At 32.3% G+C, this 144,179-nt stretch overlaps 4 protein-coding genes across 8 annotated transcripts in view; 2 read left to right on the forward strand and 2 right to left on the reverse strand.

Annotated features, from left to right (window-relative positions):
* Positions 1-11,261: 11,261 nt before the first annotated feature.
* LOC127713648 (pyrokinin-1 receptor-like) lies at positions 11,262-69,401 on the forward strand. Of its 4 annotated transcripts, none has more exons than XM_052219804.1 (3): positions 11,262-11,740; positions 60,240-61,367; positions 68,596-69,401. In XM_052219804.1, exons 2-3 carry the CDS (start codon positions 60,446-60,448, stop codon positions 69,162-69,164), a joined length of 1,491 nt encoding a protein of 496 aa, XP_052075764.1. In that variant the 5' UTR covers positions 11,262-11,740; positions 60,240-60,445; the 3' UTR covers positions 69,165-69,401. The 4 variants fall into 4 exon arrangements, with proteins under 4 accessions (XP_052075764.1, XP_052075765.1, XP_052075763.1 ...); XM_052219805.1 differs by lacking the exon at positions 11,262-11,740 and adding an exon at positions 38,229-38,345; XM_052219803.1 differs by lacking the exon at positions 11,262-11,740 and adding an exon at positions 40,827-40,988.
* Positions 69,402-80,830: 11,429 nt separating this feature from the next.
* LOC127739008 (U-reduvitoxin-Pr11a-like) lies at positions 80,831-106,328 on the reverse strand. The gene is made up of 5 exons (XM_052250574.1): positions 106,316-106,328; positions 105,468-105,593; positions 85,490-85,615; positions 84,356-84,478; positions 80,831-80,856 (listed from the first exon to the last, which is right to left on the reverse strand). The coding sequence occupies exons 1-5, from the start codon at positions 106,326-106,328 to the stop codon at positions 80,831-80,833; spliced, it is 414 nt and encodes a 137-aa protein (XP_052106534.1).
* Positions 106,329-130,033: 23,705 nt separating this feature from the next.
* On the reverse strand, positions 130,034-137,531 carry LOC127714069 (cytochrome b-c1 complex subunit 6, mitochondrial-like). 2 transcript variants are annotated; one of them, XM_052220019.1, is made up of 4 exons: positions 137,388-137,531; positions 132,673-132,714; positions 131,501-131,662; positions 130,034-130,207 (listed from the first exon to the last, which is right to left on the reverse strand). In XM_052220019.1, exons 1-4 carry the CDS (start codon positions 137,433-137,435, stop codon positions 130,175-130,177), a joined length of 285 nt encoding a protein of 94 aa, XP_052075979.1. In that variant the 5' UTR covers positions 137,436-137,531; the 3' UTR covers positions 130,034-130,174. The 2 variants fall into 2 exon arrangements, with proteins under 2 accessions (XP_052075979.1, XP_052075986.1); XM_052220026.1 differs by having other exon boundaries at positions 137,394-137,512.
* Positions 137,532-137,776: 245 nt separating this feature from the next.
* The window catches only part of LOC127713316 (uncharacterized), a 7,876-nt gene continuing 1,473 nt past the window's right edge, over positions 137,777-144,179 (forward strand). Inside the window, exons 1-2 of the mRNA XM_052219773.1 lie at positions 137,777-138,196; positions 140,022-144,179. The exon at positions 140,022-144,179 is cut by the window's right edge and continues 1,473 nt beyond it. Coding sequence (XP_052075733.1) covers positions 137,929-138,196; positions 140,022-142,432 — 2,679 coding nt within the window. The 5' untranslated portion in view covers positions 137,777-137,928 and the 3' untranslated portion in view covers positions 142,433-144,179. The remainder of the gene's footprint in view (positions 138,197-140,021) is intronic.

Consider the following 144,179-nt stretch of genomic DNA (forward strand, 5'->3'; position numbering starts at 1 on the left):
TTGGTCGTTTCATGAGTAGAGTTTGTGTCAAATGAGGTTGAATGACATGTTCTAGATATAAAACCTGTGTATGTTTCATATAATATTTTTGTATTTTTATGTAAGTGAGAGTGCTAGTGTTAACCAAATCTGTGTGTACAAGTTGATATTATTTATGAATGTATTATCTGAAATATTAGGAGTTTCAGGTCTCTGCTAGACTTATCAAATAGACTATGATTCCTCAATTGCATAACTGAAATTATGAGTCATTTGAATGTTTCATGCGCAAGACCAGAACTGTGATGAGAAAATATTACATTGTAAGAGATTTGTGTGGTAGTCGGAGTCAGAGATTTGATACCTTGAAGTTTAGTGAGAAACTTATATATTTTTTTTAATTATAATTTTGATTATGGTCGACTATAATGTTTGTTGTCTTATTTTAGTTTTATATTCTCTGACCTACGTTTACCAACAACCATCTCGAAATTTTATGAATTTCTTTTTCTTTCGGGGCGGGGATGTTATATACTTGATTTGTATATGGTTGTTGGAAACGTAGTTCAGTACATATCATACCGGAATCACAGGGGTGCTCCGGGATGATGTTTGTAAATAGTATAATCATCTATATCCTATGTATCATATTTCATTAGCATGCCTTCTCTCTCTCTTTCCCACTGCATGTTAAGGTAGTCACACACAAATATATTTAGAGCAGTAAAATTAGATTTTAGAAACGATTTCGTCCTTTATTAGTCCCCCAAGGACGTTGAATGAGGAAGCTAGATTAAGATAACTTTCATATAATTACGTTGTCACAATAATACAGTGACATCAATTAGTTTATATACTAAAAATTGTAAACATTTTGGGTATGGAAAATATGTAAATGTCAAATTTCATGAAAACAGATACTGCAATATCTCTATTCAAATCTTTGACAGTACAACATAATTTTACTAATATTTCCTTGATACCCGATTTAAACCATCAATGGAATGATTTGAAAGGATGCCATATGCATTCCAAGAACTATTCATTCATTCATAACGAAGCTTTTATTTATGTGTTGCTGTGTTTGAGATACTCTTGAAATAATTGACTATGACATATATCTTTTGATCATGTTATCCATTTTTATCACCTAATTGGTTCAAATTGTTTTATTTAATTTGCTTTATTGTTTTACCGCTGTTTTCTAATTAAGTAGACAGACACTGAACACAGCACATAACCTAGTTAACTATACTTTGTAACTATTCTGGTATTCCTCATGGTGTAACTATTCTGGTATTCCTCATGGTGTAACTATTCTGGTATTCCTCATGGTATACATTTCGTTTACGTCAAGCGTGGAAAATTAGAGAAACATATCTATCAGACTATAGAATTTTATGTATAATTAATTGTAATGATAAAATATAAAGTGTATTCACCTTTTCAATACACGGAAAATGACGGGTAAAAATATAAAAAATACTCCTTGAATATATTGAGGTTGTCGCTAAGAATCGCAGGTTGTGGCAGCTCTGGTTTCCGTTGATTTCATGTAGGTGCAGCCTGTTTGTATTTTATAATTATTTTTAGGAAAAGGTAAGTTTGCAAACGTTCCTTGCCTACTCTTATATAGTAATCATTGCCAGGAAGTTCTTGTGAGCTTAAAAATGATTCGAACAATTTGGACATGAAATGGACTATCAATAATTCTACATGAAACCGTACGAGACGGTTTTTCGATAACATACATTTCATAGACTTAGGCACGATTAAGTGTAAAACAATTCAAAGGAGAAAACCAACCAAAAATACCAAACGAAAAACATATATGACATACAATAATAAACGACAGCCACTGAATTACAGGCTCCTGACTTTGAACAAGTACATACATAATGTGGCGGCGTTATAAATGATCGCGGGCGTCCAACCCTCTCTCTAAATTGTGACAGTGGTGTAAAAGCGCAACATACGAACATCATCTCGTAAATTTTGACTTGGAAAATGTTTGATTCGATGATTTGCCTGTAAGCTAAATTGCTTGATTCGATTGTTTGGCCAGCTTAGCTGTCTGATAATATAATTTGATCAGATAACCCGTTTGATTATATAGTTATGTATGATTCTATGGTTTAGTCAGCTTATTTTTGATTCTATGGTTTGGTCAGTTAAGCTGTTTAATTCGATGGTTTGTCATCAATTCTATGGTTTGGTCAGTTAAGCTGTTTGGTTCCAGGGTTTGTCATTCAAACTGCTTGATTCAATGGTTTGTCATCGATTCTATGGTTTGGTCAGTTAAGCTTTTTAATTTGATGGTTTGTCATTCAAACTGCTTGATTCGATGGTCTGGTCAGCTAAGCTGTTTAATTCTATGGTTTGGTTAGCTAAACTATCTGATTCAATGGTCTGGTCAGATAAACGTTTTGGTTTGATAGTCAGCAAAACGTTTTATTCGATTGTTTGCATGTCAGCGAAATTTTTTCAATGGTTTGCTGAGCTGAAATGTTTGGTTCGATGGTTTGTCTGCTAGCTGTCTGATAAATGATTTGACCAAATAAACCGTTTGATTAAATGCGTTGGTCAGCCAAACTGTTTGATTCTATGAGTTGGTCAGCTTAACCTTGATTCTATGGTTTGGTCAGTTAAGCTGTTTGAGTCGATGGTCTGGTCAGCTAAACTGTTTGATTCTATGGTTTTGTAAGCTAAACTGTCTGATTCATTGGTTTGGTCGGATAAACTTTTTGATTCAATGGTTTGGTGAACTGAAGTCTACATTCGATGACTTTGCCAGATATTGATTAGAAATCTAATATCATTGGCACTGAGAACTAATTATATGAATAAATGGAGATGTGGGATAAAGGTCAAGAGACTGAACTAAACGACAGATATAACCTAATTATATATGATATATAGAATTCAATATACAGATTCAACAATAAACAACTGTCTATACAATTCGTCAAGCTCTAAATCTTCCAGATTCTAAAAAAAAAAATTTTAACTTTGATTCTATGGTTGTTTGTCATTCAAACTGCTTGATTGTATGGTTTGGTCAGTTAAGCTGTTTGATTCGATGGTCAATGATATTCAAGATGACAGGCAAAAACTATAATAAAAAATGGTAAAAGTCGTCACTAAAACTCCAATAGGGAGTCGACTGATGATTTCGGCCATGTTGACTTTTTGTAGATCTTGTCTTACTGATCATTTTTGCTATTAAAGCATTTAAAGGCAATAACTTCAATAAGAAATTAACTGACGATTCTGGTCATTTGATTTTTTGGTAGATCTTGTCTTGCTGGTCATTTTTTGCTTATTTTAGTTTCTATCGATCTATCTATTCTTATAATTTCAAAGATATCAGGCAAAATCGCAAAAAATGGTACAAATCGTCATTAAAGACCAACAACACCAATAAAGATTCGTCGGACATATTTCTAGATCTTATCTTGCTAGTCATTTTTGCCGAAAAAAAGTTTCTTTTTATCATTTATAATTAGATATTAGGCAAACAAACAAAAAATGAAACAAAATATTAAGGTTTGTCATTTAAGGACAGTATTAAAAGGACAATAGGTGGATCTCGACATTTTGAACATTTGTACCCTGTCTGATTTTCTCTATCTATAGCAGTTTTTTGACAATTCATAGTTTGATGTCAACTGATGAGAAAAGCTCACCTGGCCCTGTGGACCAGGTGAGCTAAAATAATCAGTAAAGATAACCAAATTCTTTTGATAACATATTAATTCACAACAAGCACAAATAGCACACCAACAATAAACGGTACCGTTAAAAAGAATATTCGGAGTTACTGGAGACAAACTCTAACTAACCTTTTGATATGAAATCCGACCCTACATTCATATCGTTGGCTGTTCTTCACACTAGATGTCATAGAAAGTACATGAAGACACGACCTGTGCAACACCAAAAACAAACTTATAGTTTTCTCTTATGTTGTACTGTTACACCACTGTCACAGGTTAGGAGAGGGTTTGGCGCCAGCAAATATGTTTAATCGCGCCATATTCTTTGTGTGTCTGTCCCAAGTCCGGAGCCTGTGGTTAAGAGGTTGTCGTTGGTTCATGTCTGTCATATTTGTTTTTCGTAAATTGTTTTGTTATAAATTAGGCCGTTAGTTTTTTCAATTGAATTGTTTCACATTTTTCATGCCGGGCCCTTTTATAGCCGACTATATTGTATTGGTTTTTCTCATTGTCGGAGGCCTTATTTTCATACTGTACAGAGTAGTTTCAATGCAGTAAAAAACGGGCTGTTTAGTCTTGCTTTAAGCTTTAAATTAGTGAACTATGCATTACATCATTATTAAGCTGGATCATGAGTTGTTTTGTATGGATTTGATGAATATTCCCCTAGTGATGCAGTATTAAGTAAAATTGGAAACAGATATTTTTAGACACCGGTCTGGAGTTAATGTCTATTACACTTATTTAAACGTTCAATATTCGGTTTAACAATACATACTAATACTTGAAAATAATATAATGAATTACAAGAGTTCAAATTGTCAATTAAAAAGTAACGGAATATAACATTGGGGTTTTAAAGTAATGCAAGTATTTTAGATCATTACGAAAGTAATATCGGTGACGTTATACGGTGACCTGTAGTTGTTAACATCATTGTTCTTTGCTTTTAGGTGGATTGTTGTCTTATTGAAATCATACCAAAACTCCTTATTTTTACAATAGTACAGATATATTCAATTTCAGATTAAAAATCAAATATGTGATAGATGCATAAAACTGACTTATCTGGACTAACGATTGGTTGAAGGCTGCAGATGTTGATTTTGGTAAATCTGTGTTGAAGTGTTACTGTCTAACGTTTAGTCCCCCATTTCGGTCCTTTTATACATTTATGTATGTTGAGCTCTCAAAAACATGTTTAATAATTCTTTATATGCATGTCGCAAGCAAATAGTTTGTATAGTCGAGTGTTATTCGTTTAATGTTATCTGCCTTTATTAGACCGTTAGTCCCCCTGTTGTGGTGTTTCTCATTTTGTTATAAAGGGCCTTTGATAGCTTACTATACGGTATGAACTTTGCATATTGTTGAATGCCGTACGGTGAACTCGTTGGTGGATAGTTGTCTCATTGGAAATTATATCACATGTCCTCTAATTTCAAATCTCAATTTAAAAAAATAACCATGAAGACCACATTCATGTCAAAGACCTAAACTAATAAAACATCTAGTTTTAAAAATTACGTAATGATTTTTCTAATCCTTATTCAAATAAAACAAATGCTATTTTTGAATATGGATTTTAAGATTGATATCTGTTCTAAAGGACAAAGAAAAAATTGTCAATCTGTTGACAAAATTAAATGATTTTACAAGACATTGATAAGTTTAACAAAAGCTATCATAACAGTAAGTTATTTCTCGTTTCAATTATCGAAATACTTTTCTCTTCAAATCAGAGATATGCATTCAATTGATTTAATTGCAAAACTTAACCATTTGTACTATTTGCGATATTGACTGACAGCATGATATTTACGCTGCAATGAATACTTAAACACATGTAATTTGACAGCCAAACTGGATTGCTATAACTAGTATTCATTATCGACACAAACCTAAATGTTTATTTTATCAATAATACAACTAGATATGATATTTCGACTTTTGGCTTTTTTTCTACAGCATGACCATTTAGGAGTAGGAATATAGTAAGACCATTTTTTAAATTAATAAAATTTAACTAAGCAATTGCAACTCAACTTCTGGTTTCTTAGTTTAAGTATTGATAATGTGTTCTTCGTGTTCATTCCAAGTTGTAAACTCTTTTTAGTCAGTAATTAGATGCTAGAACACATAATAAAACCAGTTAAAAAAAGCTCTTATTTCTAAAATGGCAGTACAAGGGACAAGACTGTAAAAATACAGAAACAAGCAACGTTGTCGGACAACATTGCCCGATATTAAAGAATGCTTTCAAAGTCTAGATCTAGGTTATTGTGAAATCATGCCGTCCTACACTGTCATATTTGAAGCTGTACATCGTAGAAGATATTACACAGCAACACGATACACAGTGCGGGAGAACTTAAACACGATCTTTTGCAATGCCCAGACTTATTTCAAATTTCAATTGCAGAAAATATAAAAGAACAACTAAGTTTTGCCTCAAACTATCAATTATTTTTATGAAAGGAGACTGCCGCGATAATTCTGTGCACACTATCTATTAGTTTAAACATATTTGATTGCCAAGTACATAAACGATGTCACACATTTTTTCCAAGTTTCAAAGGTCCTCTTCAGTCAATAAACCCACATTAAAATACACACTCATCAGCAAACGATGTATATAAGATGAATAAAAATGTAAAATACATATGACAAAACCCAGATCTTCACGGTTAGTTCACCTTCACTGCAACTGTTTTTTTTAATGCACATCCGTCTATGTTTGTTTTATGGGTACATTGGAGAGAATACAGGCTACGCCATATCTTTAACTGCATGGAGATTACTAATGCACCCTCTGTCTGCCCACGAACGGAGATAGAAACAGAATATTTTTCTCAAGAAGATGTATAACCAACCGATGTCTGGCGTACTGGCAGCAGTTTGTGTTTGCGCTACGCTATAGATTCCAACCCCTAGTCAAATGACTATTCTTCCCAGCGTACTCATGATCAGTGTATATAGTTTTTTAATTGGCGCAGCTGTATGCTTTTTTCTTGTCGCATTTGATACACGTAATTAAGAAAATATATTGGCACAAAAGGAGCATTGGTGCAAATGAGTTCTATCCCACACGATACCGTTTTTAAGCGGAAAAGGAAAAACGCCAAAAGAAATGTCATAAACATAAAAGCAAACAATCCGTCAGTTAGTTATGAAATGAATAATTATGCCTTGTCAGGAATGTCGTGTTTGAATGTAATACGATGTCCCTTGAGGTGTGCAGAGGATTTTCATAGGCTTAGCATATTGTCCAATCCAATTCAATTTATTTTAATAAAATAATGTTTAAAATCAATAAACTAATCAATCATCGAAGAAAACGGTTCCGATTTCTTCATTTCAAGTTTTATTTTTCGTTGAGACTATTCATATATAGAAAAATGTTTTTATCTCAATATTTCCCCTTTACTCTCGATATGTGGAATACATAAGAAGAACATAAAAGATCTACAACAAAAATTAGCATAGATAAACTCCATAACAGCGTAAAGATAACAAGAATACAAGTTAATGTGATACCCAAATAAGATTGATATTTTGCTTTTATTTGCAATTATAGATTGTAAATATGTAGACTGAGGAGACATCCAAAAAAGCTTTTTTGCATCGTCACAAAAGCACGCACATATTAAATTATAATTGTATTGCTAATCTTACTTAACAAATTAATCATTCAAATTTTGAAGATTTATTAAAATATATATGCTGTCTGGCACCACAGCATCCTAAAAGATACAGAAAGATATGATTGTGTGCAATGCCAAGAGAAAATACAAAAAGTTGACCGACTATATAAATATGATAAGAATACAGATATTTGACCATTACTTTTTAAAACTTTTCATGATTAATTGTATGAAATAATTAAAATGATTTAACTTGTAAATGATTTCAATCATATTTTTTTTACTGTTGAAAAACTGAACTTTGACATCTATGGATGACACTATTAATCTGTAGATAGAAGTATATCCTGAGGGAAATAAACGGTGGAAGGTGAGAATAAAAATTTGTTCGTATTTTTGTATACCCCGGGTTTTGCAATGATTGAAGAAATGTTGCCATGCTGGAGATGTTTTATAATGGATTAATTATATTAAGATAGTTAAATTGTAGTGCAAACTTCGTTTTATTGAGCTTTTAATAGATTTTCAAGTACTGTCTTCAAATTTGGAAGTGAGAGTGTCCCATTCTCTCTGGGATTAAGAACCCTTTCAACATCTCTTTGAGTGGTGACCAATTAAAATGCAACGTTTCTGCCGCTATCAACATTTCCTGTTTATCCAAATGCAGTCAAATTTCACTTATTTGTTTCTCGTCCTTACCATATATGAAATATTTGCCACTAAAACAATAAATTAATCATCAAATTAGCCTAATTCTTCACTTTGCTAAGAAACACATTAACCTGGAATCATGGTCAATTTACTAGTTGTCTGTATAGATCTGCTATCGAAAATCGACGAAAGGAAACCATAAATATATATCCAGATTGCCAGGTTAAGAGACAGATTGGTAAAAGGTTTTTGATGGTCAGAACAGTTCTCAAATCTAAACCGGGAATATTTCAATCAGAAGGATAACAATTTGTCTATCTTTTAACACCTTTTTGTTACCAACATTTATTTTAAAAGGAGCCGATATATTTTTACATCAGATGTGACCTTGAGAGGTCATACCGGTGTTATGTTGCCGCAGAAATTTCCTTGCCGTTTGACTGATAACCGAACGTATTTCGTATAATTACGCGGATATTATCGAGTGCAAAATAACATTCCTTACCGCTTGTTTTATATTAATTTCATCAATAAATATTCATGAAAATATTTTTTAAGAACATTGATAAATGTATGAAAATGTTTTGTCGTGAGAAATATATATATATCAATAACAAATCATGGATACCGAATATTTGTGTTAACGCATGCGGAAGAGTATATCGAGAACGTTTTGCAACAAAAGCGGGAAAATATGAATTATTATAATTTGTATTTTGACTCTGTACAAATTGTAATTTGTACAAAAAGTGCTTGTACAAATTACAATTTGTACAAAATTTGACTAAAATTCACTTAAACCTTGTACAATAATTTATCGCGTGGATTTTGTGATAAAAAAGTATTGATACACACTATGGAAACTTTTCAATACAATTTTTCAAGTCATATTGATTCGTGTATATTGCCTTGAGGTTATAAATTGAACTCCTGTTCACTGGTCTTTATATCTTTATTCTCATAAAGCCAATGCATTACATCGATACAGAGATAAACTGGTCTTTCAAATGGTCATTTACAAAATTAAAAGTTAAAGTGTTCACTAAAATGGCTAGTATTGTTGATCAACAGGATAAATTCTATCAAGAAGTTCAGCAATTGTGTCTGAAGGTTTGCGCTTTGTCGATCAACTAGTACAACTATTAAAGTTGTATCAGAGGAAGTCGAAAAAGGGCATTGTCTGGCCAACAAATTCAAGCGGATGTCCTAACAAGAAATACAAAACAGAAACTGAGCAAGTTATCTGTTGGAGACAATGTCCCAATTCCATAGTATGACTGAGCACCGAACGATCCGAGTAATATACAAGGTGTTGTTGTGGAAGTAGGAAATGTTGGCTATTGTGTAGGGACAATAGCTGGTAATATATCAGGAGTCTTAAGCAGAAACCAACTAGAATCAATTAATGACTCTTTTTTTGTCTGTTACACAATTTCTTGATTTACAACTTTCCCTGAGGGAAGCTGTCAAAAAAATTTCAAAAACTGGTGGGCAGGGTTATCTCTCTTGCAAATTAAGGCGATTGTAACAATTCGAATTGTAAATGCAAAAAGCAGAATGTATTGTGTAATTCGAGGTGTCATGGTTCGCACTTCTGCTCCAACAAATAAGAGCATTGTTTATTATGTATAGTATTGTAAATGGAGTTATCAGTGGGTTTCATATTGATTCATAATTAAAATTAAAATTATTTTTTATCATTTGATTTGAAACTTATTCTATGTAAAATTTTGTACAAGTTATAAGTGAAATTAAGCCTTATTTTGTACAAATTATAATGTGTACAGGCACTTTTTGTACAAATTACAATTTGTACAAAGTCAAAATACACATTATAATTTGTACAATTTTTTTGTACAAATTATAATTTGTACAAAATGATAACTTGTACACAACATATATAACTGGTATACAAATATTAATATAATATATAACAATAAACCAGAGTATACTGATAACAAATGATTATATCACTACAACATAATAATTATTACGGTGAGGTTGAATTCCCTGTCATTTATCCATCATCCACACAGGAACTTGTCTCAGAAAAATATATATATGTACCTTAACCTAACTTTCAGGTATAGAGATGTGATTTTTTTTCTGAGACAAGTGTTTATAACCATCCACCAGAACTTGCTGTCATCGGATGTTCAGTACTTCAGTACTTTGATTTATGATTGGAATCATAGCACATATCGTAAAGCAACCAATCGAACAAGATATCAATTCGGATAAAATAGAAGACATCTGTATTTGCCGTGTAGGTTAAATGTGGAGGGAAACCATTATAAAGAAAACAGCTACTTGTATGTCCCTTGGAATTTGAAAATGAAATAATATTATAATTTTATCAATAACATCCTTCAGATTATTTATGACATTTATTTATCAATATTTATTTTTTTGACTTTCTCTTATCTTCAAAATTTTTGCAGTTCATACAAAACTGAAAGTAACCTGATTTTGATATATTGTCAGTAATATGTAAAATAAGCCATAGTTTTATCCAAAAATATATTTTCTGTAAGATTTCTGAAGCAAAGATGTGTTATTGTTATGTATTTAACGTCACGTCCAATGAATAACGCCGGAGTATCGTTTGAGACTGTATTTGTATAATTGGGTTGCTGTTTCATTGTCGATGTTTACTGATGTACTGTTCTATGACTCGTGGCGATTTAGAGTTTGGCATGTTGTGCAGAAGCCTGCTTGTTGTTAAAGACTATAAGTCATGTTGTTCTTTTCATCGTTGGGTTGCTGTTTCAATGTCGATGTATACTGATGTACTGTTCTATACACGTGGCGATTTGGAGCTTTGCATATTGTACAGACACCTGCCTATTGTTTTAGACTGTTAGTTGTTTGATTATTTGTATCGTTCGGTTACTGTTTCATCGTTGTTTACCGGGATCTGACCCAAACGTTAAACAAATATATCATTTTTCATAATATGAACATCACTTAAACCATCAGATGTATTTTGCTTTCATTAAGTAATGACAAGAGTAATTTTAATTCCAAGGTAAATGTAGAATATGATGAATACAAAATTTTTAGTTTCAATAAAGCTAAATGCGTTTATAATGAAAATTATGTTTTAAATGTTATCTTTATTATTGTTAGATCTAGGAATAAAAAAAACTTAAGTACCATCCCAGGTTTATAATTGACGTATGAAATAATAAATTTGTATAGCACGCTCCGTAACAACCTTCTTTAGATGTTAAATGCCTTGATGCATACATTAGAAGTGGAAATGATAGAAGTACTTCTACAAGTTAGCCATACGTTACAACGCACAATTGGATTTCAATAAGCGCTGTATCTAACATTACAACAATACTTGTATAAATCTCGGACAAAATCTTCATTGATGAAGTTTTATATGAATGAACTGATTTCAGAGGCTATATTCCATTAAACGTCAATAAATCATATTTGATATTTAGTCATAAACACAGAAAAACATATTTGAATTTCCAGTGGAATTAATTCTTTATTGCTGATATGAAAATTTAGTTGTGTTTAAGTCGTGTATAAATCAAGTTTATGCAAGAAGGCTTGCTGGTAATATAGTGATGTTTATCAGGCGATCTATTGGTGGTAAAGAAGAAATTGAAGTTTTTGACGTCAAAGTTAACTAGCATGTCAATCTTCATCCACTGTAGCAGTTATCTGTGTTTATAACAGAGAAAATGTCATAATTCCTCAGGTGTGCAAAAATTGGCGTTAATTCATTTTCAGGTAAGAGTTTATAAATTCTAATACTATATATCCAAATCAAAGAAAATTATTTCATCCGTTTTTTTCTTTTCACATTTTTGTCGAGCCTGCGAAATTTATTTCGCGAAAGCGAGACATAACGATCCTAGATTCCGTCGTCGGCGCCGGCTTCAGCGGCGTCAACATTTAGGTTTAGTCTGTGGTTAAAACTTTTTTGTACATTAATAACTTTGTCAAACCTACATGGAATTAGATGAAATTTGGACAGAAGCTTGGTTGTGACCAAAATACAGTATCCATAGCAAAATTTTTAAAATTTCTGTATTTTACTGATAAATGGACTTAGTTTTTTTTTACAGTTAACATTCATATTCAGTCTGATGTTAACAGTTTTTCAGTCATCAATAACTTTGTCAAACCTTCATGGAATTTGATGAAATTTGGACAGAAGCTTGTTTATGACCAAAATACAGTATCCAGAGCAAAATTTTGAAAATATTTATTTTGATTTTTCCTTATTTTACTGATAAATGGACTTAGTTTTTTTAACACTTAACATTCAGATTCAGTCTGAGGTTAAAGTTTTTCAGTCATCAATAAATTTGTCAAACCTTCATGGAATTTTATGAAATTTGGACAGAAGATTGTTTATGACTAGGATACAGTATCCTGAGCAAATTTTTTGAAATATTTATTTTCATTTTTCCCATTTTACTGATAAATGGACTTAGTTTTTTTTTACATTTAACAAATAGATACAGTCTGGGGTTAAAGTTTGTTACACATCAAATACTTTGTCAAACCTTCATAGAATTTTATGAAACTGTTTTATGATTAAGAGATAATGTCTGAACCACACTTTTGAAAATGTATTTTCATTTTCAATATTTTTCTGATAGATGGACTTTTTTTACAGTTACCATTTACTGACAGTCTGGGTTTACATTTTTTTGATATGATAAGTTTGTTTACCTTAATGGATTGTTATGAAACTTGGACAGAAGCTAATCTTCAAGACCAAGAAATAGCATCTAAAGAGAAAATTTGAATCTTTTTTAACATTCTGTATTTAACTAATAAATGGACTCACTTTTTAAGTCAACATTACACTTTTATACAACCAGCAGCAATCGTATGCGAAACACAGGGTTCCGATATCATTCAAAATACATAATACAATTGTTTGAAAACATTTTTACTTAATTGGAAGTAAACACTCGGCATTGCAAGAATTATTATACAATAAAAATCCAAAAATACGGGGAATAATTATTTTCACTTTTATCGGTAACGTTTAAAATACAAGTTTTACTGCACTAGATGCTCATTTCGACAATTAATGCCTCTTTGGTAATGACCTAGTATAAAATGTTCGAAAATCCAAACTCTCATACAAACTTTACGAGCTACTGTAACGAGAAAAGGACAAAAAGTAAAGCAAATACCGGAAATGAATGAGAGCTATGCATGAGGGAGATACATTCCTTATTGTCCGATGATTTCCTTAGTTTTGAACAGCAAATTTGAATAAAAATATCCCAATTTTCATGCCTGTACTGAAGAAATAATGTACTGGGCTGGTGATACCCTCGGGGACTAACATTCCACAAGCAAATGTAGAAATTCAGCGGTATAGTAACAACGATCAACAGCACCATTTTTTATTGCACCAGATGCGCAATTATAAATTACTGTTAACGCTGCACACAGAAAAACTAAATGTGTCGGAACGACACGAATGTCTCCCGTCTGCTGCCAATTTACAAGGGCCGTAAAGTTGTAGGTTATCAGGGGGCTGTTGGCATTGGACCACATTGGTAATACAACTGTCTCGGTCACGGAGTGGTGCGGGCATAATAAGACACAAATCAATAATGATTATACATTTGTACTTTGCGCAAAACAATTTTTTTTCTTTCTGTAATTCCGAACTCTTATTTAATGTAAGAAAGAGATGTTTGCAATTCCGTTAGAAATGAAAGCATAAGAAGAATGGTTCTTAAATGAAAGGGAAATTGCAGTAATGTAAAAATTGTAGTGCTCCGCATATCCAATCCACAGAGAAAAATAACATGTATATAAGGGAGCTACCATTTGATTTTTATGGGGGGGGGGGGGGGGGGGCTAGGATGAAAAATGTTGTCCTGTATTTTTTTTTTTTACTCAAAACTCCTGTCCTGCCTTTTTTTCAAATTTCATCCCCCCCCCCCCATAAATATCAAATGGTAGCTCCCTAACAGAAATAAGTTCACTCATAAACTTTTATATTTCTTTTCTTTGCAAAGGAATTTTAATTGCATTTTATTTCCTCTAATACACCAAGTGCTACACGTTTGGCTGAATAGTATAAAAGGACATTACCAGGTCCCACACACACATTCTCGGACCGATTATGTCTGAACTATATTTAGGTAGCAATGAAATGGTATTTTGTGAACTTTTAATATAATAGACATACAGGTTTAATTCCGGTCACTATCGATGGCGAGATGATGATACTAAAATGGACACACCAATTTAAAATAATACAAATTAGATATTTTACAACAATTCCACAAAAATCCATATCAGCCTTAAAGGTTTTACGTTGTTGTTGAAGACTCGCGGTTTTGGTACAATTTCCCAAATTTTACACGATTTGGCATATTACGACATCCTTAACCAACATGAAAATTAGTTTGTATATATATGAAAGGCAAAACATAGCGTTACTTCCAACAGAATTTCGGTTTTGGTTAACTAGAGTGTCTTTTTCCATTTTATGATTATGACTTTAATTTGCCACAATCTATCAAGAGTGCAGCATTTGACAAGTATTAGTCATTTTAATTTTGGTAGCATATTCAGAAATACATCAAAAAGTTATTACGCCCTCACTTTCATACCGTGAATTTAAGTGAACAATAAAGGATTTTTTAAAAATAGTGCGAAATAAATTCGACTTCTTAGACGAATCGAGCAAAAGTTCTCGTAAAAGTACATATTTTTTCTAACAGAATGCACCCCTTAATTTATATCAAGGCAAATGATCATTTAGGAAACACGTAGTAATGGTCATTTTACAACATTTTAAAGAACATTTTACTCCTAACAACAACCATAATAAACCTATTTCTCGTATCAAACAAAAGCTAAAAGAACTCGCCAAGGAATTTGTTTTTGTCCCGGCTGACAAGGCTGCTAATAATATCATTATTGTTTGACGTAAATTTTACATTGAGGTTCTGCAAAAGGAAATCACGAATTCACCAACATTCCAACTGACTCCATTTTCGGAAAATGACATCTATAACAAACATAAATTCTTAGCTACTTCTTTACAAGCAGAACCAAATACAATGAAAGTTCCAACTATGTACTGGCCTGAAGCGGCACAAAACACCTTACAAATATAGATTTATTTCGTATTCAAGCCATTATTCCACTACTAAACTGTCTATTATACTTACTAGTACACTTGGTACAATCAAAAACATGATAATTAATTGTTCAAATAAGGCCTTTGAAAATAGTGGAATTAATTACTTTTGGAGTGTCAAAAATTCGTTGGAAGTACTTAATAAATTGCATGCTTATATTGGTGATTTTGAATCTGTTAAAAGTTTTGATTTTTCTACCCTATATACCACTTTGTCTCATATTCTCATTTAAAAAGTCGGAATGTGAATATATATGTTCCGTCAAGTTATCGGAATTCCAATGGGGACTAACTGTTCACCACTTATTGCGGACCTGTTTCTGTATTGTAACGAGTTACAATTTATGACTAAAATCAGCAAAGACCCACAGAAACAACATCTGATACAAAAAATTAATAACACTTTTAGATATTTAGATGATATATAGGCTCTCAATAATGACGACTTCAGTATGTACACTAAAGAGATTTATCCTGCTGGACTGACTTTAAATAAAGCAAATACTAACAATGAGCACTGCCCTTTCCAGGATCTTGATATCTATATCTTTAACGGGAAGCTTAATACCAAAATTTATGATAAAAGAGATGATTTTTCATTTCCTATTGTTAATTATCCATTTTTAGATGGTGACGCTCCCTTGTCACCATCTTATGGTGTTTATTTATGTCAGCTTGTTCGATTCGCTCGTGTATGTAACAACGTATTTGACTTTAACGAAAGAAATGTATGTATAACTGAAAAATTATTACACCAGGGTTTTCGATATCACAAACTAGTCAAAACAGTTACTAAATTTTATCATCGGTACAAGGACACCATTCGTAAATATAAATCAACATGCAGACATCTTATACGTTCAGGTATTTCACATCCAATCTTTTATGCTAATATTCTTCACAAAGCACAAAAATGTTGGCATTCACCTCAAAAGCTAACTAAACCTTTAAACAGACGTATTAAGAAGGGGTATAGTTACGATACTGTTGCCAGGTCATTAAAGATGGCATATTTTGGTTTTAATATTGATTCACTCATAGGGTCTTTGCATCGGAAATAAATACATTTATTCTAAAACTAGTTGTTGGCATAATACGGGTTATGTTCTTCTCATATCTTTTTTGATAGATATGATATCAAACCCCTAACGGGAGGGATTGTGCTTGATTTGCATATGATGAAGACATAATCTTTCAATCAGTTTAATTGAGGTCTGGAGCTGGCATGTCAGTAACTGCTAGTAGTCCTTTGTTAATTTATGTATCATTGTCATTTTGCTTAGTTTCTTTTGTTACCTATTCTGACACCGGACTCGGACTTCTTTTAAACTGAGTTTTACTGTGCGTATTGCTGTGTGTTTCTTTTTTCTACATTGGCTAGAGGTATAGGGGGAGGGTTGAGATCTCACAAAACATGTTTAACCCCGCCGCATTTTTGCGCCTGTCCCAAGTCAGGAGCCTCTGGCCTTTGTTAGTCTTGTATGATTTTTAATTTTAGTTCATTTATATGTTTTGGAGTTTAGTATGACGTCCATTATCACTGAACTAGTACACATTTTTGCTTAGGGGCCAGCTGAGGCACGCCTCCATGACGGTATTTTCTCGCTGTGTTGAAGACCCATTGGTGGCCCTCGGGTGTTTTCTGCTCTTTTGTCGGGTTGTTGTCTCTTTGACTTGTTCCCCATTTCAATTCTCAATTTTATTGATCGGTTAACTGGTTAAATGCTTTTGAATAATTTTAGCATTAAAATTTTCTCTATTGTTCTGTGTGACTTCTAGGGAACTTTTACTATTTATATACAATAAATGATAAAAATGTACGCTTTGCAAGGGAAGAATTAATCTGTTCTTGGCATCTTAAAGATTAAGATTAAACATTATAAATTTGGTCGCTTTTATGGATTTACAATCACCAGGAACGTCATACCTCAAAATTTGAAAGCCAAAGATGTATAAATTATTTACTACTTAAGGAACTAAAAGACCAATAAGGACCAAAAGAGAATGGTCCAAATTTTATCTTATCAGAGTAATTGCGAGCTGCTCGGGCATATTATAGCTTGTTTAGTGGTATTGGTTTTTGCTCATTGTTGAAGGCCATCTATAGTTGCTTACTTCTACGTTATTTGGCCTGGTGGAGAGTTTTCTCATTGGCAATCATATACCACATCTTCTTAATTTTGATATTGTCAAATCTTTTTTGATAAGCACATTACTTGAATCAATATAGATATATTTGTTGTCGTTTTATTTTGTTTCTCCAAATACATTACTTCTAATGTAAATGAAAATGAACAATTATACTTGAAAAATGTGAGGTATAGTATATCTCTTCTTGACTTTCCTGACATCAGATTCTAATATATGTTTGTAACTAGGATTTTTATATATAAGAACCAAATTATTTATCTTTCATTCATTTCCAACTATTTTTGATGGTCTAACTATATATGAAATATTCGTTTCTGTTCGTTAAGCAAACAACAATCAATCAATAAAACTTATTATCTGTGTTACTGGGTTACTGTCTCATTAACGTATACACCACATCCGTTTATTCATACAGTACAGAACATGAACTATTCAATTATTAATAACAGAATATTACGGGAAAGGAAATCTAACAGATGCTGTCAAGTTTGCAGGGAATACAATGTTTGAAAAAAAGCAAAAATTTCATAAAACGACTTCTTAATTCCTGTTGTCACTGTTACTTTACAATTAGGACCCTGTCGAATTCAGGAATTATCTTAGAGTAGACAACACGACATTCAGTCTGCTTCTTTGTAACTTTTAACCACTGGTCGAAATAAATTTAGTAGATTAATCTAACATATAATTTCTTCCCTAGCAATTTTTTTTTTACTCTCACTGGTACTCAACATACCTTTTCCCTCACTTTTGTCATAAGCCTTTGCTTTGTAAACAAACATTGCAACATTACTAAACTGCACTATAATTGGCTAACTCCCGTCTAAGTCCATCCAAGTTTCAAGAAAATATGATGACATCAATTCCTTGAAAGTTCGTCAAAGTTTTTGATCAAAGTTTTCTTTTTTTTTGTGTTGCGATTATTAAAACTTCTTCAAAAACTTTGAACAACAGTTACTGTTACTGATAGTTACTAGTAATGATTAATTTAACGACAGTTGAACAACAGACCACAGGAGTCTTGAAAACCTTGGAATAAATTAAAACAAATATGGTTCATGAAAGTTTTGTTTTATGAAAAACGACAGATTTTTTTCTATTTTCAAAGTGTATTGGTTTTATACATAATTAACTTAAAAAAATATTTACACTTACTTGTTCTGCCAACAACTATTTGGCACGGGGTTTCAAAAAACGTTTTTCGCCAAAACACATACATACAGATCGTAACTGAAAAAAAGATAATGATGCAAAATTAATTAGCATGCAATTTTATGGTAAATTTTGAACGCATGTTTTAAATTACATTTTCTTTTGCGGGATTCTCTAATGAGTTTGCTGATTATTTCGGTAAGAAGTCAAGCATTTTAGCCTTTTCCGTTAATTACCTCTACAAATGTTATATAATAACGCTATGATACAACCTGCCTTCTTTTATGTTTCAAATGCATATCAATATCATTAATTGTGTTTTATTAATTGTTCTTTAGAAAATCAAATGTTGTTCCTACTTTGAAAACCTTTTAGCTGTTTTACAGATACCTCGAAACTCATTTATATTATCAAATTTTAATCAGTGTAGTAAATCTATTTGATTTCAAAAATCTGAAGAAATGAAAATGAGATCAAATATCCTTCTTCATCCCATCATGCTCAACTTGACTTGTATATAGTTTGATCTCAGAATCGAGTTCAAATATTCGTAGACAATCTCCCCTTTGAAACAAGAAGAATTTGGCAGATTTTGAGGTTACTTTATATAAAGGTTTTTATTTCTTTCATATAACCAGGATTAGGCAAGAAATGATACATCTATCCGCATAACGCCATACTATTGAGCCTCTTGATTCATCTGACACCTAACAGTGATATTCAGTGTACTATTAACATGACATTAACAATGACACAGAAATTAACAATAATTAATTAAACGGCCTTCAACAATGAGTAAAATCCATACCTCATAGTCAGCTGTAAAACTAGCCCTTTTCAACTGATTTTTATAGTTTGTCTCATTGGCAATCATACCACACCTTATTTTTATATTAACTCATCAGATGGATACATAGCAGAAATATATTTAACAAAAACACAGAGTGGACGTGGCAGGGTACTTATTCATCACCACAACAAAAAGACACCAAGTACAGATCTTAGAGTACTCGTAGTTACTGACAGCTGGTTCAAAGCCAATAACAACTAATAAAAAAATCATGCATCTAAGACTTAAACATCGGTACACATTCAAAATCCAATGGATTTAGTGTAAAGACGCCTTTACAGTCAGAGAAAAATATGACCTTATGCAATGTACAGGTATCGACAGATTGTAGAGCCATGAATGTGCATATGTATATAAAAATAATATTTAGTTTGATTTAAATTTACGGATAACAAAATCAATATTAATACCAATAAAACAATATTCAAAGATCTTATTATAGTGTTGAATCGGTAACCTTTTAGAATAAGTTTATTTAAAGGATCGATAAGTTTACCCGGATCGTATCTAAATTTCCCGGCTCGGTGAACAACATCTCCGTAAAATTTGGATGTGCTATCCCGTTTGAAACAAGTTTTCTACTGGTACAACCAAACTTCCAAACCAAATCTTTATATCTATGGAATAATTTAGTAAAGGTTTTAAGCAATTTGTGGTAATGAAATCGCTGACTTAATAATTTACCAGTAATACATAGCTTACGTCCATTGAGATTCAAAACGTCACAACAGACACGGGCATAGCGAACGAGTTTTGATATATAATCACCGTAAGATGGTGCCAAAAGAACACCACCGTCCAAAAAAGAAAATTTACAATAGGGAAAAAAAATCGTTACTTTTGTCGTGTAGATTTTCCCGTGTAAAACTGAAGTATCTAAATCTAGGAAAGGACAGTTATTACGTTTATATTTGATTTATTTGAAGTAAGTTCCTTTGGGTAAATTTCGGGAGTATATTCAGAAAATTCTTGATTATTTAACGAAAAAAGATCATCAAGATAACGGTAAGTGTTGTTGAATTTATCAATTAAATGCAATTTAGACGGGTCTTTACTGAGTTTGGTCGTAAACTGTCATAACAGTACAAGAATAAGTCTGCTGTTGAAGGGACACAATTGGTGCCCATAAGAATACCTACAACCTGTCGATAAACTTTATTGCCGAAAATTAACAGCTTCAATCATCTCATCACACCTCCAATAAGTATATCTAGAATATTTACCTTTCTCATTAGAGAAAAAGGCTTTAAATGAGTTGCAGCAAATATATTTGCATTCAGATTTACAAAACGACCGTATAGGCTACTTTTTAGCTCACCAGGCACAAAGGGCTATGTGAGCTTATGCCATCACTTTGCGTCCGTCGTCGTCGTAAATTATTTCAAGAATCTTCTCTGAAACTACTTGGCCAAATACCTTCAAACTTTAACAGAATGTTTCTTAGGGTATCTTGTTTATAAATTGTATCCGAAGTTTTGATCAATCAACAAACATGGCCACCACGGCTAAAAATAGAACATAGGGGCCACATACAGTTTTTGGCTTATATCGCAAAAACTAAACCAAATCTGACAGGGGTAAAAATGTTCAATAGGCGAAGATCTATCAGCCCTGAAATTTCAGATGAACCGAACAACCCATTGTTTGGTTGCTGCCACTAAATTTGTGATTTTAAGGAAATTTTGCAGTTTCTGGTTATTATCTTGAATATAATTGAAGATAAAGATAAACTGTAAACAGCAAAAATGTTCAGCAAAGTAAGATCTACAAAAAAAGTATATGACCAAAATTGTCAATTGACCCCTTAAGGAGTTATTGCCCTTTAAAGACAATTTTACACAATTTGTTCATCATGTTTGCTAACATTTAAAAATCTTCTCCTCTGAAACTACTGGGCCTAATACTTCTAAACTCTAACTGAATGTTCCTTAGAGTAACTGGTTTATAAATTGTATCCGAAGTTTTGATCCAATAACAAACATGGCCGCAATGGCTAAAAAATAGAACATAGGCGTCAAATGCAGCTTTTGGCTTTTATCTCAAAAACTATAGCAGTTAGAGCAAAAGTGACATGAGTTAAAGTGATGAATAAGTCAAGATCTGTCTGCTAAGAAATTTTCAGACCAATTGGACCACCCATTGTAGGGTAACTGTCCGAAATAGTTTATTTTTATGAAATTTTACTGTTTTTGGTTATCATCTTTATAATATTATAATAGATAGAGAGAAAGTGTAAATGGCAAAAATGTTCAGCTAAGTATGATCTACAAATAAGTCAAATGATCAAAATAGTCAATTAACTCCTTAATGAGTTATTGCCCTTGAAACATTTATTTTTTACATTTTTCGTGCAAGTCTATTACTTTTTCAAAAATCTTCTTCTCTGAAACTACTGGGCCAAATACTTAAAAACTTTAATTGAATGTTCCTTAGGGTATCTAGTTTATAGATTGTATTCGGGGATTTGATCCATTCAAAAACATGGCGGCAGTTTCTAAAAATAGAACATAGGGGTCAAATGAAGTATTTGGCTTTCATCTCAAAAACGAAAGCAGTAAGAGCAAAACTGACAGGCATAATCATGATTTAGTCCCACGTGGGATTTTTTTTTAACAGCCACGAAAACAATAAAAGACCATGTTTTACAATAAATAAACCATGATTAAATATAAAATAATTTCTAAAAAAGGAAAAAATATATAGATTCATTTTATAAAAACTGTATATATATAATCATGGTTTAATCCCACCCATACGGAAAAAATCTTCATTTAGCATAGAAGGTGGGACTAAACCAAGATTATATATAGGATTCATTCTTAAAAAACTGTATATATATAATCATGGTTTAACCCCACCCATACGGAAAAAAATCTTCATTTAGCATAGAAGGTGGACTAAACCATGATTATATATAGGATACATTCTTAAAAAAACTGTATATATATAATCATGGTTTAATCCCACCCTTATGAGAAAATACTTCATTCAGCATAGAAGGTGGGACTAAACCATGATTATATATAAGATTCATTTTTTAAAAACTGTATATATATATAATCATGGTTTAATCCCACCTTCTTTGTTAAATGAAGTTTTTTTTCCATAGGTGTGGGACTAAACCATGATTATATCATACACACAGACAGACAAACTTTTTATGATAAACAATTATACACAAATTTTTATTCTTTTAAAATAATCATATATTTGTGACATATTTTTCATTCTTAATAAACCATGAATCATTAAACCCTATTGTAGTTCGAATTAATGTTATATAGGGGAACTAAACAATGATCTACAGTCTCCTACTATACCCCACTTAATGCAATGAGTGGGAAAGAACCATAATCCAAAGTATCCTACTACCAAATGCGAGGACGGAATAAAGCACACGAGCTTTACATTATTCTGATACATTTATTTTCTCTTGTCTAAATATGTTATCATTATAGTTTATTCCGCCCTTCATCTACAGTATGCTACTAAAGGCCCACTGAATACAAGTATATTTGAAAATAGACCATAATCTATAGTATCCTACTATAGTCCCACCGAATGTTATATATGTGGGAATAAACCATGATATATGGTATCATACTATAGTACAACTTAAAGTTCTGAACATGGGAATGAACCATGATCTACAGTATCCTACTTTAGACCCACTTAATGGAATATACGTGGAAATAAACCATGATCTATAGTATCCTACTATAGTCCCACCGAATGTTATATGTGTGGGAATAAACCTTGATCTATAGTATCCTACTATAGTCCCACGGTATGTTATATATATATGTGGGAATAAACCATAATCTTTAGTATTCTTCTATAGTCCCACCGAATGTTATATATGTGGGATTAACCATAATCTATAGTATCCTACTTTAGTTCCACCAAATGTTATGTATGTGGGAATGCACCTTGATCTATAGTATCCTACTATAGTCCCACCGAATGTTATATATGTGGGAATAAACCATAATCTTTAGTATCCTGATATAGTCCCACCGAATGATATATATATGGGAATGAACCATAATCTATAGTATCCTACTATAGTCCCACCGAATGTTATATATGTGGGAATAAACCATGATATATGGTATCATACTATAGTACCACTTAAAGTTCTGAACATGAGAATGAACCATGATCTACAGTATCCTACTTTAGACCCACTTAAAGTTCTGAACATGGGGATGAACCATGATCTACAGTATCCTACTTTAGACCCACTTAATGGAATATACGTGGAAATAAACTATGATCTATAGTATCCTACTATAGTCCCACCGAATGTTATATGTGTGGGAATAAACCTTGATCTATAGTATCCTACTATAGTCCCACGGTATGTTATATATATATGTGGGAATAAACCATAATCTTTAGTATCCTACTATAGTCCCACCGAATGTTATATATGTGGGATTAACCATGATCTATAGTATCCTACTATAGTCCCACCGAATGTTATATGTGTGGGAATAAACCTTGATCTATAGTATCCTACTATAGTCCCACGGTATGTTATATATATATGTGGGAATAAACCATAATCTTTAGTATTCTTCTATAGTCCCACCGAATGTTATATATGTGGGATTAACCATAATCTATAGTATCCTACTTTAGTTCCACCAAATGTTATGTATGTGGGAATGCACCTTGATCTATAGTATCCTACTATAGTCCCACCGAATGTTATATATGTGGGAATAAACCATAATCTTTAGTATCCTGATATAGTCCCACCGAATGATATATATATGGGAATGAACCATAATCTATAGTATCCTACTATAGTCCCACCGAATGTTATATATGTGGGAATAAACCATGATATATGGTATCATACTATAGTACCACTTAAAGTTCTGAACATGAGAATGAACCATGATCTACAGTATCCTACTTTAGACCCACTTAAAGTTCTGAACATGGGGATGAACCATGATCTACAGTATCCTACTTTAGACCCACTTAATGGAATATACGTGGAAATAAACCATGATCTATAGTATCCTACTATAGTCCCACCGAATGTTATATGTGTGGGAATAAACCTTGATCTATAGTATCCTACTATAGTCCCACGGTATGTTATATATATATGTGGGAATAAACCATAATCTTTAGTATCCTACTATAGTCCCACCGAATGTTATATATGTGGGATTAACCATAATCTATAGTATCCTACTTTAGTTCCACCAAATGTTATGTATGTGGGAATGAACCTTGATCTATAGTATCCTACTATAGTCCCACCGAATGTTATATGTATGGGAATAAACCATAATCTTTAGTATCCTAATATAGTCCCACAGAATGTTATATATATGGGAATGAACCATAATCTATAGTATCCTACTATAGTCCCACCGAATGTTATATATGTGGAAATAAACCATGATCCATAGTTTCATATCATAGGTCAATGAATGCAATATATGTGGGAATAAACCATGAAACCAAAGTATCCTACTAAAGCCCCACTTAATGCAATAAATGTGGGAATAAACCATGATCTATAGTCCCTTTTTAATATATATGTGGGAATAAACCTAGGCCTATATATAAAACACTACTATAGAAATACCAAATGAGGACGGAATAAAGCGCATGGTTAGAATAGAATACAATTTTCCTTTTTTCTGATCAATAATCCTACTATAGTCCCACCGAATGTTATATATGTGGGATTGAACCATAATCTATAGTATCCTACTAAAGTCCCATGGTATGTTATATATGTGGGAATAAACCTTGATCTATAGTATCCTACTATAGTCCCACTGAATGTTATATATGTGGGAATGAAACATAATCTATAGTATCCTACTATAGTCCCACCGAATGTTATATATGTGGGAATAAACCTAGGCCTATATATAGAACACTGCTATGAAAATACCGGATGCGAGGACGGAATAAAGCGCATGAATAGAATACAATTTTCCTTTATTCTGATCAATTCTTTTTTTTTTCCTCTTTAGTCTTAACTATGTCATGAATAATAGATTTTAAATCTGCACTATTTTTTAATAAAACCAAAGTGCTAGTGAGAGCACAACTTAATATTCATGTGTTATTATCCATCCTTTCCATTGATTCTTTGTTCACATTAGAAACAATTACTATAGAAATACCAAATGAGGACGGTATAAAGCGCAAGAATAGCATAGAATACAATTTTAAGTTTTTCTGATCAATAATCCTACTATAGTCCCACGGTATGTTATATATGTGGGAATAAACCTTGATCAATATATAAAACACTACTATAGAAATACCAAATGAGGACGGAATAAAGCGCATGAATAGAATAGAATACAATTTTCCGTTTTTCTGATCAATAATCCTACTATAGTCCCACCGAATGTTATATATGTGGGATTGAACCATAATCTATAGTATCCTACTATAGTCCCACGGTATGTTATATATGTGGGAATAAACCTTGATTTATAGTATCCTACTATAGTCCCACTGAATGTTATATATGTGGGATTGAACCATAATCTATAGTATCCTACTATAGTCCCACGGTATGTTATATATGTGGGAATAAACCTTGATTTATAGTATCCTACTATAGTTCCACCGAATGTTATATATGTGGGAATGAACCATAATCTGTAGTATCCTTCTTTAGTCCCACGGTATGTTATATATGTGGGAATAAACCTAGGCCTATATATAGAACACTGCTATGAAAATACCGGATGCGAGGACGGAATATAGCGCATGAATAGAATACAATTTTCCGTTATTCTGATCAATTTTTTTTTTCCTCTTTAGTCTTAACTATGTCATGAATAATAGATTTTAAATCTGCACTATTTTTTAATAAAACCAAAGTGCTAGTGAGAGCACAACTTTATTCATGTGTTACTATCCATCCTTTCCATTGGTTCTTTGTTCACATTAGACAAAATAAGCATAAAGTGCATATGCTTTATTCCGTCCTCGCATTTGTCCCACTATATAAACAATACATGAGAATAAACCGTGAATCATTTTATCCTACTTTAGTCACACTTTATATACGTAAACCATGATCAATGTTATCCTGCTATAGTCCCATTTTATGTAATATATGTTGAAATAAACCACGATTAAAAGGATTCTACTATAGTATGATGGTGAATGAATTACTGGCAAACATATTCATTTTCATTTGCTTTATTCCGTCCTCGCAGTTGTTCCTAACTTAGACCTTATAGTCCAAAAAGCATATAATAATTATAACCCCGCAAACAATGTATTGGGGTTATATAGGAATTACACTGTCTGCCTGTCCGTTCAACCGCCCATCTGTTCGTCAGATGTATGTCCTTCGGTATGCTGTCCGTTGTCCGTCCGTCCGTCTGTTAAAATATCTCGTAAGTGCAGCCCCTCCTTAACAAACGGACAGGCTCAATTGTTTTCGTGGTATTCTTGATGTCTAATCGTCATCTTGAAGAAGGAAAATATGTTATAAATGTAAAAATATGACTTAGTTATGAATTGAATTTTTTAAATTAATTGTTAAGATGAAGCGTACGATAAACATAGCTCGTCTTGATCATGTGGTAGTTCAATTTCATTATTTTTTACCACAATTTCGAGAATTAGGTCAAACGTCTGAACTAACATTGACCTATATAGATGTCAAAGAACAACGACATACAATTTGAAATGCAAGTTTATAATATCCACAAAACTCCCATACAGGGCAAGTCCTTTCATGTCAGCACGACCTATTAAGAGTTAAAGGTCAAGGCAATACAATTTAAAAGTATTATAATAAATTTCCCAACAAATTTCTAAAAAGGTCAAACGTCTGACCTGACATTGACCTATATTTATTTAAAATGTCAAGGTCATGCAATTCAGGAAGCAATATTTCATATGAGATTCCCAAAAAATGTATAAATAGGTCTAACGTCTGACCTGACATTGACCTATATTGAAGTTAAAAGGTCAAGGTCATAAAATTCAGGATGTAAAACTTTATATTAAATTCCTCAAAAATTTCACCTCTAAATAGGTAAAACGTCTGATTGATATTGACCTGTATTGAAGTTAAAAAATCAAGGTCATACAATTTAAAATGTAAAATTTTATATCAAATTCCCCCAAAATGTCTATATAGGTCAAACGTCTGACCTGACATTGACCTATATAGAGGTTGAAGGTCAAGGTCATATAATTCATAATGTAAAATTTTACATTAAATTCCCTTAAAATTTTTATATAGATCAAACGTCTGACCTGACATTGACCTATATTAAGGTAAAAGGTCAAGGTCATGCAATTCAGAGTGTAACATTCATATTATTCACAAAAACTCAAGCATGACCTATATAGAGTTTAAAGGTCAAGGTCATACAATAATAAAATGCAATTTTTATAATTTTTCCCAAAAAAATTCCTTGCCTCTTTTTTTATAAGAATGTCCCCCCAAAAAAAACCCTTTACAAGGCGTTGGGTAGAAATAAGTGTAATAAATCTATTTTAAATAAATATATCTTTACTTATCATGAAAAATGTGTATTAATATAATCATGGTTTAATCTCACCCCTATGGGAAAATAATTCAATTTGCATAGAAGGTGGGACTCAACAATGCTTATATATATATATATATATATATATATATATATATATATATATATATATATATATATATATATATATACACATGTACAGTTTTAAAAAAAAATGAATCCTATATATAATCATGGTTTAGTCCCACCTTCTATGCTAAATGAAGTATTTTTCCGTATGGTGGGATCAAACCATGATTATAGATATACAGTGTTTAAAGAATGAATCCTATATATAATCATGGTTTAGTCCCAACTGGGACTAAACAATGATTATGCCAACTGACATAGGTGAAAGTGTTAAACAGGTTTAGATATACCTGTCAAGTAATCTTCAGACCAATAGGAATACTTATTGTTTGGTTACTGTCCAGAAATAGTTATTTTTTTAGGAAATTTTACAATTTTGGGTCATGTATTATCTTTGATATTATTATAGAAAGAGAGAAAGTGTAAATGCCAAAGTTGTTCAGCAAAGTAAGATCTACAAATAAGTCAAATGCCTGAAACTGAAATTACAGGTGAGCGATATCAGGCTCTCATGAGCCTCTTGTTTATTTACCAAACGACCATTAGGCTACTTTTATTATTTTTCACTTCTATATCCTTGTCTGTTTTAACCAAGACTTGTACAAAACATCGGTATTAACATTTATCTTACCTCCTATACATTTCTAGGAATTGATTGGTTAAAAGCAACCGCGTGGAGACCGTGTATATCCCATATTGGGTTAATAGTCGGGGCTAATTTCAATACACGGTCAGTAGTGGTGTTACGTCCCTTTATAAAACAACACGGTGTTGAGGGAAAATCTTAAAAGTTTCAACAGACGAAGAAATTGATGATGAACGATTGAAATAAATTCATAAAACACATTTAAAGCTAACAAGTTTTTATTGTTGGCATTTGTTTTTGTGTAGACCAATGGAAGTAGGTTCTTAATACTAACGGCATTGAAGACTTGATCACTTTGATAGGCCACTAGTCTAAATACCACATGTTAAGATAATCGGTAAGATAAATTCGTTACATAGTGTGCTAGTGACCTAATACGATATATCGTATATCGTATTAGGTCACTTGTTCATATTGCCGAAGCTTTATAGGGTTTCAGTGGTGTCTTGTTCAAGCTTTATAATTTTCAGTTTAGTCTGTTATCTTCATGGTCATGGTCAATTTAAGGGAAACGTTTCAGTCTGTATTAGGCAGAAAATCACTTCCAATATTTTGAAAAAATACGCGAAAGATGAAATGAGAAAACTTTTTCACACGAAACTGGACATAACTGTTTTCCTTTTGGTACGTTACAAAATCACTTTTTATTATACCCGTAAATGTAATAGAAACACTTCTCAAGATCTTCTTATGTGAATAGAAAAGATTTTTATTCTATTGTACATGGCAATAGAAACACTTTCTACAGTCCATGGATGACGGAGAAAACGCATTTTTATTTTGTTTTAGGATATGTACATAAAGGAAACATTACCAATTTTGCACATCTTAAAAGAGAATTTTTTTTTATCAAAAGTCAATTCTCGCCATCTTTGCGTGAATTCGAACCATTTTCATTTTCCTCTTTTAAAAGAATTAAAAAAGAACATTTTCTTTTGCACAAAGTCGCTTTCTTGTTTATTGAGATCGTGCTGAACATGCTATTTGAAGTTATGCAAACCAAAGCCAATCAATATGTTAATGGCATAATGTAGTACACACTTCCCATCTGTAAAAAACACTGGAAATAAGTTTCCTTTACTCAACCTCTTATCTTTTCATTGCATAATAAACAACCCCTTATTATGATTTTCTCTTTTATATATATATTACCACGCGAACCACTTCCTCTTATTTCTACAATGAAAACACTTCCTCCTTCACGCAATAGCGAAAGAAACACTTCATCTTATATTTACAGTGAAAACACTTCCTCCTTCATACAATAGCAAAAGCAACACTTCCTCTTATATTTACAATGAAAACACTTCCTCTTCACGCAATAGCGAAAGAAACACTTCCTCCAAATGCAAATAACTAGCTTTCAGTAACTGCGAGTACTCTTATATCGTTGATTTTTGTCTATTGTTTTATGTTAGTTGGTTTATTTGTGCTTCGTACCGATTTATTGAGTTAAGCCCTTTGCAACTGACTTTTACAGTTTGTTCTTATGTTGTGCTGTAACACCTCTCTCTCATGTTAGGGGAGGGTTGGATGCTCAGAAATGTGTTTAACCCCGCCACATTTTCTATGTGTCAGTCCCAAGTCAAGTACATGTAATGCAGTGGTTGTCGTTGTTTCATGTCTGTCATATTTGTTATACGTAAATTGTTTTGTTATAAATTAGGCCGTCAGTTTTCTCGTTTGAATTATATCATATTTTTCATGCCGGGGCCTTTTATAGCTGACTATACGGTATAGGTTTTTCTCATTGTTCAAATCTCTGGTGGATAGTTTTCGCATTGCCAATCTTATTTTTCATACATGTTATTTTCCGTTTACATGATACAGGAGTCCCACTTTTTCACTTATATACACGATACTGAAAAACTTTCTCAAGCACAAATAAATCGGTCAGTCAATATAAAAATTATAATTATTTTATGTAAAACCACGTTTAAAAAAATACATATTTTGACGGCATTTTTAGTTAGATTTTCACAAACCATGTGTTGAAAGACGCAGAATTGTCTAAAGTGTTATTGTTTATTTGGTCATATTTTTTTCTTCGGTTATTTTTGTTTTCTCCTAATGAGAATAAGTATTGAATTTATTTACAATTTAATTTGAATGGAATATATGGCAACTTTTTTGGACAAAAAATAAATTTTGTGTTTATATCATCAGAAATTGGTAATTAGCGCTTCACAACAAATATATTACCAAATAAGCAAACTAAACGTATGACAGTCCTTTTTCTATTGGTATCAAATTGATTAAAATCCAACCAGAAATGGCCCCTCAATATTGTTTTGAAATATATAGTAACAAATTGTAAGTGACAAATCCTTATGGCCATGTACTATATATCCCACACATTCTTTCGTTCATAGAACGAACACAATACGTATTCTTTACATTTCCTTTTACTACAGAACACATGTTGTATTCCCTTATCTTCTTTTAATCACGCAAAACTATGTATAAAAAGGATATACTGAAACGCAATATTACAACACGTCAATATTATATACTTTTTACGTTAACATTCGACGTTACCAAAAGTGACACCAATATCGTTCTAAACAATTATTAATACAGAAATTCATGAAACACAATTAACCTCACTAATTACAAAATATTGGGGGGGGGGGGGATGTTCTGCTCTAATCCCAGGGGATTTGTCAGGTTTTTTTTAAAGTAATACTCAATAAGATTTGTGCGTTAAACTGTATCCGATGTATCATTTAACAGTTACCCTATTGGAATGTTTAAAACAGAAGTCTCTATAAAAGTAGTCATCGTCACATCGGCAAAATATTTTTTCGCATTGGAAAAGCTTTTTTTTGTTCTGTGTTAAAATAACACACACTATTACCAGCTATCGGAACTGTAGATGCAACAGATAACACAGATAAAAAGCTGCTGTAAGAGATAGTAAAATCAATTGTATTGCAATGAAAATTGGAACAACCGACACAAATCTGCTGTACACGATAGCAAAATCAGTTGTACTGCAATGGAAATCGGAACAACCAACAAAAGTCTGCTGTACACGATAGTAAAATCAATTGTATTACAATGGAAATCGGAACAACCAACAAAAATCTGCTGTACACGATAGTAAAATCAATTGTATTACAATGGAAATCGGAACAACCAACAAAAATCTGCTATAAACGATAGTAAAAACAATTATCGCAATTTTGGATCATCAATGCTCTTCAACTTCGTACTTATTTAGCCTTTTGATTTTTTTTATTCGATTGTCACTGACGAGTCTTTTGTAGACGAAAAGCGCGTCTGGCGTACACAATTATAAGCCTGGTATCTATGACGAGTTTATTGTTTACAGCCTCGTCATTTGGTCTCTGGTGGATAGTTGTTTCATTTGAAATCATAACACAATTCGTTGATGAGGTTTTTGGATGGCAATTGAGAACACAGATCCTAGTGTATATGCCGTAAGGAAAGACGGTAATAGGATGAGAATAACAAAGAAACTATCTATCTGTCTTTACTGAATGTCTAACGTGATGTACTCAACTATAAGAAACAATTACGAGACTTTGTATCAGTCTCACTTAACACCTTCGTTTCTATTTATGATAATCAAACAAAATTTAGGATTGAATCGTTTACATTATGTTCTATACGTAGCAGTGACGTGACTATGATATCTTCAAATGTTCATAAACCATCTCTTAGATCCTCTTGTTTTGTATGTACAATCAAGTCAGCACGTACTGCGCAGTTTTTTCTTGCACTGTTATCTAACAATGTAAATTCTTACAATGTTGAACAGTTGAGAGAGACTTCTTATATAAACAGTAAATGCACTGGTGTTTGATTCACTCAGTTAGGGTATAGTCAAAATAATCAACTGACAAAGTGTTTAGTTAAACCTCTTTTTATTATTATGTAAACTAAATAATTATACATGGCAACATCTTCAAAAGAAATAAGGATGCAATTCAACACTAACAATAACATTCAGAATTTGGAACTATAGTCAATATATCAAATATATTTTTGGTTAACTTGTGTTTTTTTTTTATTTTCTCTTTCTTTAGAATTTACCCGATATCTCATTTTGTTTATATCATTATGTATACATATATGATGCCTTTAAAGAAAGGTCTATTGTTTTAAACGTATCAAGAGCATTTAGATGCTTGAAATACCGTATTGGAGTTATTAGTTATTAGCTAAAGCTTTATACCATAACAACCGGAGGTCATATCAGTTTCATATTTGGATTGCAGGTTCAAAGTGTGCTGCGTTTATGCTTTTGTTACTTGAGTGTATGTAGATATAAGAAGAATTGGTATGAGTGCCAATGAGACAACTCTCCATCCAAGTCAAAATTTATAAAAGTAAACCATTATAGGTCAAAGTACGGTTTTCAATACGGAGCCTTGGCTCACACCGAACAGCAAACTATAAAGGGCCCCAAAAATTACTAGTGTAAAACCATTCAAACGGGAAAACCAACGGTCTAATCTATATATATGTATATATAAAAAAAAAATGTGCATGATTTTGTCATCGTTTTCTTCGATTATAATTATACTTATGCACCTAGAGCTGCAGTTATATATTTCTCTTTAGAAAAAAGGAAATTGACTATTTAATAACTAAAATCGGCATGTTTGTTATAAAGTTTTGAGTTTAAACATCATTTGGTGTCTTTTGATCGATATAAGTCATGGTATGAAGCGGACCGTATGGTTTCTGTAGTGTCATTTATTTTAACTGAATAGAAAGGCGATATATGTAAAATCTTTAAATTTATTATCACGTAAAGAAAATCACCATCTACTAATCTAGTATATAGTGCACACCAAAAATTGAGCTAGCTTATTGTAGATCTTAGAGTAACACGTACTTATTAAGGTGCCTTTGGTGCGCTTTCTGCATTTATATAATACCAACTATTTGGAGGGAGTTGCATTTTATTTCTATGGAATTCTTAAAAATTTTTTTTAGCCTACTTTTAGACAGATTGATACTATCTATACGGATGAGCAAAAAAGATGCAAAAAGGGTTGCAGATGTTAAGAGAAATTCTGTAATAATTGACACAAAACTACTGTGAATGACATTTTTTCTTTCTGTAGCCTTCACATATACAAAAAATTCTTTATACAAAATAAATAACAAAAAATACTGGAAATACTTGTAAGCTGCACTAATCAAAACAACACAATTACATAGTCCAGTCCTGGTCCCATTGACTAACTTTTCAGTTTTCCTATTTTTTGCTGACAATTCAGTTCAGTTTAATTGAACATTTTATTTACGTCTCGCCTCACGCTATATAGATGATGTTCTCTCACTAAATAATACAAATTTGGTGACTTTGTTGAACGAATCTATCCTATCGAACTAGAGATAAATGATACTACAAATACAGTTAAGTCTGCCTCATATCTTGACTTACATCTAGAAATTGACAATGAAGGTCGGTTGAAAACAAAACTTTTCGACAAAAGAGATGATTTCAGCTTCCCAATTGTGAACTTTCCATTTCTATGTAGCAACATTCCAGCAGCGCCTGCATACGGAGTATATATCTCTCAATTGATACGATATTCCCGGGCTTGTGTTTCCTATCATGATTTCCTTGATAGAGGATTGCTGCTTACAAGGAAGCTACTAAGCCAAGAGTTCCAAATGGTGAAGTTGAAATCATCCCTTCGTAAATTTTACGGACGCCATCACGAGTTGGTTGACCGTTATGGAATAACCGTTTCACAAATGATATCGGATATGTTCCTTATGTCGTAACTACAATACCCTTCCCTTTTCACGAATGTGACTTACCGAATTAGACTATTTACCGGATTTGTAATAACATAAGCAACACGACGGGTGCCACATGTGGAGCAGGATCTGATTACCCTTCCGGAGCACCTGAGATCACCCCCAGTTTTTGGTGGGGTTCGTGTTGCTTAGTCTTTAGTTTTCTATGTTGTGTCATCTGTACTATAATTTGTCTGTTTGTCTTTTTATTTTTGTCCATGGCGTTGTCAGTTTGTTTTCGATCTATGAGTTTGACTGTCCCTCTGGTATCTTTCGTCCCTCTTTTATGCATACAATTACACAATACAATTATAAAACACACATTTTTTATACATAAGCCAATCTGTACAGATTTATGAGAGACGATAACAACTAAAAACACATGTATATACACACATTAATAAATATCAAACATCAATAGTAAAAATATACAGCATAATTATTTATTTATTATTTTACAATATAGAACTTCTCGGCATCTTTTCAGAATAAAATTACAGGTTTTGGCACATAATCTAATAATATCTTGATTAGAAAATAAGAATACCAGTCTATAAAACTGTGACACTGACAAACTGCCAATTAGTCACTGAGGTCAGGCAGGACTGGACTTAGTACCAAATTACATAAGTAAGAAACCACACATCGACAAAATAGATACAAATAAATAAACCAAATATGTGGATTAAGTTTATGTACACAACCATACTGGATAAAACTAATAGTTTAAACGGTATCGATATCTACAGACGTTGTAAAATTTAAACACACGCCAAAATTATATCACCAAATTATGATTATATCCCTCTTTGTTAAGCAATGTATGATACATCCCTTTGTTTTCAGAATATTATGATAATAGGATATGATATGATTGCCAATGAGACAAATATCCCCCCCCCCCCCGAAGATCAAAAGACCAACACATAAACAACTAAAGGACACTGTTGTACGACACATGCCTATGTTTTCAGCTATTATTTTTACAAAAGTTCTGTCGAACTGTTTATCGAAGTTAAACAACCTGAATATAAATCATATTTTTTTTCGAATCCTTTTAGAAGCAGTACATAGACTAGTTTGTAAAAGCATACATAACCCTTAGTTTTAACACATGTTATTTACTCGAAGTAAAATGAATTGGACATAAGTAAATCAAACTTATGTAGTCATCTCCGAATTACAATATATAGCAGTATACAATGTTAATATGAGCATGTAGTTTGTTTTGATATTTTCAATACTTTAAGAATCTGTTTCGAGTAAAGTGAAAACAAAACTATCAAATGATCATGCTAAAACAATGTTTCACCTTTTGTCCTCTCTGGCCTTCATTTACATGAAAAAAGTCCAATAAAGTTCTCATATCAGCTTTATGGAATTCCTTCCTCAGCCGTTATTTAGACAAGCGTTTTGTCGAAATTACCATTCAATATAAAACCTGGGAGAAGCATCTCACTCATAAATATTTCTTAGCCTTCTATAAACAGCAACTAGACTGATTGTTTAATACGATCGGGTTAGAAAAAGGAAACATAGAAAACTCTTAAGACATTTGACTTTAAAATGTAATCAAATTAATGGGTACAAGCCTTTTCGTAAGCAAAAAAGATAATACATCAATATAATAAGACTGAATAAGACCCTTGATTGGTATTTTTATGAGCTGTAGAACAGTGCAAATGGATTATCAATGAACATTTATATTAATGAAAAATAAACTGAAAAGTTAAACATTACCGAATAGCAATCCCCGAGAAATGATAAACTTCTTAACAGTTCTAATAAAAACGTTATGAAAACTTAATGACGAGAAAAGTCATCAATAAATATGGGTTTAGTATCTACAAATCACGAAGTCATAAGACATTAGAGAAATGACGATTTTTATATCCTAACCAAAATTGATAGTTCTGATACATGTTAGTGGCTTCTTTAATTTTCTGTTTACCATCAATAAAGATCCATCTTTAAAACAATCTTTTAAACTTTTGAAAAGTCAAGATAAAAACAAATGTGTTACATGAAATAAAAAAAATATCAAAGGTATAAAAAAGCATAAAGAAGAAGGTATAATAAGGCCCAGGTGTTTGTCCACTTGATTTAAAAAATCAAAAAGTATTTATTACTCTATCCTTCAGATGTTCAAAACATTAGTCTGTCGGACATCAGTATTTATTTTTTTGAATTTTGTCTAACGTATTTATATAAGGGCTTCAAACTTCTTGCATTTAGTGCAAAACAGTAAAACAGGAAAAGTAGCTCCATTTTAGGATTTTGTCATTAATATGAAGATATAAGCAACAACTTTACACAAATAGATATTTCTACAAAGTGTATTTAACAAAGATGTTCATGTGTGTAAAATATCTTTTTGGGAAAAACTGTTGCTCATATATATATTTTTCGAAAACAATACGTGAAATGGCTATTTTTATATGAACTCATAATGACACCACATGTTAGCTTTATGCACTAAAGTGTCTAGATTATATTAATCTGAATAGTAACATAGTTTTGAAAGGCTTGAATAAGTTTACTATTTTTGCAATTTCAGGGGCAAAATAATAGCTCTTGTCATACCTCTTTCTTTGAGCGATGGTTACTTGAACAGGCTGCTATAAATGTAAAATAAACTTAAATGTCTTTATGTGATGTTATGTTAGGCATTTATTTGTTACTTTTTTGGAACTTGCCCACGCAAAAATTTTAAAGTGTGACCAGTACAGACACCGTGTCAGAATCTAATGCATATTGGGTTATATTTTCAGCGACTGTGATTGGTTTATAAGCACTACGAATGGAAATCCAATCAATAGCGTTAAGTTTTTCCTCTTTATGGTGCACGCACAATGAAATTATTCACAAATCCTTAAAGTTCTGAAACGATTAAAAAATGAAATGTGAGAAGATGAAGTATTAAATTATCTGGCCTCCTTTATGACGTTATACTTACCAAGCTTTTGTGATCTATAGATTATATGTAGGAATCAAGTGGTCCTTTGCTGTTCATTTTTGCACTCATCTTGCAGTATCAAACTTTCGTTTCGGATAAAATAACATCAGTTTTCAGAATAAAATTAAAAACACGGATTGAATATTTCCTCTTTATATTTTGATACAGTGTAAAATACATCTGTTATGAAAAATACAATCATCCTTTGATCCCAGGAGATTCATTGATCCACAGAACATTTACCAAATGTTTACGTTTAACTCCAACAACATTATAAAAATTCAGAATACAATACGATAGTACGATACAGATAAAAATCAAAGTATTTCCAAATCAGATGATGTCTTGTTTTGCAAGCTGCAACCATTATTATGCCCCAGAGTACAACGTCCCAAATGAGTCAAATCCGGCTTAAAATGAAATCATTTTGAAAATATGCTTTCTCTGAGTGAAGAATGAATCCAGTGCATTAGCATAGCTTATATAGCGTGTTATCATTGATAATTGAGACATGAATATGTCCGACCGAGTCAGACATTGTCATCTATTTTTATTACTGATTTAACTATGTCTACAGTTGTGGTTTTTCTTTGCTTCACTACCACTTACTGGTAATTGTCTAATGGACTGAAATGAAAAACAAACACACTGAAACAAAATTTCAAAAATCTTTTTAGAAACAAAAATTGACAACTTTTAAGGGACATTTGAACCGAAACGTTGGACATATGAATGTCATAAATCTATATTTTTTTCAAAGTAAAAACATAAAAATAACTAATGCATAATTGGCTAGATAAAATTTGCGAACAAGAATAATTTTAATGTTAAAAAGTGGCGCCAAACTGTATGTATGTTTAGTTTATTACTGTTGTATTTTTAATTTTGTGTGTGCTTTTCTTCCTTGCTGGCAGGTAGGTTTTGAAAGTTTAACTGACACAATCTTGATCTCACTGGCGGTAGACTATTCATCTTTGAAGGGATTGTCATGCTGATCACATGGAAAATGAATAGGATGAGATGCCCAATGAAACAGGTATCACGTGTGTTTTTTTTTTAATTGATCGCCACTCATGAGATGCTATCTTGGATTATGGTGCTGCTTTAGTTAGTATCATATGTTTTCAAAATTTACAAACATTTAATCATAACCATTTTTTTATGAATAAAATTGCTTAAAATACGTTATCTTATCTTTAGGAAATATTTTACAACTAAATCAAATTGTGTAATTATTAATCGACCAAAGAATTAGAATAGTTGGTAAATTTTCCTGTGAAATCCTGGCGATACTAACGCTTTTCTGTTTTTTAGCCAGTGTGGTGATTAAATGTTAGTTGGTCAAGTAACGAATGATAGAATGTACCGGAAGGGTTTCACACAACTTTTAATAATTGCATAGGGTCTTTCAGATACGTGGTGGTTATCGACAAATATTAAAGAACACCAAGCAGCCTCTTAGTCTTACTATTAGCTCATTCCTTCTTATTTGGTGACCACCCAGCAACTGTAAAAATGAAGAACAGCAATGAAATGTTGTTCCTTTTGTATTCTACAGTCATTTTTCAGTATTCAGTCTAGTGTTGTTTGTCTCATGCATATTCACTCCATAGCCTTTCCTTTTCGACATATCAGTCAGCGTTAACTAATAACATCATTTATCACTCGATTTAAATTACAGAGCCCCTCTATGTTATCATTTTAAAGCACGTCAACTTGTCAAATATACTTATATCTGGCACACTATTGCCATAGAATTTTTCCAATAGTACCGTACTTGATCTCCGGTACTTGATGTTTCAATTTTTGATAAACAGCAAGTGGGAACGTGTTCGCGTTATCAGACTAATTATATGATTACAGAATTAGATATTACTTATGCAGCAATGATTAAAACAACTCGTGGAATTTGTATGAAGAGATAATTGGAGGTTTCTGACAGATGGTTAAAGGAGGCTTTATTTATAACATACGAATAAACAACAAAATAAAATAATTGAAGCAGCAAAGCTGATAACATAGCTTCCTTGTTTGTTAATCAAATCTTATTGCGATAAATACCACTAACCGTAAAATATTTTATACTTTGATGGATTAATATCCGTAGCAATTATATCAGTGGGATGGTTCAGTGAAAAAATAAGTTATCAATCTTATTATTTATACGAATTTAATCATACAGAATGTTGTTTTCTACCTGACTGAGTTATCCATTTATAAAGCTTCAATAATTGACCAGAGAAAAGTTAACACGAATTTTGGCATTTTAATAATTAGAAATTTGTTATTCATACAGTAGCATCGACAAGTAAAAATTCTATGGCAATTGAAATAGTGTTTCTTGACTAAGTTATGTTACACTTCGCTTATATATTTATATATATTTGTTGATATGTTGTACTCTTGTTTCTTTCTTGCTTTAAAGGAAATCATCCAAAAACTTTTGTAAAATAAAGTCTTTTTGTTGCCCACTAATTTTGTTTATATAAAAGTGAACTCTCCAGTTTATGATGCCATTGTGTGTGTTTCCTTGACAACAGAGATAACTGTATGTAGTCTTTTTGCTGTATCCGTATTAAAGTATTTTAAAAGATGGAGATTGCGTATCTGCCAAAAAAAATATTTCAAGTCATTAATTGACCGTACATAACCTATGAGATTCCGTGATGATTATAGATACAATGGGATTAGATAGACGTGTGAGTAACAGCATAATGAAATCAGAAGGCCGTTATGTTTTAAACACCATTCGGTTGTAAAACAATAGATATGCTTAAAAGTTTGACTCTTCGTACTCGATATTTAGTTTTTTGATAGGAGTGTCTGAATACAAACATATAAAAATAATACATTATACAGAATCATGACATGATACATAATAAATTATAAGAAGAATTACCAAAAATATTGGAGTACAGACTACTAAAACTACAAACTCCCGACTTCTCCGGAAAGGTATACGTACAAACGAAGACAAACAACAACAGCAAACAACACAGGGCCCAGATAGTCTCACTTGAGACAGGTACAAATTGAAGTGGCTTTTTCATGCGCACGTACCCTTTTTTGCCTATCTATGCCATAGAAGCAAAACAAATAAAAAACCTGAACAGTCAAGCTCCCAACAGGATGACCACTAATTTGAACATGGAAATAAAAAGCACATAATTTTGAAATCATGGTAAACATATGCTCTGTGCTACAGGAAGATAATTATGGTGGCCACATCTGTTGTTTTGAATACTGCCGTTAAATATAATACGACAATACTGATCAAAGGTTTTCATGTCACTTGAAGAGTTACATTAGTCTTTGTAGACATGCTATTTTTAATCAAAGAAGATACAAATTATCGTGATTATACAGCAACATGATTTTCCTGTAATTGAATGGATATTTTATTCCAATTTTAGGATGAAATTCAGTTTAAACATTTACAAAGAACCATTCATTTTTTAAATGTCATAAACAAAGCGTTATTGACATGCAATATAACGAAATAAATTTCTGATACGTAGCACATAACGACCCATTATTTTAAGATCATACTTTTAATTTAAAACGAACGGAAAGGAATGCAGTGAAACAAACAAACATGTGTCAGAGATAGTGAACTCGTCTCGGTAATGAAACGCAACATCTGCAAGTCTTACAGATTGGAATGGCCTTTTTCAATGAGGTAGAGTAATATTTTAATCAGTTACATTCCTATAGAATTTCAATATCTGAACAAAATATTTACTACTTAATATCCTTGCTATTTTAGCCTTCCTTAATTTCACATTGCAAAATTATTGTTGTATTAAGTTGACAGTATACTAATCACTGGATTATACATTTTTATATTCCTGTTCTACTATTTGTTTTCCCTAACATGTAAAAAAAAAAGTTTATGTATGATTTATGGTCAAATAATAGACTTTGATGCCGTTACTAATCTATATTAAGGAAAATGTCAAAATACATACAAAACAAATCATTGTTAAAGTGGCGCTTCACTCATCGAAAAAAGTACAACAAAAATACCGAATTCCAAGGCAAATTCATAAAGGGAAAGTCCATAAAAACTGAAAAATGATCAAACGCTATCAAACAACAGTCATCGTCAATCCTATTTAGACACAATGGTTTCCGTGGATAACTTTTTTTTCTTAAAAGAAGAGTGGGATTGCAAAAATTCATAAAAATACCAGGCTCATCACTTGGTACGCCTTCTGGTATGACCCTTATTTAAAACAAGAGATCCCTAAGGGTCCGTAATAGGATATTGAACGCTAATCTCATATGATTGTATATAGAATTTGCTTTATTTGAATTATCAACCTGTTACTAAGAAAGTCCCAAACATTGTTCCTGAAATCGTTTTCCCCAATTGTCGCGGACGCCTCACATTTATAGCTTGGGAATCACTTTCCAACGTTAGCTCAAACACTCTCTGGGAATAAGAGTCCCAAAAAGACCCAAAACTTTTTTCATTTCATTATTATTCCCAATTTCATTTTTCTATGAACTTTGAACTAGCTCTAACAAGTTAACAAGGAGTTAAAAGGTACGGATGCCACAAAGATTTGGAAATGCTTTTTTTCGTTAAATCGTTGTCTGTCGTTGCCGTCCGTTCACTTTTACAAAAATCTTCTGCCCTGACAATACTTGACAAAACTTAAGCAAACTTGGTCACAATCATCAATGTACAAATGTAGTTTGAAAGATTACTCCGCCACCCAACTAACATGGCTACAATTGCTAAACACAGAACATAGAGAAAAATGTTGTGTTTAAAAACAAGAATAAATAGAGAAAAATGTGCAGAACTACCTACTGTCTATTTACATCAAAACTTTCAGACGACTTCTTATAAGAGTTATTGGCAATAAATGAGGAATTTAATCATTTGGTTTTTTTTTTGCCTAGGATCTTGAAAACTATCATAGATGGATAGAAACTTTAAATAAAAAAAAATGATCAACAAAACAATATATGCCATTAAGTTAAATTGTTGAAATCACCATTGACTCCTTGTATCATTGTCATTTTTTGTGTTATTACATATTTAAAAAAAAACTATTATAGATAGAGAGAAAAACTGATCGACAAGGCAAGACTACAAATAAGTCAATATTTCTGAAATCGGTTTTTAACTTATAGGAGTTAGTATCCTAGAATGACAATTTTACCATATTTGGCATTTTTGTCTATTATCTTGAAACAATGTTAGAAATATAGAAGGTTATAAAAAGAAAAAAAAATCGACAAGACAAGTTCTACAAATAAGTCAACATGGTTGAAATCGTCTGGTGACTCCATATAGGAGTTATTGCCCTTAAATAACAATGTTTTTTTTTGTGTTATTGCCTAATATTTTGAAACCATAGTGGATAGAGAAAATTGAATAGCAAAAATTACCCACAAGGTATGATCTACAAATAAGTCGATATTGCTGAAATCGTTGGTCATCTCGTTATAAGGGTAAGTGCCCTTACATGTTAAACTGAAAACTATATATTAGATAGAAACGATCAGCAAGACAAGATCTTCAAATAGGTCAGCATACATGAAATTGTCAGCTGTCTTCTGATAGGACGATTTAGGAGTTATCGCCTTTAAATGACGATTTTTGGGCAAAAACTAAAGAAGATAGAGAGAATTGTAAACAGAAAATTTGTCAGCTATACAATCAAGAAATTTTAGTCTTGAATTATATTCCAGTCCACAATATTGGAGAGTGTCTATTTTTTAAGATGCATATAGACCTAGGTGAGCGATACATGCTCTTTAGAGCCTCTAGTTTTAATTCTATGCATGCTAATGAAGCTGTTTTACATGTGCAAAATCCAGAAGGATATTTGATGATTACCTTTTGACTCTGGTTTATGAATTAATGAAAATGAAAATGCAGCGGGGAAAAGTGTCTGGTAAATACCCTAGTGTATATCAATATTAAATAGAAGTTTTGGGTATTGATTTCTTCCCAAAAATACTTATCTGCGAGAAAACATCCGACCACTCCCGGATGTTTAACAAATTATGCATGTGTATTACATATATGACAGAAGTGAACGTAGGTAGCAACTTTACATCCTCTAGATAGCCAACGTAAGTTTGTTCGAGCTCTATCGCGTATTCACCAACACTAGATCTTTCCCAAACACTTGATTTTGATCTCCCTCTTGCCACACAAAATTCCACGCTGTTCTGTTAAACTTTATCCGGAGCTTATTTTAATTTCTTTTAAAAGCTTAAACAGAAAAAAAATCCTCTTAAATTTAACACTTTTTTATTTATTTTTAAACATGTGTTCTTTAAGTAATTTCTAGCTTTAAGACATTTTCAAATCTGAACTTAACAGTTAAAATCGGTCACCTGGCAGCCACCCAGTCATCTTGCGTATTAGATCCTATATAGCTCTTTTCATTCGTTTCTGATGATAAATGTTATTTAAACATTGGACAAAACAATCAGTGACTTATGAAAACTATGCAAATTTAATCAACAATTTATTCGGAGGATACAAGATTTAATCAGTTATTGGAAATAACGTATATTGTATATAACTTCAATTTGTAATTATATCTTTGAACTAGCTTTCAAAAACTGCGAGTACTCTTATTTCGGTGCTTTTTGTCTATTGTTTTTATGTTAATTGTTTTTGTGCCTCGCACCGATCTTTTGAGGTTAGTCAATTGCAACTGATTTTTACAGTTATTTCTTATGTTGTGACGTAACACCACTGTCCCAGATTAGGGGAGGGTTGAGCGCTCACAAAATGTTCAACCCTGCCACATTCTGTATGTGCCTGTCCCAAGTCAAGAACATACAGTTCAGTGGTTGTCGTTGGTTTATTATGTCTGTCTTATTTGCTTTCGTAAATTGTTTTGTCATACATAAGGCCGTTAGCTTTCTCAATTGAAATGTTTCACATTTTTCATGTCGGAGCCTTTTATAGCCGACTGTATACGGTATTGATTTTTCTCATTGTTGAAGGCCATACGGTTGCCTATTATTGCTTACATCCACTTCATTTGAACTTTGGTGGATAGTTGTCTCATTAGCAATCATACCACATTTTTATATATGTACAGCTTTTCATTGCAAGTTTGTCAGAGCAAATCTACACATTTGAATTCTTGGCTCCCTTTACCAGTCTATGGAAAGTGCGAATCGAGAAAACCGTTTCTTATGTGGAGTCGCGATATTTTCTAATATGAAATTGTAAATATGCAGACACTCCGAGGAAAAAGATGATTTTTGCGATAAAAAAATGTTATTATTAAAATATATAGATACGATCAGACCGAAATTAATTCACGCGACAAACAGAAGAGTTTTATGTTTTACCACTAATCAATAAAGTGTGAAATCGTTTATTGTCAGCCTTTCAAGGTCGGTTTAAAGGAAAAAAGTCAAATTGACCAGTTAAAGAAGCAAAAATGTAAAATTTCTTTAAGGACATATAAACTGTAAACCTATCATCTAAATTTAAACAAAAATTAAGCCTTGAAATATAATAGCAAAAGTTTATGTCTTTGTAAAAATTGTACTGCTACGTTTTTCTTTTGTAAATAAATAATTGAATGCTATTTATTGTTTGTAAATGCAACATTTATTTAATGTAGTTGTGGTATGTTTTAATTGTAACTATACGTTTCATGTTATATGAGGTAGCAGTTTAACCCACTGATCAATGTCAAAATGATTTTTTGAGACATCTTTTGAAATTCTTAATTGTTCTCTAAACATATTTGTATGAGATTAAAGTTACATGGCAGAAGTTTTTCACTTGTTCTGTTGATTGATAGCTGATAGCGTTTGATTCTGTCAGTTTTTAATGACTTCCCCTTTTTTAATTTGCCTTGAGTTCTCTTTTTTGTTATATCTTTTTATATGTGAAAAATAAAATTAAGTCATGTTGAATAGACCGACCCGAATTTTATTGATAAAATGTCTATTAAATTTCTAAATGAACACGTCAAAAAATGCATTTCCGATATCCTTATTACATGTAAACTGTTTAAATGGTGTTTAAATTCTAAACACAATTCTAAATACATTGTACATTGTTTGCACTCTTTTTTCACATGTTTAATTTCGTAACATGCTCTGATTGAAGAAAGTGTTTAGGATTGTGGATAGGATCATATTTAGTTTAGAATTTAGTGTTTAAGTCCTAAAATCTTATAATTAAAAAACACATTTAAAAGTGTTTATATTCAAGACATGTGTACATTTAATCTGTTTACTTAGTAATGTGTTTAGATAATATCATTATTCTAAACACGAGTTTTCAGGCATGTCAAATAGAAGATCGCTGGAAAATAAAACTTACTTTGAGTAATGGAAAAGAAAAACGATTCCAAGTTAACAACTTCAAAATCATGCTTTTACTTTCAACAATTTAACCTATCGAATGCAGCCTTTTAAATCGTCATGCATAATTCGATAAAATTGAAATAACATTACATCAAATATAGATTTTCCAGATATAAGAGGGCGAAAAAAATCTTAGAATAGATATGTCTTGTCTCGCCTGTACGAAGTAATGGAGGCGTGCTGTTTCCGGTGTTGTCGGCGGCGTCAACATTTAAAAGAAAAATGTGATAGGATGAGTTTTTTAAAACGGGGACTTCTAGCGATAAGTATTTGATATGCATTTGTATAAGCATTGGTATATTGTTATGGAGATCAAACATCCTCGCCCCCTGAACGATGGTTCATTGACTTAAAATAGAAGTTATTGGCTAGCTCAGTTTAAGGAGAACCATTAATAATAGGTCAATGATATTTGGTATGCAGTTGTAACAACATTATCATATCTCATTTCCAGAGATCATTTGGGCCTGCAACTTCAGTCATGTTTCATTGACTTTGAATGGTTTGCATAATAAATGCATCATAAATATAAATAAGAAGATGTGGTGTGAATGCCAATGAGACAATATTCATTTTAAATTCAACAACTGCATTTAACTATTAAAAAATTGAAAACAACACGTTTAATAATTTCATGCGTCCGAAGCTCTTTTCTGGATTTACCTTCATCAGGAACGCTCAAAGCCAAACATTTGAAATCCGAGGGATGTACAAGTACCGAAACAGTTGAAGAGCTATATGACAAAAATACCTAAAACAAATAGCCAAATTCATCTAAGGTCAACTTTGCCTGAGGGAGTTGAATCCTTAGTTTCTTTATAATTTGAAAATTTATAAACGGTCAATTTTAGAAAGGTTTGTTATAAATCATGTCAGTACCGAAGTACTGACTACTGAGCTGATGAGAGAGGCGGTAGATACAAAAGGAACGTTCAAACTCGTAAGTCGAAAATAAACTGACAACGCCATGGTTTAAAAAGAAAAAGACAAACAGACAAACAACAGTACACAAAACACAACATATAAAGCTAAAGAATAAGCAACACGAACCTCACCAAAACTGGGGTTATCTCAGGTGCTTCGGAAGGGTATGCATATTCTGCTCCACATATGTCACCCGTCGTGTTGCTCATGTAAGTACAAACCCGGTGATAAGTCTAATTCAGTAGGTCACATTCGGGAAAAGAGGACGGGATTGTAGTTACGACAATGGGAACATATCCGTTGTCATCTGTGAAACGGATATTCCATAACGATCAACTCGTGATGGCGTCCGTAAAATTTACGAAGGGATGATTTCAACTTTATCACTTGGAACTCTTTTTGTGAGCAACAACCCTCTATCAAGGAAATCATGATAGGAAATACACGCCCTGGAATATCGTGTCAAAATTGCAAATAGACATGACAGATGATACATACATATATCTGTGTCAACACTTTATTATTCTAGAGTGACACTACCCAGACATATTTTTTTTCATCGGAAGTTGGGAGGTTGTAAATACTATGCAATATTGATCTGAAAAATCAAAATTGATCGACGGGCAGGGGATATTATACATCGTGTCCGTATAATTGATTTATTATGTACGTACATTATCTATAAGAAATTTCAGTGATACTTTGCCTGTACCATCGAACCTGTCATGACTAATTGTCGATGTTTCTACTTTGTTTGGATGTTGTGTGCCATATTATCGTATTTTTTTTTCATATGATAAAAGTATGGCATTTCTATTAGAAAAATATCGCATTGGAAAAGTTTTACATAATAAAAGCATATCGCTTTTCTATAAGAAAAACGTCGCACTCGTATAAGAAAAAATAGCCAAGTATTATCCTTATACAAGTTTTTATGGCGTAGAATGCAATCGAATAAGATCTATGGCCATTCCAATGTCTTTGTTACATCATTGTCTAAGTATTTGGACACCTCAAAATTATAGATGTGCAAATAGGTTTTATTTGATGCAAATGCATATTTACTTGTATAAATACAACATACTTTGGACACAATTTTCGAGATATATGGCAAATTGTATATACGTTTGTCCTGTTAAATACGTCCATGTTTCAAAAAGAATAAACAAGTACTTTCAGATGAATTTTCATTTATTCCTAAAAATGTCAAAAGTCGTCTGAGATTTCATCACAATGCATCTCATTTACAAAAGAAAATATCGCTACTCCACATCAGAAACGGATTTCTCGATTCGCTCTTTCCGTAGACTGGACTTGCTCTCTAAGTTTTTGGTTTGAAATTTAGGCTCGCTCATCATGTTACGGGTTGAATTTTAGACTTGATCGTCATTTTACTGGTTTGAATTTTTATAGTAAACTGTTGTTCATCATGTTACGGGTTGAATTTTATACTTGTTCATCATGTTAATGGTATAAATTTTAGACTCTCTCATCATAGTGCTAGTATGAGTTTTAGCCTCACTCTCAATGTTTCTGCTGGTTGCTGATTCATAACTACTTGTCTATTACACTACACTTTTATTCACTTTGGTTCTGTATTTGTCACGAAATATATAAAACTCGCTATGCGATTGTGTTAACTAATAAGCAGTAACAGGTTTATTAACTGACGATTATTGATACACTTGTGCAATAATAAAAAATATAATGAAAAAGCAACAAAAAGTTAAAAATTCGATAAAAATTCTTGTTTGTAATAAACATTGAAATATCAATACAGTAATTTCTTTATTAAATGAGAGCTAAACGGGATACAAAAACAGCTGTTGTATAGAAATATAGTTAAAATTAAATAATTGAGCGTCGTTTATTAATGATAATGGATATATTTCAGATTGATCTCTCATCCCTGGGGAACAATTATACACCGAAAAGTGCAGTTCGTAAATTATATTAAGAATTTGTTTACTATGAAGAACGTTTGCTTAATAATGATGCACAGTAAACAAGCATAAGTGGTTACTAGTTTTCCACATGCTGTGAGGTAGACTGTAATGATCAGAATCTGTTAAATATAGGAAACGTAGGATACATTTGCATCACGATTTTATATGTAAAACAAAGCATCAAAGAATGTCTAATTAAATTAGAAATAGACAATAAGTAGGGATCCTATATTTTGATAATGGTCACTCAATCATGCATGACAATTGCTATTGCATGCTGATGAAATTCAAACTTTTAGGTATACCAAGATTTTTATAGAGGATGACATGCAATCTCTTATTGGGAACAATACAGTCACGTTGTATTTCGCATAAATCTGTTAACTATAATATAATTCACAAACTTACATGTTTGGGATTTGTCCTTCAAACCTTTCTTTTTGACTTAAAATAATTAAGTTATCATACTTATACTGTTGTTTATTAATCACTGCGTTTAGCATTTTTTGGAGAATATACATCAATTGGATAATTTCCAATTTGAAGCAAGACTAAAATGTTGCGTTCGTTTTTCTACATTGAACTACTGTGCAGTTTGTTCTTGGCATTGCACATGATCATGTCTTCATTACTGTTTTTAACGTTTCTGTATAAAAATTTCTAAGAGGTAAAGTTACCGTTATAATGTTCAAGTTATCTAATGTACCGTTTTCCATCTGCCTGAATCACCCTGACCAGTCTCTTTATAAAACTTCATATCAAGGTTATGCGACGCCAAATACGTAACAAGCAACTTATCATCCACATCATAATGTTTGAAATGACGTTGATAAATTTGAACCGAATTTATCAAGTCATCTTCCGGTTTGCTGGTAAAACAGAGATAAAGTGTTATTTCTGTTATAAAAAAACACAAATACAAACCGGTAAATCAATTATCATTATATTATAGGTTTAGAGAAATATTGTGCCGAGCAGTATATTATATCGCGGCACAATATTCCTTGATAATAGTACAAAAACCCTTTTATGATATAGTACCAAAGATTTCAGCAACATTGATGATAATTCGTCTAATTTCTGTAGGACTCATGCCAGCAGTAAGGACGCAATGTCCATTTTCGCTATCTTGATTATCTCTTGTTAGCTTGCATGCAATTTCATTTAACTCGTACCAAACCTTAAGGAGAAAGTATAGAATGCAATATCGGTCAAGATGCAAAATATTTAACTCATTGGAAATGCTCTATTCATAAGGTAAAATTATAAATGAAGATTGTTAAAAACAATATCGGCAAGTATTGTATTTTCATTTTACAAAGAAATCTACGTGAAATATTTGTATTATAATTAAAAATGTCAGCTGTGCGACACATCATGAAGCCTTTTTGAACTCGTTCGATGCTCTAACTCGACAAAAAGCTTTAATTTGTATTATTTTCAAAGGGTATGCCTTTAACTTTCAACTTCTGAATCTGAAATGTATATGGAGAAAGATTTGAATTTTATTTGAACCCAATGTCACAATTATATGAAGGTTTTCCGCAAAGGAAAACTTAACCTTTTATACTAATTAATGTGTCTTGTAAATTGAAGACGTTAATTGCCGTAATTCAATGATATTTTTTACACGTAATATAGTGTTCCATATGAATAACCTTTTGGTATATTTAATGGTTTCTGTCAATTAAATATCAGTTTCTAAGTATCTTATGTCTATAAATTATGATTAGAAGTAATTTTTTCAGATGCTTAAAAAAGTTTACAACGGCTTACCGATCATGATATATATCTGTCTGTATGTCTGATGTGTTTCCTTCTTGCCATTAATTTCCCGGTAATATTTTATTCCTAACTTGATGTATGTATTTTGGTTTATTAACAAGTAATAATAACTAAAACAAAATCTGAACTACTAAAGAAAACATCAACTAAATAGTTATTTAATTTCATATGGCATGTATAACAGTTAACATTAGAATAAATACTTTTATGTAAGAATTCAATACAAATAAGACTTTTGATTACACTGATTTTTGTTTTAAAACCTTTGAATATGTGTGACGGGGATAGAGAGAGTGAGGATCGTGTGTGTACTGGATAATATTTTGCGAAGTTTTTGTAAGATGATGATGATGATGATGGATGATTGCAATTGTTTTCAGGGAGAGAGAAAGAGAACTAAAAATGTTCAGGAAAAAGTAATATGTACTTAAGTTATTTTTTTTTTTATATTTGAATACAAGTTGTCTTCGAAGAAAATTAATATATATTTTTTTTGGGTATAAACACGAGTCGTGTAAATACACCTAAGAGGTAAAGTTATTGTCCAGATCTGCTGGTAGGGATAGGTCACTTTTTCAAGCTTCATGGTATGATTAGGTCGAGAAATTCAGATGAAATATATGACACGGTTGCCGATTAAATGGTAAAAATCTGAAACTAATCAGATGCGATTGAAACTACAATCGTAACGGCACCAAATATTTGTCAGATCTATGTATCTCTCCAAGAAAGAGCGTAAACAGGACAGCTTTAGGTAGATTTTGTGTAAAAAAATGTATGATACGCAAAAAATTCAAAGTGCGGTACTCAATCTCTCAGCTGCTCACTCCTACCACAACAAGGTAAGTAGATGTGGTATTATTTCCGATGCAAAGCACCTGAATCTAGCCCAATCACTGTCACCAAAACTATACACTCCAGTCTACATGAATTATATAATAGTTATTGAAGAACTGGTTCTTATCGTGATATATGGACTGACAACAGGACTGTGGTATTGACTAAGACAGCGATAATGACTGAGCCATAGGCGAGGAAATTATCGCTGTCGCAGTCAATACCACTGTCCTACGGCAGTCCATGTATCACGATAATGACCAGTTCTTCAATAACTATTATGTTTATTTCATTGAGGAACCATGTTTTTAAAAATTCTCATAAATTCAAATTGTTTAACCCTCTTAATGCCAAAGCGACATATATGTCGTTTCAGTGTTGATGCCAAAGCGACATATAAGTCGTGTGGGGGTTTGATGCCAAGGCGACATATATGTCGTTTCAGCAATATTACAATAAGTATATATTATAAATCAAAACTTTGCAACCTATACTACACTAAATAATTGATGCTTTATAACATTGTTGACCATCGGTCATCTAAGTGTATTTTGAAGCAATGACGTAATATCTATGACGTCATTGTGACGTTATAATTATGGCACAAGTAAATTGAGTTTTCTTTCTCTGAAAAAAAAACCCGTCTTCCAGCGGCAAACGACAACGTTGGTTTTTATATTTGCATGCACGCACATGACACTGATGCTGACGATTTAAAGATCGACCTAAGAGCTGGAAACACAAGATGATTGAACAAAAAGACCGTGCCGACCTTTTTTTGGCATTGTAACTTACCAGACTAACATAATATAAAACACTTTATTAACCGCATATCCGACATATTCGTCAGACTGTTGAAAAATACTTTAGAAAGTTTCGCACATTACGTATGTTCGAAAAGTAATGTTTATGTGTTTACACTCTCAGTACGAAACGGGAAATCGGTCCACCCATGACAGAATCATGGCCCAAGAGAACGCACAGTTAGGACTCGCTAAATATTAAAAGAATATTGAGATTTGGAGTTATGAAAATTTAGAAAAACACTAATTTTAAACATGGAACTCAACAGAAATTCCCTAACATTGTCGATAAAATACACACTGCCAATGCCCACATTTTCTTATCTAAATTGAATTCCTTTTATCCAAATGGTGTTTGACTGATAAGCGACAAATACTTTAATTTAATTTGATAAACAAAAAATTTCGTATTTATTAGTTTTCGACAATTGAAATTTAACCATGTTTTTTACTCCTCTTGATGTTTCAAAGTGTTCTTTATTATTGCTTGCTGAGTTCCTGCCGTGAAGGAGGAAAGGGTTAATTCCATTTTTTACAAACATATATTTCGTGAACTTCGACTGTTTTATTTGTGTGAACACCGCAGGAAAAATATTTTACAAACATTTTAGAATGAAAATCGTGTCATTAAACATTATATGGTGCATTATTGACGGACACTTTCAGTCGGCTTCACATAATTGATAGACGAAATATTTAATTTAAATTTTAAGTAAAGCTATTTTAAAACTGAATTTACGATTAATTATTTGCATGTCATTTAGTTCAGCGACCAATATTTCATACTTATAATATAAAAATAAAGGAATGTGGTATAACTGCCAATGAGACAACAATAAACCAAAGTTGAAAAGAAGTGGATGTCAGCAATATTGCAGGCAACTGTACGGCCTTCAACGATGAGAAAAACAATACCACTAGTCGCCTATAGAAGGCCCCGAAATGAAAAATGTGAAATAATTCAATTGAGAAAATTAATGACCTAATTCATAATACTATATGAGGTCTTATTAAATATAGACTAGACTGTAGTGAAAAACCTCATCTCTAATACTATATGGCTTATTCATACTCGTGTACAAGTATAACACACAAGTTTTTAATCATTTATTGAAAAAAAAAATGAAAGTTACTGAAAGTTTTTGACATTATTTTGGTATTTTTAGCCATGCATGCACCATCTGTATCCAGCTTGAAATTTTAAAGCCTGATGGACCAGTATTTTTTATTTAAAGTCTGACTTTTCCGGATTTAACAGAAGCTAGGGATTTGAATTTCACTAAACAGATACCACAGACCTGGTCATGAAATATTCATAAATAAATTATAGAGAATAAACTGATGAAACAATATGTTCTCCGAGTGTTCGAAAGTCATTTTTGTAATTTAACTTAAAAGGATCTTGTCGATAATAGTACTTCTCTGTGCGATGATTCACATTAAAAAATACAAAATGAACACCCAATGTCTATGCATTCGTTAGAAGAGACACGAAAAGATACGAGGATATAAGAGGAGACACCCTCTACTGGCACAATTTTTTTTACACAAAACCAGCAGCGGTCATTACGGCCTCTAAAATCTGGAACTATTTTTAACCTTTTGATTCGGTTAATGATGTAAAATATACCATTTAGAAATGATAGACGTTGTTTTGCAGGTGAAGAATACAAGGAGTATGGGTACTCAAATTATTTTCGATAATAGTTACGGGCAATACTTTCTTTCATACTGTTTTTTTTTTTTTTTGCTGTATGTTTTTGAAATTGAGGTTGTTCTACAGAAATTTACACAAAAGGAATCTTGTCACCTTCAATACCCCATCTCCAAGATAAAAAGAAGTGGTATAGGCCTACATCAAAAGACACAATAAATTAAAAAAAATCATGACAAACAGAGGTTGACAAACATTCAATACGCAATCACATCTATATAACTTCATATATTAAATAGTCCCGTGTCGAGACAAGTTAAGATAAATTTAAGCCCGTCTTCTGATTTTATCCCTAAACATTAAATGCAAGAAAAAAATGTTCTTACATGTAAAAATATAAAAAACTTGAAGACTACTGCTCACATGGTTTATGTATAGAGACAGCACAGGACAATGTTGCGAGGTTAAAATATCACGACATTACTCGCCTCCTTTTTTATCGGTAATTGTTAAATCAAAATGTTACTTATAGAAAAATAAAAGTTCTTGAACATGGGGAAAAACGATTATAACTGACCCTTCATTACCCTTTTAGAAGAAATTATGTACAACTCCTTTTTATACAGTGGCCGAGAAGTATTTTTCACTAACAAGTTTTGGCTATATATTACATTTTTTAAATATAAATTTTATAAAGTTATTTCTAATTAGATTTCAATCAACCAATAGAAAAAAATTATCACAAATCTAATATGTTTATAAGTAATATTTATCCTTGGACAATTATCTTTTACTGGTGATATAAACAATAATTTTTTATCCCGAAGTTTGCCATATATTTTACCCAAATTAGTTTGCAAAATATTAATATTAATGTTCACATCAGTAGAAAACAAAAACAATCGAAGATAAAACCCTAAAATATCTTTTTAAAAACTGTTATGATATGAAAATATATAGCCAAAATTGTAGGTGGCAAATACGTATTGCATAATACTTTACAATATTCCCTTGCAATTAAAAATAGAACTTTTAATAATTGGTCTTGCGTTTTGGAGAATTTTATCAGTCGAAAATTTAAATGGGTAAAGTAATTAACACGTAAATTGCACAAATTCAACAGTATTTTCAAAAATTATTAGTTAACTTTACATTCATGAGTCTCCTTGGTCCATCAAGAAGCAAATTTGTATAGACAGATTTTAATCGGTCAATTTAGCATTATTAAAATGATCTCCTGGTCTCCGCTATTGTGAATGCCGTTCGCGTAGAAAAAACAACTTTATAAATCAATATGAGAAAAAAAAAACGCCAAAAAGACGACGTCAAAAGAATTTGGTACTGGCGACGTCAAATTGTCATTGCCTATTGGCAACGTCGAAACGTTGATTTTTTTAATGTGGCATCAAGAGGGTTAAAGCAAACTCGAGTTATTGTACGATTTCTATAGGAAAGAGTGAAGACCAGTCATAGTGATAACTATAAGTCACTTTATTTAAGTGCAATTTTTCAGTATATGAATACAAAATAAAGTTTTCTATTTATAGAATAACTAATCGAAGAATTCAAATAGAGAAAAATATTCAACGAGTGACCGAACAACACATTAATTCACGAATGCGCGTAGCGCATGAGTTAATTATCAGTGTTGTTCGGTCACGAGTTGAATATTTTTCGATATTTGAATTCTTTGATTAGTTATTCTTTTTATTACATTGGCAAAGGGCTTTTTTTTAATGAAATTAATGTAGAAAATGTAAGGAACTATATCTTTTTTCTACGCATTCACAATTTGTTTTGATCCGACGTTATCGACGTCTTGACAACGCCTATTGTTGTATGACGTCAGAGAGTGAAATAACCACGTTTATTTCACATGTGAAATTATCGGTTTTTATTTGACTGGGAAATCAATGTAATTCATTGCTACCAATGTAATAAAATTTTATAGTTCTTTTAGCTGAGTAGTTTGTCTCTAGCAGCATCGGAACGTACGGCAAAACGATCATTTGAGTTGTCTGTAGCAGACGTGCCTTCCAGTTCAGCCATGTTCCAAACGTCTGAATCGCGATTGCGTTTTATTAAAGGGACATCACTCTAAACAGAGCTGGTCATTAACATGTAGACCGGTTTTCTGGTCCGTTTTTTAGCTCACCGGGGCCCGAAGGGCCCCATGTGAGCTTATGCCATCACTTGGCGTCCGTCGTCGTCCGTCGTCAGTCGTCGTCGTCGTCTGTCGTTGTCGTCGTAAATTATTACAAGAATCTTCTCTTCTGAAACTACTGGGCCTTATACTTCTAAACTTTAACTGAATGTTCCTTAGGGTAACTGGTTTATAAATTGTATCCGAAGTTTTGATCCATTAACAAACATGGCCGCTATGGCTCAAAATAGAACATAGGGGACAAAAGCAGGTTTTGGCTTATATCTCGAAAACTACAGCAGTTAGATCAAAAGTGAAAGTGAGTTTAAGTGATAAATGGGTCATGATCTATCTGTGATGAAATTTTCAGACGAGTTCGACAACCCATTGTTAGGTTACTGTTGAAATAGTTTATTTTTTTTAAGTTTTACTGTTTTTGGTTATTTTCTTTAATATTGTTATAGATAGAGAGAAAGTATAGATGGCAATAAATGTTGAGCTAAGTAAGATCTGCAAGTAAGTCAACATGATCAAAATAGTCAGTTGACCCCTTGAGGAGTTATTGCCCTTAAAACTGATTTTTTTACATTTTTTGTGAACGTCCAATTATTTTTTAAAAAATCTTCTTCTCTGAAACTGCTTTGCCAAATACTTAAAAACTTTAATTGAATGTTCCTAATGGTATCTAGTTTGTAGATTGTATTCGGGAATTTTTAGGAAATTGTACAGTTTTGGGTTATGCATTATCTTTAATATTATTATTATAAAAAGAGAGAAAGTGTAAATGACAAAATTGTTCAGCAAAGTAAGATCTGCAAATGAGTCAAATGCCTGAAACTGAAATTACAGCCAGGTGAGCGATACCAGGCTCTCATGAGCCTCTTGTTGATGTTAAAAACCGATGGAAATTTTCAATAAGAATAAAGAATGTCATGTGGTCCCTTGTTATCCAATAAGAGAAGCTAATTTTTAACCGATATGAAATAACAATAGATCGATACCAGGTTGTTCAAACGTTTCCGGTTGCACTTGGGTAAAGAAAAGCCAACGCAGGTTCCAACAGATACCACTTTTACTTTGAAGTATCATCTGCCTCTTTTTTCTCCAAAGTATTATTTTTGTTGAGGCTGATTGTTTTGATGCTTTGATTTATCATTTCCGTTGTTTTTTTATTAAACATTTAATATTTACTCGGTAGCTTGTTGTACTTTCCCAAAATGTAACAGACAAAATTGTGTTGCTCCTTTTGCTGTAGTTGACAAGCTAACCAATAAAGTGCAAGTCGACACTAGTGTGTAAATTCATGTATTTTTTTGCACGTTTTTAAAAAAAAAATGAAAGAAATATGTGGTTTTGATCTTAAGGATTATAGGGACATACACCCCGTAAAATATGTGTCTGCGGTTTCCATCTGATTTGCTAGAATGATGTCGAATGTTATTACGGGCGTAAATATTTAAGGATATGTATCTTTAAATGTTATAATGGAAGGTAAAGAAAAATAAATGTATAAAAATATTGTCAATAAATTCTTTGCATTTTGAATATATCTATAATTTGATCGTTTACCTAAAAAAAATATACAGAAAATCCAGGATCGTGAAGTTTATTGTTTGTCAATGTTTATAAAACTAACTGAAAACAAACTCGATTTTTTAAACCTATTAAGGGGGGGATTAGGAAAACGGGATTTGTAACAATTTGCCAAATACTAAAGTGTTAGGCCATTGAAATAATGTTATATTTTTGTTTGGTATTCTGCATAGATAACATTTAAGAAAATAAAACTTCACATATCATGAGTCCTTTAAATAGTATTGAAAAAAGAATTAAAAAAAAATAATTAAGGATTACGTTGGTGGTGAAATTGTTAATTTGCCATTTCTACTGACTCAAGAAAGATTTTAAGGTCAAAGTCGACTTGTATCCGTAAATACTAAAATTCGAACCGATGTGGTATTAAAAAAACATTTGTTATGCTTGCATAAGATATTTGTGTCGTATTGTTATCTTTAAAAAAGTGGTTCAAAACAAATAAGTGTTAAAGTTGTACTTTATGACCCATCTCCTGTAATATAATGCTTATCTATCCCATTAACTGCTGTAGATTTTGAAATGTCTACCAAATGAATATTCTATAGGAACATTGGTGTTGATGGCAGATATCTAAGTCTATATCTTATTCATTCGGAGATAAGTGGACAGGTATTATGTTTGTTTGTAAGTATCTTTTTTATTCATTCGGATGTAAGTCGACAGGTATTAGTATGAAATAAGGAAATGTGGTATGATTGCCAATGAGACAACTTTCAAAAAGAGTTCAAATGAAACGGACCACTGAATTACAGCTTCCTGACTTAGTACAGGCACATATGTGGCGGGGTTACGAATGTTTGTTAGCGCTCAATACTCTCTATAACCTGGGACAGTGGTGTAACAATAAAACATAAGAATAAACTGTAAAAATAAGTTGGAAATTGGCTTTACTCGTCATATCGACACGAAGCACAGAACAAACAACTAACATAAAAGCAAAAGACACAAAGCACCGATCTAAGAGTAACTGAAATCTAGGTTTGCTCGTTAGTCTCTTTTTTTTTAGCATTCTTGGATAAGTCTACAGGTATTAGCTTTTTTGTCAAATGACTAGTTGGTATAAATATATCCTTATCGCAGTTTTGGATATCACAGCATATGGAAATACGGATGAAAACGGAAGTTATTGGTTAATAAGACAATTTATTATATTGCAACGCACGAAGACATTTCCACTCGAACTTGATTAAAGACCAAATGATGTTGAAGGGCTTGTAGCAGGCCTAATGTGCTTTATGGCAAATTTTAATATACTTTCGAGTTCATCAGCTGACTGAGTGTCTTAAATCTAATAATAATGACATAAAACATATTCTTAGTTCAAGACTTCAAAAATGGTCCAAGGACAAAGCCAAATTTCACAAGTTTATTGAAGTGTAAATTAAGTTTTAGGTGATGATAAGTACTGTTTTTATTGATGCATTTCATCTTTACTTCAAAGCAACTATTTTACCAAAGAGGTTAATTAAAATAGTTTGTACCTGATGTTATCTGCTGTAGCACTCGTTCCATAACTATATTTTACACTTGATGAACGTATGGTACCAGGTAAAGGATATATCCAGACAAGGACAAATTAAAGGAGAGAGATATATAGAAAGAGATTAAGAAAAATGAACTTTGATAAATATTTAAGGAAATATGGCAAATTTACCCAGAATTTGTTTTAGATTCCGATGGTTGATTTAACACTGTTGAACATGGATATCACAAATGTAAAGTATTAAATAATAAACTAGTGATACATGTTATCTGTTTTACATATATTCATTCAATTAAAAGGTTTTCGGGCGTATACAAACATTACTGCTAAAGACATTTTTTGACATATTACAAATTTCCCATAAATTTGATTTCAATTGTGTTCTGTCATTATTGTCTGTTAAATTTTAGATTGAAAGTAACGAACTATGACTTCATGTACATAACAACGTTACAGTCATTAGAAAACTAACAGTAGTGCAGCAAGATGTATTGTGGTTGTATGTTGACACTTTATGAAAAATACCTGAGGCCGAAACGTAGAACATGAGCATTGTCTTTAAAATTGTTGATGCAAATTCAATTCATCGGCTTTCATTGATTTTTGATTGGTCTGCACGAGAGGGTGACATTGAAAAAATGACTCCAACTGAGCCATAGGATTGAGGAAATTATCTCCTTCATATTAGCCAATCAAAGTCTGCCATTTAACGTGAAGTATAATAAAGTAAAATGTCTCCCTCGTATTAACCAATCAAAATCTGTCATTTTAACGTGAAGTGTAATTTTAAAAATGGATTATAAATTTCAGGTTAGCTAGTATTATACAATAGTGAGAATAGCAACGTTTAAACGTAAAGCAAATATTTTTAAGGCTTATATAGAACAAAATTTGGCATTGCCAAAACCTAAAATTGATCAAGCAAATGATATAAAATGGGAATTATACCAACACCATAATGAAACTTTTGGTTTTTCTGCATTTCCAAATTTTTTAACTTCCAGATTTCCCAGAGAAAGTGATAATACAATGCTTACAAATCATTGTGCTATCGCTGAAAAGAGCTAAAAAAATTCCATATTTTCATTCGATAAATGTGACAGTAATCTTCATAAGCATGTTAAAGATGGCTTGTACTCTACTGGTGGAGATTTTGTCAAGCATAATTTAACCTCTTGATATTGACAGTCATTGGCAAATAATCACATGCTTAACTAGTTCCAGGATCGTTAAGAATACTTAACTTCAGACTATCGATACATAACAAAGCTTTTATCACGATGGTTCATCATAGATATGTCGTAAATGACAAATGTTTCAAACTGTTGAGATTAATCTAAATTAGAATCGCACCTTATCAACATTATTTAGGTAAAATTTTATCTTTTTCAGGTAAATTAACAGGAAATGGGATGGATGGTATGACAGATGCACTAACCTAAATCTCAATTATTTGACACAGAATTTGAATAATTTGAATTCAACAAGGCGGTCATTTGTGAAAGTTTCATTCGTGAATTAGTGATAAATACAATGTAGAATCGAACACGAAAGAAATATTTAGAAGTTAATTATTTGTCTGCATAAGCTTGAATGATATGGCTCGACCAGATTTACTTTCGTGCATAAATCTCTTTAAAAACGGAAGTATTTCATCGGGTGGTCTCAACTGTTCCCACTATAGACATAATGGATTTAAGGAAATTCTTAAATTTCTCCTGAAAAATACTTCGGGTACTAGAAAACCAAAAGATGAAGATGTATGGCAATATCTGGAAGATAAAATGTTTCCAAGTCGAGATGATTTGTCCATAGTTATACCTATTACAATTATATACACTATCATATTTCTAACAGGCCTTTTAGGCAACGTGTTCACATGTATTGTCATAGCTAGAAACAAATTCATGCACACAGCAACAAATTATTATTTATTCAATCTTGCTGTCGCAGACCTATTACTATTATGTGCTGGACTACCATCAGAACTGTATACAATATGGAACTTGTATCCGTGGGTATTTGGTGAAACTGTTTGCATTTTGCGAGCTCTATTTGGAGAACTATCAACTTATACTTCAATACTGACAATTTCTGCCTTCACGGTTGAACGTTATGTTGCTATCTGTCACCCAATGAAAGCTCAGAAAATGTCTAGTTTACACCGCGCTGTGCGAGTCATTTTCAGCACATGGATCATAGCATCAATATTATCTATTCCCCAGACTATTCAGTATGGAGTTGTATACATTCAGGACGACAACAACAAGACTATAAAAGAATCAGCGATGTGTACTAACAAAAAGACGATCAAAGAAACCTTTCTTGTTTCATCTGTAATATTTTTCTTATTTCCAATGACTTTCATCAGTATATTATATACTTTGATTGCTTTAGCTATTCGGAGGTCATCTATGCGTCGATCATCAGCAGATTCATCAAGTAGAGAACATGTTAGGGGAATTGATCTTCACGTCAAACAACAATCAAGGGCCAGAAAATCTGTTATAAAGATGTTAGGTAATATATACAATTAACTGTTTATATTCACGACAGCTCCCCAGTACGTACAGATATCTGCCAGAAATTCCGTTGCTTCATAATAATCCTGTTCACGTTGAGTTTAATTGATTGTATTTAGATTTGCCTTGACTTGATAATCATTTACCCTAATTATGAAAAATTGTAAACAAGCTTAGCTTTGGAAGGTGCTGGTGGACACAAAGATTATGCTTTTAGAAAATACAACGAACTTGTGTGTCTAATATTTTAGTTTAATTTAAACGTTATTGTCATATAAATCAACTTATATGATTTCAGACTAAAAAAAAAAAACATAGTATAATATACATAACAGGAAGAAAGCATGCAATGTTTAAGTGATGGTACCAATTTGGAACATATAACGTCACGAAAGATGACAATAACAGAATTTCTTAGTAATTACATACCAATTCTAAACTTCAAAATTATTTCAAATGCGGTTTTTAGTAGAATTCAACTAGCCTTGAATTCAATATTGTAGCTTTGATACATTTATTTTTATGCAGTTTCGTGGAATCATGATCACCTTCAAACAATCCAATGCCGATCAAATGGATTACATCTTTTAAGTAATACACTTTCTTTTCCACCACAGTCAAAGCAATGGTTTAAAGGTATGGTCATCTTTGATTCTTCTTGCTGAAGGGGTGAGGGAAGTTTGATATGTAGTTACGTCAGGTCTGATTGGAGAAGTTCAATCGAAAGCCCGCGGTCTTCGTAGATACAGATCTCAAGTGACCACTCGTATGCATAGGTACGAGGCGAGACGAGATTTTTTGGAAATATTTATATTGTATTTTGTATATATATACACATATTTTTAAAAAATCTCGTTTCGTACCCGTGCTCTTATGAAGGACCTATTTCTGAAGCTACTGTTGAGCACTTGTTCTTCTGTTTCACTATATTAATTAATATCCTCCTGTCCACCCACGATCCAATAAAAAGTTTCGAGGATATTTACGCAGCATTTTCACTTGCTCCATCAAACGCCTGCAGGTAACCGTGAATGTTAAATACTTACAAAAACAGTATGAGTATGAAAAAAAAGCAAAAAGTACACCTAATAGTTGAGCTTTATGTTTAGGCCTTGGTATTTGCTACTTGGTATTTGCTGCTGGTAATGATTTAAGAATTACAATTCAAGTAATACATCATAACAGCATATGCTATCATTATCGACGAACAAAGTTTCTCTGTGTTAGTTGGTCATTGTCATAAAAGGAAGAGGCCTGCATGTGATTTATAATAGTCTGACGTAAATGTGTGGAAAACACAGCTTTCAAGCTGATATGGCGTCAACCAATGATATACAGAATATGAAAATAAGAAGATGTGGTATGACTACTAATGATACAATTATCCATTAATGACCAAAAAACCAATTAGGAAATAATAACAGGTCACCGTACGGCTTTCAGCAATGAATAAAATCCATACCGTATAGAAAGTATGGCAAGATATATAAGTCCCGGCTGTCAAAATAGGAAACATTTAAAAGGAGTGGATAATGAACGGCCTTATTTATACTACAACAATAAACGAAAAACACAAGTGTCAGACAGCAAACGACAACAACCACTGGCATTCTACTTGGGATATAGGCACATAAAGAATATGGCAGGTTTAAACATGTTTGTGAGGTCTCAACCAATCCCCACCTTTGACAACACAACATAAGAATAAACTCGTAGTTACTCAAAGCTAGTTCAAAACCCGATTTCAAGTAATGAATAACATATGTTCTACCAGACTAAAATATCAAATTAGTTCACCTCCAACAATTAGTGTTAAGACGTCGTAAGCAGACTTAGCATGACTTAGTGCAATGTCAAAATATAAATATCGACAGACTGTAGGACCATAAGCGTTAATAATTTGATAGCAATATATGTTTTACTATGTACTAAACTATTAAAAATAGAATTAGTTCTAATAAAAATGTAGACAATAATCGAAGATCATGCTACGATGTTTAATTGATAACCTTTAAGACAAGGTGCAAAGGACCAATAAGCTTATTTGGATCGTATCTTAATTTAAGAGCTTTATAAACACTATACCGTAAAAAGTAAAGGATTTAATATTCCGTGTGTTCTTATACTTCTACGGGTACAACCAAACTTTCAACCCAAACATTTGTACATATGAAATAATAATTTAGAGGTTATAAGTAATTCGACAACTGTTAAAAATCTTATGATTTCAAGACTTCAAGATTTTACTATAAAGCAACGCTCAGACACATATATGTGTAACATAAGGTAAATATACAATAATAAATATGAATTATTATACAATAAACAGTCAGTGAAAAATATATACAAAACATTATACATATCACAATAAGTTATTTAGGTTTCTAATAAAAGATGCCACCTGTCTATATAATTTAACATTGCAATAAGATAACATGACTGCTAACTTCTGTTTACGTGGATACTTCGTATAATAAATAGGAATACATTTTCTCTAATATTAACCAGTTGAGGAGACTTACATATAAAAAGATGGTGAAATTCGTCTCCTTACATTTTAGGTCCTCCGCAGGAATATTATGCCGACGCCCAGTTTCAATGGGAATTTTTAAGTTAGATCTTTTCCGTTTTGTTAACCCATATTCTTGCATTTTCCGGCATCTTTATTAAATAACTTTCAAAACTAAAAAGTTCATTAAACTTGAATAAAATACACCACGGGAAGATAATTGAACATCTTGATGCCATTTTTGAATATATCCTGTTTTATCAGATCTTTATAGTCAGAACTATTTTGATTGACAAATACATATCCTAATCCTGTATCATTAAATATTGATTCAATAAAATTCAACCATTTGAAGGACTGACTGCTATTTTGCTTTAAACAAAGTAATAATCTCTACTATTACCACTTAATTTTTCACCATGCAATATTTATCTCCAAAATGATAGCATTCTTATTTTAACTTTTATTTCTAATAGACCTTACTTTTAAAATTCGTTTACAAAATCTAAGTGAATTTGTTCTAAACTTTTCAAGTTTTCTAACCCCCAAATCTCACAACAATATAATGAAATAGGCTCTACCATTGCATCAAAATGTATGAGCTGTAGGTCCAATGGAATGACTTGGTTTCTTATATTTCTATACAAGCTGTATAATGCTTTTTGTGCTTGGTTAATAAGTATTTTCTTTGCTTCTAAAAAATTTTCATTACATTTAAATATTAGACCAAGATATGAGTAGGTACCGACTATTTCTATATTTTCGTGGTAGCCTTGTCCCTAACTTAATTATGTATCAGTTATATATAGCTTATGTCCATTGAAATCTAAAACGTCACTACAGGGGTATAGCAAACGGAGTTGGGAAATATACACACAGTAAGAAGGAACCAAAGGATCAACGCCGTCCAAAAAAAGAAAACATAACTAAATCTTCGCAGTATATTTAGATAATTTTTGGTTCTTTAACGCAAATGTGCCATCAAAATTAAGGATCTTTATAAAACAGTTCAGAATTGTGTTTTTTCGCATGTATTTTTTATTACTGAGTGAAAGTTTAAACTGCCATTATTATGAAACATCGAAAGCATTATGAATTAAGATAAAAGCATAACTATTCTGTTTGCCTATTCTGTTTGTGGCTGATTATTACCACAGCCACTGCACATTGTGATGTGCAGGCATCCTTTTCATACGGTTCTACCACATTTGTGGTTATAACAACCAGCTTTCGGCATCGATGAATTATTGATTCCGGTTGGATGCCATTACCGCATGTATGACTCAATTTACACATGTTGAGGACTGACACTTTTTTAATCCAGATAATTTAATGTGAAGGCTAAGTAAGAAATAAGTCACTTTGGATAAGGCAATTTACGCACTTTTCGGCCAAGCGTTCATCTAATTTGTTTTAAACTGTTGACTCCTTTAAGGCAGTCTGGGCTTGTAAAATTGATAAACATGCAATTTGTTTTAAGTTTCTGCACAAGCTGCCGGGAAGAAAAACGTTATCAAATAATTTTCATGTAAATTCAATTTTTCTTACGAAACTGATCGAAACTGCAATATAATCGCTAAGTTAAAGCTGACAGAAGCGCCTTTTGTTGGCAGTGAAATGACAATCGTCCCTTTAGTGAGAATAACTACCTTAGCGAATTAAAATGTTATAATTGGGTTTATTTAGAGCAATCATTTTGCAAAGAAAAATAAATCGATAGGAGAAAATAGAAGCACTCATTGAGACAACAACAGTACAGATTGCAAAATTAAAATACGAGCACGATAAGGCAAAATTTATTTACCTCAAATTGTATTTTTGGCTTTCTAAACTTTTGCTCTCGACATATGCTGTGCTCACTTTTTTTTTTTAATTCATGTTTAATGCAGCTGATCACCTGCCTTAGGTGCCTTGATTTCCCTTTTCATTACTTATACTTAGCTTATTTGCCTATTGGATGAATATCGGTGAGAGTATCTCTTCTAATCATATTAACAATTAAACATTAAACAAAAAAATAAGAAATTGTGATATGATTGCCAATGAGACAACTCTCCATCAGAAATCAAATGACGTAGCATTTTAGCAACTATAGGTAATCGTACTGCCTTCAACAATGAGCAAACCCATACCACACAGCAAGTCATACAAGACCCCAAAATGACAAATGTTAAAAAATTCAGACGAGAAACTAACTATGTGATTTATGTAAAAAAACAATAAACGAAAAACAGATATGATAAACAGCATCAAACGACATTCACTGAACTACAGGCTCCTGACTTGGGACAGGCATATACAGAATGTAGCGGGGTAAAACATGTTTGCGGACGCGCCAACCCTCCCATAAATTGGGACAGTTGTGTAACAGCACTACATTAGAACAAGCTTAAAAAATCATTTGAAAAGGAATTAACTCATCGGATCGATACACAGCGAAAAAAAAACAACTAACAAAACACAAAAGACAAAAAGTACAGATCTGAGAGTTTTCGCAGTTACTAAAAGCTAGTTCAAAAGCTAGTTAAATATCAATCAGTACACATCCATTTTCAAATGGATTTAATGTAAAGACGTCATTAACGATCATAGAAAAACATGACATTGTGCAATGTCAAAATATAGGTATGGATAGATTGTCGGACCGTGAACGTATATATGTGTATAACAATAATATTTAGTTGGTTTTAATTTATTAATAACAAAAATCAATATTTATATCGATAAAAACATTATTCAAAGATCAAATAACAGTGTTGATTGATAACCTTTTAGAATAAGTTTATTTAAAGGATCGATAAGTTTACCCGTATCGTATCTAAATGTACGGGCTCGGTAAACAATATCGCCGTAAAAATAAATATTTCCTTTCTCCATTTGAACTGTACACGTATACCTAACAACAAAATTATTTTCATTTACTTGTGTTTAAAGTAATTGCAAATGGCTGATATTTTTGTTCAAGCATATTGTTTTTCTCAAATTGTTTAACATTTCACAGCGGTATAACATGTTACTTTAATTATTCTTCCCTTAGTTTATTTATTTTGTATTTACATTGTATCATAGATCAAATTTATTTGTTCAGTGTATGTTCACTGGTGTTACTATGTCTTTTGATTGAGTTAAGCCATTTCAATTGATAATTTATAGCGTGTCTTTCTATGTTGTGATGTTACACTATTGTTTCAGATAAGGGTGAAGGTTTGGTACCATTAAAACGTTTAAACCCGCTGCAATTGTTTGCATCTGTCCTAAGTCAGGAATCTGATGTTCAGTAGTTGTCGTTTGTTGATGTGGTTCATAAGTGTTTCTCGTTTCTCGTTTTTTATATAGATTAGACCGTTGGTTTTCCCGTTTGAATGGTTTTACACTAGTAATTTTTGGGGCCCTTTATAGCTTGCTGGTCGGTGTGAGCCAAGGCTCCGTGTTGAAGACCGTACTTTGACCTATATTGGTTTACTTTTATAAATTTTGACTTGGATGGAGAGTTGTCTCATTGGCACTCATACCACATCTTCTTATATCTATATCCCGTTTGTAATAAGTTTTCTACAAGTACAGCCAAACTTCCAAACTAAATCTTTTTATCTAAGAAAGAATTTAGTAAAGGTTTTAAGTAATTAAAAGTCTGTATCTGACATGTTCAAATATATAAAAGACTCACCATGCATGTATTACAGTTCTGTAACATATTTGACTTAAAAGACATTATTTTGTGACCGTAAAGAGCAAATATCATATCGATTTTTTTTTAACCTGATCCCATTTCCGTATTTTGTCGTCCAAGCCTGTTAACATTACACCTATTCATTTTATACTTGAGAGATAGAATGTAACTAAACTTCTCAGAAATGATTCTTTCCAGGTCTATTCCCAGTTTTTAGGCCGCCTTGGTCTCTTTTAGTTTCTGATTGGCTGAATTTTAAACAACTTCTCAAGAACCGTTAATCAACTGGAACCAACTATACAAATATGTTCATTTTCATTGTTACTTTGGGTTAGAAATAAAAAATGACCGCTAACGTTGGTCAAAGTTTATATTTAAACATTATATGAAATAAGATTAAGATTTTATTTTCAAGAACAGATACATTGCAAAGAAATAAACCATGCAGGGATATTCTTTAGGTGGTAATTACTAAGTTAAGTTAGTTAAGTCCTGATTTGAAGATGCATGATTCTCTCTCCAATTTTTCGGGATATATTGCCATTGTCTATGTAAAAGAACAATATTTTCCGAATGTACTTTCTTTAACGCTTGAGACAGTTGTGTGTGACTAGGGCAAGGAGGATTAACATTGATTCAGGGCTTTTAATTCCGATTTCGCATTTGACAAATAAGTGAACAATCAGTCGATAGGAATGTGAAACCCGTATAAGAAAATTAATTAGATTTGATTGTTTAAATATCAACAGAAAAAATCATCTTGTAGACTACAATAAAAATAGATTCACAAACAAATCTACTGACGTTTAATGTAAAAATTAGAGCTTCCTTTTCATTCCGGGATGGAGAAAAATAAAAATCTGAGTAATCAGATAACAGATTTCACCTTTCATTATCAGAATATGAATTATTTTCAACACATCTGATGGTTTAGATGAAGGTTGAACTGTAAGAGAGAAAATTATAAAAAAAAAACAAACATGCCATAAAATCAAGGTATAGTCCATAGCAAAGATTGCAACTATAATCTTTTTTCCTCTTTTTCAGTGGCAGTGGTTGTCGGATTTTTTGTCTGCTGGGCACCTTTTCATGTAGAGCGTTTGGTGACATCAAACATAGAATCGTGGTCGCCATTTTTATTACGAGTCTATCGGATACTCTTTTATTCATCCGGGGTCTGCTACTTCTGTAGTTGTACAATTAATCCAATACTATATAGTATTATGTCGTTAAAATTCAGACAAGCCTTAAAACAGACGTTTGCAAAATCATGTTGTCAGAAGATTCCAAGACAAAGCCGAAAGACACGACGATTTTCGTACAAATTTGTACATAAAAATGGACAAACAGAAACTAGTTATACAACCGTTGGTCCTCTGGGAATTATCGGAAGTTGTAAGAAGAAATCAATGCAAAAAATTGTAAAAGACAAGGTTGCAGAAGAAAGGAAACTTCAACGCACGAAAAAGGCTAGCCCTTCTCCGTCAATTAGCGGAAGTAGTTTAAAATCTACGGATGAAATGTGTCAAGAAGAAGAAATAGAAAAAGTTTTATTTCAAATTAAGTGCTATGACAGCAACCGTAACACATCTCAGTTAGTTGTAGGTGTTTGTTAGGTATTGACAGAGGGTAAATAAAGATGTTATGTAGGTGTGTAACGGTGCGGTATTAACAGGAGTAAATAGGGATTTATATTTGACATTTCGTTCTTATTCACTCGTTTGAATTATAAAAAGACTTAATTAGGAATCAACAAAGAACTCCAAAGATTTCCTGGACAATTATGTGGAGGCTTTCTGAATTAAAGTAATCCGTTTTTTTTAATAAAAAGCTTATTATCTCTTCTAATGAAAGTTTTTGTGATCACATTAAAGGGTTTATGTTATCGCCTACGCTTGATGTCCGATACTGATTGACAAAAGTAATGCAAATCATTAGAGCATAGACATGCTTTCAAATTAACGGCAGACATAAAATTGTAAAAAATAAACGCTAATGATGCAAAAGTACAAAAGAAAAACACTATCATGAACAGATAATCTGTTTAAAAAAACAGTGGATGAAAAAAAAATGGATATCTTATGTCCATACACTTAGACTCAATCCTGTTCATTTCCTCTATGATATATTTTTACAATACAGCCAGATAAACGAACAGGATAATACTATTAATAGATAAGATATCGGAATTTGAATAATTACAATTGAGCTTAAGAAAACCAGATGAAGATATTTTTATTTTACTTTAACGTAAAGGTTTGCTTTATATCGAAAACTGTGTGGCATTAATGTTCAAAACTGCATGATTACTTTATTGCCTATAATTATTTTAGATACTTATTTTTTTTTTAAATAACACATTTACAGTCCATTAGAAGAGACTTCAGTTATGGTGTTGCAGGACAAAAATATTGAATCATGCAGGGGAGGAAAGAACAACGGTATATCAAATTATGCAAGAGAATATGTTGATATGAAGAAAACAAACCAACAGAACACCGATACGTCAAAACAAAATGACGCAGAATAAAAATCAACACAAACACCTTTTTAAAGCTTAAAAAAGGGAGGAATAATGAATGGCCCAATACACAGGGGTTTCATTTAAAAAATTTTGTTTGAGGTCAAAGAATAACAACATTGCACATGTCGCGGAAAGCTCAAGATATAAAACATTTATGAGCATCGATCCAATAAGGTTATAAAAAGAACAGCGATAAACATCAAAGGTCAACTTTGCCTCTGGAAGATTTCTTCAGTTACAAAGTTTATTGGCTGAAAAAACTCGAAAATACATTTTGAAAAAAAAAAAACAAACAAGATAATAACGTGGTTCAGTAATCGCATGAATTCCAAACGGAGCCTGATCTGGTGCATCTACAAGGTAAGCATATCCTGCTATGCATGATTAGGTTTTGCAAATATGCATATGTTTATTAATCTCTTGTTCACTGTTGTGTCTGTGGATCATAAAACTTTGAAAAACAAAGAGAGTGTATTGGCAAAATTCAAGTGTCAAAATGTTAGAAGTATTAAATTTCAGGAGGAACGTTTCAATTTTTTCTTTACATAGAGGTAGCTTCATCCTTTTGGGGATAGTTTTTAAAACTGCAAAAATGGGATATCCTATTAAAGCATGTAAAGATATTTTCTTTTTTTAGATGGGCTCCTTTCTTTATAAGCCGGCATTTCCGTTGAGTTTCTTCTTTTATGTTTATAGATATAAGAAGATGTGGTATGAGTGCCAATGAGACAACTCTCCATCCAAGTCAAAATTTATAAAAGTAAACATTATAGGTCAAAGTACGGTCTTCAACACGGAGCCTTGGCTCACACCGAACAGCAAGCTATAAAGGGCCCCAAAAATTACTAGTGTAAAACCATTCAAACGGGAAAACCAACGGTCTAATCTATATAAAAAACTAGAAACGAGAAACACTTATGAACCACACCAACAAACGACAACTACTGAACATCAGATTCCTGACTTAGGACAAGTTCAAACAATTGCAGCGGGTTTAAACGTTTTAATGGTACCAAACCTTCACCCTTATCTGAAACAATAGTGTAACATCACAACATAGAAAGACACACTATAAAATATCAATTGAAATGGCTTAACTCAATCAAAAGACATATTAACACCAGTGAACATACACTGAACAAATAAATTTGATCTATGATACAATGTAAATACAAAATAAATAAACTAAGGGAAGAATAATTAAAGTAACATGTTATACCGCTGTGAAATGTTAAACAATTTAAGAAAAAAATATGCTTGAACAAAAATATCAGCCATTTGCAATTACTTTAAACACAGGTTAATGAAAATAATTTTGTTGTTAGGTATACGTGTACAGTTCAAATGGAGAAAGGAAATATTTTTACAAAATGCAATATTTTATTTTTGTCTGTTTGTGTTTGCATTTTAAGGGATAGGATATTAATTAGTATTCAATTTGTCCCAAAAAAATGTTCAAATGACCGCAAGGATTCATAAAATGTTCGTATGTCCCTCTTCTTGAGCACAATACCTGCATTTTCTAATACAACAAATTTCTATTCCCAAAAAATAAAGGATACAAATATATAATGTCTCAAAAACAAACGATAAAATATATGACATTTCGCTGTTTAAAAGAACTGATTGTCAAATATTCCTCAAACCCCCAAAATATGCTGTTATTTCGGTGCCATAAAATTATTTGTATCATGTCTCTCATTCTGCATTAATATAAAACTTTTAAAGGTTTCAGATGAGGAGAAATTTGAATATTGCCTATTCTTATTAATAAACTGCAACTAAATGAAGATTTATCGTGAAAATAGCTACTGAATCTCAGTAAGCTTATGGGAAAGGGTGTATAGAAAGTTAAATACCATCGGGTCATTTAAGTGCTATGTGTATGAAAATATTTATTACCAGTGATTTTACCCTCAATTTCTGAGAAAAAGCTTTTGAATCTCAAAGAGTTTAGGAGGGAAGCGGTGTAACACAAGTTAAATACCACCAGGTCATTCGAACACTTAATATTTGGAACAGTTACTGAATCTCAGGGAGCTTAGGTTTGATTGTTGGTGTTTAACGCCTCTTTAGCACACTTTGCCTTTTTTGGTAACATCACGGCGGCCAGTTTTTATTGGTGGAGGAAGTCGGAATTCCCGGCGAAAACCACATACCGTAGACAGGGAAAATAACATTCCTAGTTGATTAATATCTGAATCGACTGTACCTTGCCTCGAGCCACTGAATCTCTTGGAGCTCATGGGGTAATGAATGTAGCACAAATTAAATACTATCATGTCATTGACATGCTCTACGAAATCAGAATATCCTGACTCTGTATTGTTATGATTGACATTTGTTGTTTGTGGTATGTCTGGTATTAAATTATTGGACGACGAGAGACGTTTTGATTATACGTTTCTTGAAATCCTTTCTTGAAATAATTGCATATGTAGTTTGTAGAAAATTAGTATATTCGTTGGCTGCCTTTTCCAACACACAGTTTAGTGCCATAAACTGTGTGACCAAGCAAACTGCTAAGTTGCAGATTTAATTTAAAATTATATCAACATGGAAATGTTTATATGAGTTTTATTTCAACACTCTTTTTTGTCGTTGCTTCTTTTAATATCAGCCTTTCTTTTTGTATGCTACAATATAGGTATGCATTTGCAAATATAATTGTAAAACACAAGTTAGTTCATTATAAAACGCACTTTTTTATTCACCAATATCCAAATATGTACTTGAAACTACCACAAAAAAGACGTCATTTTTTTTCGAAATAAGCATGTACATAATCATTTTCGAATACAAAGGTTTATTTCGTTTAATTCTTATAGGAACACGACAGAATCAAAACAGTAACATTCGAGGACAATACTTGGCATCGATGTACAGATGATGTGGTACCGTCTATTTAATTTTATCTTTTGTATTTAACAAATTAAAATTCCATTGACAACATGAAGCTTTACTAGTCAATTGGTTGTATTGGTTCCCTTTTTGGAGTATTGAATAAGTTGTCGATCAAAGGGAAAATCAAATATTTCTCAAAGCCTGAACATTCACTGCGCCATGAGCACAACTTGTTTATTAAAAGGGGATCATATTCGGTACTGAAATATCTTAGAATATTATCGTGTTTTATTTTCATTTTCTTTTTTGTTTATTTCATCCATCTTATTGTTATACAAACTAATACGACACAAATTACCAACGTCAAACCTCTACAATTAGATGAATAACTACTTACTGAAAAAATAAAACTGATTCTTTTATGACGTTGATCATATTTATGCAACTAAAAAGCTGAAAATCACCTTGTCAATTTCAAGATATATAGTGCAAGAATTAAATGCAAAAATATGACTTTTATGCAATATTCTGAAACTTTAATTTACATAGTATGAATAAACTGTTTCTTAAAATTTGGCCTCTGGAATCCCTTAAATTATGTCCTTCTGCCTTTAAAAAACCAAAATGTTGACCATTTATAACTCAAAATTATCTGATATAGCACTAAACATTTCTGGTTTTGGTAAAATAAAGTCATTTATCACCGGGGTAACATGATAATGGTCAATACTTACAGCAAAAAGTAAAATAAAAAAAATACCGAACTCCAAGGGAAATTCAAAACGGAAAGTCCTTTATAAAATGGCAAAGTCAAAATCTCAAACACATCTAACGAATGGAAAATAACTGTCATATTCCTGACTTTGTACAGGCATTTCTTTATGTAGAAAATGGTGGATTAAACCTGGTTTTATAGCTAGCTAAACCTCTCACTTGTATGACAGTCGCATAGAATTCCATTATACTGACAACAATTGATTTCACTGCATGTCACCATATCAGAACTTACACATTTGCTCCAGCCATATGAAGCACTGTCCTGGTTTATAGGCACATACTTCAAAGGTACATGGACGATATAAAAAATGCATTTTTGTTTTCAGGGTTTCATGTCTAAGGGCCTTATTTTGAATCATATTACATAATGTGAAAAGACTGAACTTTTTTTTCTTCTCCCAAACATGTAGAGCTAGGAAATGAAGCTGACATATGATCACAGATATTCATACTCGTCCATCAGTTATATTATCTCCTAGAGCTTGCTTTTTTAATAAAGGGTTGCTGTTTACAATGTAGCAATCAAACAAAGGTTATAAATACTTTAAATATTCTTTCCGAAAATATTTTGAAAATTTTTTATTCTGTTGTTTGTTTGTCTCTTTTCTTTTGATAATGGTCTTGTACTTCTTCGATGTATGGTTTTGGATTGACCCTCGGGTTTTTCATCGCCATTTTGGAGTTGAAAAAAGTTCAGGATTCATGACGTCACAATAAATGTAAAAGGGAGATAAGATACAAAAAGGACAAAAAAAAAGTCTCAGAAAACAGGCAACAACAAGGCCATGGTAAATATGAGATTGATAAATGGCTATTCGACCCGCAAATATAGAGAAAATGAGAGAACCAATATTACAGATTGTCTATATAAAAAAACCAACTCTTATCAATATATAATTGGTTCGTACATGCGCTGAATATATTTCCCGCTCACAAATATGTTAAAAAAAACTATTTTTGCTAATTTTAAAGAAAACAACATGTATGCCATCTTTTCATCTCGATGAATCCTTCAAACAGACCTACCAATTATTTTTACACAAAAATCAAATGATTTTGATATACATGTACTTTAAATTTTGCTTAAAGAGGACCCTAAGCACACCTTCTCCATTAGGCAGTGAATGTTTTATTTAAAATCGTGTTATTTGATGATGTTATCAATGAAATTGAACATGTAAAACCCGCTTACACAGAATCAACTGTTACATAACAAGTGCGACTATAAACATCTATATTTTGCGTTGACTACACAAATGTAACCATCTGACAGAACGAAGACAAATCTTTCCACAACCAATATTTTCTCCTAAAAATGTAACTAATAATGTATCTAAAATATTAGATGATTAGGTAATTTGAAACAATATTTTGTAAAAGTGATACAAATTACTTATTCGATGAGACAGACACTTACAAGAGGTTAAAGATTGCATCATCAGCACATATTTATATGCATGGTAGATTATTAATGATAATATAAGCTTCAACCAGCTTATTCCATTGCTTGATTAAATAAGTAAATAAATTTTCGTTTAGTCCTAAATATAAGTGCACTATTTACCACACGACGTTCGTTAAACAACCAGCAATCAATAATTGCGTTTTAACCATTACAAAGTTGGATTTTAAATGAGGAGTTATCTGTTTTAATGCTTTTGAAAATCATTTTAGTAATAAAACAAGAAATTGCCTTGTTAACATTAAAGAGAGGCAACCAAAGGATATTCAAATTCATAGATAAAAAACGAAAAACGACGAAAAGACACACATCAGTACACAAAACCCAATATAGACATACCAAAGACTGAGCAACACGAACCCTACCGAAAACCGGGGGTGATCGCATATGCTCCGGAATGGAAAGCTGCTTCACATGTTGCACCCGTCGTGTTGTTTATGTAAGTACAAACCCGATGATAGGTCTTATTTGGTAGGTCACATTCGAGGAAAAGAGGACGGGATTGAGGTTACAACGATAGGAACATACCCGTCGTTATCTGTAAAACAGATATTCCATAAAAGAGGGACGAAAGATACCAGAGGGACAGTCAGACTCACAGATCGAAAATAAACTGACAACGCCATGGCCAAAAATAAAAAGACAAACAGACAAATTATAGTACAGATGACACAACATAGAAAACTAAAGACTAAGCAACACGAACCCCACCAAAAACTGGGGGTGATCTCAGGTGCTCCGGAAGGGTAAGCAGATCCTGCTCCACATGTGGCACCCGTCGTGTTGCTTATGTTTTTACAAATCCGGTAAATAGTCTAATTCGGTAGGTCACATTCGTGAAAAGGGAAGGGTATTGAAGTTACCACATAAGGAACATATCCGATATCATCTGTGAAACGGTTATTCTATAACGGTCAACCAACTCGTGATGGCGTCCGTAAAATTTACGAAGGGATGATTTCAACTTCACCATTTGGAACTCTTGGTTCAATAGCTTCCTTGTGAGCAGCAATCCTCTATCAAGGAAATCATGATAGGAAATACAAGCCCGGGAATATCGTATCAACTGGGAGATATATACTCCGTACGCAGGCGCTGCTGGAATGTTGCTACATAGAAATGGAAAGTTCACAATTGGGAAGCTGAAATCATCTCTTTTGTCGTAAAGTTTTGTTTTCAACCGACCCTCATTGTCAATTTCTAGATGTAAGTCAAGATATGAGGCAGACTTAACTGTATCTGTAGTATCCTTTATCTCTAGTTCGATGGGATAGATTCGTTCAACATAGTCACCAAATTTTGTATTATTTAGTGAGAGAACATCATCTATATAGCGGAACGTAAAGTTAAAGGATATTGCTAACTTCTTATCTTTCTTCCTAAGAAGTTCCTGTATGAAGTCGGCCTCATAATAATAAAAAAACAAGTCGGCAAGAAGAGGGGCACAATTGGTTCCCATTGGAATTCCGACAGTCTGTTGAAAAACACGTCCTCCAAACGTAACAAATATGTTGTCAATCAAGAAATCAAGCATATTGATAATGTCAGTTTCAGAGAATTTTTTGTTTGAATCAGAGTGATTCTTTACAAAGTAGGATTTATCCCTCCCCAAGACAAGATACTTGTATCTACGTTCGCCATTCTTTTTAATGAAACAAAGTTATACCAACTCTTTCAATTTGTCTTTTAGTTTGGAATGGGGAATACTTGTGTAAAGTGTAGAAAAGTCAAATGTTTTAATACTATTGCAAATGAGAGAGTCTTAGATTGTATGTACTCTAAAAGATCTTTGGATTTTTTTAGTATCCACATCTGATTCACGCCACCTCTAGAATAGGCAGTTTCACAATAACTTTGGAGCCCGGCTTTGATTGCTGATCAAATAGATGTTAATAATTTAGAAAGAGGTTTCGTGGAGCACTTGAAAGACCCAGCAATATACCGTTGTTTGTAAGGACACTCATGTAGTTTAGGTATCCAATACAGTGATGGAAGATCCAGATCTTCATCTTTGGTTGAAATTCCAAAGGAACATAGAACAGACCTATGATTATCCAGGATTTCCTCTTTGGTAAGTGTCGTGAGGGATATGTCATAACGGTCACCCAACTCGTAAAAGCGTCTGTAAAATTTTCAAAGGAATGATTTCAACTTCACCACTTGGAACTCTTGGTCCAATAGTTTTCTTGTACGCAGCAATCGTCTATCAGGGAAACCCAGATAGGAAATGCAAGCTCTTGGATATTGTATCAATTGGGAGATATTTACTCCATATACAGACGCTGCTGGACTGTTGCTTCATAGAAATTAAAGTTCCTAATTGGGAAGCCTGATATGGAATGAAAAGAAAATAAATATATCTACAAATTTACTTAGAATTAAAGTCAATTAAGCTTCTCTTTCATCCTGATAAGACTATTTTCAAGAAATTAATTATAGATAGTAATGAAAATCTGTGTCACCAAATAGAAAATGTCATTCTTAAGTATCTTCATTGAAGCTTAACATTTAAAGGATAAGAAGAATTTTCAACAAATCTGATGGTATTCATGCAGATTGAACTGTAAAAGAGAAAATATGGTATAATCTAGAATATTTTTAACAGCAATAATGTGTGCTTCCTCTCTTTTCAGTGCCATTTGTTGTTGGATTTTTTTGTTTGCTTGGCACCTTTTCATATGGAACGTTTGAAGAAATCAAACATAGAAACGTGGTCGCCATTTCTACTCGTTGTCTATCGGATACTCTTTTATTCTTCCGGGGTCTGCTACTTCTGTAGTTGTACAATTAACCCTATATTATATAGTGTTATGTCTTTAAAATTCAAACAAGCCTTAAAACAGACGTCTGCAAAATTATGTTGTCAGAAAATTCGAAGACAAAGCCAAAAGACTCGACGTTTTTTGTTCAAATTTGAACATGAAAATGGGCAAACAGAAACTACTTATACAGCTGTTGATCCTCTGGGGAATTATCGGAAGTCGTAAACAGAAATCAATGCAAAATAAAATGTAAAAGACAAGGTTATAGAGGAAAGGAAACTTCAACGCACGAAAAAGGCGAGTCCTTCTCCTTCAATTAGTGGAAGTTGTTTAAAATCTAAACAAAATGTGTCAAGAAGAAGAAATAAAGTTCTATGACAGCAACCGTAGTGCAACTCAGTTAGTTGTAGGTGTTTGTTAGGTTTTGACAGAGGGAAATTAAAGATGGTATGTAGGTGTATCACGGTGAGGTAATAACAGGAGTATATACGGATTTATATTTGACATTTCGTTCTTATTCACTCGTTTGAACTATAAAAAGACCTAATAAAGAATCAATAAAGAACTCGATGATATCCTTTATTATTTGGAGGCTTTCTGAATCAAAGTAATCCTTTTTTTGAATTTTGGGTCATCAATGCTCTTCATCTTTAGGCCTGGCACCTTTGATAACTATTAGCTTGTCGTAATGTACTATTGTATTGTTTATTTGTGTGTTTTTCTCTGTCCTGTATGTTCTTCCATTTATTTGTATTGTAGTCTTGTCATGTAATGTTGTCATTTTAGTGTTATATTTAACATTGCCATTAAAGCGGGAGGTTTGGCTAGCCACAAAACCAGGTTCAACCCACCATTTTTTCTTAAAATGTCCTGTACCAAGTCAGGAAAATGACTATTGTTATCTTATAGTTCGTTTCTGTGTGTGTTGCATTTTAGTGTTTCTGTTGTGTCTTTGTTCTTCTCTTACATTTGATGTGTTTCCCTCAGTTTTAGTTTGTAACCCGAATTTGTTTTTTCTCAATCGATTTATGAATTTCGAACAGCGGTATACTACTGTTGCCTTTATTTTTGTTAAATAAAATGCTTATGATCGCTTCCAATGAAAGTTTTTGTGATCACATTAAAGGGTTTAGGTTATCGAGTACGCTTGATTCCCGCTAATGATGCAAAAAAAAACAAAAAAACGCTATTATGAACAGAAAATCTGTTTAAAAAACAGTGGATGAAAAATGTTGGATATTTTATGCCAATACACTTCGACACAATCCTGTTAATCTCCTCTTTGTAGTGTTTTTTTCCATTTAAACCAGACAGACAAAGAGGACAATAAAATGAATGTATACGTCAGACTTTGAATAAGTACTGTTGAAACGTAAGAAAATAGGATGAAGTTATTTATATTTTACATTAAAAAACAGGTTTTATTTTATATTGAAAACTGTAGTGGCGTGATTATTCAATACTCCCTGATTCCTTTATTGCATATATTTATTTTGGATAACTATGTTTTAAAATGAACACATTTACTGAATAAAACGAGACTTCAATTATGGTGTTGCAAGACAGAGATATTGAATCATGCAGCTGAGGAAAGAACAACTTTAAAACAAATTATGTAAGAGAATATTTTGATATGAAAAAAAACCAACCCAGCAGAACACCGAAAAGTAAATACAAAATGACGTAAAAGGGTCAACATTTAAACTTTCAAAGCTTAAATAAGGGGGAAATAATGAATGACCAATTATACAGTTTCATTTGAATAAAAAACCGTTTGTATTTGAATAATAAGAATATTTGTATCATATAAGTAAGACATTATTACACATGTCTCAGAAAGCTTTATTGTTGTCTGTTTGTATTTACCTTTTAGGGATAGGATATTGAATTAATGTTTAATGACCCCAAGAATTCAGAAAATTTTGGCGGCGATTATCCTAGTACCCTATTCGTGGGCTCAACATCATATTTTCTACAACAATAGATAGCTAATGAATATCAGGGATCTCAGGAAGAAAGGAATGTATTACAAGTTTTATACCATCAGGTCATTCAAGTGCCCGGTTTATGAAAATAGCTTTTGAATCTCAGAGAGCATAGCAGGGCCGTATTGTAAAACACGTTAAATACTATCAGGTCATTCAAGTACCCGGTCTGTGAAAATAGCTTATGAATCTTAGAGAGCTTAGGAGGAATGTGTAATAATACAAGTTAAATACCATCAAGTCATTGAAGTTTCTGTACTTTTTTAAATGGTTACTGGATTTCAGATAGTTTAAGGGGTAACAGATGTAACACAAGTTTAATACTATCAGGTCATTCGAGCAACTAATTATTTAAACAGCAGCTGAATTTCAGGGAGCTTATGTTTGATTGATTGATTGATTGTTTGTTGGTGTTTAACGCAATTTCACCACATTTAACTGCTTGATTACATTACAACGGCCAGTTTTCATTGGTGGAGTAAGCCGGAGTTCCCGGCCAAAACACCGACCTTCAACAGGGAAAATGACTATTCGTGTCAATTATTCGGAATCGATTGTACCTTGCAACGGACTATTGAATATATTGGGGCTCAGAGGTAATGGATGTAGCACAAGTTAAGTTGATATCATCAAGTCTTTATTGTTATGATTGACTATTGTTCTTGTGCATGTCTGACTATATACTGTTTGACCACTAATGACGTTTTGATTTTAAGTCGCTTGAAATAGTTACTTAAAATAACTACATATGTTGTTTGTAGAACATTAATATATTGAATGGTTGGCTATCTCTCTGCTACATATAGTTGAGCGCCATAAACTGGGTGATCCAGCAAACTGCTAAGTTGCAGATTTTATCAAAAAATTAAAACAACATGCACATCTTTATATAAGATTTATTTCAACATTCTTTTTGTCGTTGCTTCCTTTAACATCTGCCTTTACTTTTCTTTGCTACAATATAAATATGCATTTGAAAATATAAATGTTAAACACAATTTTGTTCATTGTAAAAAGTTTTCTTTTCATTTCAATTCAACAGTATCTACATATGTACTTGATATATCACTGCGGGGTAACTACGATAAAAAAAGACGTCAATACACAGGTTAATTTCGTTAAATTCTTATATATGTTAGCGGCAATAAGTGAAATTAGGCATTAAGCTTAAATCCTAGGCAATAAGCTAACGCCTAGGCATTAAGTTATTGCCTGAAATTTCTAGGCATTAAGCTTATTTCCTGAAATCTGATGATGATTATTCAATTTATTGCCAAACATCATTTCAGGCAATAAGTTATTTTGGGATTTTTGTTTATCTTCCAAAAACATGTTAATTCGGTGAAATATTCTTGATGAATAATTTTTTAAAAATTATATTCCAAAAATTAATATAAACTGATTTAAAAGATCTTCATCGTTTAGTATGTTTTCGTATTCAAAACAGAACCTATTCGTATTTCATTGTAGTATTGCTCTTCAATGGTTGAGCCGGTTTGAGCTGGCTATGCAAACATTTTCTATGATTCCACTGTACCATTTCTTTCATTTTGTAAAAATTGTAACATGATAAAATGTTCATAGGGAAGGGAGTAGTAGTAAAACCCGTTTTGCAGAAGAGGCCAGGTTGATTTAATCGATTTCGAATCAAAGTGAGATGGAAACTATATTTTCTTATGGTGTACCAAGATTACCTAAATATATTTCTAGAGCTCTTACGTCAAAAAGTGTTTAAAAGGTGGATTCTAATTTAGTTTTTGTTTTAACAATATTTGGTGTGCCACATAAACAGCAAAGTGACATAGGTCGTGAATTTACAGCTTTGGTTATATCTGAATTAATGCTAATGTAGCCAGAACTAGTTATTGTTCACAGGAAGACAATACATCCCCAATCACAATGTAGTATTGAGTGATCAAACCGAAATATTCATGACATGCTTACTGCATGGATCAGGAACTACGAATTAACAGTGGTCAGTTGGAATCAAATTCGTCCATATACCAAACGATTCTGCTCAACTCAAAGGTATTGGACGATCACCAGGTACAAATGATAGAAAAAATTGAAACTGTGAAATAGTCTGTGCTATAGATCCGCGCCACTTCCCACAATACAATTTTCTATCGATATAAAAATAAGGAGATGTAGAACAATTGCCAATGAGATAACTATCCAACAAGTTTACATATATTGTGAGAGATTTATTCATGTTTTAACATCAATATTTTACTTATGATTTTATTTCATGTAATTGACATTCAAACTTCAGTTCTTATTATCTTATTATGTACAAAATGTATTTTAACTTTGAATAAATTTCTTTTTATTTACTCTCATTTTTATTTTAGGCATTAGCATTAATGCCTGGACATAATTTTCAGGCTTTAAGTTTAAATCCTAGGAGTAATGCCTAACATTATTTAGGCAATAGACTTACTGCCTAGGCGTTAGCTTATTACCTAGGATTTAAGCTTAATGTCTTATTTCACTTATTGCCGCTAACATATATACACAACAGAAGGAAATATGAGCATGAACAAAACAGAATCAAAACATGAGCATGTAACAAATCAGAATCAAAACATGACACTTTGCATCGATGTACAGATAGTGAGAACTCGTCTATTATACAAATCAAAATTCCATTGACAAAGTTAAATTCGATATGCCGATTGCTTATATCGGCTATACCCTTTCGGGGTTAAGCTTTATGTATCATTCAAAACAATCCTAATTTTGTTTTTCCGATTATCGGTGAAACTTATACTGAAACCAATTGGAAGATTGTCTTTATATAGTCTAAGTTGCAAAACAGGTTATACATTTGTATTGAGTATACTTTCGATCAAACGGAAATAGCAAATATTTCTCAAAACCTGAACATTTTAAACACTATGAACACACATCGATTGTAAAAAGGAGATCCTATAATTAAAAAAATAGTGTTTATTCAGTGGTCTTAAATATCGTAGAAAACTATCGTGTTTTATTTTCTTGTTCTTCTTTGTTTTTTTCATCTATCTCATTGTTGTGCAAAATGGTATATCAATAATACTGATTTTTTTTTCTCTCGCAATTTGACCATATCCATTAGACCTAATAGCTGCAAAGCTCCTTGTGAATTTCTGAATGCATCATACAACGTACGAATACCAAGCTAAACGTTGTATATTTTGGCTTAAATTTATACGTTTAAAAACATCTGTATCTTAACTGTACTGATTTTTTTAACAATGTTTATTTAGATACTAGTAGATTTATTCCCGATTGTGACATTTTTACTGACTGTGAATTACTCCTTTTGGAATCCCTCAGTTTTTGTTTGTTACCCTGGTTGTCTCCTCATAATCTAGTTACAAGATTTGAACATCGGTAAACTACTGATGCCTTAATCTATGTGTTCAACTAGAGCATCAATTGAAACCATTGAAATATGTCATATGAGAATAAAGTGATCAATAGGATCACGTAATATATGTGTAGCTGTTAAAACTTTGAAAAATAGCTCATGAACAGTTAATTTGATTCAAGTTGATACTACATGTATTCAACGAACTAACGTGAAGGCACCCAAATTGAACCTACATTTATTCAAGAAACAGACAAAAGTTTCCATTTTGTGTTTTTTTGTGTAGATGTATCCTTATTAACTATATAGTTCTACACATTTTATTTTGAATCCATACTGATTCATAGAAAAGTTGGTTTGAAGCGACCTCCAAACGATCCAAAATTCTGTTAGGAGGAGTATCTAAATTGCACCCATGCTTAACAAAACATCTGTTAAAATCGCATAACTGATGTTTTGCTTTATTTTTTCACATTTTTAACAATTTAACAATAGTCAATGCTTGTAATGCATTTTGTATGAAATAGTTATCTGTGACATATTTTAAATTCTCATTTTGAAAAGTAGACTTTTTATTGACGTCGCAAGCAACGTTTCCGTTTTTACTTATTTTCACTGAAGATTTTATTTGTTGATATATAATGTGACCGTTTTTGTCTTGATTTAAGTATATACAGCTATGTCGAAAAATATGCCTAATGGCAAATTATAAAAGTACGGATTGTTTTGTCTCGAAGAAAATCTATGATTCTATTTGTTTGTTTTTTTTAACACACACAAACGATGAATGGTCGGTGCCTAAGACACAGGTCCTCAAAAACAAAAAGCATTATGGATATAAAACAGTTGCAACACAAAATATCGGTCATATGTATATTTGTAAGATGAAAATATAAAAATGACAAGCGCACAAACTTTGTGTTACAGCCTTTTGAATTGAACTTTTTGAATTCATTTATTTTTTTGACAGCTGTTATAACATATACAAATGATTAAATGTTAGAAAAAATTAAAATACATATGAATTTTACAATGCCCTATTTTCGTAGACAATTCTGAGTAAGCACAAAACATTCTCTTTGCAAGATGAAAGATACTTACAGCAAAAGTTTGCACTGCTTGTCACAACATCCGATCTTACACATTTGCACCAGTTACAGCCATCTCTAGATCTAAAGGACTTTCCTGGTTTATAGTGACCTCCCTCAAAAGTACATGGTCCTTCTGAACAATAAAAGAAATACATTTTTGATGTCAGGGTTTCATGTCTAACGGCCTTATCTTAAAACATATTGAAAAATGTGAAACGACTGAGCACATTTTTGATCCTATTTCAGCCATTAATATCATTTATTGAACAGTGATAAATCTTTTGTTGTCGTTTACAAATAATACGGTGATCTCCTAAAAGTACATTTTTAAGAGACATTAGTCAAAAATATCATCAATGATATTTTTTATGGCATAATGACATATCTTACTTGTCATTATGAGTTTCAAGTATAGGATCGTTACAAATCATGCACTTATGGACCTCTCACAGAGTTTTTAAAGGATGTTTGCATACATTTGACATTACTCTGGTGATATTGCCACAACGTGGAGTATTGGATTTGACGACCCCAATTTGACTACGGATTTATTCATCCCGCACCCCCAAATCGACGACCCTCACTATAAAATACTGTGTTTATCGTGAATGATGAAAAACAGAAAAATCAGACAAATCTTGGGTTAAAGTACGTCTTCAAAAAATAAGACCAATCAAACAAACAAATAAACACACTCGAAAGTTAATTTAGGGATATCAAAATAAGGCAATTTGGATTGTTATTTTCTAATGAGGACCCAAGGAAGATAATCATTACTTTATATCTATATATTTCTACACAAAATGACTTTTGTTAAATTTTTAACCACAATGATAGATTTACAACGGATTTTAATATATTTACGATTTATGATTTTCTACGTTATCGAAGATGTACAAAACTGACTAGGACCTATGTTTGAAAATATTTCAACAATTTATTCAAGGTCACCAAATATCCGATAAACAGAACTTCACGGAAAATGTTTCCCCATTAGAAGGATAGAATCGTTGTAAGGGTCCTGTATTTTAATAGTCATCAATATAAACTATTTCGGTATTTACTAAGTAATATAAATGTAATAAATGTTAACCCAACAAACACGCACGGTTTTCATATTTCCCGAAAGATACATGATACTCACTACAATTCATGGCACTGCACTCAACTTCTCCAGAGGGTAAGCACTCGCATTTGTTACATCCATCAATTGCAGTGAAAGCTCTGCCCACTTTGTATGGCTGTCCATCATAAAAACAAACAGGTGGAGCTAGAAAATGCACATTACATATGATCACAAACAAGTAGAGCTATGAAATGCAAATAACGTATCATTACAAACCGGTAGAGCTAGGAAATGCAAATAACGTATCATTACAATCCGATAAGGCTAGGAAATGTTGATAACGTAGGATTACAAACCGGTAGAGCTAGGAAATGTTGAAAACGTAGGATTACAAACAGGTAGAGCTAGGAAATGTTGATAACGTAGGACTACAAACAGGTAGAGGTAGGAAATGTTGATAATGTAGGACTACAAACAGTTGGAGCTAGGAAATGTTGATAACGTAGGACTACAAACAGTTGGAGCTAGGAAATGCAGATAACGTAGGATTACAAACAGGTCACAGTGGAGCTAGGAAATGTATATTACAAATTATTTTAAACAGGTAGAGCTCGAAAATGCAGATAACGTAGGATCACACATATGCATACCCGTTTATCAGTTATACGATATCACATAGCTTGCGTATAATATCATGGTTTCTTGAAAGAGGGTTGCTGTTTACAAGGAAGCAAGCAAATCGATGCTCGTAATAGTTTTAATATTCTTTCCTAATTTTTAATTTTAATTTAATTGAACGTTATCTGTGTTATACTGAATGACCACGGATATTTTCCACTCTTCGTAGTCATTATACCATCCTCGTTTCCTTGTTTTTCACGTGATCAAATGTAACAATTCAACGGAATGTTACTTGACATGAGCAACACGACAGGCGACAGGTTCCACTGCCATAGGTGGAGCTGAAATTGTTTACCCTTTCGGAGCATCTGAGATCACTCAGATTTTTTGTGGGTCATGTTGTGAGATCTTTAATATTAACGGTACCAATTTTACTGTACCAGATGTGCATTTCGACAATACATTTCTCTTCAGTGATGCTCTAGAACAAAATATGTGAAAATCCAAAACTTGCTTAAAAATGAAGAGCCTATAAGCCAAAAAGGACAAAAAGTAAAGCTAAAGCCGGACAAGGAACCAAAGCTTTGCATGAGAGAGGGATATTCCTTAATTTGAAATAATTTCCCAAATTTTGTAACAGCAAGTTTTGATAACCAATAAAATATTTGCTTGGCAAAATTTTGTGGACTGTTGTTTGTTGGACTTTTGGTCGTGGTTGTGTCCGTCTTCAACTTATGAGCCTTACTATCTTACCACCTGCTTTCAAGTTAAATATAGTTTTCACGACGTCACAATAAACGTAAAGAGAAGGGAAGGCACAAAAGGAAGCAATCAAAAGCCATAAGTCAACGAAAAACAAACAACACCATTGTGAATAAATGTGATCTTATGTCACAACTGAGAGTTGTCATAAAGATTCGTTTTTTTTTGCAAATTTTGTTTGATTTTTCGTGTATTTGGACCCGCAAATATGGAGAATCAAAGTACTTAAGAACTGAACATCGGATGAACGCAAGTTCTGGTGGATGGTCTCAGAAAAAAGTCATATCTCTATACATGAAAGTTAGGTTAAGGTGCATAGACATATTTTTTCTGAGACAAGTTCCTGTGTGGATGAAGAATAAATGACAGGGAATTCAACCTCACCGTAATAATTATTATATTGTAGTGATATAATCATTTGTTATCAGTATAATCTGGTTTGTTGTTATATATTATATTAATATTTGTATAACAGTTATATATATACAGTAAAACCTGTATAAACCGGCCGGCTATGGGACTATGAAAAAGGGCCGGTTTGGACAGTGAGCCGGTTTATTCAGGTTTCCGTTTTGACCGGAAATTAATGACTTGTCACGTCAAATATTTTTCATGTAAAAGTTCTGTCTGATAGTAAATTGTAAACTGAATACCGTAATACATGTAACTACGCACGATCGTTGTTTTGAGTCTTCGTATTCATTGCCTTTAGAAATTTTAGAAATTGATTGTTCCCCGAATTCAAAAAAATAATGTTTTAACCTTTTTTACATATCCTCGTATGTCAAATCGACCTCGGTAGCATCAGTCTCCGACTTGTCAGTTTCACTTTTACTTTGAGTTCATTGTTTTCATTTGCATCAGAATCCTCGCGTTATTTAAATTGTTACACGAGAGTTTCGTTTAACTTCCGTCGTTCATTTCCTACGTTGGTATAGCCGATTAAAAAGCCAGAATTTTATCAAATGAAATTTCTTCACGATCTAAACATTGTCGTACAGTGCACGATTACAATGGATTGTCGTCATCCGGGTCTTCTTCATTATCAAGGTTATTGGTTTCGGGGTTCACAACAAGGAACCCAGCATTCGAAAACACGATGTAAATTTCTTACTCCGCGATTTTAAAAAATCATCAAAATTACAACGTAAGTTCTATCGGAGATATATTCGGCGTTTCTTTTAGTTTTTTTTAATTAAAACTTTTATAGTGTTTTAATATTACAGCTCACTACTGTAAGTTCACGGTTTAACACCTTGCTCATTGATTATCCTTAAAAAAAAATCTTGTATAAACAATTATGTTTTGATTGCATATCGATCAATACAGTTATCATTTTAAATTAATTAAACAAACCGGTTTTGACAGGTAATGATTGATGTAATTAAGATTATTTGGACTGCATAATAAACCGGAATTCGGAATACATAGGGTCCGGTTTACAAAGGGTATTTTTACAAAGACTTTGAAGGGAAAAAAATGGGACTTCAGATTTCGGCCGGAATGGACAGGAATCCGGTTTATTCAGGGTCCGGTTTACTCAGGTTTGACTGTAGCAGATCATCTCTCGAGATATTCTTCCGCATGCGTTAACTCAAATTTTCGGTATTCATGATTGTTACTGATATACATATTTCTCACGACAAAACATTTTCATATCATTTATCTATGTTATTTAAAAATATTTTCATGAGTATTCATTGAAGAAATTAATTTATAACAAGCGACAAGGAATGTTATTTTGCACTCGATGATATCCGCGTATTTATACAAAATACGTTCGGTTTTATCAGTCAAAACCACATGGAAATTTCTGCAGCAACATAACACCGGTATGACCTCTCAAGGTCACATCCGATGTAAAAAAGGAAGATCCAATTCATTACAGTTTGTCTAGTATATGCGCTACATATATTTCCTACTCAAAATGTGATTAAAATCTATTTTTGCCAATTCTAATGAAAAAATTTAGTATTTGCCATCTTTTGACCTTTATAAAACCTTCGCATAGACAATTAAGTTATTACCACAAAAATCAAATGATTTTAAAATACTTCAACGTTTGCTTAAAAAGGACCGTCCTTGGTGCACCTCCTCTATAAGAAAATTCTTAAAACTTAAGATAATGTTGTCAATGGGGAAAAAAAAATTCGCAAGCAAGAACAACTACTTACATCTATATTTTGCGTTGACTGCACAAAGGCAAACAGCTGACAGAACTATGATAAATCTTTCTGCAACCATCATTTTTCCTTAAAAAATACCATTAATAATATAACTAAGATTTTAGAAATGAATTTGAAATCGTTAATAGTGCATGAATGCAAAGTGGCTGAAAGGTTAGCGTACGTGAACTACAGCTTGTAAAAATAATAAAAACTATTTACTTGATAAGACACAAACTTATTGAATGTCCACAACAATGTTTGAAGGTTGCAGCATGGACACATATTTATATGGTGCATTATTAATAAAATAATAATATATCATTATAAACAGAAATTGAAGGACCAAAATAAATCATCTGTCTTCCTTAAAATTAGCAACGGAATCGACTTAAATGAACATTTTTATGTCAAAGTTGTCAAAAAATAACAGATTAAAGAGTTTAAATTGCTGATTAAGTTATACTTCTACCTTTAATTGATATGATATATATGAATAATATGTGACAGTTTAAACTAATGAATGCCACTTTTGTGAGTCAAAAATTTCTTCATGATCAGGATTGATATAGTTCTTAGTTTTGACAAAAAGTTGCAACATGTATAAATTGCGACTAATTTATACAATGCTGACTTCAAAGGTTGCATGGGAGTTGGCCTGTCAAGAATATTGAGGAAAGTTTCAAAAATAATGACACGGTTATACGTGCATATACAATTACATGATTCAAAGTAGGCAATAACAAGGCATGTCTCTTCCATCAGAAAAAAAACCAAACGTGCTTATGGAATCAAAAATGTATCTCTGACGTATGAATACAAGAGATATTCCTTTTAAGAATGTGGTAAAAATGATATTTTCTTTCATACATAATGACATTTTCAAATATACTTGTTGGGTACCAGTCATCGTCAGAAATTGTCAGTTTTTCTTTGATATGACTTAACATATAATTCGTTTGAAAATACTCATTGTGCACATAATAAATAAGAAAGAAAGAAACAGATTTCAGAAAGAAGAATATTAGAGCCTGATGACAAAACCTTTTCATATTTTTTGTAAGCTCATTAAAAAGAACACTAAATCCATATGATGTGTGCTGCTGATTGATATTTTAGTCTTAGACACATGATTTGTATTAGTTGCTCTTGGCTTTGAACAAGCTTTCAGTAATTGCTAGTATTCTCAGATCTCAGATCTAAACTTTGTGTCTTTGCGTTTTTGTCAATTTGTGTTTATCGTATCAATCTGATGAGTTAAGCCCTTTTCAACTGATTTTTATGGTTGTTCTTATGTTGTACTATTACACCACTGTCCCGGGTAAGGGGGAGGGTTTGGCGCCATCAAACATTTTTATCCCTCCCACATTCTGTATGTGCTTGTCCCTAGTCAGGAGCCTGTAATTCAGTGGTTGTCGTTTATTGCTGTACATCATATTTAATTTTCGTGTATTGTTCTGTACTTAAATTAGGCCGTTAGTTTTCTCGATTGAATAGTTTTACATTTGTCATTTCGGGGCCTTTAATAGCTTGCTATGCGGAATGGGTTTACTCATTGTTGAAGGCCGTATGGTGACTTATAGTTGTTAATTTCTATGTGATTTGGTCCCGTGTGAAGAGTTGTTTCATTGGCAATCATACCACATCTTCTTATTTTTATAATGACTATGAGCAATTATCCCAGTCGTAAAAATTTAGTATCAACGAATGGTTGAATATCATAATAATGGTAATACGTACTAAGATTCACTGTTAAATTACAATATTTTGATGTTTGGGGATGAAAAGAATATCAAAGGAACTGAGATATAGACAGGTCGGATGGACTGATGGTATATTAAATGAAATGTTAACATATCCAAAATATGCTATTATTTCAGTGCCATAAAATCATTTGTATCATGTCTCCCATTCTGTAGTAATATAAAACTTTCAAAGGTTTCAGATGAGAAGAAATTTGAATATTGCCTATTTATATTAATAAACTGCATTTAAATTAAGATTTATTATGTTATCGTGAAAATAGCTACAGAATCTCAGTAAGCTTATGGGAAAGGGTGTATAAAAAGTTAAATACCATCAGGTCATTTAAGTGCTATGTGTATGAAAATATTTATTACCAGTGATTTTACCCTCAATTTCTGCGAAAAAAATTTTGAATCTCAAAGAGCTTAGGAGGGAAGTGGTGTAACACAAGTTAAATACCACCAGGTCATTCTAGCACTTAATATTTTGAACAGTTACTGAATCTCAGGGAGGAGCTTAGATTTGATTGTTGGTGTTTAACGCCTCTGTAGCACACTTGGCTTTTTTTGGTAACAACACGACGGCCAGTTTTTATTGGTGAAGGAAATCGGAATTCCCGGCGAAAACCACATACCGTGGACAGGGAAAATAACAATCCTAGTTAATTAATATCGGAATCGACTGTACCTTGTCATGAGCCACTGAATCTCTTGGAGCTCATGGAGTAATGAATGTAGCATAAATCAAATACCATCATGTCATTGACATGCTCTATGAAATCATAATATCCAGACTCTATGTATTGTTATGATTGTGGTATGTCTGGTATTAAATTATTGGACGACGAGAGACGTTTTGATTATACGTTTCTTGAAATCCTTTCTTGAAATAATTGCATATGTAGTTTGTAGAAAATTAGTATATTCGTTGGCTGCCTTTTCCAACACACAGTTTAGTGCCATAAACTGTGTGACCAAGCAAACTGCTAAGTTGCAGATTTAATTTAAAATTATATCAACATGGAAATGTTTATATGAGTTTTATTTCAACACTCTTTTTGTCGTTGCTTCTTTTAATATCCGCCTTTCTTTTTGTATGCTACAATATAGGTATGCATTTGCAAATATAATTGTAAAACACAAGTTTGTTCATTATAAAACGCACTTTTTGATTCACCAATATCCAAATATGTACTTGAAACTACCACAAAAAAAGACGACTTTTTTGTTGTTGAAATAAGCATAAACATAATCATTTTCGAATACAAAGGTTTATTTCGTTTAATTCTTATAGGAACACGACAGAATCAAAACAGTAACATTCGAGGACAATACTTGGCATCGATGTACAGGTGATGCGGTACCGTCTATTTAATTTTATCTTTTGTATTTAACATATTAAAGTTCCATTGACAACATGAAGCTTTACTAGTCAATTTGTTGTATTGGTTCCCTTTTTGGAGTATTGAATAAATTGTCGATCAAAGGGAAAATCAAATATTTCTCAAAGCCTGAACATTCACTGCGCCATGAGCACAACTTGTTTATTAAAAGGGGATCATATTCGGTACTGAAATATCTTAGAATATTATCGTGTTTTATTTTCATTTTCTTTTTTGTTTGTGTCATCCATCTTATGGTTATACAAAAAAATACGACACAAATTACCAACGTCGAACCTCTACAATTAGATGAATAACTACTTACTGAAAAAATTCTTTTATGACGTTGACCATATTTATGCAACTAAAAAGCTGTAAATCACCTTGTCAATTTCAAGATATCTAGTGCAAGAATTAAAATACAAAAATATGACTTTTATGCAATATTCTGAAACTTTAATATACATATCAGTGAAAATACACCTCCGTCATGTAATTGTAGTAATTCCGAATACACTTATGGCCCCATTTCCCATGTTATAACAGGAGACCTTAACATCGTTCGCGACCGAGAGTTAAAATCATTCCTCAGTAAAGGACCTAAATATCGTCCCCCGTCAATTAATAATTGGAATGAGCGTCGTAATATCATCCACGACTCACTTCGTGCTTACTGTTTGAAATGGATAAAACGGGAAAAAGCTGACAAAAAATCTTTGGACTCTTTTTTTTAATTCAGTAATGAAGATAGTTGATATACGTATACAACATTTTAAAGAACATATTACTCTTAACAACAATCATAAAAATCCTATTTCTCGTATCAAACATAAACTAAAAGAACTAGCAAAGGAATTAGTTTTTGTCCCGGCTGATAAAGCTGCTAATAATATCATTATAGTTTGACGCAAATTTTACATTGAGGTTCTGCAAAAGGAAATCACGAATTTACCAACATTCCAACTGACTTCATTTTCAGAAAACGATATCTGTAACAAACATAAACTATTAGCTACTTCTTTACAATCAGAACCAAATACAATGAAAGTCCCAACTATGTACTGGCTTCCGAAGCTACACAAATCACCTTACAAATATAGATTTATTTCGTCTTCAAGTCATTGTTCCACTACTAAATTGTCTATTTTACTTACTAGTACACTTGGTACAATCAAAAACCTGATAATAAATTGTTCAAATAAGGCCTTTGAAAATAGTTGAATTAACTACTTTTGGAGTGTCAAAAACTCGTTGGAAGTACTTGATAAATTGCATGCATACTAGTATATTGGTGATTTTGAATCTGTTCAAAGTTTTGATTTTTCTACCCTATATACCACTTTGTCTCATATTCTTATTAAGAAAAAATTCACACACCTAATTAAATGGGCATTTAAAAAGTCGGAATGCGAATACATATGTTCAAACTCTTTTAGGTCATTTTTTAGTAGCAACAAACAAAAGAGCTATGTCAATTGGACATGCTTTGATACTATATCTGCCCTTGAATTTTTACTTGATAACATTTTTGTTCGCTTTGGAGATTCCGTATATCGTCAAGTTATCGGAATTACAATGGGGACTAACTGTGCACCACTTATTGTGGACCTGTTTTTGTATTGTTATGAGTTACAATTTATGACTAAAATCAGCAAAGATCCATCGAAACAACATCTGATACAAAAATTTAACAATACTTTTAGATATTTGGATGATATATTGGCTCTCAATAATAACGACTTCAGTATGTATACTAAAGAAATTTATCCTGTTGAACTTACTTTAAATAAAGCTAATACTAACAATGACCACTGTCCTTTCCTCGATCTTGATATCTATATCATTAACGGGAAGCTTAATACAAAAATTTATGATAAAAGAGATGATTTTTCATTTCCTATCGTTAATTATCCATTTTTAGATGGTGACGTTCCCTTGTCACCATCTTATGGTGTTTATATATCTCAACTTGTACGATTCGCTCGTGTATGTAACAACGTATTAGATTTTAGCGAGAGAAATTTATGTATTACTGAAATATTATTACACCAGGGTTTTCGATATCATAAACTTGTCAAAACGTTTACTAAATTTTATCATCGGTATAAGGACATCATTCGTAAATATAACTCAACATGCAGACATCTTATACGTTCGGGTATTTCACATCCAATCTGTTATGGTAATATTCTTTACAAAGCACAAAAATGTCAGTATTCACCTCAAAAGCTAACAAAACCTTGGCTTTAATATTGATTCACTTATAGGGTCTTTGCATCGGAATTAAACATATTTATTCTAAAACCAGTTGTTGGCATGACACGGGTTATGTTCTTCTAATATATTTTATGTTGGTATAATTCTAAACCCCTAACAGGAGGGATTGTGCCTGATATTCATATGATGAAGACATTATCTTTCAATCAGTTTAATTGAGGTCTGGAGCTGGCATGTCAGTAACTGCTAGTAGTCTGTTGTTATTTATATATTATTGTCATTTTGTTTATTTTCTTTTGTTTCCTATTCTGACATCGGACTCGGACTTCTCTTAAACTGAGTTTTACTGTGCGTACTGTTGTACGTTTGTTTTTTCTACATTGGCTAGAGGTATAGGGGGAGGGTTGAGATCTTAAAAAACATGTTTAACCCCGCCGCATTTTGTGCGCCTGTCCCAAGTCAGGAGCCTCTGGCCTTTCTTAGTCTTGTATCATTTTTAATTTTAGTTTTTTGTGTATAATTTGGAGTTTAGTATGGCGTCCATTATCACTGAACTAGTATACATATTTGTTTAGGGGCCAGCTGAAGGACGCCTCCGGGTGCGGGAGTTTCTCGCTGCATTGAAGACCCATTGGTGGCCTTCGGCTGTTGTCTGCTCTATGGTCGGGTTTTTGTCTCTTTGAAAACATTCCCCATTTCCATTCTCAATTTTATATAGTATGAATAAACTGTTTCTTAAAATTTGGCCTCTGGAATCCCTTAAATTATGTCCTTCTGCCTTTAAAAAACCAAAATGTTGACCATTTATAACTCAAAAATTATCTGATATAGCACTAAACATTTCTGGTTTTGGTAAAATAAAGTCATTTATCACCGGGGTAACATGATAATGGTCAATATGGTCAAAATAACAAAAATACCGAACTCCAAGGGAAATTCAAAACGGAAAGTCCTTTATAAAATGGCAAAGTCAAAATCTCAAACACATCTAACGAATGGAAAACAACTGTCATATTCCTGACTTTGTACAGGCATTTCCTGATGCAGAAAATGGTGGATTAAACCTGGTTTTATAGCTAGCTAAACCTCTCATTTGTATGAAAGTCGCATAGAATTCCATTATATTGACAGCAATTGCTTTCACTGCATGTCACCATATCCGAACTTACACATTTGCTCCTACCAAAGTACCATATGAAGCACTGTACTGATGAATAGGCATATACATGTACTTCAAAGGTACATGGAGGATATAAAAAATGCATTTTTGTTGTCAGGGTTTCATGTCTAAGGGCCTTATTTTGAATCATATTACATAATGTGAAAAGACTGAACTTTTTTTTTCTCCCAAACAGGTAGAGCTAAGAAATGAAGCTAACATATGATCACAGATATTTATAACCGTCCATCAGTTATATTATCTCCTAGAGCTTGCTTTTTTAAGAGAGGGTTGCTGTTTACAATGTAGCAATCAAACAAAGGTTATAAATACTTTAAATATTTTTACCGAAACTTTTTTGAAAAGTTTTATACTGTTGTTTGTTTGACTCTTTTCTTTTGATAATGATTTTGTACTTCTTCGACGTATGATTTTGGTTTGACCCTCGGGTTTTTCATTGCCATTTTGGAGTTGAATAAAGTTCAGGATTCATGACGTCACAATAAATGTAAAAGGGAGAGAAGATACAAAAAGAACAATAAAAAATTCTAAGAAAACAGGCAACAACAAGGCCATGGTAAATATGAGATTGATAAATGGCTATTCGACCCGCAAATATAGAGAAAATGAGAGAACCAATATTACAGATTGTCTATATAAAAAAAACAACTCTTATCAATATATACTTGGTTCGTACATGCGCTGAATATATTTCCCGCTCACAAATATGTTAAAAAACAAACTATTTTTGGTCATTTAAAAGCATGTATCCCATATTTTCATCTTGATGAATCCTTTCAACATACCTACCAATTTTTTTACACAAAAATCAGATGATTTTGATATACATGTACTTTAAATTTTGCTTAAATAGGACCCTAAGCACACCTCCTCCATTAGGCAGTGATAACAATTTGAATGTTTTATCTATAATCGTATTATTTGACGATGTTATCAATGAAATTGAACATGTAAAACCCTCTCACACAGAATCAACTATTACATAACAAGTACGACGACTATAAACATCTATATTTTGCGTTGACTACACAAATGTAACCAGCTGACAGAACAATGACAAATCTTTCCACAAGCAATATGTTCTCCTAAAAATATCATTAATAATGTATCTAAAATATTAGAACTGATTAGGTAATTTGAAACAATAGTTTGTAAAAGTGATACAAATTACTCATTCGATGAGACAGACACTTACAAGAGTTTAAAGATTGCATCATCAACGCCATATTTATATGCATGGTAGATTATTAACGATAATATAAGCTTCAACCAGCTTGATCCATTGCTTGATTAAATAAGTAAATAAATTTTAGTTTAGTCCTAAATACAAGTGCAATATTTACCACACGACGTTCGTTAAACAACCAACCATCAATAATTGCGTTTTAACCATTACAAGTTGGATTTTAAATGAGGAGTTATCTGTTTGAAGTTTTAATGCTATTGAAAATCATTTTAGTAATAAAACAAGAAATTGCCTTGTTAACATTAAAGAGAGATCAACCAAAGAATATTCAAATTCATAGATAAAAAACTTAAACGACGGAAAGACACACATCAGTACACAAAACCCAACATAGACATACCAAAGACTGAGCAACACGAACCCTACGGAAAACCAGGGGTGATCGCATATGCTCCGGAATGGAAAGCTGCTTCACATGTTGCACCCGTCGTGTTGTTTATGTAAGTACAATCCCGATGATAGGTCTTATTCGGTAGTTCAGATTCGAGGAAAAGAGGACGGGATTGAGGTTACAACGATAGGAACATACCCGTCGTTATCTGTAAAACAGATGATATTCCATAACGGTCACCCAACTCGTAAAAGCGTCTGCAAAATTTTCAAAGGAATGATTTCAACTTCACCACTTGGAACTCTTGGTCCAATAGTTTTATTGTACGCAGCAATAGTTTATCAGGGAAACCCAGATAGGAAATGCAAGCTCTTGGATATTGTATCAATTGGGAGATATTTACTCCATATACAAACGCTGCTGGACTGTTGCTTCATAGAAATTAAAGTTCCTAATTGGGAAGCCTGATATGGAATGAAATGAAAATAAATATATCTACAAATTTACTTAGAATTAAAGTCAATTAAGCTTCTCTTTCATCCTAATAAGACTATTTTCAAGAAATTAATTATAGATAGTAATGAAAATCTATGTCACCAAATAAAAAATGTCATTCTTAAGTATCTACATTGAAGCTTAACATTTAAAGGATAAGAAGTATTTTCAACAAATCTGATGGTATTCATGCAGATTGAACTGTAAAAGAGAAAATATGGTATAATCTAGAATATTTTTAACAGCAATAATGTGTGCTTCCTCTCTTTTCAGTGGCATTTGTTGTAGGATTTTTTTGTTTGCTTGGCACCTTTTCATATGGAACGTTTGAAGAAATCAAACATAGAAACGTGGTCGCCATTTCTACTCGTTGTCTATCGGATACTCTTTTATTCTTCCGGGGTCTGCTACTTCTGTAGTTGTACAATTAACCCTATATTATATAGTATTATGTCGTTAAAATTCAGACATTCCTTAAAACAGACGTCTGCAAAATTATGTTGTCAGAAAATTCGAAGACAAAGCCAAAAGACTCGACGTTTTTGTTCAAATTTGAACATAAAAATGGGCAAACAGAAACTTCTTATACAGCTGTTGATCCTCTGGGGAATTATCGGAAGTCGTAAACAGAAATCAATGCAAAAAAAAATGTAAAAGACAAGGTTATAGAGGAAAGGAAACTTCAACGCACGAAAAAGGCGAGTCCTTCTCCTTCAATTAGTGGAAGTTGTTTAAAATCTAAACAAAATGTGTCAAGAAGAAGAAATAAAGTTCTATGACAGCAACCGTAGTACAACTCAGTTAGTTGTAGGTGTTTGCTAGGTTTTGACAGAGGGAAATTAAAGATGGTATGTAGGTGTATCACGGTGAGGTAATAACAGGAGTATATAAGGATTTATATTTGACATTTCGTTCTTATTCACTCGTTTGAACTATAAAAAGACCTAATAAAGAATCAATAAAGAACTCGATGATATACTTTCTTATTTGGAGGCTTTCTGAATCAAAGTAATCCGTTTTTTGAATTTTAGGTCATCAATGCTCTTCATCTTTAGACCTGGCACCTTTGATAACTATTAGCTTGTCGTAATGTTCTATTGTATTGTTTATTTGTGTGTTTTTCTCTGTCCTGTATGTTCTTCCATTTATTTGTATTGTAGTCTCGTCATGTAATGTTGTCATTTTAGTGTTATATTTAACATTGCCATTAAAGCGGGAGGTTTGGCTAGCCACAAAACCAGGTTCAACCCACCATTTTTTCTTAAAATGTCCTGTACCAAGTCAGGAAAATGACTATTGTTATCTTATAGTTCGTTTCTGTGTGTGTGTTGCATTTTAGTGTTTCTGTTGTGTCTTTGTTCTCCTCTTATATTTGATGTGTTTCCCTCAGTTTTAGTTTGTAACCCGGAATTGTTTTTTCTCAATCGATTTATGAATTTCGAACAGCGGTATACTACTGTTGCCTTTATTTTTGTTAAATAAAAAGCTTATGATCTCTTCCAATGAAAGTTTTGTGATCACATTAAAGGGTTTAGGTTATCGAGTACGCTTGATGTCCGCTAATGATGCAAAAAAAAAAGAAAAACGCTATTATGAACAAAAAATCTGTTTAAAAAACAGTGGATGAAAAATGTTGGATATTTTATGCCAATACACTTCGACACAATCCTGTTAATCTCCTCTTTGTAGTGTTTTTTCCATTTAAACCAGACAGACAGAGAGGACAATAAAATGAATGTATACGTCAGACTTTGAATAAGTACTGTTGAAACGTAAGAAAATAGGATGAAGTTATTTATATTTTACGTTAACAAACAGGTTTTGTTCTATATTGAAAACTGTTGTGGCGTGATTATTCAATACTCCTTGATTCCTTTATTGCATATATTTATTTTGGATAACTATGTTTTAAAATGAACACATTTACTGTATAAAACGAGAGTTCAATTATGGTGTTGCAAGACAGAAATATTGAATCATGCAGCTGAGGAAAGAACAACTTTAAAACAAATTATGTAAGAGAATATTTTGATATGAAAAAAACCCAACCCAGCAGAACACCGAAAAGTAAATACAAAATGACGTAAAAAGGTCAACATTTAAACTTTCAAAGCTTATGATCTGCTTACCCTTCCGGAGCAACTGAGATCACCACCAGTTTTTGGTGGGGTTCGTGTTGCTTAGTCTTTAGTTTTCTATGTTGTGTCATTTGTACTATTATTTTTCTGTTTGTCTTTTTATTTTTGGCCATGGCGTTGTCAGTTTGTTTTCGATCTATAAGTTTGACTGTCCCTCTGGTATCTTTCGTCCCTCTTTTTTAAATAAGGAGGAAATAATGAATGACCAATTATACAGTTTCATTTGAATAAAAAATCGTTTGTATTTGAATAATAAGAATATTTGTATCATATAAGTAAGACATTATTACACATGTCGTAGAAAGCTTTATTGTTGTCCGTTTGTATTTACCTTTTAGGGATAGGATATTGAATTATTAATGTTTAATGACCCCAAGAATTCAGAAAATTTGGAGGCGATTATCCAAGTACCCTCTTCATGGACTCAACATCATATTTTCTCAAACAATAGATAGCTAATGAATCTCAGGGATCTCAGGAAGAAAGGAATGTATTACAAGTTAAATACCATCAGGTCATTCAAGTACCCGGTCTGTGAAAATAGCTTATGAATCTTAGAGAGCTTAGGCGGAATGTGTAATAATACAAGTTAAATACCATCAAGTCATTGAAGTTTCTGTACTTGTTTAACGCAATTTCACCACATTTAACTGCTTGATTACATTACGGCGGTCAGTTTTCATTGGTGGAGGAAGCCGGAGTTCCCGGCCAAAACATCGACCTTCAACAGGGAAAATGACTATTCGTGTCAATTATTCGGAATCGATTGTACCTTGCAACGAACTATTGAATATATTGGGGCTCAGAGGTAATGGATGTAGCACAAGTTAAGTTAATATCATCAAGTCTTTATTGTTATGATTGACAATTGTTCTTGTGCATGTCTGACTATATACTGTTTGACCACTAATGACGTTTTGATTTTAAGTCGCTTGAAATAGTTACTTAAAATAACTACATATGTTGTTTGTAGAACATTAATATATTGAATGGTTGGCTATCTCTCTGCTACACACAGTTGAGCGCCATAAACTGGGTGATCCAGCAAACTGCTAAGTTGCAGATTTTATCAAAAAATTAAAACAACATGCACATCTTTATATAAGATTTATTTCAACATTCTTTTTGTCGTTGCTTCCTTTAATATCTGCCTTTACTTTTCTTTGCTACAATATAAATATGCATTTGAAAATATAAATGTTAAACACAATTTTGTTCATAGTAAAAAGTTTTCTTTTCTTTTCAATTCAACAGTATCTACATATGTACTTGATATATCACTGCGGGGTAACTACGATTAAAAAGACGTCAATACACAGGTTAATTTCGTTAAATTCTTATATATGTTAATGGCAATAAGTGAAATTAGGCATTAAGCTTAAATTCTAGGCAATAAGCTAACGTCTAGGCATTAAGTTATTGCCTGAAATTTCTATGCATAAAGCTTATTTCCTGAAATCTGATGATGATTATTCAACCTATTGCCAACCATCATTTCAGGCAATAAGTTAATTTTGGGATTTTTGTTTATCTTCCAAAAACATGTTAATTCGTGAAAAAATTATACTCCAAAACTTAATATAAACTGATTAAAAAGATCTTCATCTTTTATTATGTTTTCGTATTCAAAACAGAACTTATTCGTATTTCTTTGTAGTATTGCTCTTCAATGGTCGAGCCGGTTTGAGCTGGTCAAAAATAGACAACTGAAGATATGAAATTTTGCCAGTCACATCATCCAATTATCTGTTTTATTGGATATGTAAATTTTCTTAAATACTCATTTTGTCTTTTCATTTCTTTATCTGGATTATTAGTATTTGAGAAACAAAACAAATTCTTGCATCTTTGTGGAATATGAATTTGAATCAGGGAAAACAAAGATAATATACCCAAGGCAAAAGTACAATGGTCAATTGGCATAGATTAAACTTTCAAAATCAGAAAATAAGGCAACTATAGACTATTACAATTTAAAATGATATGACAATTTTTTACCATTGAAGGTTTGAAAGACTGAGAATGATGAGGGAAATTTCAAAGTTTATGTTTTTCTAGAGGAACTGTATGGTATTTTGGGAAAAACACATAAAGAAATATGTCAACGCGGCCTATTATTACAGACCGTAGAATTAAACAACCTAATAATGGCTTTGCAAACATTTTCTATGATTCCACTGTAATATTTCTTTCATTTGGTAAAAATTGTAACATGATAAAATGTTCATAGGGAAGCAGAAGGAAATATGAGCATGAACAAAACAGAATCAAAACAAAAGCATGGAACACAACAGAATCAAAACATGAGCATGTAACAAATCAGAATCAAAACATGACACTTTGCATCGATGTACAGATAGTGAGAACTCGTCTATTGGACAAATCAAAATTCCATTGACAAAGTTAAATTCGATCTGCCGATTGCTTATATCGGCTTTACCCTTTCGGGGTTAAGCTTAATGTATCATTCAAAACAAATCCTAAATTTGTTTTTCCGATTATCGGTGAAACTATTACTGAAACCAATAGGTAGAATGTCTTTATATAGGATAAGTTGTAAAACAGGTTATACATTTGTATTGAGTATACTGTCGATCAAACGGAAAATTCAAATATTTCTAAAAACCTGAACATTTTAAACACTATGAACACACATCGATTGTTAAAAGGACATCCTATAATTTTAAAAAAGTGTTTATTCAGTGTTCTTAAATACCATAGAAAACTATCGTGTTTTATTTTCTTTGTTTGTTTCATCTATCACATTGTTGTGCAAAATTATATATCAATAAAACTGATTTGTTTTCTCAAAATTTGACTATATCCATTAGACCTAATAGCTGTAAAGCTCCTCGTGAATTTCTGAATGCATCGCACAACGTACGAATACCAAGCTAAACGTTGTATATTCAGGCTTAAATTTAGACGTTTAAAAACATCTGTATCTTAACTGTACTGAAATTTTTAACAATATTTACTTGGATACTAGTATATCTATTCCCGATTATTGTGACATTTTTACTGAGTGTGAAATACTCCTTTTGGAATCCCTCAGTTTTTGTTTGTTACCCTGGTTGTCTCCTCATAATCTAGTTACAAGATTTGAACATCGGTAAACTACTGATGCCTTATACTATGTGTTCAATTTTAGCATCAATTGAAACCATTGAAATATGTCATATGAGAATAAAGTGATCAATTGGATCACGTAATATATCTGTAGCTGTTAAAACTTTGAAAAATAGCTCATGAACATTTAATTTGATTCAAGTTGACACTACATAAAATTCAAAGAACTAACGTGAAGGCACCCAAATTGAACCTACATTTATTCAAGAAACAGACAAAGTTTCCATTTTGTGTTTTTTTTTATTTTTGTGTAGATGTATCCTTATTAAATACATAGTAAGTTCTACAAATTTTATTTTGAATCCATACTCATTCATAGAAAAGTTGGTTTGAAGCGACCTCCAAACGATCCAAAATTCTGTTAGGAGAAGTATCTAAATTGCACCCATGTTTAACAACACATCTGTTAAAATCGAATAACCGATGTTTTACTTTATTTTTTCACATTTTTTAATAATCAAACAATTGTCCATGCTTGTTATGCATCTTGTATGAAATGGTTATCTGTGACATATTTTAAATTCTCATTTTGAAAATTAGACTTTTTGTAGACGTTGCACGCAACGTTTCCGTAAATTTTACTTTTTTTCATTGAAGATTTTATCTGTTGATATATAATGTAACCGTTTTGTGTAGATTTAAGTATATATAGCTATGTCGAAAAATATGCCTAATGGCAAATTATAAAAGTACCGATTGTTTTGTTTCGAAGAAAACCTATGATTTCATTTGTTTGGTTTTTTTGGCATACAGAAATAAACAACATTATGTATATAAAATGGTTGCAACACAAAATATAGGTCATATGTATACTTATAAGATGAAAATATAAAAATGACAAGCGCACAAACTTTGTGTTACAGTCTTTTGAATTGAACTTTTTGAATTCATTTATTTTTTTGACAGCTGTTATAACATATACAAATGATTAAATGTTAGAAAAAATTAAAATACATATGAATTTTACAATGCCCTATTTTCGTAGACGATTCTGAGTAAGCACAAGAACAACAAAATATTCTCTATGCAAGATGAACGATACTTACAGCAAAAGTTTGCACTGCATGTCACAACATCCGATCTTACACATTTGCACCAGTTACAGCCATCTCTAGATCTAAAGGACTTTCCTGGTTTATAGAGACCTCCCTCAAAAGTACATGGTCCTTCTGAACAATAAAAGAAATACATGTTCGGTGTCAGGGTTTCATGTCGAATGGTCTTATCTTAAATCATATTGAATAATGTGAAACGACTGAGCACATTTTTGGTCCTATTTCAGCCATTAATATCATTTATTGAACAGTGTTAAATCCTTTGTCGTCGTTGACAAATAACACTGTCATCTCCTAAAAATACATTTTAAACGACATTAGTCAAAAATATCATCAATGATATTTTTTTATGGCATAATGACACATCTTACTGGTCATAATGAGTTCCAAGTATAGGATCGTTACAAATCATGCACTTATGGACCTCTCACAGAGTTGTTAAAATTATTTTTGCATACATTTGACATTACTCTGGTAATATTGCCACAACGTGGAGTATCGGATTTGACGTCCCCAATTTGACTACGGATTTGTTCATCCCGCACAGCCAAACTGACGACCCTCACCATGAAATACTGTGTTTACCATGAATAATGAAAAACAGAAAAAATCAGATAAATCTGGGGTTAAAGTATGTCTTCAAAAAATAAGAACAATCGAACAAACAAGTTAACACACTCGAAAGTTGATTGAGGGATATAAAAATAAGGCAATTTGGATTCTTATTTTTTAATGAGGACCAAAGGAAGATATAATCACGTCAAACTGTGACATATCGGGAAGGATTCATTTTCGACTGATTTTTATCATTCAGAATGATTTAACTTGAAAACGAGATCATGGACCCCTCTTTTTAAAGATGACATTAGGCTTGATTATGTAAGAAGATTATTTGTGCAAATTTTTATGAACAAATCACCGATGATTTTTTTTTAAATTAGATAAATATACAGCCATAAATGCCGTTTCTTGACTAAAATCATGAAAATATGATAAAAATTAATTATTTCCAAAGAATTGTTTAACAAAATCAAAACACACTTATGTAGAGAAGATATTCGAGATGTTTTTTTTTACAAAACTCCGCTTGAGTTTATCTTTTGAAACAAAAAAATTGAGTATGTCTTTCCATTGGATAGAAATTTCGAAGAAACCGAAATGTCCAGTAAATGTCTAAAATTTCGACCCCCCAATTGATCTCTAAAAGTAGCACATGAATTTATATGTTTTATTACATATTTGAATTGACTAGTTAAAATATAGCTTGTATGCAAACTTTTGTCAAAAATTCACTGTGGGATCAAAACTTTATCGTATGCCCTTAAAACTGACTAGGACCTATGTTAGAAAATATTTTAACATCATATTCAAGGTCACCAAATATCCGATAAACAGAACTTCATGAAAAATGTTTTCCCATTAGTAGGATAGAATCGATGTAAGGGTCCTGTATTTTAAGAATAGTCATCAATATAATCTATTTCGGTATTTACTAAGTTAGATAATTGTAATAAATTTTAACCCAAACAAACACGCCATAGGACACACACGCACGGTTTCCATATTTCCCGACAGATACATGATACTCACTACAATTCATGGCACTGCACTCAACTTCTCCAGAGGGTAAGCACTCGCATTTGTTACATCCATCAATTGCTGTGAAAGCTCTGCCCACTTTATATGGCTGTCCATCATAAAAACAAACAGGTGGGGCTAGAAAATGCACATTACATATGATTACATACAAGTAGAGCTATGAAATGCAAATAACGTATGATTACAAACCGGTAGAGCTAGAAAATGCACAAACAGGTAGAGCTATAGGAAATGTTGATAACGTATGATTACAAACCAGTAGAGCTAGGAAATGTTGATAACGTATGATTACAAACCAGTAGAGCTAGGAAATGTTGATAACGTAGAATTACAAACAGGTAGAGCTAGGAAATGTTGATAACGTAGGACTACAAACAGTTGGAGCTAGGAAAAGCAGATAACGTAGGATTACAAACAGGTCACAGTGGAGCTAAGACATGTATATTACAAATTATTACAAACAGGTAGAGCTAAAAAAATGCAGATAACGAAGGATCACACATATGCATACCCGTCTATCAGTTATACGATATCACATAGCTTGCGTATAATATCATGGTTTCTTGAAAGAGGGTTGCTGTTTACAAGGAAGCAAGCAATTCAATGCTCGTAATAGTTTAAATATTCTTTCCTAATTTTTCATTCTATAATTTAATTGAACGTTATCTGTGTTATATTGAATGACCACGGATATGTTCCACTCTTCGTAGTCATTATACCATCCTCGTTTCCTTGTTTTTCACGTGATCAAATGTAACAATTCAACGGAATGTTACTTGACATGAGCAACACTACAGGCGACAGGTTCCACTGCCATAGGTGGAGCAGTAATTGTTTACCCTTTCGGAGCATCTGAGATCACTCAGATTTTTTGTGGGTCATGTTGTGAGATCTTTAACATTAACGGAACCAATTTTACTGCACCAGATGTGCATTTCGACAATACATTTCTCTTCAGTGATGCTCTAGACCAAAATATATGAAAATCCAAAACTTGTTAAAAAATGAAGAGCCTATGAGCCAAAAAGGACAAAAAGTAAAGCCAAAGCCGAGCAAGGAACCATAGCTTTGCATGAGAGAGATAAATTCTTTAATTTGAAATAATTTCCCAAATTTTGTAACAGCAAATTTTGATAACCAATAAAAGATGTGCTTGTCAAAATTTTGTGGACTGTTGTTTGTTGGACTTTTTTCTTTTGGTCGTGGTTGTGTCCGTCTTCGACTTATGAGCCTTACTATCTTACCACCTGCTTTCAACTTAAATATAGTTTTCACGACGTAAAAATAAACGTAAATGTGATTTTATGTCACAACTGAGAGTTGTCATAAAGATTCGTGTTTTTTGCAAATTTTATTTGATTTTTCGTGTATTTTGGACTCGCCAATATGGAGAATCAAAGTACTGAAGAACTGAACATCGGATGACCGCAAGTTCTGGTGGATGGTCTCAGAAAAAAAATCATATCTCTATACCTGAAAGTAAGGTTAAGGTACATAGATATATTTTTTTTCTAAACAAGTTCCTGTGTGGATGATGAATAAATGACAGGGAATTCAACCTCACAGTAATAATTATTATATTGTAGTGGTATAATATCATTTGTTATCAGTATAATCTAGTTTGTTGTTATATATTATATTAATATTTGTATAACAGTTATATATTTAGCAGATCATCTCTCGAGATATTCTTCCGCATGCGTTAACACAAATTTTCGGTATTCATGATTTGTTACTGATATATATATATATTTCTCACGACAAAACATTTTCATATCATTTATCTATGTTATTTAAAAATATTTTTATGAGTATTCATTGAAGAAATGAATTTATAACAAGCGATAAGGAATGTTATTTTGCACTCGATAATATCCGCGTATTTATACAAAATACGTTCTACTTTCAGCTATCAGTCAAAAGCACAAGGAAATTTCTGCGGCAACATAACACTGGTATGACCTCTCAAAGTCACATCCGATGTAAAAAGGGAGATCCAATTCATCACAGTTTGTCTCGTATATGCGCTACATATATTTCCTACTCAAAATATGATTAAAAACTATTTTTGCCAATTTTAATGAAAAACTTTAGTATTTGCCATCTTTTGACCTTTACAAAACCTTCTCACAGACCTATAAGTTATTAGCACAAAAATCAAATGATTTTAAAATACTTCAACGTTTGCTTAAAAAGGACTGTCCTTGGTGCACCTCCTCTATAAGAAAATTCTTAAAACTTAAAATAATGTTATCAATGGGAAAAAAAGAAAAATTCGCAAGCAAGAACAACTACTTACATCTATATTTTGCGTTGACTGCACAAAGGCAAACAGCTGACAGAACTATGATAAATCTTTCTGCAACCATCATTTTTCCTTAAAAAATACCATTAATAATATAACTAAGGTTTTTGAAATGAATTTGAAATCGTTAATAGTGCATCAATGCAAAGTGGCTGAAATGTTAGCATACGTGAACTACAGCTTGTAAAAATGATAAAAACTACTTACTTGATAAGACACAAACTTATTGAATGTCCACAACAATGTTTGAAGGTTGCAGCATGGACACATATTTATATGGTGCATTATTAATAAAATAATAATATATCATTATAAACAGAAATTGAAGGACCAAAATAAATCATCTGTCTTCCTTAAAATTAGCAACGGAATCGACTTAAATGAACATTTTTATGTCAAAGTTGTCAAAAAATAACAGATTAAAGAGTTTAAATTGCTGATTAAGTTATACTTCTACCTTTAATTGAAATGATATATATGAATAATATGTGACAGTTTAAACTAATGAATGCCACTTTTGTGAGTCAAAAATTTCTTCATGATCAGGATTGATATAGTTCTTAGTTTTGACAAGAAGTTGCAACCTGTATAAATTGCGACTAATTTATGCAATGTTGACTTCAAAGGTTGCATGGGAGTTGGCCTGTCAAGAATATTGGGGAAAGTTTCAAAAAATAATTACACGGTTATACGTGCATATACAATTACATGATTCAAAGTAGGCAATAACAAGGCATGTCTCTTCCATCAGAAAAAAAAATAAACGTGCTTATGGAATCAAAAATGTATCTCTGACGTATGAATAAAAATAATATTCCTTAAAAGAATGTGGTAAAAATGATATTTTTTTTTACATGATGACATTTTCAAATATACTTTTTGGGTACCAGTCATCGTCAGAAATTGTCAGTTTTTCTTTGATATGACTTAACATATAATTCGTTTGGAAAAACTCATTGTGCACATAATAAATAAGAAAGAAAGAAATATAGATTTTAGAAAGTAGAATATTAGAGCCTGAGGACAAAACCTTTTCATATTTTTTGTAAGCTCATTAAAAGGAACACTAAATCCATAGGATGTGGGCTGATTGATATTTTAGTCTTAGACACAGAATGTGTATTAGTTGCTCATGGCTTTGAACAAGCTTTCAGTAATTGCGAGTATTTTCAGATCTGAACTTTGTGTCTTTGTGTTTTTGTTAATTTGTGTTTATCGTATCAATCTGATGAGTTAAGCCCTTTTCAACTGATTTTTATGGTTGTTCTTATGTTGTACTATTACACCACTGTCCCGGGTTAGGGGGAGGGTTTGGCGCCATCAAACATTTTTAACCCACCCACATTCTGTATGTGCTTGTTCCTAGTCAGGAGCCTGTAATTCGGTGGTTGTCGTTTGTTGCTGTACATCATATCTAATTTTCGTTTATTGTTTTGTACTTAAATTAGGCCGTTAGTTTTCTCGATTGAATAGTTTTACATTTGTCATTTCGGGGCCTTTAATAGCTTGCTATGCGGAATGGGTTTACTCATTGTTGAAGGCCGTACGGTGACCTATAGTTGTTAATTTCTACGTCATATGGTTCCGTGTGGAGAGTTGTCTCATTAGCAATCATACCACATCTTCTTATTTTTATAATGACTATGAGCAATTATTCCTGTCGTAAAAACTTAGTATCCCTTAACGAATGGTTGGATATCATAATAATGGTAATACGTACTAAGATTCAGTATGTGTTTATCTCACTGTTAAATTACAATGTTTTGATGTTTGAGGTGAAAAGAATATCAAAGGAACTGAGGTATAGACAGGTTGGTTGGACTGATGGTATATTAAATGAAATGTTAACATATCTTGTCATTACACTGCAAATGTGTTTTTGTATTTTGTATTTCAACGCCATTTTAAAGTCTATTTACATGCATTGCTATATCAAAATTCGTAGTATAAATTCTCAAGGTTTTTTCTTCAATATTCAGAAAAAAATATACCATGAAGTCAAATGTTCAATAAATTGGAAGATAGAGAAACACATTTGTTTCCGTCAAAGATTGGAGTAAAGCAAGAGTGTATTTTAAGACATACATTTTTTTCATAATATCTTAAGGTTATTGTGTCACTTTCGGTCATATAGCTCCTCAAATATCTATACGTCTCCGGCTTTCCAATTTTTGGTTTGGAAAGTGAACCCAGAAAAAGCCCTTCGAACGCAAAAAAAATATATAAATTTTTATTTCAATTTTCTAGCACGTCATAGATACCGCTGTTGATGTATTGTTAGTCCCCAAATGTATTACCAGATAGGTAGTTAGTGCTTCGACATGACATAATTTATAACATACTTTTTTCGTTGTTACATTACTATAAAAAAACCCATCTTTTTAAAGCCTTCACAAAACACTTTATTCGGACAAATTGAATATTTCATAAACAAATCCATTGTTTAATTGTTAATTATCTATATAAGTGCATTTGTTACTATGGGGTTAGAAAATAAATGAGACGACAAATCAAAATTAAGTAGTGACATTTTTTGTCTAGATACATTGTTGAAAGACTTATGTTACCAATGATTCTAATTATATTTCATTCCATCTAATAAGCATTCTAATTAAATTTGCTAAATATATCTTAGAAGTTAAACGACATTGCATCAAATTTGGCTATTCTTATAGACCTGGGTGTGCTTCCAGTTTGAGTAGATGCTATTATACATTGTGCTGGCTTTTTTTTTGGCATCATGCAGTCAACTCAAACTCAAACAGTTAAATGAATAAGATTAACCTATTGAGAGTAAATACTAAGTCAGACTCGTATATAGAGTAAAATGAAACTTTAATTTGATCAAGTTGGACAATCAAAGTTCATTTAACAAAAGTCATTTTAACTTTTGCCTTTTATTAAAATCTGAGACATGATTTCACGAAATTTTGGAAGGTAAAATGTCAATGAATCAGAATGAAAAAAGTTAAGGACATACAAGGGTTTGACGGAGAGATTTGAGATCGAAGGCAGTTTGAAATTAGATATTGGTGCAATTGATAGTTCAAGTTTTGTTAGATTCAGAATAAGTAATAGCAACTTAATGATTGTAAAAATATAGGCACATGATCATAAATTAGAAAACCGGTTGTGCCCTCGGTGTAACTCTGAAGTGGAAGAGGATTTATAAAATGTAACTAAACACAAGAGTTACGTAATAATTTCTTTCATAAACTTCTGATATTGCCTTTTTTTCTATCAGACCTTGAAAAGAGCGATCATATGTTTCGAAGTAATGATTATAATGTCAATAAATGCAGCATTACAGGTATAAGTGACGTGTACAAATCACATGGAACATTTGCATAATTTAGTTCGCTACATATTGTTTATAATATATTAGTGTACTGTAATAGTACGTTCGAGATCTCTGTGTAAATGCAAGAAAGACTAGTTGTTATTTTGTTTTTTGTTGTTTTATTTGTTTTGTTCGTTGTGTTATAGCTTTGTTTGTAGTTTTTGTTGTAGATATATAAAAAAAACATACATAATCCAAATGTTAAATGGGTGTTTTTCTGCATGTTTGTTGTTTGGTAATAATACAATCCAGATGAATTTTGAATCAATAAAATCTTTAGCTTTGACTTTGACTTTATAAACGGTAACCAAATGGTTTGATAAACTCCTGAAAATCGGTTAACATATCAACGAAAATAGAGAGTAATACTAACTAGTGTGCATATGTTGCCGTGATATGGGTATGAATATCAGTTTAACGACACTTTAAAATCTTTCTACTAAATCATTGAAATAATCACGTGACACGGTCGTTATGGTCGAACAGTTCTATTGTTTACAGAGAAATCAGATGAACCAAACATTATATGGTCATATTTGGAAGATCCTTCTCTAATTCTAAATTTTCAAAAAGCATTTATGTCACTTAAAATAAAAAAAAAAAACAGAAAAAAAGAAACAAGATTCAATATGCAGATACTGTTTTGAACAAGAGAAAGAGCATACACTGTAACTTGCTTACCTATCAAAATTTGTTTCAAAGAAATGTGTATTTTGAAGCAAGGTTAAACGTTGCTTTGTCTGAAAATATTCATATGCTAGGAAAGGTCATTTTTGTTTTACAAAATTAAAAAAAAAATGTCGATTACGTACCCAAAGGGCAAATATTGACAAGGAATATTTTTAATAAAACCGTGGACGTGGAATCCGTCAATCGATTATCAGCTGATTTTGAAAATAAAAAACAAAGAGTCTACTGCAATTTAGAAAAAAATATATACGAAGGTGTGATATGATTGCCACTGAGACAACAATCCACCAGAGACCAAATGACGTGGATATAAGCTTAATTTGCTAAAAAATTACTCTGACTTGTTCTGACTTGCAGAACAGTGTAAACACTGTAAACATTTATTGATGATTCATCCCATATTTGATGGAAAAGATATGTATTACTCATATAACAGCAATCTTTTACAAGTCAAGGTGGAACACTTTTTATGTAAATTCGATTTCTAAATTCAAGTATTCTTTACTCTTGTCAATCTATTGAACTAAACCATCATTATTATATTAACATTACATAATTCAGTTCCCTCTAAATCATTTTGTATGAAGATTTGATATATTTTAGCAAAAGGGGATTTTTTTTTTAATTTTCAAGATTTTTTTTTCTTTTTTTCTAAAACACGGAATTAATGTGTTACAGTGTGTTACATTTTGTTCTCTCTACGTACCAAAATGTATCCATAGTTTAAAGATGTTAAACTGAAAGATAATTCATGTATTGTCTTGTTGGCATTTAACTGCTTCGTTTCTTGTTTTAGTAGGGTTTGGGTTAAAGGAATAACACACGGCTGTATTTGATATCATTGTAAAAAGGAGAACAAGCCTCATCGAAATATTGATGTCGTCGTTGTCTACAGTGGTCACGATTTTCCTTCAATTTGGGTCAAAGATCAAAGCTAAAATTTCAAGGAAAACGCAGAGTCACATTTAGACAGCTGGCCGCCCCTACATATGCGTTGATAGCAAAATAAATTCGAATAATTCAAAGGATTATAACTGTAGTTTCTATATTTAAGACTAATTTGATATTTATGTTGCCGATTATGGTTGGAGATTGACATTTGTACTTATAGGGTGCACATTTACAATTTTCATTCAGCTGTTAAACAACAGTGATCTTTACCTTTTAAAATTTCCAAATTCGAAATTTTGACCTAAGATTCGATACAAGTTATCTAGGGATGTTTTTTTTAGATATTTACATTTATAATTTGCTCTCCCAAAATGTTATTTTTCTGTCTTTTGATAGAAGGTGTTCGTAATGATTTTCTGGTTAAATATTCAATTTTCTTTTGGATAGTGTGGGAGCACATACAATTGTACTTAGTTCCAAAACTGGTGTAATATTAACGCAGAATGGATTATATTAGCAGGTCTGAGTATTTCTTTGCTTTATAGAAATAAGAAAGACTGCAAACGGAAAAAAAGGGGGAGGGTTTCTGTTAAAGCATATATGAAAACAAAATGACAATCAGAAACAGGTTAATCACTCAATCATACACACTTATATGCCTTATTGGGCATAAATTGGCCTACATGAAGTTAAAGATTATCTACAAACAGAGGGTTTTAAACAACATCAATCTAATTAAAATATAGATCTCAGATTTCGTAATCCTCATATGAGCTTAAATATACGAGCGCGCGAGTTAATATAGATCAAAATTTTAATCATATTGAAACAACATAGAAAAATTGCCAAAGTTATAGCAGTAGCTATAATTACGTTTCATTGTCTACAGTAACTGTTAAGTTGAAAGCCCACCGACTAGGTTTAGGTAAGAGAGCTAATTTCAGTTGTTTTTTTTTAAATCGCATTAGAAGGAAGTCGCAGGCATACAGCATACAATATGATGTTGGCGGATGCAACACCGTAAACTATTTGTATATCTTTATATTTCATAGGGTTGAGGAATCGGATGATTCATACTTTGTATATTGATCCATTGTGTTACGAAGTTCCCGTCTGTCATATAATCATTGTCCTTGACCTAATTTTCATAGTTAAGTGACTGCTAAAAAACTGTATAGCTTTTATTTTGTCATGTGAATGTCTCACGTGTGAGTTTGAATGTCCCTTTGGTATCCTTCGCATTTCTTTTATCGTGAGTTCTAGGATAATTATATTTGATTACTAATATATGGTATCCTTGCAAGGTCTGCATGTCGGTCATACATGGTTCACCTGACCTCGACCTCATTTTATGGATCAGTGAACAAGGTTACGTTTCAGTGGTCAATTCCTTGTCTCAGATGCTATAAGTAATGGGTCAAATATATTTGGTGTATGGAACGGTAGCAAAGTGTAGATGTCTTTGTGGCATAGTTGATCTGACCTTACCTCATTTACATGGAACATTGATAATGTTAATTTGATGTAATACTTGCATAATATAAAAATAAGGAGATGTGGAAGTAATCAGTTATAGGCAACCATACAGCCTTCAACGATGAGAAAATTTCATACCGCTATCAAAAGCTCGGATATAAAAAAATTGAAACAATTCAGTTGAGAAAATCAAGGAGGTTATATAACCTGAGAAAACTAACGGCCTAATTTATAACAAAACAATTTACAAAAACAAAAAAAATTGACAGACATGAACCAACGACAACCACTCAAATACCGGATCGATTCTGACTTCGGACAGGCATATATAAGGAATATATAATCATTTTCTCTAAGAATTTCGACATAATACAGTCAGTTAGTAAAACATGATGTACCAGTAGAATCCTAGTGTTTACGGTAATGATGTTTATGATCATACATTTCTCAGACTATAAATTGATGACGTTCTTTCATTAGCTTTCAGTAAGGGGAAAAAAAATTTCCTATATACCTTAATATGTCTGAATAGAACTTATCATCCAGTTGTATAAGATTCCGTGAAAAAAAATCTAACAAGTGTTATTTGAGGTATGTCTAATAAGTTACGAGTTTCTATTTTTAAACACAAATTTTCCCATTCCATCATTGTCATTCAGACTCTCTCTGAACTTTACATATGAAATGAGATAAGATCAGATAACTCAGAAAAACATTTATTTTAGCAATAGACCTTCCCATAAAAGTTGACCAATCGGAAACCGAGATATATAAAGAGAGTGGGAAGATACCTTTTACTGCGAGTCTTATGTTTCCAATCGAGTGTAGGTAGATGAAATAATTACGGTTGACATACTTGGGTAGGCCTGCTACGGATGATTTCTACAACAAAGGTAGGCGTGTTCTACACCATTGTGTAGATAAATCAATTAAGATTTACGGCATAACAAGTTTTAGTGGGGTTGACAACCGAGAAATTGGCAAATAACGGAATTTCGCGACCGGGTGACATTTTTCAAAAAAGCGAGTTAAGTACCTTGTGTTATATTAAGGTATATAAGAATTTTTTTTCTGAGACAAGTGCCTGTGTAAGGGGACGACCATTTGATTTCGAAAGGCGGGAGGGGAGGAGGATTTTGAAAATCAATAACTTGGCCTGGTATGAACTGAAAATAAATGTATTTGCACAAGACAAGATGAAAATGAATATTCTGCAACATGAAATGTAGGGTAGTTGAGGATATAAATGTGTACAAAAGTGAAAATAAATTTTCGCGCAGCGAAGCCGTGGAAAAAAATAAGCATGCGTAGCGAAAAATATAGGTCATTGGCTTCAGTGGTTTGCTAATAATTTTGCTTTCGATGAAAATGGTAAATTTCGGGTAAATTTTTTGTCGTACTGAAATGCTGAAATAATTATACTAAAATCACTTAAATACTTTACGCTTTTGTTGTATTATATATTTAATATATAAACTATATTAAAAGTACTATTTTGACCACCATCAAAGAGGCAAAAATTGTATTTTTCATGTTAAAGATTTCCCGTACAATACGTTGTAAAACACGAAATTTAGAAAATCGTGACCATGGGAACTTACGACGACAATCATGATTGCAAAATATAATGATTTTCCTATAATTTGCAAAAAAAAATAGCCGTGTGTTATCCGTTGACTTAAACTCGTTAACTAGGGGACTTTTTGGATACTGGGCACCCTACTATTTGTTAAAAACATTGAAGAAATGAAAACGTTTTTTTAATGGTCAAATCAAGCCAGTCTTCGACTGATTCTTTTTATTGATAGTTACATACTGTAGTAATAAAAAAAAATATTTAAGGAAGATCAAATGAAGCCGAAATGTTTTAAACATAAACTTAAACTTAAATAGTTTATTTGTCAGCAGTTCATTTAGATTCAATATGCATTTTTCATCAATCAATATATATGTCACTTTATGTGCATTAGTCAAGGAATGACACGAATTAGATAATTATAAATTGGCGTATTAAATTCAAAACAAATACAACTCTTCGCCCACCAGCTTATTTTTTATGATAATTTCATTATTAAATATTTCAATATCAAATATTTAAAAACTATTCACTGTGCGCTATCTAAATCTATCAATCCATCCATCTTTCTTTCTTTCTTACTAGTTTTCGCCGTCATTTTCGCTTTATGAATACTTCGCATATAGTCACTATACTTTAGGCTCTTTCAGAAAAAAAATGTTTAAGGTGTTAGACTAGATTGCTTTCGTGGTAACTGTGCTTAAAGATAATAAAAATTGGATAATTTGTCAGTTAAAATTGTCAAAAAAATACAGTTAAGTCTCTAAAAATCTTACTCCAAACGATAATACTTAAACACAAAACAAACATGGAATATGAAAATACAATTTGCATGTTATTTGTAAGCATTTGGGTCCGATGTAATAAAAAGGCCTTTTAAATCATTTAAAGAAAAATGATTTGGGTATTTGTCACCTTCGCACGATACTTTATTCAAAACCATTTAGAAACTGAATTCTTTTTTACAAATAGTGTTTGGAAATCCTTGTTACATCAATACAAACTTACAGCAGCTATATATCATCTCGGATATTGCCTATTACCGACCTTTCAGAACTGTTGGTATGAAAATGCTCTTTTCTACAAGTTAAAGACATTTATGCCATTAATTTCCTTATCCTTAACATCCTTTGTCACTAACAAGTCAAATCTAAAACAACTCTCTCTTCTTTGAATACCAGTGAGTTAATGATATCAAATATTACTCTTACATTAAAGGGGTTTCCAGTATACGAACGGGACACATTAATAGTAAACTTACAAATCTTGGTGCCAACGTTAATAATTTGATACAAATAATCAGGAAATGGCAAAACCAAATTAGATTTACAATGATAAAAATGTATCTGTGGGTAAATAGTGAAAACGAAGGCGTAGATACTATTTCTGAATATGTTAAAGCTGTGAAGCTGTTGGTACAAATTACAATAAAAAAAAAACTTCTAACGGGTCTATGATCACTTATGTTATGTTCTTCTTTAAAGACTAAAATATTGTTAGACACTTGTCTTTCTTCCTAAGCTAAAATACTGCTTGTTTTTGTCTTAATCAAAATCAATAAACTGCTATACATTGGAAGAAGATATTAGCATTTGACCCAATATTTACTTTAACGATGCTTTTCAAAACGTAAATCAAGGACGAGCATGTATGTTTTATGATCCATTGGAACCAAATATATGTAAAAACTAGACCTTACTTCGTTCTACTGGATGCTTCAGTTATACTAATGTACTCACAAACTACTTGCTGGGTTTGTGAAAAAGCTTCTTGAAACCTCTTTTCAAATTACTAAGAGCTTTCTATCTGCCATCAAATCAGTACAGCAATATAGAGCATTTGATTCGTCTACCATATTTGACTCGTGAAAGGAAATGTGGGATACATATCAATTAGACACCAACCAGACGACAGATATGACCAACAATAATATTTATTCAGTGGCCAACACATTATCAACAGAGGACAGGTGTCTATATAACATGTTAGCCTCAAAATATCCCACAGTCTATTTAAGTTGTGAATAAATTTAACATAAATTATCAAATATCTGTCTTCAAAACAAAATTCTCAAAACTAAAAAGAAATAAAAAGAAAAAAAAAGATATGATATTAATAAAATTGAGAATGGAAACGGGGAGTGCGTCAAAGAGACAACAACTGACATGCAAAGAGCAGAAAACAGACCAAGGCCACCAATGGGTGTTCAACACAGCTAGAAAAATCCCACACCAGGAGGCGGGCTTCAGCTGGCCCCCTAAACAATAATGTATACTAGTTCAGTGAAAATGGACGTCACACTAAACTCCTGGAAACATATAAATGAACAAAAATTAAAAAAAACATGCAAGACTAACAAAGGCCAGAGGTTCCTGATTTGTGACAGGCACAAAAATGCAGCGGGGGTTAAACATGTTTTGTGAGATCTCAACCCTCCCCCTATATTTCTAGCCAATGTGGAATAAACAAACACACAGCAATACGCAGAGTAAAATTCAGTTCAAAAGAAGTTCGAGTCCGATGTTAGAATAGGTAACAGAAGAAACTAAGTAAAATGATAATAATAAACATAAATTAACAAAGGACTACAAGCAGTAACTGACACGCGAGCTCCAGACCTAAATTAAACTGATTGAAAGATGATGTCTTCGTTATATGAAAATCAAGCACAATCCCTCGTGTTAGGGGTTTAGTATCATACCATCATAAAATATACGATATAAGAACATAACCAGTATCATGTCAACAACTGGTTTTCGAATAAATGTGTTCATGCAAAGATCCTATGAGTGAATCAATATTAATTCCAAAAAATGCAATCTTTAATGACCTGACAACAGTATCGTACTTATATCCTTTCTGAATGAGTCTGTTTAAAGGTTCGGTTAGCTTTTGAGGAGAATGACGACAGTTTTGTGCTTTGTATAGAATATTACCATAAAAATTGGATGTGAAATACCTGAACGTATAAGATGTCTGCACGTTGATTTATATTTACGAATGATGTCCTTGTACCGATGATAAAATTTAGTAAATGTTTTGACAAGTTTGTGATATCGAAAATCCTGGTGTAATAATTTTTCAGTATTACATAGAATTCCTTCGTTAAAATCAGATACGTTGTTACATACACGAGCAAGTTGAGATACATAAACACCATAAGATGGTGACAAGAGAACGTCACCATCTAAAAATGGATAATTAACAATAGGAAATGAAAAATATTCTCTTTTATCGTAAATTTTAGTATTAAGCTTTCCGTTAAAGATAAATAGCATCAAGACCCAGGAAAGGGCAGTGTTCATTGGTAGTATTAGCTCTATTTAAAGTCAGCAGGATAAATCTCTTTAGTGTTCATACTGAAGTCGTTATTATTATTAGTCATAAAATTGTAACTCGTAACAATACAGAAACAGGTCCGCAATAAGTGGTGCACAGTTAGTCCGTAAGGAATTCCGATAACGTGGAGAAATACGGAATCTCCATAGCGAACAAAAATGTTATCTAGTAAAAATTTAAGTGCAGTTATCGTATCAAAGCAGGTCCAAATGAGATTGTCCTTTTGTTTGTTGTTACTAAAAAAAAATACCTAAAAGAGTTTGAACATACATATTCGCATTCTGACTTTTTAAATACCCATTTAATTAGGAATGCCATTTTTCCTTAATGAGATTATGAGGCAAAGTGGTATATAGGGTAAAAAAATCACCAATATGTGCATACAATTTATCAAGTACTCCCAACGAATTTTTGACACTCCAAAAGTAATTAATTCAACTATTTTCAAAGGCCTTATTTCAACAATTTATTACCAGTTTTTTTTATTGTACCAAGTGTACTAACTAGTAAGTAAAATAGACAGTTTAGTGGTGGAACAATGGCTTGAAGACGAAATAAATTTATATTTGTAAGGTGTTTTGTGCAGCTTCGGAAGCCAGTACATAGTTGGAACTTTCATGTTATTCGGTTCTGCTTGTAAAGAGGTAGCCAAAATTCTATGTTTGTTTCAGATGTCATTTTCCAAAAATGGAGTCAGCTGGAATGTTGGTGAATTCGTGATTTCCTTTTGCAGAACCTCAATATAAAATTTACGTCAAACAATAATGATATTATTGGAAGCCTTATCAGCCGGGACAAAAACAAATTCCTTGGCGCGTTCTTTTAGCTTATGTTTGATACGAGAAATAGGGCTATCATGGTTGTTGCTAGGAGTAAAATATTCTTTAAAATGTTTAATACGAATATCAACTATGTTAATTACTGAATTAAAAAAGAATCGATAAGGATTTTTGTGAATATCAACTATGTTAATTACTGAATTAAAAAAGAATCGATAAGGTTTTTGTCAGCCTTTTCTCGTGTTATCCTTTCCATACAGTAAGAACGGAGTTAGTCGTTGATGATGTTACACGACACTCATTCCAATTGATAACTGACGGGGGACGATATTAAGGTCCTTTACTAATAAATGATTTCAATTCTCGGTCCTGGACAATGTTAAGGTCTCCTGTTATAACATGGGAACTGGGGCCATAAATGTATCTAGAATTACTGCAATTTCATGACGTAGGTATATTGTAACTGATATTAACATCTTTACATACCTCGCTATAATTAAACACATATTTCCGAATCGATTTTTTGTAAACATAACAAATAAGAGGGGTCTCTGTATTATCAAAATAACCAGGAATTTGTTCTTTTACGGAATGGTCATTAAGAATACCGGAAATATTTACAAAATCAAAACCTTTATTGACATATTTGATTTTAATGAAAGGTTTTCTATAATCTTCAGGGCGATCAGTTTTGGGAAACAGTTTAGAATAACAATTTGCAATTATAATTTGGACGATTTCATACTTTGGACTGCAATATGGAATTGTGTTGCAATCCCCCCAATTTATTTTTTTTATTGATTAATCTTCTTACGAGATTCCTGACTTGGAACGAACACATGAATTTGCATGTGGCGGGGTTCAACGTGTTATTCTAGATTCAAACCTCCCCCTTTTAATCCTTCGATCAGTGGACAGACACAACGTATACAAAAGAACATACAATAAAATCATAATAGGAAAAGAACTTTACTCTAAAACAACGGTATAAAACATATCAAATACTAAAGAACAAACAAAAACAAATAATACCATACCGTATCGCTAGCAGTAATCGAAAACAAGATAGATTTTAAGAAAACTTGTTAGCTGAAATTAAAAGATTTTATTATGAATTTAAACCCAAGACGTTACTGCAAACGCGCTCATACCTAACCAGCTAAGAAATGAACACTCGGTAAGAAAGAACCAACGGAACATCACTATCAAAGAATAGAAAATTAACAATTAAAAAGAAAACAGATACTCGTATACCATTATTTTTGGTATGCAGATTACTATTAGTGATATTTATATATCAAGGTCTTACTACGGATACTCAGATTTTTCATTGAATTTTTTGTTTTACACTTCAATTTCTGGCAAAATGTTACGTTCTCAATTTCAACCATGAACCAGTGATACTGTAAGTTGAAAATGACCTAATGTGAAATAAATTCAAGGAAAATAAGTCATATCTCTTATCTATTTTAACAATTTGGCGTTTTGCTTGAAAGGGATTTGGTTTATCAAACCATTTCATTGAGGCATCTGCCTCATTTTCTTAAATTTTGATTTAAATTGTCTCATAATGTGATTTTTGTCTCTTGATTTATTTATAAGATTTGTCTTAGTTAGAAATTTGATGTCATTAATCAATAGCAATTGGTGTTCTTAACCATGATTATTAGAGGGGAATATAATTGCACCATTTGTATAAAGTTTTACAGTGCTTGACTATTCAAATGATTTAAAAAAATGTTTTCTTTTTTATCATGTTTTCTATTTTCAGTAACTCTTGCAGCCAAGTTTAATGACATATCATTGTCTCCATAAATATCTATTTACCATAAGTTATTAGTTACTCATTAGTATCTTCCCGAGCAAAGACATGTGATCTGGTTAACTTGATTGATCAAACGACATTAACACATAATAAAAGAGACTAAAAAAGTAAGACACCAAAATTATGAAACTGTAAACAAAATACTTAAAGAAAACAAAAGAGCAATAAAGATTACACAGAAATAAAGTTAGATTGTCCGATACTGTCAATAAAAACAAAGTATAAAAAAAACTTTGGCTTTTAATTTGGTACACCAGACGCGCGTTTCGTCTACAAACGACTTATCAGTGGTGCTCGAATCAAAACAACTGAAAGGCAAAATCAAATAGCTGAAGAGCATTAAAAACGATAAATAAGAAAAAAAAGATATGCAAAATACGGTTAAGGCAATTTGTGCCTGGGTTGGTAAAACCAGTTTAAGAAGTAAAAATACAAAAGGACGTAAAGATTAGCTTGGCACAAAGCAATAAAAAACAACATAAAGACAAAAGACATAAAGTATCGAGTCTGACAGGCCCTTTCAACATTTTGCTTGACATTTACAATGGAGGCTACCACACAACACAAGAATCAGAACTTATCGAACTATAATTAGAAGTAACAGAGTTATATATTTATATATATATATATATCAGTCTAAATTGAAAACAACGTTCAAACCTATGATTGCGTTGGATAGAAACCGCAATTTTTATACGTGTGCATTCAAAACAAATTTCTTGGTAGAGGGGTCTAAATACAACACAAACAACATCTTCCAAAAGACCAAAAAAGTGAAAAAGTATATTTCAACAAAACACATTTGACTAGCAGGCCGAACAACAATTGTTCTTAAACCCTGATGACTGCCATAGCGCTCGTCAAATAAACGGATCACCAGATGTAACAAAGTGGATCTTAATTATTAATCTAATACCAAACATAAAACAATAACAAACTTGCGGAAAAGATGGTACGCCGCAAACATGAGGTGTAAAAATTTGTACACCATATCCGGATTTCGACAATAAATGTCTCTTCAGTGATGTTAGGAATCGAAACGGTATTTGGAAGGCCATATAATTTACTTCAATTTAGGATAGACTCTAGAATTTTGAAGAGTCGAAATAGGATGAACGGATTATATAAACCCGAAGGCAAATATAATACAAGCCCAAACGAAAAAATATAAACAAGTCTAAATTGAAAACAACGTTCAAGCCTATGATTGCGTTGGATAAAAACCGCAATTTTTATACGTGTGCATGCAAAACATATTTCTTGGTAGAGGGGTCTAAATACAGCACAAACAACATTTTCCAAAAGACCAAAAATGTGAAAAAGTATATTTTTACAAAACGCATTTGACTAGCAGGTCGAACAACAATTGTTCTTAAACCCTGATGACTTCCATAGCGCTTGTCAAATAAACGGATCACCAGATGTAACAAAGTGGATCTTAATTATTAATTTAATACCAAACATAAAACAATAACAAACTTGCGGAAAAGATGGTATGCCGCAAACATGAGGTGTAAAAATTTGTACACCATATCCGGATTTCGACAATAAATGTCTCTTCAGTGATGTTAGGAATCGAAACGGTATTTGGAAGGCCATATAATTTACCTCAATCTAGGATAGACTCTTGAATTTTGAAGAGTCGAAATAGGATGAACGGATTATATAAACCCGAAGGCAAATATAATACAAGCCCAAATGAAAAAATATAAACAAGTCTAAATTGAAAACTACGTTTAAACCTAAGATTGCGTTGGATAAAAACCGCAATTTTTATACGTGTGCATGCAAAACATATTTCTTGGTAGATGGGTCTAAATACAGCACAAACAACATTTTCCAAAAGACCAAAAATTTGAAAAAGTATATTTTAACAAAACGCATTTGACTAGCAGGTCGAACAACGGATGTTCTTTAAACCTGATGACTGCCATAGCGCTTGTCAACAAAATGGATCTTAATCATTAATCTAATACCAAACAGAAAACAATAACAAACTTGCGGAAAAGATGGTATGCCGCAAACGTGAGGTGCAAAAATTTGTACACCATATCCGGATTTCGACAATAAATGTCTCTTCAGTGATGTTAGGAATCGAAACGGTATTTGGAAGGCCATATAATTTACCTCAATCTAGAATAGACTCTTGAATTTTGAAGAGTCGAAATAGGATGAACGGATTATATAAACTCGAAGGCAAATATAATACAATCCCAAACGAAAAAATATAAACAATTCAAAATTGAAAACAACGTTCAAACCTATGATTGCGTTGGATAAAAACTGCATTTTTTTATACGTGTGCATACAAAACAAATTTCTTGGTAGAGGGGTCTAAATACAACACAAACAACATCTTCCTAAAGGCCAAAAAAGTGAAAAAGTATATTTTAACAAAACGCATTTGACTAGAATGTCGAACAACGGATGTTCTTAAACCCTGATGACTGCCATACCGATTGCCAAATAAACGGACCACCAGATGTAACAAAGTGGATCTTAATTATTAATTTAATACCAAACAGAAAACATTAACAGACTTGCGGAAAAGTTGGTATACCGCAAACATGAGGTGCAAAAATTTGTACACCATATCCGGAATCGACAATAAATGTCTCTTCAGTAATGTTAGGAATCGAAACGGTATTTGGAAGGCCATATAATTTACCTCAATTTAGGATAGACTCTTGAATTTTGAAGAGTCGAAATAGGATGAACGGATTATATAAACCCGAAGGCAAATATAATACAAGCCCAAACGAAAAAATATAAACAAGTCTAAATTAAAAACAACGTTCAAACCTATGATTGCGTTGGATAAAAACCGCAATTTTTATAAGTGTGCATGCAAAACATATTTCTTGGTAGAGGGGTCTAAATACAGCACAAACAACATTTTCCAAAAGACCAAAAATGTGAAAAAGTATATTTTAACAAAACGCATTTGACTAGCAGGTCGAACAACGGATGTTCTTAAACCCTGATGACTGCCATAGCGCTTGTCAAAAAAACGGATCACCAGATGTAACAAAATGGATCTTAATTATTAATCTAATACCAAACAGAAAACAATAACAAACTTGCGGAAAAGATGTTATACCGCAAACATGAGGTGCAAAAATTTGTCCACCATATCCGGATTTCGACAATAAATGTCTCTTCAGTCATGTTAGGAATCAAAACGGTATTTGGAAGGCCATATAATTTACCTCAATTTAGGATAGACTCTTGAATTTTGAAGAGTCGAAATAGGATGAACGGATTATGTAAACCCGAAGGCAATTATTATACAAGCCCAAACGAAAAAATAGTCATATCCTAACACGAAGAAGACTGGCATATACTGTAGAGTTTATCTGAGTTTTTCTTGTCAGTCTTTACTACATTGTTTTAATACATAAGTACTCAAATAATAGTCACAAAAATGCCATCTGCATTCCATACTTCATTTCATATTTAGTCAGAGGACATTATTTATATAGCGGAATGTGATGCTAAAGTTCTAGCTTCTTTTTCAATCTTCCTAAAAAGCTCCTGTGTGAAGTCTGCCTCGTGTGAATAAAGGAACATGTCGGCAAAGAAAAGGAGCACAATTGATTCCCATGGGAATGTCATCTTTTGACATCAAGCATCCTGATAATGTCAGTTTCATTATCCCTTGGTATCTTCTACCTCTCTTTTCAGAGTATTTTTTTATGAATCAAAGTGGGTTTTTTTTATTTGTCCCTCCCTAAAACAAGATATTTGTATCTACGTTGGCCATTCTTTTTATACTATTGCACGAGGAAAGATACTTAGATTGTATGTACTCAAACTTTGAGTTTCCAAGTGAATTGTCAATACCCAATTCTTTTATCAAGCAATTGTCGTAATGTTATTTAAACACGCGTTATCTGCGAGTATAATAGCATACTTGTCAAGCAGTACAAACCAACATATACATATTGTTAATTTTCATTTTTGTACGGTGATGTTCCTTTAGCTTCATCTTACGGTGTTCATTTATCCAACTTGTTCGCCATGCCTGTGTCAGTAATGGCGTTATAGAATATATGTATAACTGGTAAATTGATTAGTCCGGGATTTCGTTACCACAAACTACTTCAAACCTTAAATAAATTATTTTATACATACAAAATGTTAGTTTGGAAATTTGACTTTACCTGTAGAAAACGTATTACAAACGGGATAGCACATCCTCATTTTTACGGTGATGTTGTTTATAGAGACAGTAAATTTAGGTACGATTCACGAAAAGTTATTGGTCCTTTGAATGCACTAACTCTAATATGTAATAAATCTAAATAAAGCCAACAGTAGTTTGCCGATTTTCAAATCTCATAAATAGATTATGAAGATACAAATCAAGCTAACAAACAAAAACTGAGGGGAGCGCAAAAAAACACAAAAAGAAGCGATTAACATAATAAAAAGACCTTTCAATATGTTTTTTGTTATGAACTCAAACATTACTAAATATGTATCCTTAAACAGTTGTGAACACTTACGGTCCTATATCCTGTCGATATTTCTATTTTGGCACTGCATAAGGTCTTGTTTTAAAAAAAAAAATTATGAGGCGAAGAGACCCCGAGTCCACTAAAAAACCACGCTTCTGATATCATATTTTTACAATGGAAGAAAACTGTTCCAAACAAAAATCAAATCGAAGACAACTGTTTCAAACAAACTTATTGTAGATGTATAGAAAACATAATAACGCAATTCGATAATAAATAGCAAAATGAATGTGGACCCTCACCAAACACAAAAAAATGATGAAGAAATGGGAAATATGAAACAGATCCCCAAATACTAGAAAGGCAAATATACTAACCGATCAATTTCGATCGGTCTTTCCGTCAATAAGTAAACACAGAAAACAACATGAAGATCCACCAGAAAAAAACCCAGACAGTGAAAATATTTGCATCACAAGTAAGAAAGTTACTAGGATTCCATCGATGTCGAGTTGGGTTACCATGATAATCTGTATTACGAGTTGGTCTCTTACTCTACAATGTAGATGACATAACAGAGGAAATTAACCCATAGTTGAGTCTTTTAGCAGATAACAACATTGTATACCTTACAGCTACATCAAAGGACAGTACTCTCCAGGACTGGACTAATTAGCTGTCTGTGACACAAAAGAGAGGCGGGTTATTCGAATTCATAAGTCAAAGACAAACTGACGCCATGGTAAAAAAAACAGAAAAGAAAAAAAGATATAGTTACTGAGGAACAAACCTCATCCTGAAAAATTAACCTGTCCACTGGATGGTAAACACGAGTTGAGGACCATATAACATATATAGAGATATATACTCAATGCAACTAATCCATACACCAAATATTGTTGATCTATCATGCACTGTTACATAGTAACAGGTTTTATCTTAAAGTGGAGCTTGAGGTCTCATCACAAGAGTGCACATGCGGTAATGTCCCGCCTGCTTATCTTATCACGAGTGAATTATGTTAAAGTCTGAAATTTGAAGGTTTTACTGTAAGTATAACATAAAATTAATATTTTTAATGATACATATAAAAGAGATCAAGATCAGATGAACCCTACTAAACAGACATGTACAACTTCCAATCATGCACAAAATATAGTTAGCCTATTGTTTATAGATCCTTATAGTGTCCGAGAACAACTTATTAACAAAAAGTGAACATTGACCAATAAACCAGAAAATGAGGCCAAGACCTGCCAGTCAACATGTGCACCATGCAATCATTTTATTTTCATACACCAAATATAGTTGACCTTTTAGTATCTGATAAATTGACAAAACCATGAAAACTTAACATTGACTAATGAACCATAAAAATGAGGTCAAGGTTAGATGAGCCTGCCAGACATGTACACCATTCAATCATTCCATACACCAAATAGAGTTGAGGCATCGCTTATGGTATCTGAGAAACAGGCATAACCATAAAACTGTTTCTCAGATACCATAAGCGATGCCTCAACATCGACTAACAAACCATGAAAATGAGGTCAAGGACAGATGAATCGTGCCAGACAGGATACTTATATTTTGGCATTGCACAAGGTCAAGTTTTTCTCTGACTGTGAATGACATCTTTAACCTAAATCCATTGGATGTTGGATGTTTAATGGTTTATATTAGTCTTACATGGAAGATTTATATATTAGTTGTTACTGGCATTGAACTAGCTTTCAGTAACTACTAGTACTCTCAGATCTGTACTTCGTGTCTTTTATATTTTTGTTGGTTTTGTTTGTGCTTTGTATCAATCTGATGAGTTGAGCACTTTTTAACTGATTCTTATAGTTTGTTCTTATGTGGTACTGTTACACAACTCTCCCAAGATAGGGGTGGGTTTGGTGCCAGCAAATGTTGTTTAACCTCACCACATTCTGTATGTGCCTATACCAAGTCAGGAAATTCAGTGGTTGTTGTTTGTTGCTGTATATCATATTTGTTTTCCATCTATTGTTTGTACATATATCAGGCCATTAGTTTTCACGTTTGAGTTGTTTTACAATTTGTCATTTTAGGACCTTTTATAGCTTTTTTACTTTGCAGTATGAGTTTTGCTCATTGCTGTACAATAAACTATAGTTGTTAACTTTTAGTCATTTGGTCTCTGGTGGAGAGTTGTCACATTGGCAATCATATCACATCTTCATATTTATATATGCACACCAAATATAGTTGATCTATTGCTTAAAGTACGTGGAAAATGGACAAAACCATGAAAACTTAACATTGATAATGAACCATGAAATGAGGTTAAGGTCACATGAAACCTGCCAGACATACATGTACACTTAACAATAGTTCCATACACCAACTATAGTGGCATTGTTGCTTGTAGCAAGAAGTTATACAAGTCTTACTATATAAATACTTGCTTGTAGTATCTGAGAAATAGATCAAACTGGAAAAACTAACATTTTCCAATGAACCATGAAAGAAGGAAGGTCAGAAGAGGGCATTTAAAAAGTGATAAAGTGATAATGCTGCCTTACAACATGCAAGAAAAGTAATATTTTTGTCTTCTGCAACTTTCCTACCAGGCAGGACAAAAACCATTCAGATTTTCTTAATTTCATGAATCAATAAAATTACATGGTCATACTATAGCAATCTTTTCCACATATAGGGTAGATAAATTATTTTTAAATAGCCTATTCCGGAGAAAAAATGAGAAAGTTTTCAAATCAGACGTTTTATTCCATTAAACAAGTCAATTTTCGAGGAGAAATGCTGAAACACATTGTACGCACGTCTACGCCAGGTAATATTAGAGTTTATCTTAACAAAAAATAAAAGGGGAATGTGTCCATGGGCATGTTGCATAACATTATAAAGGGACATAACTCAAGATCTGTAAAAGTGATGCTACCCAAATATGTACTTGATCTGAGTTTTGTGGTAATAAGCATTGTTTATAAGTTTCATAACATTTAGTTGAGGCAAACTTAAGTTAGAGAACGGAAATGAAAAATTCAGCAATTTTTCCATTTGTAAAGGGGCATAACTCTAGAATGGTAAAAGTGATGCCACCAAAATTCAAACTTAATCTGTGTTTTGTGGTAATGACCATTGTGCATAAGTTTCATAACATTTGGTTGAGGCAAACTAAAGTAAGAGAACGGAAACAAATATTTCAGCAATTTTTCCTTTTGCAAAGGGGCATAACTCTAGAATGGTAAAAGTGACGCCACCAAAATTCAAACTTGATCTGTGTTTTTATGGTAATGAGCATTGTGTTTAAGTTTCAAAATGATTATGAAGATTCGCAAAGAAACCTTTCTTCTTATAGTTTTCAGTGGCGGATCCAGAACTTTTCATAAGGGGGGGGGGCCCGCTGACTGACCTAAGGGGGGGCTCTCTCCAGTCATGCTTCAGTGGTTCCCTATATAATCAACCAAATTTTTCCCACGAAAGGGGGGGCCCGGGCCCCCCCCCATGGATCCGCCTATGGTTTTATAATTGATCTAATAGGTATGAAGTGACATAAAATTAACTCATTTGTGGAAAGGGTAAGCCATTGGTGCAAAGCCATTGGTGCAAATGTTTTGAAACTGGATACAAAAATTCCATGTTGAGGATTTTTCTGGATGCAACTTTTTGTAGGCCAGCACGAGGTCATTTTGTCTTGGTGAAATTTAATTCTTTATTCAAATAAATAACACAGTGACTGCTGCCAAATTAGCATACATTTGCCTCACCTTCAAATTGTTCATCACCTGATGCAAGACAATTATGGGGAGACAGGTATGTTCAATTCTAAAAGTAAGGATAATCTAAAGAAAGAAAATACTGAAAGGGGAAAAGAATAAACAAACAATAGACAATTAACTGGAATTCTATTATTTCTTTTGTCAGTTACAAAAACAAATACACTTCAGTTATACTGTCAAAACCTGAATGTCTAACGAAAATATTTTTCTTAAGCCAGTACAGTCATTTCTATACTTTAAAAATCCGCTGCTACTTAAGTTTGGTGAATAAGTTTTTTGCTACCTGAAATGAGAAAAAAAATAATTGTGAAATAATTACTCCCTCTGTCAGCGTTTTCTAAAGAATTTATACATATTACCTATACTACTAAATCATTTCACAACTTTAGTCGTTCTGTTAAGTTTAAAACTAAACCATCTAGGTATAACTTTTATTTTATAACTACATGTGCTTCCAAACATTTTGTTAAACTAAAACAGCTATATCCATATGGTTTGTAGTTGGACAACGCATATACATGTATATGTACATAATTGGCTTTAACTTTTGCAACTAGAATAAGTTCCTTATTACAATATCTATTATATTACAATGTATATGTTAAAATATATATTTTAAGCTTTTTATAGTAGTGTGTAATAATAATATAATATATCTTCTGTTTCTATTGTATTATTTTACTAGCAAAATCTTGTAAATAGGTTCATGCAGTTATGTTCACTATAAAACATCCTTGCAAGTGGAAAAGAAGATTTCTGACAAGGCTAATAATACTCAGTAAATTTGATATCGTCCTGGGACAGATTTGGCATTTATTCATGTGCATGAGTAATGTTTATATCTTGAAAGGAGCATGATATATTTAAATATGTAAAGAATACCAATTTCTGTACCAAATATATGATTGCAGTCAATTATATACTATAAAGCCCCTCATTTTCAAAGATTGAAAGTACAAACAAAATATTTTACGTGTATTTGAGGTCTATATTTATATGACTGTATAAGTCAAGGATATATAATCAAGTTTAACTTTTAACCCAACTTCTTTAAGTGCAAGGGATCCTTGAGACAGAGTAAAAAAGATATGCTACTTTTTTGCTAGTAATAAAATATAAAAGAAATAGAAATAAATATCTCATAAAAACTTTTGTATTGTATTTTAAAAAAAAAATATCAATTAAACTTGAGTTATTACATCACTGTTATGCACTATTTGATCCAGTAGGAGAAATCAAATGAAACACACATTTATAGACATGCAAACTATTGTAACACAAAGGAAGATTAAATCTCTAAAACAGATATAGTTCCCTTCAATTGGAACCAGAGTTTCAAGCTCAAAATTGAGCATTACCAAAGTGTCCAGATCTTTGATCTACAGGACATCATAAGATCTTGAACAATTGACATGAAATTTCTTGATAGCATAAATATAATCATGAATAACTTAGTGAATAAAATAACAGAACTCCATGAAGTGTGACAAAAGTGGAATGTTCAAAGATAATTCATGTACATTTCTTATTAATTTGACACCTTTATCTTTCTAATTCTAACATTTACTAAACTTACACAATGATCTACACAATGGACATAATCTAAAACTTCTTCATAACATGTTTCTTCTGTTTCTTTTCGACTGCTGACTCTTGCATTACAAGAATCTAATGCTTCTTTATATTTGACACACTCTGCAGTCGTCTGGCAGGATTCTTTTATAGTTACTTGAATGTCCTGTGATCATTCATATAAATAATATTAGGTATACATGTTGGAATGAGCAATTTTATACTTAATGATTAGCTCATGCTTATGTCTGAAATGAAACATTCGTTGGTTCTTGTCTTGGCCAATTCTAACATCTATTTTTTTCAAATTCAAATATTTATTGGATAAAGCACTTATGACAAAAATGACATTTTTCACATTACTGCAATAAAAAAATTATTGTTAACCTGGAGCCAAAAACAAAATCGAAACTGCTATATTTTTTTTTAAAAAGTTGAATCTGAAACTATATATATATACACGATATAGACTAAAATTTACTATGTAACACTGTAAAAAGGTTTTTGTAAAATTTCTAATCTTAAAATTATATGTTAGAGATATACTTGTCATTTCAGTCTTAATTTGTCATGAATTTTTCAAGTTCAGAAAAAATTAACTCTTGAGTCTTATGTCACTTTATAAACCTAATTCAATGTTATTGTTTATGTTAACATGGTTAATAAAACTCTAATCAACTGTTTCATATTTTTCTTTGTGTTTATCAATCAGGTAATAAGATCAGGATATGAAGTTGACACACCCAAAGTGATTAATTTTTACTCTTAATAACCTACAGCTTGGATACTCAAATCAACCAGTCAAATAAATGTATCCAAGTTGGTAAAAATGATAAATAAAAGAGGCTTTACAATGTATATTTGTTGACTGATGTTAGTTGAAGGTAGACTAATTTGAAAACTTTAAAACCTTAAAAAAAAAAAAAAATAAAGCACTCTGTCAGAAGATATTAAAATTTTGAAATTCTAAAAGATAATATATACCCAGTCCAAGATACATGTTTTTGTACATGTAGCAAGGCAACAATCAGAGGTTATCATAACTTTTTCTGGAAAGTTTTCTGAACTATCATCTTATCCAATGTAGGTTTAGAAAATCATTAGACTTTGTGCAAAATAATTTGTTTATTCACAAAATAAAAATGATAATAACAGAATATTGTCAAACAAAAATACCTCTGGTTCATCATCTTCATCATCGTCTGCTGGAGCATCATCCTAAAAAAACAAAGAATAATCAACCATTATTTTTACCATGTACTTAAATTGAAGAAAGATGAACTCAGAAACATGTCATCAACAGATCAACAGATGACATTTCTGAAACATAACAATGTACATGTATTCATTAATTCTAATTACAAAGACATATATATCTATATTATTGATACTTCAAAAAAGGTATATGAATGCCTTCTGCTTGAATCTGATCTTTTACTTTTGTTATTAATTGAGAGTTTTTTTGTTGTTTTTTTGGAGGGGCAGGGGATTTACATGAACACAATTTGAAAGATTTTGTCTGTGACGTACATGTTGTTGTAAATTATATTAGAGGGAGAGTAGGCTACTGTTCTATATTTTAATCACACACATATTACTAATAAGACATAACGTTAAGGGAAAATAACCATGAAAAATAAATAACAACCTGGGTTATTGGACAAATACTACTTAATCACCCAATTTGATTTTAATAGGTGACCCATTGACTGAACAAGTGTTGATTTCTATCCCTGAAATTAATCTGTATGGTCATTGTAACAGTTCACCGGGAAAAGTTTGAGAATACCTTTCAGACACCTCATCAATCTTATATGCCTAATGGTACCAGTTAAAGAACCAGTACATGTACATTGAAGGTTTAATACAGATATTTAAATCCAGGGGCGGATCCAGCCATTTTTAAAATGGGGGTTCCCAACCCAGGATAAAGGGGAGGGGGAATCCAACTATATGTCCCCATTCAAATGCATTGATCGTCAAAAAAAAAGGGGGTTCCAACCCCCAGAACCCCCCCCCCCCCTGGATCCACCACTGGGCACTTCTTGCATATCTAGTAGGTAGCCTTAGGTTACATTTTGAGGCAAACACATTGCAGTTGGTACCACTCAAGACACCCATCCCAAACTATAGATCCATATGTATGCATGTTTATACTGCACACTAACAGTTCTGTCCTGCTGTGTTCTACATCAGCCATATCTATTTTTTTTTTTATAATTTTCCAAGTCTCATTGAAAAATACTGTAGATCTGTTTGAGAAAAATGTTCTTGTTGATCAATTTGTAGGAAATTTCTCACCTGGAACAAATTGTTCCTCTGAATAATAATAGTGAGTTGTTTAATCCATCCCTACTTCGATCAGTGCCTGCCTGAATATATTTTGTTGGTAAACAAGAACTTCAGGTAACAATAAACTAGAGGCTCTAAAGAGCCTGTGTCGCTCACCTTGGTCTATGTGAATATTAAACAAAGGACGCAGATGGATTCATGACAAAATTGTGTTTTGGTGATGGTGATGTGTTTGTACATCTTAATTTACTGAACATTTTTCCTGCTTACAATTATCTCTATCCATAATTAACTTGGCCCAGTAGTTTCAGAGGAGAAGATTTTTGTAAAAGATTACTAAGATTTACGAAAAAATGGTTAAAAATTGACTGTAAAGGGCAATAACTCCTAAAGGGGTCAACTGACAATTTCGGTCATGTTGACTTATTTGTAGATCTTACTTTGCCGACATTTATTGTTTTTTACAGTTTATCTCTATCTATAATAATATTCAAGATAATAACCAAAAACAGCAAAATTACCTTAAAATTACCAATTCAGGGGCAGCAACCCAACAACGGGTTGTCCGATTCATCTGAAAATTTCAGGGCAGATAGATCTTGACCTGATAAACAATTTTACTTCATGTCAGATTTGCTTTAAATGCTTTGGTTTTTGAATTAAAAGCCAAAAACTGAATTTTACCCCTATGTTCTATTTTTAGCCGTGGCGGCCATCTTGGTTGGTTGACCAGGTCACGCCACACATTTTTAAAACTAGATAACCAAATGATGATTGTGGCCAAGTTTGGTTTAATTTGGCCCAGTTGTTTCAGAGGAGAAGATTTTTGTAAAAGATGACTAAGATTTACGAAAAATGGTTAAAAATTGACTATAAAGGGCAATTACTCCTAAAGGGGTCAACTGACCATTTCAGTCATGTTGACTTATTTGTTAATCTTACTTTGCTGAACATTATTGCTGTTTACAGTTTATCTCTATCTATAATAATATTCAAGATAATAACCAAAAACAGCAAAATTTCCTTAAAATTACCAATTCAGGGGCAGCAACCCAACAACAGGTTGTTCGATTCATCTGAAAATTTCAGGGCAGATAGATCTTGACCTGATAAACAATTTTACTTCATGTCAGATTTGCTCTAAATGCTTTGGTTTTTGAGTTACAAGCCAAAAACTGCATTTTACCCCTATGTTTTATTTTTAGCTGTGGCAGCCATCTTGGTTGGTTGGCCGGGTCATCGGACACATTTTTTAAACTAGATACCCCAATGATGATTGTGGCCAAGTTTGGTTCAATTTGGCCCAGTTGTTTCAGAGGAGAAGATTTTTGTAAAAGATGACTAAGATTTACGAAAAATGGTTAAAAATTGACTATAAAGGGCAATTACTCCTAAAGGGGTCAACTGACCATTTCGGTTATATTGACTTATTTGTAAATCTTACTTTGCTGAACATTATTGCTGTTTACAGTTTATCTCTATCTATAATAATATTCAAGATAATAACCAAAAACAGCAAAATTTCCTTAAAATTACCAATTCAGGGGCAGCAACCCAATAACAGGTTGTCCGATTCATCTGAAAATTTCAGGGCAGATAGATCTTGACCTGATGAACAATTTTACCCCATGTCAGATTTGCTCTTAATGCTTTGGTTTTTGAGTTATAAGCTAAAAACTGCATTTTACCCCTATGTTCTATTTTTAGCCGTGGCGGCCATCTTGGTTGGTTGACCGGGTCACGCCACACATTTTTAAAACTAGATACCCCAATAATGATTGTGGGCAAGTTTGGTTAAATTTGGCCCAGTAGTTTCAGAGGAGAAGATTTTTGTAAAAGTTTACGGACGACGGACGACGGACGCAGGACGACGGACGCAAAGTGATGAGAAAAGCTCACTTGACCTTTCAGGTCAGGTGAGCTAAAAATTATAATATTGTTACCTGCAATTTCCATATGAAATCAGGTCCCTGTTTGGTAATACATTTTGGCAATAAGTCTGTGATGTAATAAACATTATTTCTTATTGTTACTTTTTGTGGGTAATCATAGCCAGTGCCATGGATATATTATAACAATAACATGTACCTTTTAATGAATATCCCACATTATGACAAAAGTTATGTATTGTGGAGAAATAGGCCCCTTCACAGTTAGTGCAGCCATGTTGAATAGGGGGCAGATTCATAATGGAGGTAAAAATGGTTTGAAAAATATGGGAAAACATCATTAAAAGAGAACAGTTGCTTGGAAACATGCATAGGATATCCCGTACTACACTAGCGGATTTAGGGGGGTGGGGTTCGCAAAACCCCCCCCCCCCCCCCCCCCGCTTGAAAATCTTAAAATAATTTTTGTATTAACTATTTCTTGTTTTAATGTTATCTTTACTATAAATTGAATATCCAGCAATGAATAGGGTGACACGTTGTCGCTACACTCCTTTAAATATACACGTCATAATTACATTGGCCTGAGGGAAACTTAATTGATAATTAGAGGATGAAAGGATTTAATTAAGACAATCCAAGGCTGCTATCCCTATATTTTATTACTTTGTTGGTTTTATGATTAACACGACGTTTTCTGTTAGCTTGATTTGAAGACAAATACTTTTTCACCTTACCATATCCATAAGAATTTTTTTTAGAAAATGACACCAGCTGAATTTAAGGATATTGCAAACTTTATTTCCACATCTGTACCTAGTGCTCAAATGTATAGCATTCTAAATAAAAACTGGAATCCACCTAGTTCTTTTCCTTTTCATAAACAAGAAATGTACGGGTTAAAAAGTTCGACGACAACCCCGGACAGTTTGTTAAAAAAATGTTCAGAATTGTGTTAAGCAAATGGTGAATGTTAATCCCCCCCACCAAAAAAAAATACCACCAAACAGCCTTATTAAGATCACAAGACTTGACCAACACACATGATAAGACGTCTAGTGGAATAGATGAAAGGGCTGATACAGCTATTGCAAAACGGGTGGATACAATCTGTAATTAAATAATTAAACTAATCTAAAAAGTTTATTTTGAGTAACCATATGCCGGATGAACAAAAAGTGTGCCAATTATTGAAAAAAACATATTGTTTGGTATAACAAGAAAACTTCTCTAATGTTCAAAAACATTTCTCACAAAACCCCCCGCTTTAAGCTCTGGATCCGCGCCTGTACTATCAGTATCATACTATTTCCACCTCAATATGGCCGAACTAACCATGAAGTGGCCTATTATGCTCTCTTGCAAATAGCTGTCTAGAGAAAGTTCTTTTCTGTAGCTATTTCAATAAACTCAATATAAATACCAGGATTGAAATTTTGAACGCAAGACGCCAAATTCCGTTTTGCTTGAATCCAAAAAGTTAAAAAGATCAAACAAAGTGCAGAGTTGAAGAGCATCAATGAAGCACAATGCATACACCTAAATTTCCTTTTATTGACGTCTAACTGAAATATTTGAAGTCAAGGACACAGAGCAGTCAAAGGGCATATGATATTTGAAGAATGTTTTCGTTAGAAATCAGGTAAGGTGTTAAAAAACGAAAAGTTTCGTCTTCTGAATCCAGTTACTAGTTTTACATTCATCTTTTACCTGTACCTCAGGGTCCTTTAGGGCAACGGAGTTTTCTCCAAGGGTCATTTTGGAGTTGAGATTGTGAAGGAAAGTTGATATGCAACTTAACAATGTACACCGTTTCAGACCCCTTCAAACGTTTAGAAGACGTATTTAAAGAGCAGATCAGAATTAGGATTTTTGAAAAAATGCAATTTATGGGATCGAGAAGCGCCGAAAACACCAAATATCAAGAAACAAAGAAAAATAAAAAAGGCCTAAAATAATGCTTTAAACAACTGACTAATTATTGTAATAAAATCATAACCAATATTAATTGAATACTCAAGAAAGATACTAATTAAATGCCATCTTGATTATCTGCTCATGAAATGACTACTCCCTGTCGTGACGTCAAGAGTAGCGGGCATTGTAAAAACAGCTGAAAAGGCCTACAGCATAAACCATTCATATACCTTTACACACAGTAACAAATACGTCAAATTTACAGCTAGTCATCACCTGAACTGACTATTTTTATTCACAACATGTTGCTCATTTGAACAAAATAGAAGCAGCAATGTCAATGAATTCAAATGATGCTAAATATGCTAAAAGAAAGCTGGATTTCCAAGACCAACCGTTTCATTTCAAGACATTTTACTTGGACATCAAGGCGGAAACGGTGAAGAGGAAAGTCATCAGAAGAATTAGAGAACTCGGCGGAACTGTTGAAGGCTTTCTATCAAAAGATGTTCACTTAGTTATCACTGACAAGAAAAATGGAGAGTTGGAAAGAAAATCAAATAAAGAAGTTAAAACAATAGAGATCAGCAATCTTAGTAGAGGTATGTATAAATTTTGCCGAGACTTCTACTGTAATAGTAGTCTTCGGTTTTGCAAGCTTTGTAATATTATGACTTACCCATAGACCCAAAATCACTGCTGTCATTTAGTTTGTCGGTATGGTCAGATCATGTTTTTGTACGTCATATGAATTCGTACTAAAAAATTGCATGCTTTTTCAATGGAAAATTGTGACGTCACAATGCATTCTTAATAGTACGAAAAACCCATGAGACGAGGATAAGTACTAGTCTGTTCATTTTGTTGAGTTGACACAACTTTAAATGAACAGGCAGCAGAACCTATGATTTTAAAGAAATTAATTATGTTATATTTGACCTTTTCGAATAAGCTACATTAGATTCATTGATGTCAAACAATCAGTTTTGCATTGTAGCTGTAGGCATGTTCTCTTGTAATGTCAATATTTTACAGGAACTTTGGTGATTTGAGTAATCATGGTATTGATGGTAATGCCTAATGGTGTATAAATAGTGATAAGTATAAATATAAGAAGATGTGGTTTGATTGCCAATGAGACAACTCTCCATCAGAGACCAAATGACATAGAAGTTAACAACTATAAGTCACTGTACAGCCCTTAACGATGAGCAATACAAAGTAGAAAACAACTAACAAAAAACACAGACTGGACGTGGCAGGATTTATACATCCCCACAACAAAAAAGACAAAAAGTACAGATCTGAGAGTACTCGCATGACCAAATATTCAATCAAAGTTATACTGTTGGACGTGTGATTAAGGAACAGAATGTCTGCTAAGAACAGATTATTACATTTAATCAATTTTGTAAATATTTACCACATTCTCACGTACTAGGCTCACATGTTAGATTTAATCACCTGCATATTGTTGAAAGTTAGTAGGGACATAGTATACAGACGCTGCTGTGGATATACATGTAGTAATACATGTAGTTACTGAGCATGTATTTGTCAGAAATACAACAATACTCAGAGATCATTTCATAGAGATCCTGCATACTTGTCATCATATTCATTTGACCATAGTCATGATAGTATACAGTCAGTTTGATTTAATAAATTTTATGGTACATGTAGCTACATGTATAAGACTTTGACTATGTTGACAAGATTTGGTAGGTTGGAAGAAGTATTTTTTATTGAATTTCAGTATAGACCATTCTCCATTGTTTTAGAAATAATCTGAAAAACCCATCCATTTGAATCTTTGATCTATTTTTTGTTTACTATTGTAATACAATAGCACCTCGTGAAAGCAACTCTTCTGAAAATATTTGACAGTTAGCTCTTGTTTGATTGTTTGCCATCTGTGTAGTTGACCAAAGTGTTCCCTCATTTTGATTCTACCATTTTGCATGGGTATAGCATAATAGGGACTCTGACATCAATATCATTCCAAATCCAGAATCCTTATTTAGATACCCATTCCCAATTTTGTCACTTATCTTTTTTTGTTCATTCCAACAGTTCCTTTTATTTAACATTTATAGAAACCCAGTATATAATGCCTATTGAAGAAATACCACCTTTACCTTCAGCATGTTGAAATGAAAAGAATAACGGCAAATAATACAAAAGCTCAGAATACACGTTTATGTAATCTATGTTTATACTGTACACACAATTTTATTCCTCATTTGCACAGCTGCGGGGTGCATTTCCCTACATTGTAGTGACATTGTACTGGTTGATGGGAAAAGTCCATGGCATATTTCTATACCCAAATCGAGTTAAGTCAACCCTTCAGGTCTTTAACTTTTTATTCTAGATTGCTTTTTTTTGGTATTTAATACTTTTTATGATTTCTCAATTGTGTTTCAGGAAGAGCTTTATTGTTGAAAGCAAATGCACAGAGTAATAAGAGAAGATCATCAGTAGGTGGGAATCATATTACCCAGAATGCTTTAAATCTTGGTGTACAGGTGGAGCAAGCTAATATTTTCCTTCGAGATTCAAATAAATTTATTGATGCCTTGAAAAAAACAAAGAAGACAAATGAACTTGATGGAATAACACCTTTAGAATGGACAGAAAGTGAAAAAGAAAACACATGTTGCCTCAAAATTGAAGATACAGAACAGTTGTATAAACCCCTGATAAAACATTTTGAAACATTTCCTACATTATTTTATAATGAAGAAGTGGCATCACCATTTGTTAAAGGTGTTGTACTAACAAAACAAGCAGAAAAAACAGTCAATAGATATTCTACAGCAAAGAAAACTGTGACCTACAATAAAGGTGGTTTCTGTGAGGCATGTGATTATTGGTACAAATGTTCATTAAGGGAACATATCAAAAGTGCAAAACATGAAAAGTTTGTTAAGGATCAAACAAACTTTGATCACTTAGATACTGTAATAAATAAATTGCCTTCTTTCTCAGATTTCTTTGTCAAATTGAACAAAATAGCAGGGAAAGAATCAGTGTGTGATAAAACAAAAGGTCATCAAGCCTCTCTGTTTTCTAGTTTATTGATAACCAATAGTCACCAAAGTTCACTAGAAACAAAACCATTTGAAAAGAGAGTCAAACTTAATGAACAAGAAATTTCGTCTCTGAAGACAGAATGTATATTTGAGCGTAATAATGTTTCAGCTAATGTTTTAAAACACAGCACATCAGATGATACAATAGTAAAAAATATGGATACTGAAATGCCTTCTTTATGTAATGAACTTTTAGAAAATCATAATGAAGAAGAAATATCAGATTGTGCTATGCCAAATTTGTCATCATGTATTGTTCAAACCATAGATATATTAGACAGTGAGATGCCATCACTTCATAAAGAACGTGACACTAACACACAAGACTCTGGTACTGGTCTAGATATACAAGACAGTGAATTCCGTGATATTTCCAAGTGTGATATAACTGATAAGAATACAATAAAAAGAACAAATAGTGATTCTGCTTTACCACCTGAGGAGAATTTTCCCATACAAAATGTATGTTGTACACCATCCCTTGGCATTGATTATCATAATGACAATGCTGTTTTCATGGATGATATAACTCACAAATCTACCAATACATTAACCTCAGTACAAAATGTTACCTCCAATGTACGCAAGAAATTTTCAAAGATTTCTTTGTTTGAAAACAATCAAGATATTTCAGAAAACTGTGATAATTTTTCTAGTATCAATGACAGATACTTCCAAGAAAAAAGCATTGTTTCTCCACAAAAGGTTGAAAAATCATTTTGTTTCTCTGAATTATCATCTCCCACCTCTAGAGGCACTGGTCAAAGTAATTTTAAAGACTTGGTCACAAACTGGATTCATGAAATAGAAAACTCTGCACATATTCCTAAAGAAGACATGTGTGACCACAAAACAAACAATGATAATGATATTAATTCTGAAGCTACAGACATGACAGAAGAATATAATCCTGAGGACTACCATAATATGTTGTTAATGAACAGAATGGAGAAAAAACATGACAAAAGTCAAGTGACAAAAGAAGTTTTTAATGGTTACAGTAATATAAATAATGAAAACAGTTGTTCAAGAGATAGTGTTTCACTGATATCTATGCCTGAAACCCCTGAAACAAGGAAAACAACTTTTTCTGGGTGTAAATTTGGAATCATGGATGATTCTAACTCAACACAAGATATTACTCTATGTGCAAGTGATTCAAACACAAGTGTTTACAGTCTGATTTCTGAATGCACCCCATTAAATCAAAAGAAAACTCTTTATAGTGGACAAGAAAGTTGTAAAGGTACACAAGTTACTCCTCATTCTCATGAAAATTTAGATTGTGAAAATATTGGTTTAAGTTCAAAACTTGAACCCATAAAAATCAAACTAAATTTAAGTGAAATCAAGAAAAGTGAAAAGAAAGCTAAAAGAAAAGTCAAAGTTAGAAGAAGAATATTTCCTGACAATCAAAAAGAAAATTATGAATCTTTTTATCAAATGCATCAGCAGGGTGAAATGAAGATCAAGTTGTGCAAAGTGGCAAAAACGCCAGTGCAAAAGAATGGTGACTTAATGTCATATTGGAAAGTTAGAAAAAGTGGAGGATGCCGGCTTGTGTTTAGCTCTGAAAAAAGAAAAGAAAATGAAACTGGAAGTAAAACTGGAGACATCTGCAGAAAGAGAGCAGTTTCTATTTCTGACTCTGACTCTGAGAAAAGAAAAGCATGTCACCTGGAAAACGACCACTCAGAAAAGTTAAGGAAAAGAAGAAAATGCATCTATTTACAGTTTTTCTGATTTGATTTAAAATTTTTTTTAAGATAAGTGGTATAATGAATATGTTTTATCTTGGAGTAAAAATGATTGAATGTTTTGCATAGAATTGTGTCAATTTTGCTATTGAGATTTTTTATAGGATTTACATTTTTAGAGCATTTGTGATTTTACATGCAATCAAATGTATCCATACAGTAGTTCTTGATTAGGAGCTGGCAGGTGGTATTCTTCTCGCTTTTGATACTGTTCAATGAAAAATAATACTGACTCTTTACTAATCATAGACATTAATTTCAGTCAATGAGTTGTATGGACTTCATGGTCCAATATTTACATCTTCTTTTCTCAGTATTTATTCTTAAATCTGTAAAAAAAAACAACTTCACAAACTTATTTTAAACATAAAATCATGGCCATGAAAGTTGTACAATTTATTTTTAAATACACAAATCTTTTGTAATTAATGGTTCAGCAATGCATCATATACATGTTACCTGTGAGTTGCATTCCAAATAACCTACTTTTGACATAATTATGGTACATTTTTCTAACTTGAATAGTAAATTTCATGAAAAATGTGAGTTTGTGTCTGTGTAATCAGCTGTCCTTTCAAATTTAGAGCTGATAATTGTATGATGACTCATGAGTACCAGTAGCTAGAGATCTTCTTTATAAAGAATAGTTTTGCTTTACATACATTTTTTTGTACATGTATCTTTCACCTAATAATTCATATATGACTATACATGAATTAATTTGACCTGTGTATGTCTGTTTCAAAAAAGAAAATGATATGAAAATAAAAAAACTTTTTGCCCCAACTTTTTTCTATCAAATTTGGACTTTTGACAGCTTAAGTGATGGTAAGCTCATAAGTTTTAAGAAGTGAAAGCTTTTCAATTTTTTGAAATTTTGGGAAAAAATATGAAGATCCAATTACATGTACACATGTCTCTTGGACTTTTTTGGCCTTTTTGGCCTTCCTTACAGATATATAGGCTGGAACTTACTTTTTAGCACATCTTACCCAAAGGGTCAAGTGCTCTATTCTCATCACTTGGAGGCCATCAGAGTCTGTTAACTTTTACAAAAATCTTCTCCTCTGAAACTACTGGGCCAATTGGAACCATCTCGGCCACAATTATTATTGGGATATCTAGTTTAAAATATGTGTCTGCTGATCCTGCTTGCCAACCAAATTTGCCCATAAGGCTAAACATAGAACATAGGAGTGAGAATGCAAGCCCTTATAGATCAGAGAAAATCTGACAGGGGCAAACATGTTCAGAATGTTGAGATAGTCAGTTATCTCCTTATGCACCAAAAACTATCTGATGACTCCTTATAGGAGCCATTGCCCTTTAAGGTTTATTTCTCCATTTTTTCTTTCATTATCTTGAAAATTATAGTAGATAGACAAAATTTTCAAATAGCAAAAATGATCAGCAAGACAGGATCTACAAACTTGTAAACACGTCTGGAACTGTCAGTTGACTCCTTATAGAAGTTATTGACGCTAAATGAAGGTTACCAATTTATGGCATTTCTGCTTAATTTGAAACTATAATAGAAAAAGAGAAGCTTTAAAGAGTAAAAACGATCATCAGGACAAGATTGACATATTTGTCAGCAAAATTGTAGGTGGACTCTTAGTTGTAGTTATTTACCCTAAATGATGATTTTTTTTTGGTAATTTTTGGCCAATTGATTAATGATAATGCAGACAAGATCTACAAAAAGGCAAAAATTGTGGGAAGATTGTCAGTTG

Source organism: Mytilus californianus, unplaced genomic scaffold (assembly GCF_021869535.1).
Source record: "Mytilus californianus isolate M0D057914Y unplaced genomic scaffold, xbMytCali1.0.p SCAF_1, whole genome shotgun sequence".
In the NCBI taxonomy this organism is placed as follows: Eukaryota; Metazoa; Mollusca; class Bivalvia; order Mytilida; family Mytilidae; genus Mytilus; species Mytilus californianus.

Coding starts and splice junctions, on each gene's coding strand:
- LOC127713648 (XM_052219804.1), top strand. CDS start 60,446: ATGGCTCGACCAGATTTACTTTCGTGCATAAATCTCTTTAAAAACGGA. Junction 61,368..68,595: donor ATCTGTTATAAAGATGTTAG/GTAATATATACA, acceptor CCTCTTTTTCAG/TGGCAGTGGTTGTCGGATTT.
- LOC127739008 (XM_052250574.1), bottom strand. Junction 85,616..105,467: donor GTGCAGTGCCATGAATTGTA/GTGAGTATCATG, acceptor TGCATTTTCTAG/CTCCACCTGTTTGTTTTTAT. Junction 80,857..84,355: donor AAGCAGTGCAAACTTTTGCT/GTAAGTATCTTT, acceptor TTTATATTGTAG/CAAAGAAAAGTAAAGGCAGA.
- LOC127714069 (XM_052220019.1), bottom strand. CDS start 137,435: ATGACCCTTGGAGAAAACTCCGTTGCCCTAAAGGACCCTGAGGTACAG. Junction 131,663..132,672: donor ATGAAGATGATGAACCAGAG/GTATTTTTGTTT, acceptor GAATGATCACAG/GACATTCAAGTAACTATAAA. Junction 130,208..131,500: donor TCCATTGTGTAGATCATTGT/GTAAGTTTAGTA, acceptor TTCTCATTTCAG/GTAGCAAAAAACTTATTCAC.